Raw genomic sequence first — 126,474 nt, forward strand, 5'->3', positions numbered from 1 at the left:
TGTGAAACAGTGATATACACACTCTATCTTTCTTTATTATAGTGAGGATCAAATGATGTGAAAAGTAACACAGATGGAGGTGGGGTCACCACAGTTGGCCTGTGCCTTGGAAGCCCGTGGTTATTAACCAGAGGGAGGAGTGACTGGGATTCTGAGACTCTGGCATGGACAGAGTTAAGTCCCAGGAGCCCACATCCCCGCCTCATCTGGGATGCCATGTTTTGATATCTGCCTAAAAACTTACTGCCATTTTTAGAATTTTAAAAAGAAACGGTAAAAACTTGTCAGGCCCATAAACCTTGTGACCTGCCGTTTGCCCAGTAATCACCAGCCAGGTAACTGGATCATGTTCAGTTTTCTGAAACAATAGTTATTCCACATACAGATCCAAAACCCAGCCTGCATCATCATCCCAGTGTTACTGTCTGTTAAGTATGAGATTTCAGTCAAAAGTAGGACAAAGAATAACCTTTGTAGAAAAAAGCTTATTTCAGAGAAATGAGTAAAGATGACAACATCAATTCCAGGAGCGAGAGAGCAATAAACTGAAAACTTTTATGCACCAGAGGTTGACCAATTGCTATTTTCAAGTGGAATTATTCTCCTGATCTTCATCTTCAGGAGTGCAGAGGGGCAGTGGCTGAACCCTAGTTTTCCTAAACTGAACTGTAACAAGTCCCCTAACACATTCGACTAATTTACACCAATCATAAAAACAAGTTATTTTAGCAAACACTATCTTAACTTTCTTTAAAGTTGAGATTAAGAAGTCTGCAGGTGCTGCTTGAGAGTAGGGGCTTGGAGTCTTATTAGTGGATTACAGTTTTTCCCACAGGATCTCAATCTTATAGCCACACTCATTTCTAGACATGGGCCTAGCTTGGACTTTGAAATCCATCATTCACGGCACTGCAGCCATTTGAAGCTGCTGTAGTCCAACTCATCATCTTTGATGTCATCTGCGTTCAGGAGGAAACTGGGACCAAGCTGGTGGTTATGGTCTCTTTCCTGTCATTATTTAGAGCAGACTTTGCCCTGACACCTCTCATCCAGCGTGGTGTGATGGGCTTGTTTGTGTATCTTAGGAACTTTGTTACCCAGTCAGCCCACCACATCCGTGGATTCACCCAACCACAGATTAAAAATATTTGGGGAAAAAAACATTCCAGAAGGTTCTGAAAAGCAAAAGTTGAATTTGCCTCACACCAGCAACTATTTACATTAGCATTTACATTGTATTTATATCTATTTATATAATTTACATTGTATCACGTATGTGATCTAGAGATGATTTGAAATGTTCAGGAGGATACAGTAAGTTATATGCAAATACCATGACACTTTATAAGGGACTTGAGCATCCACAGGGTTTTGGTATCCATGGGGCATCCCAGAAACACGCCCCTGCAGACAGTGAGGGGGGACTGTACTTAATTCCCAGCACTGTCTTATGTGTGGAAGTTGCTCCATGAAAGTTTACTGCTGGTAATGGTCCACCCAAGCTTTAATAAACCCTGAAGATAAAGTTAGAAACTATTAGTTTAATGAAATAAGCCATAAGTATGGCTTGTCTTGACCTAAGAAGAGTAACAGTTTTCACAATGCTCAAAATATTGCTTATTTCCCGCCCACCCCACCCCACCCCAAAAAGCAAAGCAGATCCTTCACAACTTCTGGAAATACCAAGGCCTCATTTCCGGAACCCAAACATTTTTTACTGGTCACTGCCTTTTTTGTTTTATTACCAACATATTCAGGTGTACGGCAAGTCCAGGAGGCTGAATCATCACCTGAACTTCCAAGAAAGGAGACAGCAGATTTACTGAGATTAGAGAGATCTAATGTTGGCTTGGTTTCCAGCACTCCACAAGAGACAGTCCCTCTCCAGGGCTGCAGAGGTACTCAGAGCGGCCCAATGCTGGCTTTGGAGTTTCCATTTGAAAGGACTAGCGTGCGGGCCGTGTGGACCGTGTGACTTGGGCAGGACGCTGAGAGGACTGTGCCACCTTTGTCACGCATGAGCGAGGACTGGGAGGAATTCTAATGTTCCAGTAACATACATAACAGGAAGGGACTAGAAAAATGTGAAGAGAAAAAAAGACTCAAAGGCTGTCTAGAATATTGTACGAGCACCCTCTAAGGAAGCAGTCTTTATTTGTATTTTAAGAGTGAACACATATCGAAAACTGCTGTGACAGTGACACAAAGTTCAGTCCCTTGTTAACTGACCTCCTGGGGAGAAAGTCAAAGACATGGGGAAGCAGAACAATGGAATGCAAACAGAGATTACCTCTGTTCACCTTAGTGAGTAAACGATGGGGCCTAACTGCAGCCATTCCCAAGACGTATCTTGGCTCAAGGTAAACGCCAAGTAAACAAAATGCTAACTGTGTATCTGAAACAAACATGATGCTGCATATACTGGCCTCGTGTGCAGAGAAGGAATTTTGGTCAGACCATGAAAAGAAAGGCAGATGGTCATATGGAATCAAAAGCACAATTCTTTGGGAACGTTTCATTGGCAACGCTAACTGTATATACAGCCGTTAAATGGAACGGTAGTTCCTGTTTCCCTTCCCGTCCCCAAAGCAGCGCAACAGACAGGAAATGGACGCAAAACAGAGGAGGAGGATATTGTTACTAGGTGATTTCAGTGCAGCCTGTAGGAATGAATCCATGGGCCGGGCTGGAGTGAGGGTGCCCTCGGCCGTATTCCCCAGGTTCTCTATGTTGTGCGGTGGTTATTTACAGAAGGGTTAGACAAAATAGTTAACTACTAAGGGTATCCAAAAAAGGCCTGAGAAAATCTGGTTAAAATGTATAACCTTGTATTGCTACTGATGGGAGTAGTCGTTTTTATATCTTTTAAAAATAATAAAAAGATTCTGTTAAAAAATATATTCATCCAGAAAGATGTTGATTTGAACTCTAAAAAGTAACGTAGAATCATCATTTTCCCTTTTGAACACAGAGCCACTGAGTTCCGTTTGTAGCTCCCTTTCTAGTTTCAAGCCCACCCCTTCCTCTCAGGTGCGCCCAGGGCACGTAGTGAGGTCTTCCTAGGCCTCTGCATGGAGACCCTTCACCAGAGGCGGCCTGGAACACACCCCTGGTTTGGTGATCCTTTGGTCAGCCTGCCCACTTCAGTAACAAGCCTCGGGCTCTACTAGCGGCTCCTCCAGGGCCAGGATTAGCTGCCTTGGATTTAGCCTGGAGGATCCTGCTCTCCAAGGAACTGCCTTTACAAATTCAAATCAGATCCCTCAAAGTGGAGTGAGGTGGTTTGAAACCATTAGTAATTTTTAAGGCTAAGGCAACATCTGTTGGCATCTGTATATCTTAATTTGATGCAAATAGTTAACCCTAAAGTAAAATAGATCCTGTACTTATCTCCTCTCTAGCTGGGTGTGGAAGGAGTGGAATAAGGTGGGGACGGAGTAGAACAGTGACAGTGCCCTAGAAACCCTGTAGAAAGGTAAAAATAGAAAAGCAGAAGGGCACAAATGATCCATTTCTTTGGTGAACTGTACAGAAGTGTCTCCCAAGTTCTCATACACCACACTCTGCAAAGGCTGCTGCTCTCGTATATAAAAGCACCCTGACTCCGCAAGAACTTGTTTTGTTATCACTCCTTGATAAAAATTAATGTACAAACCTGCAGGGTGGGATTGGGGATTGGGTTTTTATCTAAAGCTGGTAGTAAAAACGTGACCTGCAAGCCAGTACAGCTATGGAAAGTGAGGACGCTCTCCTCCCCTCAAGCCTGGAGATGGGGCCGCTGGCCGCCAGTCCGTTCACCGGGGAGCGTCGCGGGTGGCCCCGGGGGGCCCTGGCCCCGCACCTCTGTGGAAAGCAGGGTCCGATGCTGCATCGTGTGAGGCGCAGTCCCTGGGCCCGCGTGCGGACAGAGCCTCTGGGTGGGAGGCAGGAAGGACTACTTCTCGGTGAGCGACAGCTGTAAGACCTGCTGCAGCTCCGCCTCCTCCTCCCGCAGCCGCAGCTCGTGCTCCTCCAGCTCTTTGGCGGAGAGCTCCATGGCCAGCTGCAGGTCGCTGTCAAAACGGCTGGTCTCACGGGAGGCGCCGGGGCACAGGCCTTCAGAGTCGGAGGGGAGGCTCTCCTGGACAGCCCTGCGTGAGAACGACATGGGGCAGAGAAACTGTTTTAACATCGTCATCGTGGCAGCAGCAGCAGCAGCAGCAGCCATATTTCTTAACTGCGGACCCAGTGTGCGCCGAGCCCGGCGCTTCCTGTCCCCTCTTGTACATGATGCCATCGATCCCATGTAACTCTGGGGGTGCACGTGCTGGATGCAGGTACATACCTGCCCGAGATCACCCAGCCACTAAGTGATGGGGCTAGGAATTGAACCTGGATCAATTTTAAAGCAAAACCCAACTTCAACAGGTTTTCATATGTGCCCAGACTACAGGAAAATGCTTTGTAAAATGAATCTTTCCAGCTTAACCCCTTTTAAAACGGATAATCTGGGAATTCCCTGGCGGTCCAGTGGTTAGGACTCCAAGCTTTCATTGCTGAGGGCACAAGTTCGATCCTTGGTCTGGGAAGTAAGATCCCACAAGCCACATGGTGCAGCCAAAAAAAAAATAATAATAATAATCATCTCTGTAGCCCTTCCCCAAAGTGGCACCATCCTTAACACTGTATAAACTTCCCACTGACGGCAGCTAGACCCTCTGTGATCATACGTTCTTCGCAGAAGATCAGACCGATCAGAAAACATTTACTGGGTGCCTTTCTGCCCACGGCAATGGTTAGTGAACTGGTCAGCAATTCTATCACCAGTTCCTGGAAGCTCAGCCCCCGAGAGTTCAGAGCTCCTTTTATGAGGAATTGCCCCAAGAGGAAGCAAGAGAGCTGACATGGTATCAAGTCTCTCTTGCCAGGCCCACTGCCGAGTGTCCTAAGCGCCTGTGCCAACCTCGGGTCAATCATCAAGAGTCACATCAGTCACCTCTCATCCTGGGCGTCACAGGTATGTGCCTGGCCAGTCCCTCCACTAGAAGCTGGTCCTGAAAGCTCCTAGGAAAGACATGTGACAGACACGAATACCCCTTAGAAGGAATAAACTGTTGTACTGATAACAAAAGGAAAGCAGCAAGAACAAGATTAAGAATATTTACAAGTCCATTATCCACAAAGCTGTGTGAAAAATTAATAGAGACTGGGGTTATCTCTAAAATGACACCCAAATGTCAGATAGTATATGGTCCACTACCTTGCTTGATTTGATATCAAGTATGAGAAGGTGGTAGCTGTCAATCTATTAAAAACAACTCAACCTCAGGCCAAGTTTCAATGAACAAAGCAGCTAATTCTTCTAGAGCAAGACTGGAATACATAACTCATTATTTGTCGTCTTTGGCTACTCCTCTTCTCAAAACTTATGGCTGACAAGGTTTAAGTAGCTATTGGGGGAAAAAATAAGCTCACTTATAACAGGAAAAGGAAACGCATACTGGATTGACAGTGATGGCTAGGACAGGGAAGCCTCTCTCAAGGGGAACATGCCAGCCCTGGGGTCTGGCCCTTGGCCCAGCAGCCTCAGAAAACAGAACGGCTCTAAGAACGGGTCCATGGGAGGCGGGGCTCATGTTATCCAAGCTGAGACTGCAGAAAAAACCAGGATGCCAAAAACTGCAGCTGGGGGGACACTGGAGTGTGGGTACCATTCTCAAAGCTTAGCGGCCCCATGACGGCAGGCGCTGGGGCTGCTTCATCAAAGAACTCCCAGCACCTGGCACAGAGTCTGGCACAAAGCAGGCACTGTGCAAACATCTGCCGAATGAACGATGGAAGGACAGAAGAAACCAATGAACAAACAAATGGACAACAGGAGCCCAGGACCACACCAAAGGGCAGTGGAGGGAGAAGGAGATCCCACTCTAGTAGAGCAGGAAGCCACAGAGGGAGGGGACGGAGGAGTTACTATCCTCAAGCCCTGGACGGTCCCAGGAAGGTGAGGCCTTGAGGAAGAACCACATAGGAAGACAAGAGGCAACTGTTCTCAGGCTGGTCTGTTCTCTCCTTAGTGCTCAAGCGTCTGGGATTATGCCCCTTACCACAGAATGAAACATCTGAGTGAAAAACAATTTTAACAATGAATCAACCATCCTTTTCATAACACTCTTATTGAGCAACCACAACGCAATGACTGGTCTTCATTGGGGAGGAAGTTGGGATTAAAATCCACATACCTTTGTATGAGACTACTGACACACAGATAACATTCTAGGGAAAATATGATGGCGTAAACTAGCAAGAATTTACTGTTTCACCACTGAGAAGTTATATAGCACGCTCCGAAAGATAGAAGATTATTAGCTACATCAGTGAGTGTAAGGAAAAGACAAGTCTGTCAGGCTCTATCCTGTGAATGATGCTGACTGGGGCTATGCAGATGGTCTCATAAGCTTTTATAAAAGACCAGGTACATAAAATATAAAATAACCCATGTAAATACCATGAATATGCCAAACTTGTCATTTAGAGTAAGTCTGTCAGGTTAGCCAAAGACTGAGGCCAAACTGAGGCCAAGCTTCCAAGCCCACCATTTATTCTGATAAATGCACCTGGCTTCTTCTGGACTCCAGTAAGCTCTGCTGGATGGCAAACTGCATTATCTCGTAATCTTCATCCTGCAAATACACATTTCTGCCGTTGTCTTGAACGTGGTAAGATTCAGGAATTTCAAACACAGATTGATCAACCTCAAAGTTTGTGAGAGTGGAAGCTGAAACACAAAAGGTGACAGTACAGTGCCTGAGTTAGTAAAATAAATTTCCACTTCAACTTTTTATAAAACTTTTTTTTAATTAAAAAAATGAAAAATTAAAATGATTAAAATCAAGGTTGGCTACTATGTAAGAGAGATTTCAAGGAAGAATAATCTTGACAGAGAAAAGTACTGGAATACTGTTTTTTTCTTTTTGCCTTCACTTTTTTTTAGTAATAAAATGCATAGTCACACAAAAAATATACAGAAGACTGTAAAATGAAAAGTGAAGATCTCTCTCCCTACACCCTGTCTCCTATTTCCAAATTCCAGAGGTAACCAGTGTTTACTTGTGGGTCCTTTGAGGAATGTGATGTGTATATATCACACAATCACACCAATGTGGTTTTTTTTCCTTTTTCATTATGAAATATAGTAAATATATGAAAGAAGATGTAAGATATCTGTAACTTAAAATAAAAATGATAATAATAAAACAAAGGCCTGTATATCCCTCAACTGGCCTAAGACACAGAACACTATTTTACCACAATAAAAATTAAAAAAAAAAATTCAATTACATTTCGATACACTAGCAATGAGTAACTGGAAAATAAAATTAAGAAATAAGTCCATTTACAATAGCATCCAAAATCTGAATTGGACTGATGGCAAAGGAGCCTGAGGAAATTTTGGGGGGTGATGGAAATGTTCTGTATCTTGCCTGTGGTAGGGGTTACGTGGGTGTATACATTTGCCAAAAGGCATTGAACCGTTACATTTAAAATGGGAGTATTTTATTACATACACGTTACACCTCAATAAAGTTGTTTTTTTAAGAACAGGCTGTCTTTCTAATTCGAGTGGGGTCATACATATTCTGCAAACTTTTTTTCACTTAATTGAAACTAAATCTAAAATTTTCTTTCATTCAAGACAGAGATCTACTCATAAGATACTCTAATTTCAAACTGAATAATTACTATAATGACTAAATGTATGAGTTTTTTTTTAATCACATAATCCAACTTTTTTTTTTTTACCTGAATCAGATGGGGTCCCTTCCACATTTTGAGATACAGTTTCTTCAGCAGTGCTACAGCCATTAACATTTCCAAATGTAATCCGTGCATTTAAGACATGAAACAAGGGAATTTCTAATAAAATAAAAGCTTTTATAAATAAACTTTACTGAGAAGAATAACAGCCAGCATTTACTGAGCGCTTACTATGCTGGTACCATGCCAAGTACTTTTTATAAGTATGATTTCATTTAATCATCATAACAACCCATCCCAATATACAGATGGGAAAACTGAGATTCAGAGAGGTTAAGCGACTTCTCCTAGATCACAGTAAGTTATCGAGCCAGGATTCAAGTGGATACAAGATACAGGAGCCAGGATACAACTATCCAAAATGTAAATTCCTCACAAGTAATATGTATTATATGTGGTATCATGCAGACTAATTCAAGCCCAGAAACATATTAACGTATCAAAGGATCTTAGTGTCAATTGTCTTCCTCAAATAATAAGTTTAATTTGAAGTTTCACTTAAGTAAGGTTTCATATTAAAACAATGAATGTGTCACGTTTTTATGCCTTTTTCATGTCAGCACCATCTGTAAATAGAACTGATGGCTGGGGAGGGATCTCCTAATGTTAATATGCAAAATGAACTAAGAATCATGACACTTCTTTAAACCAAATTAAACTAGAGGATAACTCTGCCCTCCTCCGTTAAGTCTACTGTCTGCTTCTTTTGCCTCAGATGCTCCAATTCCCTGAAGCACACTCTGTCTCCCGCAAAAACGGGCAGAACCTATGGGCGCTCCTGTGGTTTATTGAACGGTACCTATTTTGACAGGAAATCCAGGTGGGAATTCCAGTTTGATGAAGTCTCTCAGTCGGGCAAAATGTGCGCTAGTTCGGGCCATCAGGTCAATGATGGGGATGACCTGCTCCACGAGAGACAGAGGAAACTCCTCACACATCCACAGCATTGCTTTAAACCTGCCGGATTGGATGAGAAAAGACTGAGGCCATCTCCCTCAGACAGGGAGACTGCGTTACTTCTACGCAGTGGGCTAGACAACGTCAGCTTCCTTATGCCCCACGCCCCAGCCTTCCCAGTCATCTTACCTCCCCTACGTCTGAGCTGGGAAGGGATTAGAGCCACAAAGGACTCGCATCACCCTGTCATCGGGCAAGCAGGGGAAATGACCTGCGCTACAGCCTTAATCGATAGCAAGCAGGAAGAACTGGTAGCTGGTGGAAACCATTTCATTTGATCAGCTGAAGCTTGTTGACAGTTAAAAAAAATAAATAAGGAATTCTTATATCCAATCTATATTCTATTTGGAGAAGGTCGAATAATAAGATGGGCAATCTACTGTTACCTTTCATCAGATAAAGTAATTTTTGTTATTTTGGGCTTTTTTTTGTTTTTTTTTTTGCAGGATGTAGGACCTTATTTCCCAGACCAGGGATCAAACCTGTGCCCCCTGCAGTGGAAGGGTCTTAACCACAGGACCGCCAGGGAAGTTCCAGTAATGTGAAATTATTTTTAAAGGAAGGGAACAGAGGAAGGACCGAACATGACACTAGAAAACAGCACGACTTCTGAAACAATCAAGAATCCGTTGACAACGGCTGCTGAGTCTCTCTTACTTTTGTGTTCTAATCGTCAGCTCTTTCGGCCTTCCGATGTCTCTGTCCTTCAGATCAAACTCTTCGTTGAAGTACTCATCAGGCGTGATGGCTGTGGGGTTGTTGGCGGTGGCACACTCTGTGGTGAGGTCCTGCCGAGCCAGAACTCAGGGGAGTCAGAAATGCCAAATGATGCTGACAAGTGGAGGCCTAGGGCACCTAGCCTTTGAGGTGGACATGTTAACCAGCTACAGAGCAGGAAGTTCTAGTCATTAACTTTTTTTTATTAAGTTAACTGCACAGAACAAGAAAATTGACAAACAGATTACCAAACTACATGACCAAGTCTAATGGATTTCTCCATTTCAAATCATTTCTCCACTCTCCTTTTATCTCCTGATTATAGAAAGGAAAAAGAGAGACAGACAGACATATCTGAAAGCACATGGGATCTGGAAGATTTGGAGTTCAGGTTCCAGCTCTGTCCTTCTTTAGCCTGGGACGCTGGAAAGGTAATTTCATTTTTCTGACCCGCAGTGACCTCCACGGCAGCAATTTCATATGGTTATTGTGAGGACTGAGAAAGGAAGTGTTCGTTCAGGTGCTCTATTAAAATATAAAGTCCTGAATCCTTTTTTCAGTTCCATTTTACAGAGAGGGCCTAGTTTAAAACAGGAGAGAAAGCACCTGATTTCTATAATCACTACCTGCCTCTAAAATCTTTATTTTCAAAGACTCACTCATCTTATTCTCTTCCAAAAGAACATCTCAGATTCCAGATGGGGAGTACTTTTTAGCCTGTTCAAATCAAGTGGTCTGCTCAGGATTCAGTAAATGCCACCACAAGCAGAGAAAAGTCATCTCCTGTTAAACCGTGCTGGAAGCTCACACTTCGACTTACCCCTTGAGCACCAAATTGGTGTTCCACAGTCCCCAGCAAAGACTCCAGTGGGTTCCTGTCCGCTACAGAGGAGGGAAAAGTTGAATGTCGAATATTATACCTTAATTATGATTATAGAAGAAGATTCTCATCCTACCTTCATGTTTCTCCATCATGCATTAGGAAATCCATCTATGGACAGGCCAATAAAATCATCCCCAATAGCTATCAGCTAATTTATCCTTTTTTGTTTTCGTTTTTTAAAAAAACACTTATTTATTTATTTATGGCTGCACTGAGTCTTTGTTGCTGCGTGCAGGCTTTCTCTAGTTGTGGTGAGCGGGGGCTCCTCTTCATTGCAGTGCACGGGCTTCTCATTGGGGTGGCTTCTCTTGTGGTGGAGCTCGGGCTCTAGGCACATAGGCTTCAGTAGTTGTGGCATTCTGGCTCAGTAGTTGTGGCTCGCAGGCTTTAGAGCACAGGCTCAGTAGTTGTAGCACACAGGCTTAGTTCCTCCGCGGCATGTGGGATCTTCCCAGACCAGGGATCAAACCCGTATCCCCTGCATTGGCAGGCAGATTCTTAATCACTGTGCCACCAGGGAAGCCCCTAACTTACTTTTTCTAGGACACTTTTTATTAGGATCTCTAAGCTAGATGAACAATAGTTATAAGAATTCAATCAGAATAGTAGAGAAAGTTTGGATTTAGGAACGAGCCAGATCTGGATTCTAACTGCACCTTGGCTGGTCGGAGGCCTCAGCTTCCTTACCTGTCAAACTGGACTAATGGGAACGGTAGGGGAGGTGTGAGTTAACAATGGCCACACGCTCACCGCACGCTGCAAGCCCCAGTCTCAAGGTTTACGTGTAATAGCTCATCTGATCCTCCCGATGACTCTAAGGCAGGTCTGGTAGCACTCATTTCACTGCTGAGGAGACCAAGGCACAGCAGGTAGGTACTTCACACGGCCCTGAACCGGCCTCGCGCCAGCTGGGATATGGCAGCCATGTATTGGCTATGTTTTGGCTCAGAGCCCAAGTTCTGTCCAAATCTTTCATCGTGATAGTTTGGACTAAATCACTCATTCCAGTGATAAATATTCTCCAATATACTTATCTACTTTTTCAACCGAATCCAACAATTGTCCTGCATAACACATAAACAAGCCCTGTGAATGGCTTTAATTACAGCTGGAGCCAACCACAGGCGAGGACCTCCAAGAATGAGTCAGACTAAGGAAAATTTTATAAAAAGGAAATTTGGATTCGCATGACCTAATCACATTAACCCCCAAATTTAACAGAGGCAACAAAGACTTCCTCTAGGCTAAAAAAAAAAAAAGGGGGGGAGAAGGGGGACTTCCTTGGTGGCGCAGTGGTTAAGAATCCACCTGCCAATGCAGGGGACACGGGTTTGAGCCCTGGTCCGGGAAGATCCCACATGCCGCGGAGCAACTAAGCCCGTGCACCACAACTACTGAGCCTGCACTCTAGAGCCCGCGAGCCACAGCTACTGAGCCCATGTGCCACAACTACTGAAGCCCGTGCGCCTAGAGCCCGTGCTCTGCAACAAGAGAAGCCACTGCAATGAGAAGCCCGCGCGCAGCAATGAAGAGTAGCCCCTGCTCACTGCAACTAGAGAAAGCCCGCACACAGCGACAAAGACCCAACGCAGCCAAATAAATAAGTAAAATAAATAAATTTATTTTTAAAAGAAAGAGAGAAGGGAAGAGATTACCTTTATATCTCTTTTTTTCTTCCTCAGTCAGATGTTCTGTCCGTATTTTGGTTATCACACTCACATTGTTCACTGTATAGACCTTGAGAGATGTGTGTGAAAGGAAACAGTGACACGGGGAATCAAAACTCAACAAATAAGCATAGCAAGAGCAAGAATGCTGAAGCCAAAACAAAACAAAACCCAGCAAAATAAAAATGAGAAATGGTTAACATTCATCAGAACCCTTCAGAGAAAATACACAGCTACCAACTTAGAAATGCATCAGCAGTTACTTTGCATCTCTGACATTTTTAATTACCCCTGAGTAGTTAAGGGTGACAGGCTGCACTTTCCAACTTGCCCTTCTTGTTGCTAAACACTCTCAAAGAAGGTCCTGCAATTTAGGCCTCCCAGCTGGATTTCTACTAAGGGGCCCAAACCTGCATTGTGTACTTGGACTGATTTGCGGTAATCTTATACTCAGACCGACTTAGACAGCCATCGGACAGAAGGAAAAAGGAAGGAACACAAGGTTCTCTACACTGGTAAGATTGAGAGAAAACCAGCAAGCCACTATTTAAAAGGTATCCCGTATATTGACCTCAAATTATTTTAACTGCCAGGGTCAATGCTCTGTTTTCAAGGTTGATTGAAGAATACTGGGGTCTGGAAAATCAAACATCACAGTTCACAAAGAATTAACTGTATGCCAAAACGTGGATTCCCAACGTCTAAAGATTCAGGAAACACACCCAGCACTGGAAGGACTATTTCTAAGTGCATCTCACTGAGCATGATGTAAGCTTTCTTTGCTCACTCAGAGGTCACCGGAGGACCCTGCAGCTGCTGGCAGCACCGTCGTGAGCCATCAATCCCCGCTGCACTGCAGGGCTAACGAGAGGCCAGGAAACAGCTTTCCAGCTGACACAGTGCCAGATGACTCGAGCAACTGTCGTCTCCACTATGACAACTATCTTCTAAATTCACTGACATCAGGTAAGTGGGCTGGAAGCCTACTGGTTACAATTAGGCTGACTAAAAATATTGGCAGAGTCATAAAAGCTACTTTACAATATATATTTTTTAAACCCACTCAGGCGATTAAAATAAGATGAACAAGCAGGCTAAATCTAGTCCTTTCTTTTTCTTTTCTTTTTTTTTTAAAGAATTAAAGGAATTGTCACTCCCACCAGGACAACTGGTACCTGGACTCATTTCTCTACAACATAGTTTCTCTTTGCCATAACTAGAGACCTCCTTGGGACATGCTATTCCATTTTCTGAAAGTCAAATAAGATAAATCCAAGAAAGAGACACATTAGACAGAACTTATTCCCCAGAGCACCTCCATGGCACAGATGCATGACAAAATCTGAACAGACTCCTCATTTGCATAGAAGCTAAATAGCTATGTTAAATCTTATTTTAAGAGTTTCCTTTTACCTTTGCTTCGTAACCATTAACAACTTCTGCTTTATCTGTCCTCCAGCCCCAGAATCCGGATTTAGTTCTGATAAAAAGTGAACACCACAAATTTCCACATGTACAATATGCCATTCAGATTTATCCCTGCAGCCTTTATAGGTTTCTTCCCCCAGCTTAAGTTAGTGAAGGACACTTGGAAATTAGGGTCCTACTGTCCACAGAAGGATGTTATTAACAACAGATGGCTCAAGCGTCCCCCACCCCCTCCCACAGTTATTAATCAATTTGCCTCACCCCCGGCAAGAGAAAGCCTCCATTCTTGGCTTCTTTACGAAAGCTGCCAGCAGAGGCAACAAAGGTGGTGACATTTATTGGACAGCTGTCCCCAAGAAGTGAGTGCAGATGACCAGCGTCCAAGGGCTCGCCACTCTGGGCCAGAGCATTCATCTGAGTCATCCCAGCCGTGGGCACCGATAGAGTCAGTGGCTCTATCCCCATAAGCAGCAGTATCTCAATCCAGGAATTCTTAGAACAGTGAGGCACAGACCATCCTGCTCCTGGAGAACATGGGTGAGGCAGGAACTCATCACTGTGGAGAGCTGCTTGCAGAAGCCATTAGTGCCTGTGGAAAGGCTTGGGAGTTCGCGCGCGTTATCAGGTTTGGTGCAGCGGGGGAAAAGAATATCAAAAGCAGTTTTTCAGCCCAGCCGTTGAGTCCAGCTCTGTGGAACTGCTTTTAAAGCAGCCCAGCACTTCAGCAGCAGCTGTAGCATTGGTAAAGTGCCCAAACACCCAGTTACTCAACTCAATATACTCCTGGAAAAAAAATGCATTTAGGAGCCAAATGCGGCCAAGAGGCTCTGATTCTTTTTCAAAGCAGCTCACCCTGGGAAATGCTCCCACTCCCGGGGGAGCCCTGCCCAGACTGCCCCTTTGTCTAGGACGTCACATCCCAGCTCCGCTGTGACTGCTGCACTTGGGCCTGTGTCGGGCAACTGCCTGCCTCCTGCTCCGACCCCGGGGTGAAGCAGGACACTGCGCAGGAAGCTCCAGAACGGTGGCCAGGAGGCGGTTATCTAAATGTTGTGTTTCCAAACAGTTTGCTTTTCTTCTAATGAGATTTGGTAAATGCAATTAGTCCAGACAGGGTATGCGGAGTTTTATGTGTGCATTACAGTCCCTCAGAGAAAGGAGGGACCAGAGCTTACTTTACTATTCGTTACCCACAGTTAGCACAACGTGACCGATGGAGGGAAAGAGAGGACGCCTAAAAGGATGATACCACATGCTAGCTATCTCCAATTTACATTCCAGAAACAAATTTAGGGACCGCACCTGCCTCATTAATGAACCTTAGTCCCCTTTTAGTCGGCGATCAATGAAAATCAAGATATTCCTTTGGGTGAACAGTTCAATCCTCAGTTCCTGTCTTTCACTAAGCACTTGGTATCTTGGCACAGGAAATCATCGCTGTCTGGCACTCGGACTGAAGGATAACTAGGTCTGCTCCACTTCGTCCTTCGTGGATGCTGAGAAATCAGAGCCGCACTTTCTCCCTGGGAGCTGCCACACTCCTCACTCAGCCACACCTGCTCTACCTGCAATCCTGGCTGCTCCATTTCCTTCCCCACATCCACTCTCTGACAGCTTAGTTATTAAACTCAACATCTACATCCTATTTTAAAACCAAGATTCTAATAAATCCTTGGCTCCTTGATTAACTGTACATGCAGAGGCATCTGATAATGACAGGAGAAAACCCAGCTTCCTCTTTTGCCATTTTCACCTCTGCCCGTCTCCACTGAGACCACCATGCCAAAGGCCACTCAGCACATGCTGGGACTCGGAGGCTGCCACACAATGTGGAGAAAGGCTCTGAGGGTGGCAGGGAATGCTCTGTTTAAGGTGGGCAGAGCAGAACCTTTCAGAGGAGAGACAAATCCAAACTGCAACCAGAGGGTATATATCCGCAGGCCCAAAATTCACTCGGGCAAAAGTATTACTTTGCAAACATCAAGCTCAGAGTAAGATTAGGAGAAAGAAAGGGGTGAAGAAGACTGTCATAACAGGCCCACATCTTCCAAATTTAATCAGCTGAACACTAGCTCACACCTCGGGTAAGAACCAGGCAAGCACACTTTTTCTAGCAGCAAACCTCAGCCTCAAGAGGGGCCCAAGCCCTTGCTTGAACCACGAGAAGCTCACTAAGCACCTATTCCATTCCAAGCACCACCGAAACCAGCAGGTGCCTTCTAGAAATTCTCCCTCAGCAACTCTCTGATGCTTGCAAAATGAGGGTTAGCCGGAACCATCTGAAAACCCCGGGACCACAGGAATACAGAATGTAACTCAGTACAAATGGAAGGGGGGCTGTCTACCCTCCGCTGGGTAACAGCCAGTAACCATCACATTCTCTGTAAATTACACTTCAGAGCAAACAATGACGCTACAACTCTGCTGCTAAACTAGGGGGAACAGTGGCTCCTCTCATGACATCTGAGATTTCATCTCGAGATTCACTCCTTTTTTCTTTTCGGCTGAGGAAAACAGGAACCTGAAGATGAAGCCGCTTGCTCAGAGCTGCACAGTTAGCAGCCCTGCCGATGGTGCCAGGTTCCTCCAGCCCTCGGCTCCCCCGTCTTCCAGCTTTATGAGCAGAGCCCTAGGCTGGCGTGCCCTCCCGGCCTGCAGAGGCAAATGCTGAAGCCTGGAGATGTTTTCCCAAGACCCTTCCAGGTAAAGCCACGGTCAGTCCCTAAACCTTGCTGTCCCTGGAAGACAGCGGCTGTCACCTGGTGAGGCCGGTGCGAGGAGGCTGGCGACAGGGGACTGACCCTGCCTCAGGGGGTGTCACTCCCAAAGCAGCAGCATACCTGGCATTTTCTCTTCTGCTACCAACAAATACCCTAATTCCACAGCTTGATCTAAATTAGGGGAAAGGGGCACTTAAACCTTATGTTTGATTAAACCGAAGACTCTCAGTTTTATTAATAAATTTTATACTGGAAACAAAGAAGAAAAGGAAAAGAGAGAACGGTCAGTATATTCATTAAGAGAAAAGAAAGCCTAAATCCAGAAGAATAGTGTCCATGTCAGCTCAGGCTACGTCCGCTGCTTTGGTTTACAGAGAGCTGGATGTGACATCCTAGGCAAACACTCAGGGCTCTCACAGAATCCCTCAGTTCGGTGTGTTCTACGGTAGAAGCACTCAGGCCAACAGCTATGACAGCCTCCACCCCCTTACAAAGGCCCCCCCGCCTCGGCTCTGCCCACAGGCAGAGGCCCAGAAATGGTGTTCTCACCTGGGTTAACCGAGGCACAGACCTCCCCAGAGGTTTCTCCACATAAAGTCTGGAATAAAACTGAAACCCCTCCAGACTCTTGCTCTAAACTATTAGGCCTCATGGGGAAGCAGGAGGTTGATGAGGGGGAGAACCACATTGAATTGTATGATAAGTGTGTATTTGACTGACTAATATCAGTATAACCACACTCAGTACTGGACCCATTCTACCTCGGAAACTCAAAGCTCCATGATTTGGGACTAGGGAGTCTTGTGGATTGCCAAACACAGAAATAAAATTCAAGTAAAATCCATCAGAAAAAGGGCCCGTAAAAGAACATGAAGACATTTCTCCAAGACTTAACCAATGTGCCATAAAAATGATACATGGTGGAGGATGTCAGCTGTGGTTTGTTTGGTTAGAGCAGAGATCAACTTTAAAACCCACTAGTGTTTCTTACACCATATTAGAAAAATCCCAATCCACCCATACTTTCCAATTAATATATACGTGGCACTAAAGATAGCAGTAAAGGGATTAGATGTGAAAATGCAGAACCTAAATCCATACCTTTCAAAAGCAATGTTTTTAGTATCAAGGCTGGTGTTAATGACTGGGCTTGTGAGCCGCCTCTCAACCTCCCTGCCTTTTGGCTTCATCAAGTCCAGAGTGAGGCGCTCCATTTCCTGGGAAAGGTCAAAGTGTTCGGTGGTGACCACTTTGTCATCGTGGTTGACTTCCATTAACTCTGCCCAGTTGTCTGCTCATGGAAAGAAGGGCGTAACTAAGCACAGCGCAAGTAAGATGCAAAACCCAAGAAGCTTTGTATGTTAAACTGCATCATCTTTCACACACACCCCATCCCCCCCCACCCCCTGGTGCTATCTGATAAAACCTAAAGACTATTGATTATCGATTACCTACTTGCCCAGGAATGATCTGGCCAACTTTCCATAACTCAGAGGAGGCTCTGGGCCATCTTCCCCAAAGATGCAGACTTTTTAAATAACTTGTATTTTTTGTTAGCAACACATTTCATCTGTGTACTACTTCTTTAAGTATATGATTACCTAATTAATATAAATTATTTATGCACAACACTGGGTTAGCCACACCATTTCTCACCCTCATTAGGGGACCATGCCTGATTATGGAGGCAATATAAAGAGATACAAGACAGAGTCTTGCACTCAGAGGTTTAGGAACATCATATGTCAAGAGGGTAACAGTGTTGGGTGGTAAATGATATGTGCAAGAGAACTATCCAGATAAGAAATAAGATACAGGAATTGAGAGTTGAATAACTAATAAGAATAACGGCAACAACAACAAAACAGGCCCCAGAGACAGGCACGGAAAAGGCACATAAATGTGAATACATTTTGATGGTTAAAAAATCACTCAGAACTTAGGAAGAGCAGTGATTACTAAAACAGAACCACTCACCTTCTCCCTTAAAGATAAAACTCCGCCTCCCTCTTATCCAGCTCATGTTCTCAAATCCCAGCAACGTGATATCCACACGCAGTTTGGCACCACTTTTCCAAATGCGACAGACATCATTCGGGCATATTCTGGAAACCAAGGGCACTGGAGAAGAGAAGTGTACTACTGAGAAAAGCCCGAGGGCCAAGCAGAACAGCCAGGCCCCAGAAATCAGGATTCTGACTTCAATGAAAGGACAGGAGTGGCAAGATGGCGTCGGTCATACAGAACTGGGCTCGACTCCCACACTTACAATACAAGGAGTCATTCTTAAAAAATAAAAATGGACTTTCTGTTCTACAGCTGTTTATAAAACTGCAGATCTATGTCTTGTCCAGAGAAAACGCTAAATCAATTTCCCAAGAGTATTCTCAATCCCGAATGAACCCCTCTCACTGACTACCATCAGGGCTAGAGTGCATCCATCTGGCTGTCCTTATCCACATATGCTCCTCTCGCCATCTGGCTGAGGCCCCCCTATACTGTCAGGCCCACCATTCAAGATATCAAATGTCTAAAAGATGCTGCTTTTTTAACAAAAACTGAGATCAGAGTGGTTATTTGCATTAAAAAGAACTCAGTTTCATAGAAGAAGCTGAAGTTCTGTTCTTTCATATACTTTTTACTTCATTTAAATGTTTTATTACAAATATGACTTCTTGCCTGAAAGGGAAGTCTGGAAATGAAAACAGCTGAAAATCTGGGAGTTAGAAACTGTCATTAACTGATCTACAAGAAACAGAAGTAGAACATCTAGGAAAATTACTGTCAGTCAATTTGCCTTACATAAGATTTTGGAGAAATACATCCATTTCGTTAAAAACAAGCTATTCCAATACTCATCTCATCTTCTTCCTTAGAAAAACAAGTTTAGGACTTCCCTGGTGGCGCATTGGTTAAGGATCCGCCTGCCAATGCAGGGGACACAGGTTCGAGCCCTGGTCCGGGAAGATCCCACATGCTGCAGAGCAACTAAGCCTGTGCACCACAACTACTGAGTCTGTGCTCTAGAGCCCACGAGCCACAACTACTGAAGCCCGCGTGCCTAGAGTCCATGCTCCACAACAAGAAAAGCCACCACAATGAGAAGCCCGCGCACCACAACGAAGAGTAGCCCCCGCTCGCCGCAACTAGAGAAAGCCCGTGCGCAGCAACGAAGACCCAACGCAGCCAAAAATAAATAAATAATTAATTTTTTAAAAAAAGAAAAGAGAAACAAGTTTAAAAGGATCGCGTTGAACTCCACAAGGAAATGAGTAACTGATTTATGATAAACCTTACTAAAATTTTAGCCATTTAAAGTGAGATATTAAAAAACGAATAATATAGATAAATGTCAGCGATAACTGATAAAAGGAAGAGACAAAATTGTCTATATATTGTACTGATGAATGCTTGGGAGAAAAAGTCTTATGCACGTGGTAAAAGTGTGGAAGGAACACACCTAAAGCATCAACAACAGTTGTGTTTATGTGGGACTGTGGGTGACTGTCTTCCCTCACTCTCATCTATTCATTTTCTAGATTAAAAAAAATACATGTAACTTTTATAAAAAGTTATATAAGCCTATATTCAAGCTAAATAAATTTCAAGCCCACAGCCACTCACCCCAGCTGGTGAATTCCCACTTCATCTGCACATAGAAATCCGGAGCCTGAAGGACAAAGGTTTAAAATAAATTACCCCTTACAGCGGAAACTAACACAACACTGTAAATCAACTATACTCCAATTAAAATTAATTTTTAAAAAATAAAATAAAAAATAAAATAAATTACCCTTGGTACTATTAACTAAACACAAACACAGTAAGGTTTACTAGGGGTGTTTAAAAGGGAGAGTGAGAAAGAACAGAGAAGAAGAAACATAAATCGCAAACCCATCACACTAAATCCTTATTTTATGTTCAGGCTGTTATTTTATCTCAATATAAAATATGTCTAGACAGTTAATAAAGTTAACTGCAAGTGACAAGGTTGGAGGGAGATAAAGTCAAAGTTGATTTAGGGGCTCAACCGTGTTCCTAACAGTAATGGCCCATGAGCCAGGAGGATGGGCTCAAGCACCACCACACGATATGGGTCACAGGCTGGTCTAAGCAGAGAAGAGGGAGCATGGACCCCATCTGTTCTACGGGGAACTTGACTGTGAAAGGCTTTGTGTGCTGGGAAGTGCTTGGTGTTTATCGGACCACTCTGAAACCAAGAGGCTGCAAGACATCACTGCCCCCAGAAAGTTGAGTTTTCCCTCCAGTTAACAGAAGAGTTTCGCCCCACTTTCCTCTTAAAGTTTTAGGATTTGGCTTTTTGAGGTTTCACACCGCCACAGCGGGCCTGCTTATGATGATTTTCTGACCCACCATGAATTCCTACAGAAGGTTCTTGGAGAGCTACTTAAGAAATCCAACAGTTAGCATGAAGGAAGAAAAATGCCAGAAATTCCAGGTGTTTTTCTGCTCAAGAAAAACCAGATTCCAATGATGGGTGAAGACACTCCGAGGGGCAATGGATAAGAAATGTGGACACGTAACAAGGAGACACTGTTGAAAGACAAGCCGTCATGCACGGCCTCTGGTGCCACCAAGCACCATGTTATTTGTGGGCTGTCTATAACCTCCAGCAGAGAATACCACTCAGTGCAGTTCACTGCTATGGATCAATATAGGTAAAAAACAGAAAGTCTTTTATACTGAATTTTTTAAGTGTGGGTGACTCCATGTTAAATAAGTCATTTTCTGCTTTGTCAAATGGACAAATGATGTTTTTAGTTCCTCCTACAGTGAGTTAGATAAGAAAACAAATCTATGTGATCTTTATGCACTCAAACACACATCTATTTTACAAACAATGGATACAACAATTTCATACTTCATGGACGGTTTTCTTGTAGTATGTGTAAAACGAATGTCTTAGGCAGGATTTAGCTTGTGTCACAGAAATTTTTTTTAAGAAGAGTGCTCAGATAACAAGCAGTGATTGTCTCACAGCAAAGTTATTCCTTTTCTCAACAGAATTGTTAATTTTTCTCAAGAAATGTGGAAAGTCGATTTATCTAGCAATATCTTTGGAAATACTTGGGGAGCTCACTTCTGTGTTTAAACTGAGAATAAACAACATGAAAATTGAACCGCTGGTACTTTCTCGTCTCCTGCTGCCTCGGGAATATTGCATATGGTTGACCAATAAGACAGTTATTGCAAGTGACAAAGGTTATCTGAAGAATGGTAACCACCATCCAAAACAATCCAAGAGCCTAGAAGTAAAGTCTTTTAAGAAAATTCTCTGTCACAGAGCCCATACATCACTCACAAGAGAGAGAAACTGCCCCAAAGCCAGTAACTATAAATAAATTAAGGGAATGGATTAGAAGTCACAAAATACAAATGGCTAGAAGTGACAGGGGTGTCAAGAAGAGCTGCACACAGACTTCTGAGCCTCAACAGGCCCTGAAAATCCCCATATAGTCACAATGTTCATTACAATTTCCCCAAGATGACCTGAGCTCGGGATGCTACTTGTAAGAAAACAGGCAGCTAGACAAATTAATTGCTTGATGTCCATTTGTCTTTAGTTCTAATTTTTAAATAACACTTAAAAGAGTAAGTCTTAATGACCCGGAAACGTAATTTGTGAAAGACTTCATACATTTAACAAGTTGGAAAAGCAAGGAATAATGCATTTGGTATTCAATACATCGTATTCACGACTCATAAAACTCTTTAGGAAGACACACAAGGATGTCAAACTGTGTCCGCAGCTGCTGTGTCAGCATTTAACTCCAATGATGGCACTGTCAATTTTTATGGCTACCTCGAGAATTTTCTGGAGCAGCTCGGGAACTCCCTCGAGGGCCATGGATGTGTTGTGGAAGTCCCGATGCTGAAGGACTGTGTACACCATCTCGGGATCACCAGTGCTCACAGCCTCGTGCAAAACTGGAAGGCAAAAAAGTGAAATTTGACCCCCCTGAATTCTCACACTTTCTGACAAATTCCAAAGCCACTATGAAAAATATCTATCTGGATCAAAGGCCAACATTCTCTTCAAAGTGGGACCCAGGCTGCAGCCCCCCCTGATCTTTATGACCATGACTACTTACTTCTAGCCCTTACCTGACTGAGAAGAGAAGAGAACATAGCACTCTTAGCCTCTTGAGCAAACCCTACCATCGTTCCCTTTCCCCCCTTTCTTACCACTGGCTCTGAAATACTGACAGTGTCTTCAGAGCTGGCTTTCACTGTGTGATCACATAACTGTGGAGATGGGCAGGTAGGGTTTGTGTTGTGTATATCCTTGCTCAGTCAACTCAAAATTACTCTGAGAGTAATTTTGAGAGTATGAGAGTGTGCAAAACAAGTGAAGTGCCAGGATTTCACTGGAAAATACTACTACTTTCAGCTATAATTTTTTTGATTTTGTCTATCCTCATGGACTCGCTAGAGTTACCACCACATTCCTCAGGGGAAATCCGGCCTCCACACTCATGTCTGATGCACATAGAGCTGCTTTCTGGATAAGGAGTCACCCTCTACCCAGGGCTCTTGGCCCAGGACATAATTCGGACCACTGTGCTGCAGACGAGCCAGCAGCATCCGAGGCTCTCATCTTCTTGCCCAGCCCCAAGTTCCAAGAGAGAAAGAGTCTTAAGATAAAGATGACTTGGGACAATAAGGACTGAAACTGGCCTTTATTCAGAAAGAGAAAACAAAATGAAAGGCTTTAAATTATTTTACAAGTATACTTGCCTGTCCATCCCTCGCGATTTTCTTTTGTAACGTCTGCTTTATGTCGGAGCAAGACTCTAGCAGATTCCAAATGTCCCAAAGAAACAGCAAGATGCAATAAGGTTCGACCTCGCGGATCCAGAGCCTCCACATTCTGTAAAGTAAACACTGGCATTTATATAATTGGATATATTACATAAAAACGTGGAAAGGAGTTTGAGAGATAATATTCAGTATAAAAATTTAAAATCGGAGGGTCGGGGCTTCCCTGGTGGCGCAGTTGTTGAGAGTCCGCCTGCCGATGCAGGGGATATGGGTTCGTGCGCCGGTCCGGGAAGATCCCACGTGCCGCAGAGCGGCTGGGCCCGTAAGCCATGGCCGCTGGGCCTGCCCGTCCGGAGCCTGTGCTCCGCAACGGGAGAGGCCACAACAGGGAGAGGCCCGCGTACCGCAAAAAAATAAATAAATAAAAATAAATAAATAAATAAATAAATAAAATAGGAGGGTCTGGGAGAACCCTGTTGACATAGCATCACACAGAAGGGATTTGGTGTGTTCACAGTGGTGGCAGAAGAATCCCTCTGACACATCTGGGCCAAAAAGCAACCTCAGGCTACTGAAACAGGACTCCCCATTCTCCTGCAAAGGTAAGCCCAGGAGGCTTGAGACAGTACCCTCAATGTGCTGTGGATGGTAAATGTCATTTAATCCTAAGACAGTTCGGAATTAAATATGAGAAAGATGAACTACACCAAATCCACAGTATTCATCTTTGTGTTAACTTTAGTAGTATTCTGTGTAATATGGCATTTTCAATGTTTGTAAGATTTAGATAATGTATTAGAGAATCTGACAAATTAGCCTGTGATTCTAATGTAAGATATACCATTGAATAATTGATTTTGGACTCGTATTAGAGATTTTTACTAGTGTGCAAATAATATTAAAAAAGAGGAGGACTGGTTCAAGATAGCGGAGTAGAAGGACGTGCGCTCACTCCCTCTTGCGAGAGCACCGGAATCACAACTAACTGCTGAACAATCATCGACAGGAAGACACTGGAACTCACCAAAATAGATACCCCACATCCAAAGACAAAGGAGAAGCCACAATGAGATGGTAAGAGGGGCACAATCACAATAAAATCAAATCCCATAACTGCTGGGGGGGGTGACTCACAAACTGGAGAACACTTATACCACAGAAGTCCACCCACTGGAGTGAAGGTTCTGAGCCCCATGTCAGGCTTCCCAATCTGGGGGTCTGGCAACGGGAGGAGGAATTCCTAGAGAATCAGACTTTGAAGGCTAGTGGGATTTGACTGCAGGACTTCAACAGGACTGGAGGAAACAGAGACTCCACTCTTGGAGGGCACATACAAAGTAGTGTGAGCAGTGGGACCTAGGGGAAGGAGCACTGACCCCATAGGAAACTAAATCAGACCTACCTGCTAGTGTTGGAGGGTCTCCTGCAGAGGCGGGACAGAGGTGGCTGTGGCTCACCATGGGGACAAGGACACTGGCAGCAAAAGTTCTGGGAAGTACTCCTTGGCGTGAGCCCTCCCAGAGTCCACCATTAGCCCCAGCAAAGAGCCCAGTACGCTCCAGTGCTGGGTTGCCTCAGGCCAAACAACCAACAGGAGGGAACTCAGCCCCACCCATCAGCAGACAAGCAGATTAAAGTTTTACTGAGCTCTGCCCACCAGGGCAACACCCAGCTCCACCCACCACCAGTCCCTCTGATCAGGAAGCTTGTACAAGCCTCTTAGATAGCCTCATCCACCAGAGGGCAGACAGCAGAAGCAAGAAGAAATACAATTCTGCAGCCTGTGGAAGGAAAACCACATTCACAGAAAGACAGACAAAATGAAAAGGCAGAGGACTTTGTACCAGATGAAGGAACAAGATAAAACCCCAGAAAAACAACTAAATGAAGTGGAGATAGGCAACCTTCCAGAGAAAGAACTCAGAATAATGATAGTGAAGATGATCCAGGACCTTGGAAAAAGAATGGAGGCAAAGATCGAGAAGATGCAAGAAATGTTTAACAAAGACCTAGAAGAATTAAAGAACAAACACTAAAGAACAAACAAACAGAGATGAACAATCCAATAACTGAAATGAAAAATACGCCAGAAGGAATCAATAGCAGAATAAATGAGGCAGAAGAACGGATAAGTGACCTGGAAGACAGAATGGTGGAATTCACTGCCGCAGAACAGAATGAAGAAAAAAGATTGAAAAGAAATGAAGACAGCCTAAGAGACCTCTGGGACAACATTAAATGCAACAACATTCACATTATAGGGGTCCCAGGAGGAGAAGTGAGAGAGAAAGGACCCGAGAAAATATTTGAAGAGATTATAGTCGAAAACTTCCCTAACATGGGAGAGGAAATAGCCACCCAAGTCCAGGAAGCGCAGAGAGTCCCATAAAGGATAAACACAAGGAGAGACACGCTGAGACACACAGTAATCAAATTGACAAAAATTAAAGACAAAGAAAATTATTGAAAGCAACAAGGGAAAAATGACAAATAACAAACAAGGGAACTCCCATAAGGTTAACAGCTGATTTCTCAGCAGAAACGCTACAAGCCAGAAGGGAGTGGCATGATATATTTAAAGTGATGCAAGGGAAGAACCTACAACCAAGATTACTCTAGCCGGCAAGGATCTCATTCAGATTCAACAGAGAAATCAAAAGCCTTACAGACAAGCAAAAGCTAAGAGAATTCAGCACCACCAAACCAGCTCTACAGCAAATGCTAAAGGAACTTCTCTAAGTGGGAAACACAAGAAAGGAAAAGGACCTACAAAAACAAACCAAAACAATTCAGAAAATGGTAACAGGAATATACAAATTGATAATTACCTTAAACGTGAATGGATTAAATGCTCCAACCAAAAGACACAGGCTTACTGAATGGATACAAAAACAAGACCCACATATATGCTGTCTACAAGAGACCCACTTCAGACCTAGGGACACATACAGACTGAAAGTGAGAGGATGGAAAAACATATTCCATGCAAATGGAAATCAAAAGAAAGCTGGAGTAGCAATACTCGTATCAGATAAAATAGACTTTAAAATAAAGAATGTTACAAGAGACAAGGAAGGACACTACATAATGATCAGGGATCAATCCAAGAAGATATAACAATTATAAATATATATGCACCCAACACAGGAGCACCTCAATACATCAGGCAACTAACAGCTATAAAAGAGGAAACTGACAGTAACACAATAATAGTGGGGAACTTTAACACCTCACTTACACCAATGGACAGATCATACAGACAGAAAATTAATAAAGAAACACAAGCTTTAAATGACACAACAGACCAGATAGATTTAATTGATATTTATAGGAAATTCCACCCCAAAACAACAAATTACACTTTCTTCTCAAGTGCGCACAGAACATTCTCCAGGATCACATTTCGGGTCACAAATCAAGCCTCGGTAAATTTAAGAAAATTGAAAGCATATCAAGCATCTTTTCCGACCACAATGCTATGAGATTAAAATCCATCACAGGGAAAAAAATGTAAAAAACACAAACACATGGAGGCTAAACAATACATTACTAAATAACCAAGAGATCACTGAAGAAATCAAAGAGGAAATAAAAAAATACCTAGAGACAAATTACAACAAAAACACCATGATCCAAAACCTGTGGGATGCAACAAAAGCAGTTCTAAGAGGGAAGTTTATAGCAATACAAGCCTACCTGAAGAAACAAGAAAAATCTCAAATAACAATCTAAACTTACACCTAAAGGAACCAGAGAAAGAAGAACAAACAAAACCCAAAGTTAGCAGAAGGAAAGAAATCATAAAGATCACAGCAGAAATAAATGAAATACAAACAAAGAAAACAACAGCAAATATCAATAAAACTAAAAGCTGGTTCTTTGAGAAGATAAACAAAATTGATAAACCTTTAGCCAGGTTCATCAAGAAAAAGAGGGAGAGAACTCATATCAATAAAGTAAGAAATGAAAAAGGAGAAGTTACAACAGACACTGCAGAAATACAAAAGATCATGAGAGATTACTACAAGCAACTCTATGCCAATAAAATGGACAACCTGGAAGAAATGGACAAATTCTTAGAAAGGTATAACCTTCCAAGACTGAACCAGGAAGAAACAGAAAATATGAACAGACCAATCACAAGGAATAAAATTGAAACTGTGATCAAAAATCTTCCAACAAACAAAAGTCCAGGACCAGATGGCTTCACAGGTGAATTCTGTCAAACATTTAGAGACGAGTTAACACCCATTCTTCTCAAACTCTTCCAAAAAACTGCAGAGGAAGGAACACTCCCAAACCCATTCTATGAGGCCACCATCACCCTGATACCAAAACCAAAGATACTACAAAAAAAGAAAATTACAGACCAATATCACTGATGAACATAGATGCAAAAATCCTCAACAAAATACTAGCAAACAAAATCCAACAACACATTAAAAGGATCATACACAATGATCAAGTGGGATTTATCCCAGGAATACAAGGATTCTTCAATATATGCAAATCAATCAATGTGACACACCATATTAACAAAGTGAAGAAGAAAAACCATATGATCATCTCTCTAGATGCAGAAAAAGCTTTCCCCAAAATTCAGTACCCATTTATGATAAAAACTCTCCAGAAAGTGGGCATAGAGGGAACCTACCTCAACATAATAAAGGCCATATACGACAAACCCACAGTAAACATCATTCTCAATGGTGAAAAACTGAAAGCATTTCCTCTAAGATCAGGAACAAGACAAGGATGTCCACTCGCACCACTATTATTCAACATAGTTTGGGAAATCCTAGCCATGGCAATCAGAGAAGAAAAAGAAACAAAAGGAATACAAATTGGAAAAGAAGAAGTAAAACTGTCACTGTTTGCAGATGACATGATACTATACATAGAGAATCATAAAGATGCAACCAGAAAACTACTAGGCTAATCAATGAATTTGGTAAAGTTGCAGGATACAAAATTAATGCACAGAAATCTCTTTCATTCCTATATACTAACAATGAAAGGTCAGAAAGAGAAATTAAGGAAACAATCCCATTCACCATTGCAACAAAAAGACTAAAATACCTAGGAATAGGGCTTCCCTGGTGGTGCAGTGGTTGAGAGTCCGCCTGCCGATGCAGGGGACACGGGTTTGTGCCCCGGTCCGGGAAGACCCCACATGCCGCAGAGCGGCTGGGCCCATGAGCCATGGCCGCTGAGCCTGCGCGTCCGGAGCCTGTGCTCCATAACAGGAGATGCCACAACAGTGAGAGGCCCGCGTACTGCAAAAAAAAAAAAAAAAAACCTAGGAATAAACCTACCTAAGGAGGTAAAAGACCTGTACTCAGGGCTTCCCTGGTGGCACAGTGATTAAGAATCCACCTCCCAATGCAGGGGACACAGGTTGAAACCCTGGTCCGGGAAGATCCCACATGCTGCAGAGCAACTAAGCCCGTACGCCACAACTACTGAGCCTGCACTCTAGAGCCTGCGTGCCACAACTACTGAGCCCGCGTGCCACAACTACTGAAGCCCACACGCCTAGAGCCCATGCTCCGCAACAAGAGAAGCCGCCACAATGAGAAGCCTGCACACCACAACGAAGAGTAGCCCCTGCTCGATGCAACTAAAGAAAGCCCACGCGCAGCAATGAAGACCCAACGCAGCCATAAATAAATAAATAAGAAAATCTTTACTCAGAAAACTATAAAACACTGATGAAAGAAATCACAGATGACACAAACAGATGGAGAGATATACCACGTTCTTGGATTGCAAGAATCAATATTGTGAAAATGACTAAACTACCCAAAGCAATCTACAGATTCAATGCAATCCCTATCAAATTACCAGTGGCATTTTTTACAGAGCTAGAACAAAAAATCTTAAAATTTGTATAGAGACACAAAAGACCCCGAATAGCCAAAGCAGTCTTGATGGAAAAAAATGGAGCTGGAGGAATCAGACTCCCTGACCTCAGACTATACTACAAAGCTACAGTAATCAAGACAATATGGTACTGGCACAAAAACAGAAATACAGATCAATGGAACAGGATAGAAAGCCGAGATAAACCCACGCACCTATGGTCAACTAATCTATGACAAAGGAGACAAGGATATACAATGGAGAAAAGACAGTCTCTTCAGTAAGTGGTGCTGGGAAAACTAGACAGCTACATGTAAAAGAATGAAATTAGAACACTCCCTAACACCATACACAAAAATAAACACAAAATCCATACACAAAATGGATTAGAGACCTAAATGTAAGACCAGACACTATAAAACTCTTAGAGGAAAACATAGGAAGAACACTCTTTGACATAAATCACAGCAAGGTTTTTTTTGATCCACCTCCTAGAGTAATGGAAATAAAAACAAAAATAAACAAATGGGACCTAACGAAATTTAAAAGCTTTTGCAAAGCAAAGGAAACTACAAACAAGACAAAAAGACAGCTCTCAAAATGGGAGAAAATATTTGCCAATGAATCAACAAAGGATTAATTTCCAAAATATATAAACAGCTCATGCAGCTCAATATTAAAAAAAAAAACAACTCAATCAAAAATGGGCAAGGGAAGCTTCCTTGGTGGCCCAGTGGTTAAGAATGTGCCTGCCAATGCAGGGGACACAGGTTCAAGCCCTGGTCCAGGAAGATCCCATATGCCATGGCGTAACTAAGCCCACGCACCACAACTACTGAGCCTGTGCTCCAGAGCCAGTGAGCCACGACTCCTGAAGCCTGGGCACCCGGAGCCCGTGCTCTGCAACAAGAGAAGCCATCGTAATGAGAAGCCCGTACACTGCAACGAAGAGTAGCCCCCGCTCACTGCAACTAGAGAAAGACTGCGCACAGCAACAAAGACCCAACGCAGCCAAAAATAAATAAATAAAGTAAATAATAATTAGGGAAAAAAATGGGCAGAAGACCAAAATAGACATCTCTCCAAAGAAGACATACAGATGGTCAAGAAGCACGTGAAAAGCTGCTCAACATCACTAATTATTAGAGAAATGCAAATCAAAACTACAATGAGGTATCACCTCACACCAGTTAGAATGGGCATCATCAGAAAATCTACAAACAACAAATGCTGGGGAGGGTGAGGAGAAAAGGGATCCCTCTTGCACTGTTGGTGGAAATGTAAATTGATACAGCCACTATGGAGAACAGTACGGAGGTTCCTTAAAAAACTAAAAATAGAATTACCATATGACCCAGCAATCCCACTACTGGGCATATACCCAGAGAAAACCATAATTCAAAAAGACACATGCACGTCAATGTTCACTGCAGCACTATTTACAATAACCAGGTCATGGCAGCAACCTAAATGCCCATCAACAAAGGAATGAATAAAGAAGATGTGGTACATATATACAATGGAATATTACTCAGCCATAAAAAGGAACGAAACTGGGTCATTTGTAGAGACATGGATGGATCTACAGACTGTCATACAGAGTGAAGTAAGTCAGAAAGAGAAAAACAAATATCGTATATTAACGCATGTATGTGGAACCTAGAAGAATGGTACGGATGAACCAGTTTGCAGGGCAGAAATAGTGACACAGATGTAGAGAACAAACGTATGGACACCAAGGAGAGAAAATGGCAGGGGGATGGTGGTGGTGGTGGGATGAGTTGGGAGATTGGGACTGCCATATATACACTAATATGTATAAAATAGATAATAATAACCTGCTATATGAAAAAATAAATAAACTTCAAAAAAATTTAAAAATAGTATTTGCACATCATGACAGCACTATATGGGAAAATGAATGCTTGCAAGTGCAAGACTGAAACATGACTCTGGGAGCTATACATAAAGATGACAGTTACTAAGTTCCTTTTTCTATAAAGTTAAGTGCCTCATAAACACTGGCTATAGGCCTCAGATCACTGAACACAACCTTAAGCACGAATGGCACTGAACACAACAGCACTCAAATTAAGTCTAAATAAGGCTAAGGGCTTTCATGGAAATGCAACCACCCTATGATGCGGAACATGGGGGATTTCTCCAGCACATCTCAGCATTCAAGTCAAGAACAGGAAGTGCAGGACTTTAATCAAAACCGAAAGTACAGGGCTTCCCTGGTGGCGCAGTGGTTGAGAGTCCGCCTGCCGATGCAGGGGACACGGGTTCGTGCCCTGGTCCGGGAAGATCCCACATGCCGCGGCGCGGCTGGGCCCGTGAGCCATGGCCGCTGAGTCTGCGCGTCCGGAGCCTGTGCTCCGCAACGGGAGAGGCCACAACAGTGAGAGGCCCGCGTACCGCAAAAAAAAAAAAAAAAAAAACCGAAAGTACAAAAGATAATTTGAGTTAGAATAAAATTACATTCTCTAGCTGGATTCCCACCAAAACACCACTCTCATTATTGCGTGTTGAGTGCCCTGAAGTAGCAGCACCCACGGGTTCCACAGACAACCAGCATGATCCACCAGGCATGTGTGTGGACATATTTGCAGATAAATGTCCATTTGGCTTTGACTCTTCATTCCTATTTTGGCCCTCCTCCCGGCACCTGCGCTGGGTCTCCAGAGCTCAGTCTGAACAACTGGGTGCTGCCTTCCAAAGACGGCTCTGGATGTTCTTCCAAGGACACAAGAAACTGCCATGGGGCTTTTGGAATATAAAAAGTTTTACGTGCCATGATACTGCTGAGAAAATGTGCTTTATGTTGATTTGAGATGCTAGTTGTTGTGCAGCCTCCAGAGATATCCAGAACAAGCCACTATCAGCCACAGGAAAGGAAGGTAAGCCGGACTGTGGGGAAGCAGCTACTATCCAACAGCTACTGAGCTTCCCTGTTTTGCTAATTGTATCGTGGCTATTGTGGAGTGAAGACAGGAACTGCTACTGAGGAAAAATAGAAGTGGTCGAAGACATTCTGCTAAGTGAACATGCGTCCTCCTGGACCAACCCCAGGCCTCAGCGTTCTCTCAGGTGCTGAAATGCCAACAGGTATCCTGGAACGGGGCCCACACCACCTCCTGGGAGTCCCTGACTTTTCCCAAGGGGACGGCCTATCTCACCAAAGCGTCCAAAGGGCAGGATCCGAGTCTCCTATTTCTTAGCTTCTGCCACCGTAGACTCTAATTTGCATTAAATCATCGTTCTTTAAAAAAAGTAATATGGCTTTAAACTATTAACTAAGCTGAAGTTTATTAGGAAAGAAATAATTAGCAAATTCATTATTTTCTTTCATGTCTCTTACAGATACTGTTTTCTTTTTCTTTTTTTTTTTTTTTCTTTTTTTGCGGTACGCGGGCCTCTCACTGTTGTGGCCTCTCCCGCTGCGGAGCACAGGCTCCGGACGCGCAGGCTCAGCGGCCATGGCTCACGGGCCTAGCCGCTCCGCGGCATGTGGGATCTTCCCGGACCGGGGCATGAACCTGTGTCCCTGGCATCGTTAGACGGACTCTCAACCACTGCGCCACCAGGGAAGCCCCAGATACTGTTTTCTTACTCAACAAGTTCAATGTACTACATGAAAGGTGCTAGGGTTAGCATACTGCCCGACACAGGAGATGCTTAACAATATTTACCACACAAAAGGGGAAACTCTACTTACTTTAATTCATACCCCAGAACAAAACTAACATCTCGGACTAAGCTCCTGGGCAACCATTAAGATACCATGTATAAAATGAAAGCCAAATATATTTTGTTGACATTTTTCTGTTTTGGACCACAGGGAAAACTGTATGTCGGAGCCACATAGCTGCACACTTTGCATGGCTAACTGTTCAGAGCCTCCTGTGCCTCTCCTCATTTGAAAGGAGAGAAGGAAGGAAGAATAATATAATATATTACGGTGACAGTGTGATTTAAAACAATGGATGAATAACAATTAGAGTGGAAAAAAAGGATAGAAAATCAATAGAGAAAAATCAACAAAACCAAAAGTTGGCTCTTGGAAAATATCAACAAAATTGACAAAATTTCAGCTAGACTGACGAAGGAAAAAAAAGAGAGAGAAGACTAAAGTTACCAAAATCAGGAATGTAAAAGAGGATATTACTAACATCTCTACAGAAATTAGAAGTATTGTAAATGAATGCTATGAACAACCGTATGCCAACAAATTAGAATTTAGATGAAATGCACGTACTCCTAGACAGCCACAAACTAGCAAAACTGACTTAGGAAAAAATAGAAAACCTGAAAAAAATTTATAACAAGAAAAGAGATTGAATCAGTAATTTTAAAACTTCCCAGGATAAAAACCTCAGGCCTAGATGGCTTCACTGGTGAATTCTACCAAACGTTCAATAAATTAATACCAATTCTTCACAAACCCAAAAAAACAGAAGAGGAAGGAAAACTTCCCAATTCATTTTATAAGCCCAGTATTATCCTGATGATGAACACGTCACCAAAAAGAAAACCACAGACCAGTATCTCTTGTGAATACAGGTACAAAAATCCTCAACAATATTCTAGCAAAGTAAATTCAGCAACATATAAAAAGGGCTATTGTACACCATGACCAAGTGAGTTTACCCCACAAATGCCAAGGGTGGCTTAACATCTGACAATCAATTAATGTAACACAGCATATCAATAGAATAAAATAAAATAAAAAACACATGACCATCTCGATAAATGCATGCTGTGGTCTGAAGGCGAAGTGTCCACCCAAACTTTGTATGTTGAAATCTTAACCTCTAAAGATGATGGTATTAGGAAGTGGGGCCTTTGGGAAGTGCTTAGATCATGAGAGTGAAGCCCTCATGAACGGAATTAGTGCCTTTATAAAAGAGGCTCCAGAGAGCTTGCTAACCACCTTCTACCATGTTAGGACACAGTGAGAATGCACCTGCTATGAACCAGGAGGAGAGCCCTCAGCAGCCACCACACCAAACCTGCTGGCACCATGATCTTGGACTTCAAGGCTCCAGAACTATAAGAAATAAATTTCTATTGTTTATAAACTATCCACTCTATGATATTTGTTACCGCAGCTCAAATGGACTAAGACAATGCAGAAAAAGCATTTCACAAAATCCCACACCCCTTCATGATAAAAAAAACACTCAACAAACTAGGAATGGAAGGGAACTTCCTCAAACAGCATCCGCCTGTGAAAACCCCACAGCTAATATCATATTTAATGGTGAAGGACTGGATGCTTTCCTCCTAAGATAGGAAAAAGACAAGAATGTTCTCTTTCATCACTTCTATTCAGCATTGTACTAGAGGTTCTAACCAAGGCAATAAGGCAAGAAAAATAAATAAAAGGCATCCAGGTTGGAAAGGAAGACATAAAACTATCTCTACTCACAGACAACATGATCTCATATATAGAAAATCCTAAGAAATCTACTTAAAAACTATTAGAACTAATGATTTCTGCAAGGCTGCAGGATACGAGAGCAATACAGAAAAATCAATTGTATATCTATACACTCGTAGCAACTCAAAAATGAAACTTTAAAAATTCCTTTTACAGGGCTTTCCTGGTGGTGCAGTGGTTAAGAATCCGCCTGCCAATGCAGGAGACACGGGTTCGAGCCTTCATCCGGGAAGATCCCACATGCCGCAGAGCAACTAACCCAGTGGGCCACAACTACTGAGCCTGCGCGCTTAGAGCCCATGCTCTGCAACAAGAGAAGCCACTGCAATGAGAAGCCTGCACACTGCAACAAAGAGTAGCCCCCGCTCGCTGCAACTAGAGAAAGACTGCATGCAGCAACGAAGACCAAATGCAGCCAAAAATGAATGAATTAATTAATTACTTTTTTTTAAATTCCTTTTACAACAGCATTGAAAAGAATAAAACATTTGGGAATAAGCAAAAAAAGAAGTATAAACCTTATACTCTGAAAACCATAAAGCATTGTTGAAAGAAATTAAGATCTAAATAAATGGAAAAGCATCCCATGTTCATGGTTCAGAAGACTTAATATTTTAACATGTCAAAACTCCCTAAACTGAGCTACAGAGTCAATGCAATCTCTATCAAAATTCCAGCTGACTTTCTGCAGAAACGAACAAGCTTATACTAAGATTCATAGGAAATGCAAGGAACCCAGAATAGCCAAAACCATCTTGAAACAAAGAGTAGAATTTGAGGATTCACACTTCCCAATTTCAAAACTTACTACACAAAGCTACAGCAATCAAGACAGTGTGGTACTGGCAAAAGGACAGACATATAAATCAATGGAATACAATCTAGAGTCCAGAAATAAACTTATACATTTATGGTCAATTGATTTTCAACAAGCGCACCAAAATAACTCAATGGGGAAAGAATAATCTTTTCAACAAATGGTACTTGAACAACTAGATATCCACATGCAAAAGAATGAAGTACTGTATATACCATATGCAAAAATTAGCTCAAAGTTGATCAAAAACCTAAATGTAAGAGCTAAAACACTAAAACTCTTAGGAGAAAACATAGGATTATATCTTTGTGAACTTGCGTTAACCAAAACCTTCTCAGATACAACACCAAATGCATAAGAGACAAAAGAAAATGCAGATAAACTACACTCCATCTAAACTGAAAACTGCTGTACTTCAAATGACATAAAGAAAGTAAAAAGACAACCTAAAGAATGGAAGAAAATATTTGCAAGTCATATGCTTAATAAGGGGCTAGTATCCGGAAAATATGAAGAACTCTAACTACTCAAGACTAAAAAGACAAATAATCCAGTTTTAAAATGGGCAAAGGATTTAAATAGACATTTCTTCAAAGAAGATATGCCAATGCCCAATAAGCACATGAAAGATGCTCAACATAACTAATCATTAGGGTAATGCAACACAAGACCACAAAGTGATAATACCTCACCCCCATTAGGATGGCTACAATCAAAAAGACAGACAATAACAAGTGTTGACAAGGATGTGGAGAAACTAGAAGCCTCATACACTGCTGGTGGGAATGTAAAATGGTGCAGTCAATTTGAAAAAGAGTTGGCAGTTCCTCCAAAAGTTAAACATAGAATTACTATAAGACCCAGCAATTCCACTTGCAGGTGTTTACCCAAAAAAAATAAAAACATACAACCACACAAAAACTTGCACACAGATATGCATAGCAGCATTATTCATAATGGCCGAAAGGTGGGAAAAAACAAATGTCCATCAACTGGCAAATGAATAAACAAAATGTACTCTATACATACAATGGAATATTATTCAGCCATTAAAAGGAATGAAGTACTAATACCTCCACAACATGGATGAACCTTGAAAACATCATGTTAGGTTAAAGAAGCCAAACACAAAAGGCCACATATTGTATGACTGCATTTACATGAAATGTCCAGAATAAGCAAATCTGTACAGATAGCAAGCAGCTTAATGGTTGTCTGGGGCTGAAGGTGTTGGGGGGAAATAGGAAATGACAGCTAATGGGTGTGGGGTTTCCTTTTGGGGTGATGAAAATGTTCTGGAATGTGATAGTGGTGACAGTCACACAACTCTGAATATACTAAAAAACAGTGAATAATATACTTTAATGAGTGAATTGCATAAGTGAATTATATCTCAATAAAGATGTTTGAAAACCAACATATGTGTTTTATGTAAGACATAAAACTAATCTATCTACTCTCTACCTATATGCTGTTTGACGAGTTGCTTAATTTCTCTTGAGCTTCAGTTTGCTCCCTTGTAAAACAGGATTAAAAAAAAAACAATAAAACCCCACCTACCTTACAAAGTTCTTACAAGGGCAAAGGCACAAGCCTAACCCACACAGAAAGCACTTCGAAGAGCCAGCACTTATTATCATACACCTACATTACATAGTTTCATACAAGCCGTCACTTTCTCCCTAAAAGGGATTTGTTCAAATTTCCTTACAGTTAATAGTGGAGCTTAGGGTCTTCAACTAATGACGTTAGTTTAGTGAGCAAGAGCTTTCAGAATTTAACTGGAATTCACTGTCGAAGTTGACCATGCAAGTTTTTCCTTTAAGTTTCTTCAGTCATGAGCCGTACCAAATTAAAAATCCCCACCCTCTTAACTATCATCGTGCCCCAAAAGAAGAAAAGGAATGAGATTTCTACACGTCTCCTTATGTGATAATGTAAGCCCACTGACTTTTCTTGTCCAAGCCCTCTTTGCCTGCCCGCTGTTCTCCAGCCGCAGTCAAGGCGCAGCTGTATGCGGGCTGCAGAGCCAGACAACTGGGCCCACTTCCGGACCCCTCACTAGCCTTGGGTGGATTACTCAACCCCTCTGAGCCTTGGTCCCTAGCGCACAGCCAGAGCTTCAGAAACTCTCACAGGGGCCTCCTGGGGAGGCCTCAGGTAAGAGGCTGCTAAGCAGCCCTCCATTCGCTTGAGAGAGTCAACCACCCTCATTCCTGTGCACTCTCAGACCGCCTTGGTCCTCTGCAGCTATGGCCTGAGCTGGTTCTCCCACTCCAAGTCAGGGGTCGGGGTCAGGAAGTCATACAAGCCTGGTTCCTAAGGTGAGCCTGAGCCTCTGAGGGCTGAGGAGGAGCAGCTGAGAGGAGGCTCCAGGCTCTTCCCCTTGGATGCAAGGCTCTGGCTCACAGCGGGCCTCTAGCCAACAGGCACTGGCTTGAACGTGTGCCCAGTGGCCTCACCCAGCCTAGCCCCTGGCTGGGATGAGAACCCCGGGGTGGTTCCCTGGTCAGGCTCCGGGCACTGCAGCTGCGTAGAACATCCTCTTCCTCTTGCCCAGATTTTGTGCTTTCACTGCTGGCTCCCTAACAGGGGGCTGGCCCTGGAGTCAGGCATCATCTGCCACCCTCCACTCCACTCGATCCCAGGGCTTTCTCTCCCCTGCTAAGGTGCACTGACTGACCTTTGCATTTGTCCCTGTAAATTTTCCTTCATTCTTCCAGCATCAGCAGGAAGGCCAAAAGATGTTTAACAGACCTCTCTGGCTAAGTGACAAATGACATAACCATAACACAAATCATTTCAACTGCACCAATCAACTTCAAGGCCCCGCTGAATATTAAAGGCAGTAGAGCTGATGGGTTAAGAGGCACTTAATAAAGTGCCTCTGCTGAGTAAACGTTGAAAGCGTGAAACAATCTCATCACTGGCAAAGTTACACAAGCAGTGAACTCCAGCTATTAGCAAGACGGTGGCACTGGGGCTGACTCACTCACACTCAGAAACACGTGCTTATCCTCTTCATCTGGATAAACTTGATTCTTTCTGTGCCACTGTTCCTAGAACAAAATAAAATTCTTATAGCTACCAGTGTGCCTGCTTCATGTCTCACTCGTGGGATGGAAGGAATGAAGGAACGGACAGCAGAAAATTACGGGCAAACAAAGCCTCAAGTGAAACAGCTGGTTTTATTGCTGGGGTGATAAGAATTTTTTTGTTTTTAATTATGCAACCAATACGTGTTCTTTGTAGAAAAATTGGAACATACATAAAAGAAGCCACATTCCCAGGATGATTATAACGATAGCAGCAGCAAGTATGGTAAATGTACTGCTCCCATTTACTAAGTGCCTTTGCTTTCTGATCTGTTCTCTGCTTCATTCTCCAGAATCCTGAAATGGAGGCACTTTCACTGAAAGAAGTAAAGCGGAAGGGTTAAGAATACAGGACTAAGCAGACTGTGACTTTCTGGGTTGACATCCTAGTTCAACTACTGGGTAAGCAGGTGACTGGACCTCTCCACCTCCGTTTCCTCATCTGTGAAATAGGAATCACAATAGCACTCACCCCAGGGGACTGATGGGAGAATTAAATCTAAAACTTCACATAAAACATTTCAGCACGGTGCCTGGCAAAACAGCAAAATACCGTGTTTTGACAGGTGATGAACCGATTCGGCAAGGGTAAATTAGGCACCCAAGCTCACAACCTAACCTGCGATAGCACTGGCCATTAACCTAACTGCCTCCAAGGCACAGGTGTAGGCAACTGTTTTGTAATTAACAGAGGATCTCGATAAATATGAAAGCAGCAAAATATTCCCTGCCTTGTACTTTAATGACATCAATTATCAACTTCTTGACCCTGAAGCAGTTACATAATTTGCAGGACCCAGAGAAAAATCAAAATGCAAGGCCCCTTAATCAAAAAAAAAAAAATTTAGAACTTCAAGACGATAACTGCAGAGCATTAAACCAAGCACGAGGGACTTCCCTGCCTGGTCCAGTGGTTAAGTGGTCCAGTGGTTAAGACTCCACGCTTCCACTGCAGGGGGCACGGGTTCGATCCCTGGTCGGAGAACTAAGATCCCGCATGCCGCACAGCACAGCCAAAAAAAAAAAAAAAAAACCACCAAGCACCAGCCACTTCTGAGCACAAGGCCCTGTGCAACTGCCAGGTCGCACACCCTTGAAGCCAGCCCCGTGTCCACCCCTTCAACGGCCAAGTTTCAGGATCGAAACTGGATTGCGTGCTCACGACAATCAAGCTTCCACGGTCAAGATGTTCTTTCTGAATACACTTCAACTATCCCTTCCCCAGAGAAAACAGGATCCTGTGGAATGATCTACAGTGATAACCAATAACAAAGCCAAAACCAAATAATTAGCAAAGATGAATATTCTCTCCTGACCTCCTTGCCAGTCAAAGGCATTAAGGATCAATTTACTCCGGGACAACCTGCTGCAAACTTATAATTCTCTAATCGCGAATGTCCTTAACGTTTTTCAAGGTAAGAGGCACAGCGAACTTTCGATGAACATGTCTATCACAGCTTGCAGGAAAAAGAAATAATTCAACCATGCCACATTGTAGATTATAAACCAAGACTTGGTCTTATCGAACAAGTTTTTCTATAAAGAAAGACTGCACTTCATTTAAACTCTTTTCCTCACTCCAATGAACAGAAAGCCTGCTGCTTTCAGAAATCAGTATTGAACGTGTGTGTGGTTTAAGGACAATGATGACCCTCTCTATCGAATAGGATTTTAGTTTTGTGACTTTCCTTGTACTTTATCTCTATATTTCGTAAGAAGCTGGGCGGCCCCGATACCGAGGAAGTGCAGAAGCAAAACGCAGCAGAACTAAAAACAAGACTGTCCGGTCATTTTTAAAGTGTCCAAGGTGAGACTGAAATCTGAGAGCAAAATCATGGAGGATTCTCTCTGAGCCACGTTTAGTAAGAGAAAGGGAATTAAATCTTCAGGTATACCGCAATGCCTAATGGTGAATCATCTACTCTGGGGGCATGATCTAATTAACAGCAATGACGCTTACAACGAAAGTTTATTCTGTCGGGATAGAGAATTTAAATGAAAAAAGAGCAACTTTTGACTTCCAGTGGGTGCTCAACAGACTTAAAAGGGAGACGTCAAGGTACAAGAACACACTTAGCAGTAACCATTCATCACATGGGGGGATGCTGACCTTGCTCAATTTTTGCCAACCATAAGAAGACCAATGCCCCTTTTCCTCTAAAATTTCTTGACAATTACAGCATCAAATTGGAGCCATTCAAACACCAGAACTTTAGCACACTGGATAAAATGAAGTCAACCAGAACAATTATACCAAATAATTACAAATCCTCATCCTAACTGCTAAGTCTGTTAGTTTGTAACTTGAGGATACCAATACCTCCCAGAATTGCTGGGATGCCTTTAAGGCAGGGTTTCTCAAGCAAAATGCTACTGACATTTTGGGACAGATAAATCTTAGTTGGGGAGGGGGGTGTCTTACGCATTTGTGCATTATAGGATATTGAGCAGCTTCCCTGGCCTCTACCCATTAGATTCCAGTAACACCCACTCCCCACTTGTAACAACCAAAAATGTCCCCATTAATTACTTGATGTGTGGGATGAGGGATGAAATCACTTCCAACTGAGAACCACTGCTTATACAGATGGGAATAAATAAAAGGTAAGGAATCAAAGCACTTTAAAACAGAAAGTGATTTTAAGGATGCTGTGCACCAGTGATTCTCAAACTTGACCTATTGATAATAGTCAAGTACAAGATTTGCCCACAGGGGTATCAACACCCTCATTCTACAAATAAGTGGACGTGGGCCAGAAAAGGAAAATGCCTTGCCCAAGGTCACAGGGCAAGTTAGAACCTGGACTCCAAACCCAACCAAGCCCTTCCTTACAAAACGTATGGGTGGGGTGAGAGGTGTGTGTTGCTCATACATTTTGGGGAGAGGCAGGCCTAATTGGTTAAGACGGTGCGCTCTGGAGCCAGCTGGCCAGAGTTAAAAATCCTGATTTGGTATTTATTAGGTGAGGGACCTTGTGTAAGGCACATAACCTCTGAGAGCCTCAGTTTCCTTCTCTGTCAAATTTAACGATAGTACCTACCTCCTAGGGTTGCTGGAAAGGCTGAGAAAGATAACATATATAAAACCTCGACACAGGGCCTGGAACACATTAAACACTCAATACATGTTGTTGTTATTATTATTATTATTGTCCCACGACTGCAGAGTGGAAGGGGTCTGCGGGGCCCCGAGGGCAGAGGACTGGAGATGGGCTCAGGGAGGCGATGCGACCCCCGACTCCCCCCTCCTCTCGCCGGGGGCGGACCCCCGCCTCGCCCCTCACCTGGCCCTGCAGCTCCTTCTCCAGCTGCCGGTAGTCGTTGTTCCAGACCAGGACGTGTAAAGGGAAGTGGCCGCTAGCGTCGCAGGCAGAGGACATGGCGAGGAGGCCGCAGCCGGGCCCTCACCGCCCGCTTGCCAAGTCTCAGCACCGGCAGGGTCTCCGGCGCCCGCCCGCCCGCCCGCCCGGCGGCCGGCGAGCGAGAGAACCAGGGGAGCGAGCAAGGGGCGCGGTACGAGGCAAGGGGGACTAGCTAGCCAGGTGAGGGGCACGCGCGAGAGGTCGGCGGTCGCGGGCCGGGTCGGGGACGGGGTCGGCCGCGCCCACCCCGCGCCCCGCCGCGCTCCCGCCTGCGCTGACAGCTCCCGAACCGACTTCTGCGGGCAGAACTGCCCCAAACAGGGAAGTGCGGGGAGCGAACCACCGCGCGCCGTGGCGGGGGGGAGAAGAGGACAACCACCTGGTCCGGGGTCCGCCTAACCCCACCCACCTGAAGTCCACATCTGGAAACACAGTAATGTCCAAAACAGAGTTAAAACTCTCTTCTTTAGCCCAGAATCTCTACATGGAAAACTCGGTCTACCCTTCATCACCCCTTTTCCCCCTGCTCCAGCTTTCTCATATGGTTCGGTCCACAACTGGGCCTATTCCACCGGCTCTGTGGTCACGGGGTTGACAACAGGCGCCTGGACCAAACCATTCTAGTTACTGACTCCCTAGCCTTTTTGGACCTGGGCATATGCTTCCACGATTGGTCAGGAGCCATTTTGGAAGTGGGCAGCACCAAACAATTTTCAAGGGGGAATTATAAACTCTGGAGAAGTGGCATTAAATAGTTGCACAATAAGAGGATGGTTCTATCTCAGGATTTCTCAACTTCGGCACATTTTGAACCACGTAATTTTTTTTTTTTTTTTGCTATTCTGGTAGCTCTGATTCTTTTTAATTTATTTATTTTTTACTTTTATTTATTTTGATTTTTTATACAATTTTAAAAAGTTGCTTTCCGGGGCTTCCCTGGTGGCACAGTGGTTAAGAATCCACCTGCCAATGCAGAGGACACGAGTTCAATCCCTGGTCTGGGAAGATCCCACATGCCGCGGAGCAACTAAGCCCGTGTGCCACAACTACTGAGCCTGTGCTCTAGAGCCCGCGAGCCACAACTACTGAGCCCGCGTGCCACAACTACTGAAGCCCGCACGCCTAGAGCCCGTGCTCCACAATGAGAAGCCACTGCAATGAGAAGCCTGCGCACTGCAACGAAGAATAGCCCCCACTCGCCACAACTAGAGAAAGCCTGCATGCAGCAGCGAAGACCCAACACAGCCAAAAATAAATAAATATATATATTTTTAAAGTTGCTTTCCATTTACAGTTTTTACTAAATATTGGCTATATTCCCAGTGTTGTACAATACATCCTTGAGTCTATCTTACCCCCAATAGTTTGTGCCTCCTCCCCTACCCTTATATTACCCCTCTCCCGCTCTCCCCAGTAGTAACCACTAGTTTGCTCTCTATATCTGTGAATCTGCTTCTTTTTTGTTATATTTACAACTTTGTTGTATTTTTTAGATTCCACATATAAGTGATATCATACAGTATTTATCTTTCTCTGTCTGACTTATTTCACTTAGCATAATGACCTCCAAGTCATCCATGTTGCTGCAAATGGCAAAATTTCATTCTTTTTTTTAATGCCTGAGTGGTATTCCATTGTTGAATACTACATAAAGGGAACATACCTCAACATAATAAAGGCCATATATGACAAACCTACAGCTAACATCATACTCAATGGTGAAAAGCTGAAAGCATTTCCTCTGAAATCAGGAACAAGACAAGGATGCCCACTCTCACCACTTTTATTCAACATAGTTTTGGAAGTCCTAGCCACAGCAATCAGAGAAGAAAAAGAAATAAAAGGAACTCAAATTGGAAAGGAAGATGTGAACCACATAATTCTTTACGTGGGACTTGTCCTGTGCTTTGTAGGATGTTGAGCAGCATCCCTGGCCATTCTATCCACTGGATGCCAGTAACACTACCCCCAAAATGTCTCCAGACATTGCCAAATGTCCCTTGGAGGACAAAAATCCATCCCCCACCCCCCACTGAGAAGCACTGTTCTACCTGAACCCCAAACTGGGTTATGATTCAAAGTTACCTAAGGTGGTGGTTTATTCCACATATGAATGTCATCTATTTTTGAAGCTAGCCGTTTGAATTTGGGGTTATGGCCAAAAGGACTAATAGATAATACTTAGACTTGACGACAATCAGCCACTATTAAGTTCATTCTTTGGGTTTCAATCTAAGACACTATAACTCCTTGATTCAATGAAGAACCAAGTCAACTTACAGCTACTCACCAGCCTGAGCTTTCTGCACAGCTGTCTACAACTAGACCACATAACTGGGCAAAGTTATTTAATGCTTCTTGAAAGCATACCCTCTGCCTTCCCTGCTTGTGCACATCCAGCTTTTCAGATGCCTGCAACAACAGCTGTTCAAGAATCCTGGCCTAATCCATTCTCCACATGTGTTGAGTCCAGAAGATTTGTTAGTCTGCAAACCAAAACAGGATGCAGGAGCATCAGGATGGAACCCAGAGGCTGTAACTGTGGAATGTGTGGGAATTATGTGGTTATGCCCATACCACACATTTATAAAAATGGAGAGATGAACCAAAGACCAGTGCTTCTGAGACCTCTTCCAGGACTTCTCTCCTTTCAGAAGGCTTGTGCAATTTAATTTTCTTTCTCTTCATCATCCTATGTTTATTGAACATTTCTCTTAATCCATTAGTCGGAAAACTCCACGATAACTCCTCACCAGAGTACCTAAAGTTAAAACAGTACCTGGCCCACAATAGGCATGGAATATTTGCTGAAGGGAGATCATGGTTGTGTTTACATATAATGCATACAATATTCATTAGCATTAGGGTCACATCTCTGCTCTTCTTCCACTGCTTAAACTCATCTCATTGTGTTTATCTCACACCATCCTGTGAGTTAGATTATCTATTCTTATCCTCAAGACAAAAAAAAAAAAGTTGTGATTAGAAAATAATAGTAATATCAAATTCCAGGGCTTCCCTGGTGGCGCATTGGTTAAGAATCCGCCTGCCAATGCAGGGGACACGGGTTCGAGCCCTGGTCTGGGAAGATCCCACATGCCGCGGAGCAACTAAGCCCATGCACCAACACTGCTTAGCCTGTGCTCTGGAGCCCGCGAGCCACAACTACTGAGCCTGCAAACCACAACTACTGAAGCCCGCATGCCTAGAGCCCATGTTCCACAATAAGAGAAGCCACCGTAATGAAAAGCCCGTGCACCGCAAGGAAGAGTAGCCCCCGCTCACCGCAACTGGACAAAGCCCGTGCGCAGCAACAAAGACCCAACTCAGCCAAAAAAAATTTTTTTCCAATAATAATAGGAGCTACTATTATTGAGGGCTTACTATGGGGCAGGCACACCACACTCTTCTGTAAATTATCGCATTTGTCCTTAGCCAGACAGTAAATATTTAGCTTTGCACGTCATATATGTTTTGTTGAATATTCTTCATGCTATCCCTTCTCTCCTTTTTCTTCTTTACAACCCTTTAAAAATGTAAAAATCATTTTTAAGTAACAGGCTATACAAAAGCAAATCATGGGCTACGGGTAGATACACATTATCTCCATTTTGCAGATGAGATTAAAACTGCAGCGTAAGGAAACATCTAACATATTCCTATTTTACTTATTGTAGATCTAGTGCAGCTGAAAGTAAGCTCCATAAAGACAGGAAATTTCGTCTTCTTGGCTCACTGCTCCTTTTCCAGTGCCTGGAGCAGTGTGTGGAACATAGTAGATGCTCAATAAATATTTGCTGAATAAAGGAATGCATAAATAAGTGAACTTGGCCAAAGTTATGCTAGATGACTTGACTACTGATTGCCTCAGGAAGGTTGTGGCTGCATACCTCTAGTCACTAGATTTTGCTGCCTCCCCTGATATTAATCAGCGCTGGGAAGAAGCGAATCTCTTCCAGAGAGGGAGACACCAAATCAAGGAAATTTGGAAGGACAGAAGACACCTGCCCTCACTCAAGATGGCGACAAGGCAGCGTGCCCTTTCCGGTCACATGACCTGCCCGTCGCCGAAGGGCGCCTCCTCGCGCGTGCGTGCTGCGCCGCGGCTGTGAGGCGCTGAGGGGAGAGGCGCCGCAGCCAGCACCACCGTGGGGACCCGTTAGAGCGGAAGCGCCGCCGCCGCCGCCGCCTTCGCTGTCCCCGGCCACTAGGTTCCCGGCAGGTGGGAGGCGGGAGCCATGTCGAAGCGGCTCCGGAGCAGCGAGGTGTGCGCTGACTGCAGCGGGCCGGGTGAGTCGCACCAGCCGGGCCCGCTCCCTTCAGCTCTCCTGGCCGGGACCCCTGTCCCGGGGCCGCCCCCTCGGGCCGGGCGGGTTCCGGCTGTCGAGCTCTGCACCCTATGTCTGGGGTCGGGACGAGGAGGAATCTCGGCGGCCTTGGGGCGGGACCGTCCCGGGCCTGTCTGAGCCGGAGCGGGCAGGGGGTCGCCGCCCTCCCGTCCCTTCCTTCCCTCTCGTCCCTTCTGTCCCAGGCCGGGCGGTGAAACGGCGGGGTCGGGCCCTATTTCCCAACAGGAAGGGGCTTGGGCAATCTACAGGAAGGCCAGTTACAGAAGTGAAATCCGAGCGTCCTCCCGGCTGCGGCCCCCAGAGGCTGCAGGTGTCAGCCCCCTCCCCACAGCTACCCAGACTCCCGCCCCAGGAGGGGGCCCTGGGGCCCTGCCCGGAGTGGGTGACACTCGCCGCTTCCCTCCACTGAGACTCGCCAGAGGACCCCCATGGATGAGTTCCCCGCTCCTGACATCCCTACTCCCACTCCACCGCGGAGAATCTCCAGGATGTCGGGGTCTTGCAAATGCGACCAGCACTTAGGAGGCAATGCCGGTTTCAAGTTCTGAGATCTGAACGAGCTGAGTTCAAACTAGATTTTGCCTCTCGGTGACCTTGGGCTAGTGACTTCATTTGGCCGAGTCTTGATTTCCTCATTTTTCCGATGAGGATAATTGGGAGTACAGTGCTCAGGGGTAGGGAAGATTCAATGAATATTCTTAGACTCATCTCATTTAAGGCGGTTTTTTTCCTTTTTTTCTTTTTTGTACTGTGTGCAGAACCTTTACAGCCCCTTAAAGCTATAGTTGAATTTCTAAATCATACATTAATTACACCTTACAAAACAACCACACACCAAATCACGGGCAAGTATACCCATTTGTGCATTCAGGCAGTATAGGCATATGGGAGCATTGAAAGGCCAAAACCATTCCTCCCATGCATAGTTTTCAGATTTAGAGTTCAGATCCATCTTAGCGGTTGGAACTGGGTTGACAGGTCTCTATGCTGTTTTCAGTGTTTGGATTTATCTGCTTTGAATTTGAAGTTGTAAGATGGCTTCTTTGGCACAATAGCATCCAATAAACGATCTTAACGAAATGAGCACCAGTGTTTTTGCAACTGTTCGGAACTTCATCTTGTCACATGGAAGTGGAGACTGATTTTAAATAGTATCGTGATAACTCAAACCTTATGTGGTTATTTCACGGCCTGTATATTGTAAGTGGGGTTACCAGTGTCCTTTGAAGATAGGGAGATGGGTGGAGGAGTTTAAAAAGAAGTGTTTCAGAAACCAAGTTAGTGTGTTATACGAGCTCCATTGTATTCTCTAAAAATGTTATTTGTTCCACTTCCTTATTTTCTTGCCTGTTTTCAGTTGAACTTTCTGTGATGTTTGATTCACATGAATTTAGATTCAAACTTCCTGTTGAAATGCATTTTCTTTGCTTCTCAGTGGATGGTATGGGGCAAAGGAAAACTGCATCTCCATTGCCACACTAAATACTCAACTAAATAATAAATACAGTCTTGCACTTCTCAGGCGTTTTGTGCATTTCAGAACATTTTCTCTTCCATTGTTACCTTTTTAGTTGTTGTCTCATGCCTCATCTACAGAGACTTGAGTCACTTCCTTCCTGTTTTGAATATAATTAGGCTACCTTGAAATGTTCTGAACTTGAGCAGCTGGGAATTTGTGCTGCCTTTTCTGCAAAGCCCTAGTAAAAGAGTTACCTTTAGGGTTGGGGATCCCTTTGAGATTCTTTTTTTTTTTTTTAATTAATTTATTTATTTTTGGCTGTATTGGGTCTTCGTTACTGCATGCGGGCTTCCTGTAGTTGCAGTGAGCGGGGGCTACTCTTCATTGCGGTGCTCAGGCTTCTCATTGCGGTGGCTTCTCTTGTACGGAGCATGGGCCCTAGGGGCGTGGGCTTCAGTAGTTGCGGCACGTGGGCTCAGTAGTTGTGGTTCGTGGGCTCTAGAGCGCAGGCTCAGTAGTAGTGGCGCACAGGCTTAGTTGCTCCGTGGCATGTGGGATCTTCCCAGACCAGGGATCGAACCTGTGTCCCCTGCATTGACAGGTGGATTCTTAACCACTGTGCCACCAGGGAAGTGACCCTTTTGAGATTCTGATGAATGCTCAGGCCTTCTTCCCAGAAAATGCACACGTGCTTAACTCTTTCATACAGAATTTATGTTAAGATTCCTCAGAGGAGTTATAGACATTTCTGAAGCCCATTGGTTGTGTTCCTAGAACTCAGGTTAAGCAGCCCTGGAATAAAACGTTCAGATAAACTGGAAGGGGTTCACCCACTCTCAGTCGTACAAACTCGATTTGGATTTTACTGTGTTGTTAACATTCTGATGTTCTCTCCATGGGATTCTGATTCACGATGTTAAGGTGATTAATATAGAGCCTTGCTTAGTGTGTGTTAAATCCTTGTTGTCTTGTTCCTGTTTAATTTCCTCCAAGAAGATTGTGAATCCTCTGAATGATAAGTGAAAAGCAAAGGTAATCTTCAAAACGAACAGTCTTTTTGTGTGTGTGTCATTAGTCGTAGTACCATACTGCAAAAAGCAAAGTTGTTATGTATCTTTGCAGAGATCCTTCATCTTGGTGTTTCCAAACTTTATTTTTTAGAATGGCTTAGTAGTACTGACATAGTTGTACTTCATTGAATAATTTTGTTTCTGTTTTATTTCATGGCAAACATTTGACTAACAATGATCAAATCTTAGTATTCAATAAATAGTTTACCTTTTTTTTTTAAAGTGAATCTAGTTCATATCCTACTCTGAGTTCAACTACCTGAAAACTCCACTGAGATTTTTCACTGTAGTAAGACAGTGTTTATGTGAAACATTCAATGTTTCATGTATTAGCCAACAAAAACTTTCTCTAGTGGCCATGAATTTCAGTGGGCTCTTGAAAATATTTGAATGGTACTTAAAATAATTTGGAAATATTACTATATGCAAGGAACTTCACTTACTGTTTATATCCTCACCACCCTGAGATGTGTTGTTCTTCCCATTTGATCCATGATGAGGACCCTCAGAGAAATAACTTGCCTGAGATCATTATGCAAGAAGTGGCAGAGTTGAGGTTCAAACCCTGGACTGCTTATCTCCAGAGCCAACCCTCTTAACCACTGCACTCTTTGACTCCCAGTTTGTCTTTGATTGAAATCCCATAACTTTTCATTATATGGTTGGAAGGGGTTTGAATAAACTGTTAGAAATGGTAAAGATGGTGTACATGCATTTTAGAGATTTTTGTGGGCATTGAAGAATTTTTAAATATACCCCTTAAGCCAGGCAGCTTGAGCGGCACCTATTGTCACCCCATTGTGAGTCTGATGAAATGTAGAAGGTCTGTCTTTATTTTGAGTTTCTAAATATTCAGTTTACTTTCCCAGTGTGAGTTATTCTTACTGCTTACCAAGTGTGAATTATTCCTTGTTTCAAAGGATGTCTAATGAAGCTCTGTGGGACTTCACAGGAAAAAAAGTATTGTGCACACACCAAAAGTATTACTCCCTTGTATTTTACATCTTTGCTTCTGTGAAGCCGCTGTTTTTACAGCTTCTGTCCTTTCAGATCAGTGGCGAGATCGGACTCAACAGTTTATTTAAAATACCTAATGGGTATGATAGCACAGGAGGTCAGGTTTCCCAGTCTGTGTTCAGAACCATAGCAGCTGAGCAGTTGTATAGTTGTGTCACTTGCAGCTTTCTGCTAAGCCCAGTGGCATGTAGATGTGTAGCAGTTGTAGGGTAGCTGTCTTTTCACCACTCACTTCACATAATGCTGTGTGGATTGTTCACTGACACAGTTATGTTATCTTGCTACTTGTGGAGATGGATTCGAAATGATTCAGGTGAATCCTCTCAGTTTGCTTCTCTTACGTTGATTGAAAGAGCACACATCTGAGTTGGTAGATCTCATTAGGGTATCAGACAAACTCGCCAGCTTGATATGTTGACTAGCATACTAAAACAACAGAAATGTCTTGTTTTTCTGAAAAACCAAACCGCAGTCATCTTTTGCCATCTGGCGGAATAGCAACCACCTGGTATCCTTGCCACTGATTTCATTCTCCTTTCCAGATCCTTCCTGGGCATCAGTAAATAGGGGAACTTTTATATGTGACGAGTGCTGCAGTGTCCACCGGAGTCTAGGGCGCCATATCTCTCAAGTAAGGCATCTTAAACACACACCATGGCCTCCAACATTGCTTCAGGTAAAGAATAAGAATTCTGCTCATGGTTTGTAATTTAAGTTTTTAGGGCTCACTGTTTTAGCATTAAAATTATACTTCTTAAATCTTACAGAAATGTTTGACTCATAATTGAGCAGAGGTGCCATGCTTATTGATGCTATATATAATTATTGAATTCATCATTTAAGATTTTTTTCCCTCCTAATGTAAATCTTGTCCCAAAATCTGAACTATAGGTGGACAGTCGTTAGAATTTCCTGCTCATGTTTCACTGCTGACTTTCTAGATGTCACCAGAAATTGTTTTTAAACCGTCTGTCTTTCCCACATACCGTGATGAATGTTTCTGAAAGTGACTGCTTTAGAAACTTCATGAAGTTGTCCGCTTTGATAGAAGCATGGACTGGGATTCCTCAGAAATTTCTGAAACATCTGATTTAAGTTCTCTTAAAGTTCTTGTAACCTGTTAGAGACAATTAAGTTCTGTTTTGATTGAATGCCTAACACCCTGCTAAGTGTTCAGGGGGCCCTTTGTTTTATTTGGGGGTCCATTGTCATGTCACCGGTACTTCTATTTCAGGGTACACATTCTTCGAGTTCTGCTGGAACTCAGACTTACGCATGTGTTTCGCCTTCATTTGTTTTGAGTACATATTTTACTAAATCTGTGCCAGCTGCACAACATGTCCTTAAAACTTGCCTATGTGTACCAAAGGATCAGAACAAGTGAGTGTGGATCTTTGATGTGACAATATCTTCACTGACGTAAAAAACAGATGGGGCCATGTCAGGAGTCATGCTTTGAAATGAAATTGGGAGACATGGTTTATTAATAACTTTTGCTCAGAAGTTTCTAACAGCTCATTCTCATGTGAACATGGATGTTTACTGCTGTCAGATTATACAGAGTACTCATTATATTATAGGATCTGAATAAAGTTCAGAGATGAGTAGTTTAAAATGCCAGATTTGACCCTAAAACAATTCCCAGAGTATGGCACGTGAACCACCAGTGGTACTCAAGGTAGATGTAGGTAATACTCAAATATTTATTTAAATGGTTGCCTAAAACTGTAACTAGCACATCAAATTATAATTGCTAGTGAAAGTTTTAGAAAGTAAGTGGATTTAAAGAAAAATATTAAGAACCTTGAAAACAGAATTTGGATGCTCAGACTTGGGAAATACTGTCCTAAAGTGTCAAAGTACTCTTTCTTCATCATCTATGAGAAAATGTAATCAAACCCATTTAAGTACCTGCTGGTCAAACCTGAATCCTGCGTACAGGTTCATCTTTCTCATTCTAAAACAGAAGATAATGATGTGTGTGATATCCCAGTCATGCTAGTGTTTGTAATAGGGCTTTGTTTTCCCAGTTCAGTCACTGATTCCCACTGGATGTTTGCAGAAAGAAATTTAAATATGATTTTATGCTGCTTGGTTTTAGATGGTTGAAACCTTGTATAATAATGGTGCTAATTCTATATGGGAGCATTCTTTGCTGGACCCTGCCTCTCTTATCAGTGGAAAACGCAAGGCTAATCCACAGGATAAAGTACAGTGAGTGAAATGTTTATAAATACTCTTATTTCTTCGTAACCCCTGGGGCCCGCTGAAAGGAGTGCAGCTGTTTTTGACCAGCCCCTACAGGGGCAGTATGTGAGGTGGTCACCCAGTTTTGCATTGACCTCTTTGCTATTAGGAATGCAGAACAAAGCCAGGCATGGGACCATCTCTTTTGCATGGTTACCCAGCACAATTCAGTGGTTTCTCCGGTTTAAGACTAAGGCTTGGTGGCTTTTGATGTAATCACATTTGAGCTTTGGCACTCAAACAGTAGGCAGTCAGACCAGAAATCTTGGTTCTGGGCTCCAGTCTGCCTGATGCCTCACTTATAAGATGGGATGAAGAGCTGCTTCCTCGCAAGGTTGCTAGGTCAATTAAGAAAATTACACAGAGCAGAAAAATGCTATAAAAAGCAGGTATTCTGCAGTCCTGGCCATTATAATGACTAATGTATGTTTTCAGACTTCAGGCCTGACAACACACTGCTGAAACTTACTTCAGTATTGTTCATTCTGTTCTTGAGTGGGGGATGTGGGTCACTTCCTCTTCTTTTTACAGTCTGAAGAATGGGGAATGTCATATCTGAACTGCAAGTGAACTGTTTTCTTTTTTTTTTTTTGAACCAGTCCTAATAAAGCAGAATTCATCAGAGCAAAGTATCAGATGTTAGCATTTGTCCACCGCTTGCCCTGCCGGGATGACGATAGTGTGACTGCCAAAGATCTTAGTAAGGTGGGTCACACCTTTTAAAATCCCTGAAATTGCTGGATGAAGCAGCATATCGGCTGATTTGAAAAAAACTTAGAAAGAAAAGAAAAACAAAAACTCCTTTCTGTACACTAAATAATTAGTAACAGCTTTTTTTGCAGTTGGTTTCTTCTTTCATCTTACTTCAAATGGCAATCATTCATGTTAGTGGAGGTATAAGGAGCAGCGGAACAAATAAGTATCCAGAAAACTATTTGTGTTTTTCAGATATGGTTCTAAAATTGTATTTCTGTAAGTTTTTGTTTAGCTTTGAAATAAGAGCCATCTCAGAGTTTGTTTCTAGGAGGGACTAGAAGGTTTGTGGGACTTCTGCAGGCTTCTAGGTTGCATGCTGAGTGGGATCTTCAGGAAGCAGGGTGTGACTCGAAGCTGTAGTACACAGGATGGTTTATTAAACTTGCGAAATGAGTAGATGGTTTTCTTTATGTGGGCCTTTACATGTTTTTGAGAGATGCCACGAAAATACATATCCTTATTTTCAAAGCACTGCTTTCGGCAAATGCTCACACAGATCGTAGGCACTCGTAATTCAGAATTTTAAACTTTGCATGGAAATGTATATGATTGTTACTTCCATTTATTAATAAGACTTGGTATGTGTTTTTTACCACAATTTTTAAAAATATAATTAAAAAATAAGACTTGGATACAGATGTTAGTGTAGATTTCTCCATTGCTATGATAAGAGTTATTGCATTTTGGACAATTCTAGGTTAGACTTGAAGGAAGGCAGCTCTTCTGAATGTATAAAGGCATTTCTGTAGTGGTACAGAATTTGGTATAGCACAGGCCTATTTCCCACCCTGAAAGACTTCATTAAATCATTGTATACAAGGCCAAGAATAGTGTTGAGGAGAGGGTGTGATATAAGGCAGAATCCTGTGACTTGCACGGTATAGGATATGAAGCTCTAAAGCCCTAGGTTCAATAATAACAACAAATAACAACATCAACAATAATAATAGCAGCTGTATTCTTTGAGCATTTCCTGTGTACCAGGCTCCATGCTTTGTTATATCATTGAGTCCTTATAGTAACCCTGTGAATAGGTGGCATTATTATCACCATTTTAGAGATAAGGAAACTGAGGTTCAGATTGCTAAAGAACTTCCTCAAGTTCACACAGCTTGAGGGGTGTATGGTTTGAAATTCAGACTTCAGAGCCATGCTCAGCCACCTCTTCACACTCCCTCTCACTCAAGGTCTGGTTGTGCCACTTAGATCATGCATTTGGGCAGGTCAGCCTTCCCAGCCCTAGTTTCCTGTCAGGAAAATGGGCCTGACCCTGCCTTAGAGCCCGGGGATGGTGGTGACCAGCAAGGGAGAGACTGCTTCATCCACCTTACTGAGCTAAATAAAGATGATGTAGTACTACTATAATGTGTATTAAAATAGTCTGCCAGCTGCTCTGCTACGTCATTCTTTACATTTTTAACAAATATTCTTTCTTGTGTGTGTATTTTTCAGCAACTCCATTCAAGCGTGAGAACAGGGAATCTTGAAACCTGTTTGAGGCTATTATCATTAGGAGCACAAGCCAACTTTTTTCACCCTGTAAGAAAGCATGAATTGATTCAGATATTAAATTGAAACTAAATGGGTTGCATTCGTGTAGCCTTTCGTTTATTTAATTTTGCTTCTTTTTGTATACTTTTTATTAATGATTCTTAGGAGAAAGGAAACACCCCACTCCATGTTGCCTCTAAAGCAGGGCAGATTTTACAGGCGGAATTACTGGCAGTATATGGAGCAGACCCAGGCACACAAGATGCGAGTGGGAAAACTCCTGTTGATTATGCAAGGTAAGAGACTAGATTCTTGTCACCTCTCTCTGTTTGGGATTATTTCTGTTGTGTATGATTCATTGTTAAGTGGCTAAATTGTGTATGATTAACATTTAACCCCTTCAGAGGTTTGCATGCTATTATTTTGCAGATGAAGGTATTTCAAACGCATATGATCTTAGAGCCAGCTAAAGTCAGGGAGGGTAGAACCATTAACCATTGTGCTTAGCTTCCAGTCTTTCATTTCTTTTTATCCTTTAAACGCAGTGGTATTTGAGCCATAGTTGGAGTACAGATCAAGTATGAAGAATTGCAGAACCCACTTCTCAGTTTTTTAATAGTTTTATTCATTGCTTGAACTTAGAAACAAATCTATATAGATAGATATGTGGTTAAACAAGTATAGTAAAATGTTAATTGCAGGATTTAGGTAGTGGACATCTGGGTGCTTGCTATAAAATTCTTTAACTTTTTGTTTCAAAATTTTGGCTGTGAAGTGCTGGAAAATAAATAAATACATCCATAGATTAGGCTTGAATATCATTTAAATGACAGAAGATGGATCATCTTTCCTTCTTTTTCCAAATTAACTTTTTCCAAATTAACTGCAAAGAATTATAGTCTGCAGAGGATAAAATGACAAGTGACAACTTGAAAATGGCAAGTGAAATGAACTCTGCCCTCCTAGAATTCATTCTCTCAGGGAGGAGGAGGTTCATAAATGCATGTAAGAGTTAAATGAGGCAAGATAATGTAGAACTCATTACCAAAATTGATACATATATAGGATTTCTTCACTGTGGCCCAGATCATTAAGAAATGTCTTTAGTTGGTCTTTGAAGAGTAGATTGGATTTGGGTGTGTGAAGATGAGCTAAGGTGTTCCAGGTGAGAAGAAGGGTGTGGGTCAAGTTCAGGAAGGAGGGATGGACAGGGATGTTCGGCACAGCAGGAGACATAATTGGATAGAGCAGAGTGTGTCTGGGAATAAGAGCTAAGGTATTGAGGAATACAGTATTTCATCAGGTCTAACACTCTACTGTTTATATGGGTCATCATTATTTCATATACCATTAAAAAGGAAAAGACTCAACCAATTAAATGATGATGTACTATCAACTGTACTATCAACTTCCTGATTTCACAGATGTTAAAAAATGAGAAAAAAAGATGTGCATCACAGAAATCAAAGATGTGTGGGTAGGTTGGAGAATATTTTTGTAGTATGTTGTATGTGGGAAGAGAAACTGGCAGAAACTAGACTTCATCTTTTAAGGGGAACAGAGCCCTCAGTAAATGATACTTATCACTTATCTTGGAATTTCCTCTTGTACCTTGCACATAATAGTCTCTCAGGGTAATGATTTATTTATATGCCTTGTTACTTAAAGGATTTCAAGCAGCTTAAATATTTGTTTCAAAGGCAAAATTAATATTTTCTGTGATGGAAATTAAAGACAAGGAGGTGTGAGCTGTGCATTAGGTTGGTCTGTCTCTCCCTGAATCAAAGACCTTGAAGTGATTACTGAACTCTAATCCAGAAGTCAGGCTGGCTGCATGAGAAGCATCTAGGGGAAGGACCTTTTTCAAAATATTAATGTCCACACTACTCCTGTTTTTATTGATTCAGAATTTCCAAGGGTGGGTCCTGGACATCTGTATATTTTTTTAAGCATGCTAGTTAATTTTTGAGAACCTCTACCCTTGACCATTTATTAATTTTATTTTCTACCTCATTAGATGAAGTTATTCTTTGTCCCTCTCATAAGTCCTTGAATTCCTTATTAAGTACTCTGTCTTATAAATTAATAAAGGAAAGGCGATAGTTGAGATTGTGAAAACAGTTTTTATAAAGGTGGGAATCGAAGTAGACCTTGACAGTTTACCTCACACAAAAAGGTTGATTATTCTAAAAAGTCACGTTTGATAAATGACTCAGGTATCTCAGGGGACGTCTCTGTACCTTTCTATTCCAGCTCCAGTGGCCAGCGAGCAATATAAATGGTACTTTGTTTTCTCTTGGTAGGCAAGGAGGGCACCATGAGCTGGCAGAACGCCTCGTAGAAATACAGTATGAGCTGACTGACAGACTAGCCTTCTATCTGTGTGGCAGGAAACCAGGTGAGTTGAAAGGACAGCAGCCTCTCCACACCTCCAGCCAGTCAGTCTCTGGAAAAACAAATTGGGACACTATCATGTATGATCTCTGCTTTAACGTATCCTTGAGAAAATTGCAAATAAGGATTTCTATTTGCAATGATAGCTACAGCATTTTTTGTTATATGTGAAATATGTAACATCGGTCAAATCTTGAATTTTAGTTTTTAAAATTTTAGCTCTACAGTAGTGACTGTTTCAGGAATCAAAGAGCATAATTGAACTCAAACTGAACGTGCGCAACGGTTCTTGTGATTAATGGGAGTAGGAATGGAAGAGCAAAGGATTAACTTTTGTAGTTATTTGCAGAATTCTGCTATCTAAGGAATGGGAAAAAGTAAAAAAGTGAACTTTACCATTAACCAGCTTTGCTCATGAGGTAGAACTGGGGTCAGCAAACTGTGGTCCATGGGCCAGATAAGCCTATCACCTGTTTTTTTTCAAATAAAGTTTTATTGCAAGATACCCATGCCCATTCATTTACATATTATCTACGGCTGCTTTCACACTACAGCAGCAGAGTTAAGTAGGTTGAGTAGTTGCAACAGAGACCATACGGCCACAAAGCCCAGAATATTTACAATCAGGCCCTTTGCAGAAAAAGTTTGCCAACCCTTGATATAGAATATCCACATACATGTATACAGTGGTTCTCCACCCTGGTTGTACAACAGAGTTAAGAGCCCTTGGTATGGTTCCAGTTCCCAGTGAGATGGAATAAGCACACCCCCACCCTGTCTCTTCTGCTGAACACAATTATAAACTATGGACCAAATACGTGGAGTAGCTATCTGAGGACTGTAGCAGGTAGATTAGGGAACTCAAAGTACCATCAAGCTGGTGGTGAGTGTCCCCTTTATTTTGCTTCTGATATGGCATCCAGGACAGCCTAAAACCTGGAACTGCATAGCAGGTGCAAAGAAACCTTCTCTGTGGTCTGAGGAGCAGGAAATGGGATTCCTACAGGACAAAGAATAGGGGAATTCCCCTGGGTTTTTTTTCTCTTCCTTTTTTCCCCACCCTAGTCCCTAGGCAATCCTATGGCTTCAGTAGTGGCAACAGCAGTGGCAGCACAGGTGCCTAAATCTCTGACCAAGAGCCTGAAGGGAATCCTGATTGCTTTTGTTTTTCTCTTTATTCTCTCACCACTTGGCCCTGGAGACAGAACCTCACCTGGTCAGGTACCTGCTAGAACAAAATATTAACATTCTCCATAGAGTTTAAGGAATATTCAGAGTCTCCACAACATAATATGCAAAATGTCAGGGATACCACCCTAATTACTCCACATGTGAAGAACCAGGAAAATCCCAAAGACTTGCATGGAAAAGGGTAGTTAACAGATGCCAACCCTAGATGACTCAGATGTTGGAATTATCAGATAAAGATTTTAAAACAGATAGTAACATCATGCTCTAAGAAGTAAGTGTGAACGTTCTTGAAACAAATCTAATATAGACAGTCTCCGCAGAGAAATAGAAGATATAGAAAAGAACAGAACAGAAATGTTAGAATTAAAAAATCCAATAACTAAAATTTTAAAACTCACTGGTTGGGCTTAATAGCAGATGGAGATGGCAAAGAAAAGAGTGCATTGAAAATAGATCACTAAAAATAATCCAGTTTGAGCAACAGAGAGAAAAAAGAGTAGGAGGAAAAGAAACCGAGCAGAGCCTTAGGGACCTATGGGACAAAATCAAAACATTTGTATCATCGCACTCCCAGAAAGAGATCATAAAGAATGTGATGCAGGGGCTTCCCTGGTGGCACAGTGGTTGAGAGTCCGCCTGCCGATGCAGGGGACACGGGTTCGTGCCCCGGTCCGGGAAGATCCCACATGCCGTGGAGCGGCTGCACCCGTGAGCCATGGCCGCTGAGCCTGCGCGTCCGGAGCCTGTGCTCCGCAACGGGAGAGGCCACGACAGTGAGAGGCCCGCGTAACACACACACACACACAAAAAGCAAGCTAGAGTGGCTATATTAATATCAAGCAAAGTAGACTTCAGAGCAGAGGAAATTAGCAGGGATAGAGAGGGACACAACACGATAAAAGGGTCAACTCACTAAAAAAACATAACAATTCTAAATGGGTACACACCCAGCAATAGAGCTGCAAAATATAGGATGCAAACTTTGATAGAACTGAAAGGAGAAAAGGTCAAATCCACAATTATTGTTGGAGACTCAACAGTCTTCATTTAGTTAATAGATAGAACTAGAGGTAGAAAATCAGCAAGGATATTGAACTGAAACCATCAACCAACTGCATCCGGTTGACATTTATAGCATCCTCTCCCTAACAACATCAGAACATATGTTCCTTTCGAGTACACAGTCAAACATTCCAAGATAGACCATATTCTGGGTCATAAAACAAACCTTAGCAACTCTAAAATAATTAAAATCCTAGAAAGTATATTCTCTGACCATAATGGAATTAAGCTAGAAATAAATAATCAAAATATAAGTGGAAAATACCCAAATGCTTGGAAATTAAACAGCATACTTCTAAATAATCCATGGGTCTAAGAGGAAGTCTTAAGGGAAATTAGAAAATATTTTCAGATGAACAAAAATGAAAAGACAGCAAATCAAAATTTGTGGGATGGAGCTAAAGCAAGGCTTACAGGAAATTTTATAGCATTAAATTATTATGTTAGAAAAGAAGAAAGGTCTCAAATCCTAATTTAAGCTTCCCAACCCTCAAGAAACTAGAAAAAGATGAGCAAAATAAACCCAAAGCAAGCAGAAATTAAGAAATAATAAAGAGTAGAAATCAATGAAATTGAGAAAGGAGAACAGTAGAGAGAAATCAATGAAACCAAAAGCTGATTCTTTGTAGAGATTAATGAAATTGGTAAATGTCTAGACATACTGACAAAGAAAAAAGGAAAGAATACACATAGGAAGATGTCACTAAAAAACCCACAGACATTAAAGGGTAATGCAAAATATAAATAACTGTACATATAAATTGGACAACTTAGATAAAATGAACCAATTCTTTGAAAGCCACAAACTACCAACACCTATCCAAGAAGAAAGAGATAATGTAAATATATAATCCTACATTTTAAAGAACTTGAATTTGTACTTAAAAACATTCCATTAAAGAAAACCCTAGCCCAGATGATGGCACTAGTAAATACTGTGAACCAGCTGAAGTGGTATTGCCATACAGCAATACAATCAGTGTGGCTTATGACTCACATGGCTTGCTAGCTTTGCAGTTATAATTCTTTACAGATATTTTTAAGTATTCGGAATTCACATTTCAATTTTTGCACATAAAATGAGACTATCCTACCAAACATTCGAAGAAGAAATAACATCCGTTTTATGTGATATTTTTTAGAAAATAGAAAGGTAGGGGGGACTTGAGCACATGGGGAGGGGGAAGGGTAAGCTGGGACGAAGTGAGAGAGAGGCAAATGTAAAATAGATAGCTAGTGGGAAGCAGCCATATAGCACAGGGAGATCAGCTCGGTGCTTTGTGACCACCTAGAGGGGTGAGATAGGGAGGGTGGGAGGAAACGCAAGAGGGAGGAGATACGGGGATATATGTATATGTATAACTGATTCACTTTGTTATAAAGCAGAAACTAGCGCACCATGTAAAGCAATTATACTCCAGTAAAGATGTTTAAAAAAAAACAGTAAAAAAAAAAAAAAGGTGGGGGGAAATGCTTCTCAAGTAATTTTATGAGGCCAGCATTACCCCAATACCAAACCCAGCAAAGATGGCACCAAAAAATATCCCTCACTAACAGGGACACCAAAATTCTCAACAAATTATAAGCAGATTGAATCCAACAATATGTAAAAAGGAAAATGTAATATACCAAGTGGGGTTTCCAGATATATGACTGATATTTGAAAATCAGTTAATGTGATTCATCACATTAACAGACTAAAAAAGAAAGCTGTACAATCTTACCTGTTGATGCAGAAAAAGCATTTATAAAATTCAGCATCCCTTTGTGATTAAAGAAAAAAGAAAAACCTTAGCAAACTAGGAATAGAAGGGACTTCCTTAATCCGATAAAGAGTATCTATTGAAAAGCCACAGTTAACATCATCCTTAATGATGAGAGATTGAATGCTTTTGCCTGAAAGTCAGAAACAAGGCTAGAATGTCCACTGTCACCACTTCTATTCAACATTGCACTGGAAATCCTAATCAGTGCCATAAGGCAAGAAAACCAAATAAAAGGCACACTGATTAAAAAGGAAGAAATACAACTGCCTGTATTCATAATGAAATGATTTCCATGTAGAAAATCCCAAGGAATCCATAATAAAGTTTCTAGAACTAATGAATGAGTTTAGCAAGGTTGCAGAATGCAAGATGAACAACCCCAAATCAATCATATTTCTGTAGACTAACAGTGGACAATTAGAACCTGAAACTAGAAAAATAATAACATTTATAATAGCTCCAAAGTAAATACTTAGGTATAAATCTAACAAAATATATGTGGAATCTATATGCCAAAAATTACAAAATGCTGATGAACGAAATCAAGGAAAGCCTGAAAAAGGGTTTCTACTATGTTTATGGATTGAAATACTCAATATAGTTAACATGACAATTCTCCACAAATTAATTTGTAAATTTAATGCAATTAAAGGATTTGCTTATTGACATGGACATCCTGGTTCTAAATTTTGCATGGAAAAACAAAGGAACTAGAATAGCCAAGACAGTTTTGCAAAAGAACAGTAGTAACATAGGAGGAATCACACCACCCAATTTTAAGACTTGCTGTAAAGCTCTGCTGTACTCAAGACAGTGGTTATGGTGAAGAGGTGGACATACAGATCAATGAAACTGTATAGAGAATCCAGAAATAGACGCACACAAATACATTCAATTGACTTTTTTTTTTTTTTTTTTGCGGTACACGGGCCTCTCACTGCTGTGGCCTCTCCCGTTGCAGAGCACAGGCTCTGGATGCACAGCCTTAGTGGCCATGGCTTATGGGCCCAGCCACTCCGCGGCATGTGAGATCTTCCCGAACCGGGGCACGAACCCGTGTTCCCTACATCAGCAGGCGGACTCTCAACCGCTGCGCCACCAGGGAAGCCCCATTCAATTGACTTTTGACAAAAGTCGCAAAGGCAGTTCAATGAAGAAAGGACAGTACAATATATGGTGTTGGAACAACTGAATATCCATGTGCAGAAAAATGAGCTTCAACCTAAACTTCACACCTTGTATAAAAACTGAGGGGACTTTCCTGATAGTCCAGTGGTAAAGAATCCGCCTTCCAGTGCAGGGGACATGGGTTCGATCCCTGGTCAGGGAACTAGGTTCCTACATGCCAGGGCAGCTAAGCCCGCATGGCACAACTACTGAGCTCGCACGCCTCAACTAGAGAGCTCGTGTGCCACAAACTACAGAGCCCACACGCTCTGGAACCCCCCGCCACAACTACAGAGCCCATGTGCCCTGGAGCCTGTGCGCCACAACTAGAGAAGAGAAAACCCGCATGCCACAACTAGAGAGAAGCCCACGTGCTGCAACAAAAGATCCCGCATGCCTGAACAAAGATCCTGCGTGCCGCAACTAAGACTCGATGCAGCCAATAAATAAATAAACAAACAAATAAATAAGTAAAATATTTTTTAAAAAACTAACTGAAAATGGATCATAGATGTAAATGTAAAACCTAAAACTTTAAAACTTCTAGAAGAAAACATAGGAGAAAATCTTAGTGGTCTTGGATTATATAAAATACTTAAATGTAACACAAAAAGCACAATCCTTAGAAGAAAATATTGATAAGCTGGCTTCGTCAAAATTTTAAGCTTTTGCTCTGCAAAAACTATAGTTAAGGGCTTTCCTGGTGGCGCAGTGGTTGAGAGTCCGCCTGCCGATGCAGGGGACACGGGTTCGTGCCCCGGTCCGGGGAGATCCCACATGCTGCGGAACGGCTGGGCCCGTGAGCCATGGCCGCTGAGCCTGCGCATCCGGAACCTGTGTTCCGCAATGGGAGAGGCCACAACAGTGAGAGGCCCACATACCGCAAAAAAAAAAAAAAAAAAAAAAAGCCCAGTGTGATACCACTAAGTACCTATTAGAATGACCAAAATAAAACTCAAAAAACCAACACAAGTGCTGGGGAAGGTGTGGAACAATGGTAACTCTCATACGTTGCAGTTAGAAAAGTGATAGAGCTACCCTGGAAAAAAGTCTAGCAGTTTCTTACCAAGTTAAACATGCATTTACCTATAACCCAGAAGTCCTAGGTATTTACGCAAGAGAAGCAAAGACTTACGCTTACACAAAAACCTGTATGTGAATGCTCATAGTGGCTTTACTCATTGACACATGATCAGTGTCCTCCACAAGCTTGATTAGGACTCAGTCAGCATTATAGGAGACAGAGCCCGTGCCTGGACCTGCCCAGACCACCTGGGCCAGCCCTGACTGTTTTATGCTCATTGATTAATTTGAAGGTAAGCCACTAAAGCTCAAGGAAGCCCCACCATCCCACATGGGAGAGCAGATGGAAGCCTGCTCCAAGCTACTTCAGCTCCCTAAATGTCCTTTCCATGGCTGAAGATCATTAGTTATACTGGGGACAAACAGCGTAAGGATTAGGGTGAGCATAGGCTTTCCACTTAATGACGTTGGGACCTTTGTACCAGAAGAAAATAAGGAAATGATCCTTGCTACTGGCCAGATTTTGAGAAGTTGTAGTCAATCTGGCAACTTCTGTTTCTCCCATTATAGATCATAATTATGGGAAGATACTAATTGCAAAACATAAATTGAGAAAATAATGATGGTATTCCTTTACAGATCTTATCAATATTTATGTGAACAAAACTTTGACTTGGTTTCTGTTTCAGATCACAAAAATGGACAGCACTTTATAATACCTCAAATGGCAGACAGGTAAGGCCATTGAAATACCAATCAATATTATCTGTCACTAGTATTTCCTTGGTTGTATAGTGTTTAAGTGTATTATATTTTGTGTTTAACAAAGCCCATACATTTTTCTCTTTTATGGCTATGCAATTTGGAAATAAGATGGCTGTAAGTAAACCACCATATAAAACTTAAGTTTGAAAAAGCACAAGTAAGAAATTTGCTAATCCAATTGGAGTTAGAGATACTGTCACAGTTTTAGCTAGTTGTGACAGTATATTGTGTCTCTGGATATATCACAGAATATTTCTGTGTTATAAGAGTGTAGCCTTTGTCTATGACAGGGATCAGCAAATTTTGTTGTTGTTAAGGGCTAGATAGTAAATATTTTAGGCTTTTTGGGCCATACAGCCTCTGCCACAACTACTCAAGTCTACCAGTTGTAAATGAAAGCATCCATGGACACTATGTAAATGAAGGGCATGTCTGTTCCAATAAAATTTTATTTCTGGATACTAAAATTTGAATTTCATATAATTTTCACATATTATGAAGTATCATTTGTTGGGGGTTTTTTTCCAACCACTTAAAAATGTAAAAACTATGCTTAGCTCATAGGCCGAACAAAAAGTGGGTAATAATCTGTTGCCCCTGGTCTATAAGGTCAGATGAGTTCACAGCTGCAGAAATGAACTTTAAACCCTGATTTAGCCAATAAACTTTGCATAAGTACTGTCAAGAGTTTATGAAATGGTTAATTGCTATTCCATATGTAATCTTGCCATTCTGTTTTTTAACATTCTGCCCTTTTTGTATTTTCCTCTGCATGCTTTTTTTAATACTTTAAAAATTACAACTTCTCACATAAAGGGCCTGGGGACTAACCTGGCAATAATTTTGCCTTTTGGTTAGTAGGTGATTATTTTTCAGTTTACCACTTTGCATGATTATGGTATTTCTGGGAGATACTTTCACTAAGTTCTGTTCAGTTTCCTCACTGACGATTGGGCTGTAGAATTTTGGCCTCTGACCTTGTCCATGAACTGTAATTAATATCTTAATCCCTTGGCTATCTTAATCTTCTACAGAGCTCATGAAAATGGTTTTATTTATTTGCTTATTAGTTTTGTACACTTTCTTAGCAGCCTGGATTTGTCTGAATTGGCAAAAGCTGCTAAGAAGAAACTTCAGTCTGTGAGTATCTCTCTTTCCTAGTGAACTCCAGTATGGAAAACCATGTGTCCTGCTAATACCTGTTCTTAGCCCATTACCTAGTACATCAAATGACTTTGTTTCATGCTCTCAGATGTTAAATCAGAAGCAGACCATCGAGTATGTAGCAAAGAAGAATGAAAGTACTAGTAAGTTTAGTATATCCAGTTTATTGGCTTGGCTTCAAATAATGGCATTTTTCTCTGTCATTTTAAAAGCGAAGACTGTGCCTTTGACATTAGGAAGTTGTTTCTCCCCGTAAGAGTTCCCTAGTTTCTCTCAATGTACATGAATAAGTGGGACACACTTCTTGGGATTACTTCCTGTAGGCTCATAGGGTGCTAGAGAATGATAAGAGCTGAAGCTGGAATGGTGAGTACTGCAGATTGACTAGCTGCTATTTGGGATCCAGCCACCGCTAACTGTCGTGCGTGTCCCACGCCATTCTTCAGAGTTTTGTAAATGTAGGCTTTTAACTGCTGGTTCTGCCTCAGCTATGTGCTCAGAGTTTGCCCAGTTCTGCAGGTCACAAGCTCACTTTAGTCTCTGTGTTTCTCTTCAGCCTGCCCATTTCAGCCTTAGTCAGGACCCCGAGAAATCTACTCCTCTGGGAACAGTTTCTCTGTTTAGTCCCCACAAATGAAGCCTCGCCCGGTGCTTCCCCAGCCGTTCTAACCACCCGATTATCCGCCTCAGCTGTTCTCATTGCTCTCAAGATCAGAACCAAGATTCTTAACTTCTTTTCGTAGCCTTTATGGGCGTCATCCCACTCTCACCCTTCAGTTCTTGCCCTGCTTCCCATCTGGTTCCCACGGTGTGGGTGTGGGTGTGGGTGTGGGTGTGGGTGGGTGCGTGCGTTTAAATATTTCTTTAAGGGTTAGCACCCTCGGAGGCCACCTTCAAGTCCTCTTTCAGGAATCCTCTTTTGCCTGCTGTGCTTTCCCAGCTACCCTCCCTTTCATCATTCAAGTAGCTGAAATCTGACCCCCTTCACAGTGTAGGTAGGAGTTTTCCCAAAGCCTAACTCTGAACTTGCAACTCCCCTAATTTATGTCTTACTCTTCATTCCCCTTTTCATAGAAGACTCTTTACTAGAATTTCATATAATATTAAGTACTAAATATTATATTAAATGAATTTCTCATTACTAGCATTTAACTGTAATATGAAATAAATGTATTTTATGCAATTTGGTGTCTCTGTGTTCTCTATCTGCAGTTTTGTGTGTATGTGTTTTTATTGCCTTTCTTAAATTAAGGAGGTCATATAGTAAGATGATTAGGATGATAAGCTTTGGAGTCAGCAGTGAATATTCTGTGATTTCCTTTTAATTACTTAACAGTATGTAAGCCAATTTTTATTTTAAATAATTCAAACATGGATAAAATCCAAGCTCCCCTTGACTATCCTAGTCTACATTTGCTAGGCTGAAAGCTGGGATTATGTCTGTAATATCTCTAGCGTGTGGCAGGCACTAGATAAACATCTGGGACAAAGTTGAGCATAGTTCTCAAGAACTTGGGCTCTGGGTCAGACTGGTCAGGTGTGGATCTCGGCTCTGACGAGCTCCTTCACCTCTCTGTACCTCGGTGTCCTCTCCTAGAAAGGGAGATGGTGATCCAGCAGAGGCAGCAAGTCAGAGCTGCCCAGTGAGTGTGAGCTGCCCCCACGCTGTGGTCTCCGCCTCCTATCAGTGCTAATTCAGTGTTTATCCCACAATATCTCCCTCTCTCCCTCCCTCCCTCCCTCTCTCCCTCTTTCCTTCCTCCCTCCCTAGTGAAAAGCTGGGAGAAATATAAGACCACTAATGTATTCCTTGAATTAGTAAATATTAACATTTTAAGAGAAACTTGCATCCCAGGTCCATCACTTCTTGGCTTTGTGACTTTAGGTAAGCTAACTTCTGTGCCTTGGTATCCTTCTCTGTAAAGTGGTATAATAGTAGTTCCTGTCTTCAGAGAGGTGTTGTATTTACAATGATGATGGTATTAGCAAGGCTCCTGGGATGTAAGCCCGCGACAGTGTTGCTGCTGTAGTTATTGTTAGTAATAATAACATTAGCTTGTAGCCCCTTAGAGGAAACAGATTGGGTGTTTATGGTACAAGTTCAGTTTCCCAATCCTTCATCACCTTATCCAGCAAAAGGCTCTCAGAGTTTATTTTTAAATATAAATGTAATGTAACCACACTAGATAAAATTTGGAAAATAGAGAAGGGGAATCATCCTCATTTACTATATTCTTAATGGGTTCACGCTCAATATTTTGGTATATTTTTTCTAATTCTTGTTTCCGATGCCTACCTTTTTTTTTTTTAACTGAAGCGTAATTATAGAATTTTATATCATGCTTTTGTCACCTAACAATGCATTGTACCCATTTTAACGAGTTTAATGAGGTGTGTGCAGCCAGCTTTAAATTCTGCATGAAGTACCTTCTGGTCAGTGTATGAATGGATATTTACTGGGTCCCATCTTGGTGCCGGGTACTGTGTGGGGATGTAGGGAACAGTAGAGGATGGAACAAATTCAGCATCTTCCCTCACAGAGTGGGGATGCAGTCAACTCAGAAGTAACAGCCACTGAGCGGCAGGGTTTCATGAGGCAAAAAGTACAGAAAGAGCTGGAGCCAGCCTGGTAGGGGCTTAGCCTCCTCTGGGTTGAGGAAGACCCAGTTGCTGCCAGGAGGGCACCCCAGTCTGTGGGGATTGTTTTGTTGGGACACTGCACAATGTACTGATTAGACGGGCTGTCCTTGGTAGGGGACGCTCAGGTAGTTTTGTAGGGGTTTGGGGGACCCCTACTGAGGAAGACAGCAGAGAGACTTAACCGAGGTCTGGGTGCTATTTTCCTTCAGTGGCACGTTTTATCCTCTCAAAATGGTGTGTTTTGGCTTCTTTATCCTACCAAGGGTTTCAGATCCCATATACTGGGGGCAGAGCGGGTACTGGCAAACATTCTCAAAAGAGCAGAAGAGACTTTAAAGAGGTGATGTCACACGAAGAGCGGAGAACTGGACCCTGCCTTTGAGATGGGCACTTTAGATGCCTCTTGCTTCCCTTATGGCACAGCCCTATCTGCATATCAGGAGGGAGGCTGCTGTGGGTGGCAGGTATTTCTAGAGGATCTGTACTATTTTGGAAATGTTACTGTCTGTTTAATAATGGTGGGCATTTACTAAGTAAGCACTGGCTTTGGATAAGACGTTGGAGGTAGAAGGGTGAATAAGTCGCAGTCCCCACTCATTTTCCTAGTGTTAATCCTTGTCCCTTGTGTTCCTGATATTTTTTTACTTTCAGCTAAGTAATCATTTGTTTGAAGAACTTGCCATGGATGTGTACGATGAAGTTGACAGGCGAGAGACTGATGCAGGTGACTTAACATGTGGCTTTATCTACTAAGCTTCTGTTATCAGTAGGCAGCAACAAGCTGCCAGCCTCAGTGTTTTGCCCAATTTTTACTGTCCTGATAACACGTGTGTCAACATTGACTCTTGTGTATGCTGGCTTCGGAGTGTGCTGCCCCTAGTCTACCTAGTAATGCGAGAGCCACGGCTCTTAGAGGAGCAGTGGCGCCCGTGGTGATGAGATTCTATCTCTGGCTCTTTCCTCTGGCTAGTCTGGCTTGCCACGCAAAATCACAGCACCCTGGTGACCGAGACAACCGTCGTCCCCTTCCTTCCAGTCAATCCCGAGTATTCATCGACACGGAACCAGGCAAGTGGCCAAGTCCAAAAACTCACTAGTAGTGATATTTGGGGAATGGCTGATATCATGGTATTTTATTTTCCCAGGACAGGTATGTAAGATTTTTTGATTGATTAAAATGTTAATATCCTTTACACACACACACACACACCCCCTCACAAGTTGATAAGAAAAGCAATAGAAGTTAATAGATGACTGGGAAAGAATATAAAACAATTCACAAAAGAAATATAAATGGCTGGAATTCCCTCACGGCCCAGTGGTTAGGACTCCGCACTTTCACTGCTGATGGCACGGGTTCAATCCCTGGTTGGGGAACTAAGATTCCACAAGTGCAAGGGCAAAAAAAGAAAGAAAAAAAGAAAGAATAAATGGCTTTCAAATGTGAAGAAATGTTTAATCTCATTAGTAATCAAAGAAAGCAACCTGAAGGCATTAATGAAAGTTTTATCAATCAACTTAATAAAGTATCAATACATACTAAAGGATACTCCAGACTGGTAAGGATGTGGCAAGATGGGCTTTCTCATGCTACAGATAAGAGTTTAAATTGCTGCAGACCTCAGAAAAGCAATCTGTTAACTGGTTTCAGAGGCCTCAAAATTAACTGCATCCTTCCACATAGGAATTCCTCATCTGGGAATATGTTCTAATCAACTAAAAATACAAAGCTTTATGCACATTTTCATCGAAGCACTGTGTGTAATAACAGAGCACTGAAAAAAGCCTAACCATCCACCAAGAGCAGTGAAGCTGAGTAAATTATGAAGCTCTTTTCATTTTCATTGATTACTGGTTATATATAATGATAGAGTCCCAGCATCTAGACTATAACTTTATGTTGAAATTTTAAAATTTGTCCCTTCAAATTAATTTTTGATTAGTAGGCCTACTTCAGAACTGAATTGATATTAGAAAGAAAGCATTAAGAGAGCCATTTTGTTTTGGTTCACAAAAATAGATATGCATTGTGAGAACTTAAATGTTATATTGTTCTATTATGTAAATGGTTTTAAACTGTTCACAAGGAAAATGTTAAATTTGATTCAGTTATGGCTGTGATTGATGATACTTTGAGCATGCTGGAAGGTCTTTGCCGAAGTTTAACAGTAGTCTGACTAGTTTTATGTGAATATGTGTGTATTTTTACATCTGGGAATATTTCCAATTATTTTCTCACCCTCAGGGCAGACAGAAACTAGCTCGGTTTAACGCCCATGAGTTTGCCACTCTGGTTATCGACATTCTCAGTGATGCCAAGAGGAGACAGCAAGGTAGTCCTCTCTCTAGTTCAAAAGGTAACTGTTTCAGACCTCTAAATGTTTGCTTCTTTGGCCTTAAAACTTCACACGAGTGTTAAAGTTATAAAAAATAATTAAAGCAGTCATTGACACCACAGCTTAGTTAAAGCCCTGTAAGTTTTATTGGTGCTATGTTGTGACGACAAGTTTCTCTCTTTGAGTCCTGGTGAATTATAAATATTTCAGCGTTATTAACTGTGATTCAAATTTATTTTATATATGATTTTTTACCTCTTGGGTCACCTGTCTTCCCTAAAAAATTGCATTCTGAAATTAACTCAAAAGTCTGACTTAGATCTTGTTAAAGGACATAAGAAACTAAACCCTCTTGACTGAAATTCCAGCTCACCTGCTGTTGTTTACCTACAAGACTGAGTTCTCCATAATTAGAATTTGTCGCTATAAACTTTAGATGTCTACAGCAAGAGTTATTGGGGTTTAAAATTGTGAAGAGAGCACCAAGCACCTATTTCCGAGGTGCCCTTTGAGTCTTGTTCAGTAGCTCAGGGTCCTGTCTCCATGCTTGGGAACATACTTCCTCCCCAGCACTGATGCTGTATCTTTTTTGTTTTTTTCTAATTGTAGAAATAATACATTTTTAAATTGAAAAACATGTAAACAGGAAAAATACATACCGTAAAGATTCAGTTTTCAGTCAGCATCACATTCCCCAGAGATAGTAATCGTTAACTGACAGCGATTTGTTCTTCTTGATTTTACTTATTCAACCAGACATAAACAAGTTCTAAGAAACTTTATTAAATTTTGGTGAAGGTGCAGTGATAAGGGTCCTTTAAAGTCTCAAAATGTACAAATTCTTTGATTTGGTGTTTCCATTTCTAGGTGTTAATTGAGAGGCAATAGAGATGTTACATGTATGTTGTATATAGCACTGGAAACATTAGAAACAAATAAGCAATAATAGAGCAATTATTAGTTACATATTTGAATAGTGCACACTTTTTTTCAGAGACTATGTAATGACATAATATAAAGTAATAAATTAATTTTTTAAAAGCTTTAGTATAATCCAAATTTTGTAAGGAAAACATTTATATATATACATATGTACAAGTGAATATATCACATGTAAATATAAATATACCACTAATCCCCATTACTCACGGATCTCGTATTTGCCAATTCACCTATTCATTAAAATTTGTTGCCTCAAAATCATACTGACAGCACATTGATGGTAATTTGTGGCTGTATGCAACATGCTGAGAAATTTGAGTCACCCAAAATGCACGTTCCCAGCTGAGATTGAACAAGGCCATGCTCTGCCTTATTGCAACTCTTATACTGTAAACAGGTGTCCTTTTGGAGATTTATTTAGTGCCACAGTTTTCACATTTTTATCCTTTTTGTTGGTGATTTCCCTATTTGAAGTGGTCCCCAAGTAGAGTGCTGAAGAGCTGTGTAGGATTCCTAGATGCAAGAAGGTCGTGTTGTGCCTTGTGGAGAAAATACATGTGTTAGACTAGGTTCGTTCAGGCGTGAGTTATAGTGCTGTTGGCCATGAGTTCAATGTTAATGGATCAACAACATATATTAAAGATGTCTTTAAAGAGAATCACATGTAAAACGAGGTTATATATTTATCAGTTGACAAAAATGTGATCAGAGGTTTGCAGGAAACTAACCCTGTGTTTCCAGTCAGAACAATGGTTTAGTATTTGCTAATTCGTTCTTCACAGCAACTTTATAGAACGTAACTGCTACAAATAATGAAATTGACTGTTTGTATGTGTATATGCTTAGGAAAAAGACTGGAAGGAAATAGAACCACATGTATCAATAGCTATGAATGATTATCAGTTTCAATTTTTCTATATTGAATCTTTATCACTTCTATAATCTGATGGCACGTATATATATATATATTTTTTTTAATTAATTTATTTTGTTTAATTATTTTTGGCTGTGTTGGGTCTTCGTTGCCGTGCACAGTCTTTCTCTGGTTGCAGCGAGCAGGGGCTGCTCTTCGTTGGGGTGCGCGGGCTTCTTATTGCAGTGGCTTCTCTTGTTGTGGAGCACGGGCTCTAGGTGCACGGGCTCAGTAGTTGTGGCATGTGGGCTTCAGTAGTTGTGGCTCGCGGGATCTAGAGCACAGGCTCAGTAGTTGTGGTGCACAGGCTTAGTTGCTCTGAGGCTTGTGGGATCTTCCTGGAGCAGGGCTCAAACCCGTGTCCCCTGCATTGGCAGGCGGATTCTTAACCACTGCACCACCAGGGAAGCCCCGGCATGTATATTTTAAATATTAATTTTAAAAATTAAAATTCTTTTTAAGTAAACATAATTTATCACCAAGATATTATCCATCGAAATATCCAGAAACAATATTGGAAATTAGAGGTTTGCTTGAATTGCCTGAAAGAAAGTGGAGAGACTTGGATAATTTGTGAAATCTTTCATTCAAAATGTCTTGGAGCCAATGGAGTCATCCCTGCTTCCCTATAGACCATACCTTCCTGGTGTGCCCATGTGTGTCCAATGGATCATTTTCCTCTTTCTCTCTCTCTCACTGGCATTCAGCTAACGAAAGGCCGATGTGCCTACTCTTTGATCACCTAGTTTCTAGGCTCCACTTTAACAATTTCCTTTCTGTTTTGACTTGACATTACCTTGTAAACAAGGTACAATTATAACTGAATTGCAGTTAATCTTACATTAGTTACAGCTTTATTTTCATGATTTCGAGCTACACCCTGTTTCCTTGAATGATTACAAATTTGGGAACCTATCCCCTTATCTGAGCAGCTTTTTCCTAAACCATCTAATTAATTTGCCCACATTTGGCAGGTCGCTCAGAGGAATGCTTAAATCTGTTTCTGCAGTTTTTAGTAGACTCTCTGTCCAGTTGATAACTTGCTGTTATCCCTTTTTGGTGTGCATATAACCTTGCTATTTCTGTCATTTTCTTCCAGTCTTTTAAATGGCTAGTTTTTTAGGAAAAAAGTTTTTTGCAAGCCTGAAGTAAAGTTTTTTGCTTCTATTGATAGACAATGTGGAGCTCATACTGAAAACAATTAGTAACCAGCACAGTGGTGAGAGTCAGGACAATGACCAGCCGGACTATGACAGTGTGGCATCAGATGAAGACACGGATCTGGACGCCACTGCGAGCAAGGCACACAGGCAGAAGGTGAGGTGGCACACCGCACACAGAAAGAGACTGTGTTTTCTTTTCAGATCTTTCCCCCTGAAAATTTGCCTGCTTTGTAAATCACTTGAGGGCTAGGCTTGTGAAAAGTGCTCTGGAAGTAGAGTTAGGTTTTCTACTAGCTTGGGCCAAGCAAAGGTCAATGAGGTAAATAGTTTTAAAATAGGGGGTCTGTTGTCCCTGAGTCAGTTGTTGACTCACAGCCCTTCTGCAGTTTTGACTTTATAAAACCTATGAGGAAGGACTGGTGGGTTTTATTCTTTCAACGAATGTTTACTTTCGTTGGGTAGTTATCCACACTTCCCTGGATAATATTATCCTGAGTGAGGCCTAGTCCCTCTCCTCTACGAGGCCGTCACCGCCTGCCCAGGAGGAGAGAGAACTGCAGTACAAGGGTCATAAACACACACACAAGAGGGGGGTGGGGCGGTCAACAGAGACACAACTTGTCACTGAGGAGGAGTATCAGGGGAGGCTTTAACGTGTGCCTTGAAGAATGCCTGGGGAAAAAAAAAAGAATGCCTGGGATGTGGGCGTGTGGAGAGGCTGGGGAGGGTGGGCTAGACAGAGAGGAAGTGAGACAGCGGCGTGGGGGGTAAGGGAATCTGGTCATGTGTGGAGTCAACCTGAAAGGAGTGGGAGTCAGAGCTGCAGCAGAGGGCAGGGGTCACACCATATGCAGGAGCGTGATGCCAGACCGAAGAGCCTGGACCTTGGCCAACAGTGCAGAGCCCAGGAAGCTTTTAGGCAGGGCAGGAGGGCGATGTCAGCCATGTTGGGTCCTCTGTTTTGGGAGGACTGTTCCGGTGGACCAGGGAGTGGAGGAAGGGAACCCAAGTAGGAGGTGCTGATGAGGTCCAAACAAGAGGTGACACAGGTTTACCTCAGGGCCTTGGCTGGGAGGGTCTGGATGGAAGAACAGTTACTGTAGCAAAGTGTGAGCCCGAGGACAGGGCAGCAGGGGCCTGGCTGGTCTACCCACTGCTGAGTGTCCCAGACCTGGCCCACAGAGGAGCCCAGCGAACATTGGAGAATGGATGAACAGGAGGAAGATAAAAAAGGCAGGGCTTGGCAATAAGTTGGATATTTGAAGTGGGAAGGTAGACTTACTGGAGTTCTGTCCAGAGTTTTCCAGCTTACACAGCTGTGAGAACCAGTGGCGCCACTGGCAGATGCAGGGAATGTGGAGGGGATAGCAGGAGTCACCTGTTCCATCTGAAACATCTCTGCCCGCTCTCCACAGAAGCGCTGGGTTCACTCGAGTGAAAGCTGGGTCATGACAGGACCCTACACGACGGGGTCCCTAGACTGGCCGGCCTCCGCCTCCTCTCCGCCTTGCACACCCATTCCCTCCAGCTGAGCCCTGCCACTGGCTGTAACACCCTTCCTCCAGACAGCCATCTGACTAATGACCTCCCCTCCTGCAGGCTGTTGCTCATGTCCCACCTACCCACGTCTCAGGTTAAAATGCACCCGCCTTCACCCCAGCTTCAGCTCCCCAGCCCCTCACTCTGATCCGTTCTATTTATTTTCCATCTCACTTATCACCTTTCACCGTACTATATAGTTTTTTTTTTTTTCCCTTTCTCACTCTGTTGGGATGTAAACACCATGGAAGCAGGAATCTTTGTCTATTTTCTTTTCTTATGTATCCCAAGCTCCTAGAACACTGCCTGATGCTTAGTAAAAAAGCATCAGAAAAGTTGGAATGAGTGAATTAATGAAATAATGAATAAAAAAAAATGAATGAGCAAGAGAAAGGCAGACAAGACAGATGTGCATAGTCATTGTCAGAAAGGATTTGTAGCCCCACTGTCTGATCTATTAGAAAATATTGACTTGAAAATTTTTCAAATACTTTCGTAGCCCTACCTTTATGTTTTATTTTTGCATTACGCTTAGAAGCTTTGATTTGGTTTGATTAACTTTGCGATCCAGCTGGCATGGTCAGAATTTGAAATTCTTTAGTAGTTAGTCTTGAATGTTATCATTGTCTCAGATTGTGAACATTTTCCCCAATTTATTTTTAGAGCCTAGATTCAGATTTATCAGATGGACCAGTCACTGTGCAGGAATTTATGGAGGTCAAAAACGCTCTAGTGGCTTCTGAGGCCAAGATACAACAGCTAATGAAGGTGAATAACAACTTGAGTGACGAGCTGAGAATTATGCAGAAAAAGGTAACATGTCAATAAATGCCAGGACGGTTGCTCTTTAACCCCATAGTATAAGGAAGAATCCCAGGCATGATGCTTGTGGTCAGAGGGAAGAAGCACAGATCTAAAAATCTTTGGGCCAAGCTGTCTTTTTGGAAGCAGTATGTATTTTGGATATTTTAAATGAAGTAGCTTTGATTAGAAATAAATCCAGTGTAAGTTTCCCAGGTAGGAAAACATTACAGCCTATTAAGTGTTTGTGTCAGTTGTAGAAACCCTTGCACTATCCTGTGCTTCCTGGGAAGCTAGACACCACTCCATGGATGTGATTCTTCCAATTTATTGCTTGTTCTAAAGAATAAGCACGCCATGGAGACAGGGCAGACGAAAGCCCAGGACAGGTGTATGTGTTTATCCGCATTCCAAACCCCATGCCACACAAGGGGTACTGTCCCTGTTCACTGTAGTCTAAGATATTACCCACCCCTGCCCTGGCAGCCCAGTCCCACAGCCCTGCTTTTTTTTCACCAGTAATTACCACTAATTTATGATGTCCTCAGAGCCACAAAATAGGTACTCAGTAAATGTAAGAAAACATTGTGTTTGCACCAGCGAGAACCGTACGCTGGTAAGAAACAATCCCATTTGCTCGGCATTTCCTTGTTTGCCGCCTTTTGAGAGAGTTAGAAATATATAAATATATTAATCTCTATCTGTAAAAAAAATATGGCTAATAGTAGCAAGGAATATGCTTCAGAGGGGATTACGTATATAACTCTTTATAAGAATGCTAAGAAAAAGAAGTGGAAAGATTCTAAATTCTGCCCGAGACTTTGTAGGTACTGCTCCCATCATTCAGTGCTCTACAAAATGAGATTCTGTACACTTCCTTAAACAGAAACAAAACAAAGTATATATCTGTGTCTTCCTACTATCATTTGAAGAGTGATGCTTCAGAATCATTATCAGGAACAGAGGACGTGGTGCACCTCATTTGTGGCTGGGCCCTTTTCAGTGGTGCTTCCTAAAGGAAGGCTGAAGATCTAAGAAGAGGTCTGTGCCCCTCTGCTTGTCAGGGAAGAACACTGCAGTGCACCCTTGCCTGCGGCTTGGTCCAGGATTCTTTTGAGTTCTAGATCATTTTTGGAGACGTTTTGAGATAGATGGCCTCAATACCTATAATAGAAGGGGACAAGAATGCCTGAAGATCGATCAGATTTTAATCAAACACTTGTCCTGTGCCACCCTGGCCCTGTCACCGGCTGGTGTGCAGCCATGAACAAGACAGACAAAGTGCCTTTTTGCCATAGCATACAGGGCTTGCACTTTTTCTGTCTTTTCTGAAATATCTTTTGTTTAATGAATTACAGTTTGTCTCATTAATTGAACTAATGCATTTTTTTGAGGTGACTTTTTCTGAAACATGCTGACTTTGCCACTGCAAATCAGTCTGTTAAGCATCACCATTTTTATTCTTATTATTCTCCTTTTAGTATTTGTAGAAATCGCCAGAGATAACCTCAAATCTCTGAAAGCAAATGTCTCAAGCTTCTTTAAGAAATGCAGAGTGGAATTATTTGCCATTGTTCATAGATTATCTCCTCAATTCTTAGAAATGCTTTTGATTTATGAACCTATTATCTATAACTTTTCATGTCCTGTTATACTCCTTCCAGACAAAATAAGTGTAGTCTGGTTCTTATTAAGATAAGCACCATTCAGATTTATCTGAGGATATCTCGCTAAGTACAGAGTACTAAAGTTTAAAAAAATTGAGACCAGGAACTAGTGGTCATCAAAGCACATTAAAGCAAAATCCAGGCTGGATGTTTTAGAGTGAAAAGTGTGAAGATAAAGTTTAAGATTTCAAGACCTTGTCTAAAATACTCTAAGAGGTTTTCACATAGACACACGAGCATGTGACCAGATCCCCCAGTCCTACACTGAGGACCATGTGTCAGTTATGCTCCTCACTGGTTGGACCTTGACCATTTCATTGTAGAACACGGGTTCCCTAATAAGTAGTTTTGACAGGCACTTTATGCCTGTCTGTTTCCTAGAATGTAGGAATTTTCAGTAGCTGCTTGTCACTTTGCAGCTGTTCTTTCTTTGGAAAGGGAGTTGCAGATATAAGTTATGCCCTGAAAGCCTTTCTGGTGTAGAAGCAATCTATCCTTTCTTAGGGATCACGCTTTGAGAAAACTGAGAATGAGAGTATTTCTGTTGCAAAGACAGTAAATCAGACTTTCACAAAAGTTTGGCACTACTAGTATAAAGTATGTGGAATTTGTTTATTTAGCGAAGATGCATTGATTTTATTTCAAAGTTAGGTAAAGTTTTTTAATATATATATAGTTGACGAAGTAGCATGATTTGTGTCTGATCTTTCACATTTAACAGTTGCTTGGAAAAGATGCTAATTAATGAAGAGGAGCAGCCACTATTGGTATATTTTTCACAGATCGGTGCTTTCTTAAATAGAAATTGAAAGTAACTCCTAACACTGAATGGGCTTGCTATTGAAAAAGTAATGATCTCCTGGTGCAAACACAGTTGCTTGTGGACTTAAGCCTTGGCCCTGGTGGGGAATTTGGTCCCATTTTACAATCTCTGTCAAAGAGTAGACAGCTGAACTCACACCACACCCAGCTTATAAAATGTCCTGGAAGATGGAGGAGCACCAGAGGGGAAGGACGTTGTGCAGCCTGGACTCAGTTAATTGTGTTTAAAATGCCAGATGCTAAAGAGTAACTCGGTTCCTTGCTGATCCCTTAACTCTAATTCATCCAGCGCCATGAAGCAGCCTGCATGTAAGGAATGGAAGGAGCGTTCAGGGTCTCCAAGTGACAGCCTCTAACTAAAACGGGGTGGTGCCAGGCAGATTAGAGTGTCTAAAGCTGACACCACGACGGTCGCATTTTTGGGCGGCAGAGCCAAAGGAGAGAGAGGCCAGGTATTCCGGCCCTGGCTGAAAGATGACCGATCACCAGAGGGCAGCGCGCGCTACGTGGAGCGTTCAGATGAAGATGTTGATAGTTCAATAGGTCTCCGGTTTTCTTCGTGATATGTTAATATAGCAAACTTAACCAAGATCTGGTTCCCTCTCTTTTTAAAAAAGTGCTAAATTGTTTGGAATTTTAAAGAGTATTATGTAATAAAAACTTGTTGATCTTATTTTTTCTTGTTGGCTTTTTGGGAAGCAGTAGCTCATCTGATTTTTCGTAAGCTGAATTTCACTGTCTTTCTTGCTTTGCAAAGCAACTCTAGTTATCTTTGTGCTGCTTCCATGGTGTCTGCTGACATTTTTGGCATTTGCAAATTGCTCAGGGCTCATTTGAAAAGCAAGTTACCTAAGTGATGTCTTAATGATCTCAAGCTCTTGCTTGAAACAGCTTTAGAATAATCCAGAGTGCAGCTTGCCTGCAAACGTTTCCCAGGCCCACCGTGACCAATTTTTACGTGGTTAGACAGTTCGCTTTTAAAAAGTCCAAACTGCAACCTTTTCACATTCAGAAATTAGCTATTTAATTTGCTTAAGTGACAAAGTGAGTTGATTGCGTTTCACTTATTCTAGAAGAAAGAGTTTTGGTTTGTAGTTGCCTTTGACTTTCAACCCAGCGAGCTGTTAACTGTTCTTGTTGTTAAAGCTGGTAGTTGTATGCGTTTACTTGGTGTTTGCTTTTTCTGCTTGCTATAGAAAAACACAGTCCCACTGCCAAACATGTCTTTCAGCTTCAAACACTCCAGAGTGAAAATTCGAACCTCAGGAAACAGGCCACAACCAATATATATCAGGTGCAAACTGATTCTGAGTACACAGACACTTCCAACCACTCTTCTTTAAAGAGACGTCCATCTGCCCGGGGCAGTAGGCCCATGTCCATGTACGAGACGGGATCAGGTCAGAAACCCTATCTCCCAATGGGAGAAGTGAACCACCCCGAAGAGAGCAGGACGAGACTCCAGCCTTTCCCCGCGCACGTAAGTAACACCACTGGCGCTTCTGCTTTTCACTCTCTGTCCAGCCTGACTCCTGCCTTCCCTCTTCTGAACCTGCAGATCCCCAGTCTCTGCTTTGCCAAATTGGGCTACAAGAGTCGTCCTTGTGTTTGCTGTATTAACATGTCGACAGGTGCTTGCAGTGTTCCCACAAGCACTCAGGGCCACTGGCCGAAAGTTTTCCAACGACCCTGGGGATTCTGGCTCTTGCTCAGCCCCTCTCCCCTTTTTCTCCCCCGTATCCATAATAACTTTCCCCGCCAGCCACTATTGGAACTTTTTTGGTAACAAGCTTCCTTCCCTATTTCCAAAAACAAAAGCAAATTATAAAGGTTACTGGCAGCAGTAAGTACCGTCTTCTTCGAGGTAAACGGGCATGTGCCCCCTTACGCACAGGAGCCCTGAGAATTCAAGGCGCCTCCTCTGCTCCTCCCAGTGGAGCGGGTGGCGTCTGTGGCCTGGGCATGCAGGCTAGGTCTGGAAGCCTCTGGGCCTCCGCAGCCCCTGCACCTGTGGTCAGTGTGCCTGCTTAGCTGCATCCTCCTCCCTGCGTGGAGAAAGTGTTGCTTTTTCACTTCATAAGAATGAGATGTAAGAATTCTATATCGACCTTACAAGCGTTACATTCCAAAGATTGTATTCTGTAACAGGCTACTAATGCTCCTATTCTACAGTGGAATAACTATTGTGTTGTGAGGGTTTCAAATATTATATTTCTTGGGGATTAATTTGTTTTAAAAAACCTATGTTTTGACAAAATGTTGCAGGCATTTTGAACCTGTGTGATGTTTTCTCAAAGAGTAATATTTATCTTTTTGAATGTCAGAGTTATTCTTCAGTCCACTCTTATAGGAATTTCCAAAAAATTCTCAGAGTAAATAGAAAGTAAAGGATAGTAAAGGATATGGTCTAGGAAATTAAGCCCTAGTTTAATTTTGTCAAGCTTTAATGTGATAAAATTACAGTGTTGTTATATTGTAATTGGGAGTCTACTACTTCAACTTTTTAAGTTGTTTGGGCTGAACATTCTAAAGCAATTGATTTGATACATTGGGTGTAATGGGAATGCCATTGAACTAAGTTAAGAATCTTATTTTTGTATAACTGAAAACAAGATTTAGGAAAAGCCACTTTGTTAGTTTTCACAGTATACTTTTTAATTTTAGAAACATTTAAAATGTAAGAACGTCTTATTATTGTAAAAGTTCTATATCTGTACTAAGGAGCAGATTGATAGCGTATACCAACTTTAAATCATTTGTATAGTTTTTCATTTCATATCATCTGTCCTGGTTAAAAAACAAATATTTGTTTAAGGCTGTCTATTAAAAAAAAAAAGAAACATTGGCAAATTTGACAAATTATGCTAGGTATTGTCTTTCCCTCATAGAAAAGTAGCCTTATAAATTCCAAGTAATTTCCGAGAGGCATTTCACTAAGGGATTAAACATCTCTAGGGATCTGTCATTGGCTAGCGTGGAAGTTTCAGCACTGATCTCATGTGTGTAGTGAGTTGCTTTTTAGGATTCTTTTCTGGGAAACCTGGGCCGAAGCCAGGGTAGGAGGTGGGGTTTTTTGTTTGTTTTGTGTTTTCCCGAGTGTGTTTCTTTTTCCCCTTCCAGATTGGGAGGAGTGCGCTTGTGACCTCCTCTTCGTCTCTGCCTTCCTTCCCCTCCACACTTTCCTGGTCGAGGGACGAGAGCGCCCGAAGGGTTAAGTACACTCTGAATGCTCTGCTCTCTGGAGGAGGGGCAGTGCTCCTGGCGCTCTGTGCTTCTCCCAGCCCTCCCTCCCTCCGCTAACTGCTCTCTGTCCTGCATGAGGCAGCGCTTCCCTCCTGGTGTCTCAGCTCTCAGCACTCACACACGCATGCATGTCTGCAGGAGGCGGCCTCCGTCTCCTCGAACTCCACATTGCTCAGTCTCACGTGACATTTAACACAGTCTGCAGTTCACCCTGTAACACTGATTCTGAGCATTCTGTCTTTTTAAACAATCAGAAAATTAGCTGGCTGCTGGCTAAATATTATAATAGGGCAAATCTGTCCAAATTTGTTCAGAGAACTAGCGTATTTGGACTAACGGAAACACTAAGACATCGTGCTCTTTATTTTTTATTGTTTTTTACCTCTTGACATATTTTACCTCAGCACCTTACTTGACAAACCAAGGTTTTGCAGTCCCTGCATTCTGCATCCAGATTGCAACACATGGCAGCACTGGAGGTGTAGGCACCTGTTAGTATGAAGCTGTTCACTTTGTTCTTTGGTCAAGTCCAGCTTGCCAACGTATAATTTACATTCCCAGTAACAGCACATGATACAGGTAAGCTCCTTTTAGAGTAGCCAGGCAGCAAGTATTTATCAAGCACCTTGTCCACACCCAGCCTTTTGGAAAGTCAGTTAAAGGGTCCTGGGGACTTAGGTGACCTCCCTGCTCCCAAAGGCACTGTCAGTTTAAAAAACAGTTTCATGCATGAAGAGTATATGGCAGCAAGCTGGGAAAGTCATGACAGAGCACAGGCTTTGCAGACCTGCGTTCAGGTCCTGGCTCTTTTGTTTTTTACTGGAAGGGCAGTGTGGCTAAAGTGAGAGGAGGGAGGGTGGGTGTGGGTGAGGGACCACCTTTACAGACCAGGGGGATTTGCACTGCCCTTTGTCCGTTCCCTCCACATCGGCAGGAACGATGGAGAATCTTGCCCACTGCCAGTGCCTTATGGCACGTGGAGGCCCTTTGGGGGTTCTTTTCTGCACTTTTGAGGTAATCTTTAAAAAAAAAACCTCTTGACATATGCTACTATCTTCTGAGCAGTTCTGAAATTGAACTGCACTGTTTATATTACAGTATTTCAGTTAAAGTAAGGGGCAGTTAAATAGAAATGAATATCTTATTTGAAATGTTGTTGCTAAGAGTCAAGTAAACCTCTTTTTGTCCACTGTGAAAGTTTTTAAAAATTTTTTGGTAGTTTTGAGAATTATTGCAAGGACTGCTTACTGAGACAGTGTTTTATACTGGCCATTTAAACGGGTAATCCTCATTGCTCCTGACAGCTTCATCGTGAGGTTAGGCTTTTATGGCATGTCTGTACGCAGAGAAAACTACCAATCTATTAAATAAACTGAACCAGCACCAGCTATAAGGTAACTTTTCTATTAACAGCTTTGAGAGAGCAGCACTTTTAACTAGTAGACCTTAGTTCTGCATGTTTACAATAATTTTCATAAAATTAATGCTGACTAATTTGAAATCCTGAAATATGCTTTTGTTGGTAACGATGAAGGATTTAATGTAAGTAACGGATTTCCTGGGTGGTTATTGTTGTACGTTGTTTTCTGTATTTGAGAAACATTTCCTGAGTACTTTTATTAGATATATGAGTCATTACTCTTCTAAAATGTTTCAATGAAACTTGGTACTTTTGATCATTGTGGAGGTAATGCATTTGATTTGTAATTGTCAAATTTACATCAAGGAAGGCAAAAAGATCCATTATAAAAAGGTGGGGTTTTTCTGGGTTTAATTCTGTTTTCTAGCTTTTTCCACCGGAGCAGCTCTGGACAAATGTCCCAGAATAATTATTTAAATACACATTTTTTACATTCCATTTTATGCTGTGTATGTGCATGTACACACACAAATACACACTCATCTCTGTGTGTGTATGTATATATAAAAACTAAAGGAAAAGAAATGTATTAGTCAGACATTCACTGTGAAAGGTAAGAAGAGATTTTTTTTGTTTTGTTTTGTCTTTTGTTTTTTGTTTTGTTTTGTGTTTTGAGATCATCTCTGCAAGAGCCTGGTTTCACTGTTCCCTGCCTGCCTTTGCTCTTCCATGTAGATAGCCAGTAGCCAGTAACTCACTGATTGATCCATAAAGCCAAACCAAAAGCAGCTAGTGAAGCAGAACTGCTTGCTGGTAGGAGATGTAAACAAAGGGATCTTAAATGTTATAGTAGTTTTTACAGAACTTAGCTTTACAGACTCTCTTTATAGCTGCAGGCCAACATTTTCAGTCATTTGCCAGTTGTATTTGAGTGGTTTCAGTACGAACTCGTATTGAACTTTAGGAGCCCAGTGCAAGTGTCTTACGTTAAGTGGCTGGGACCAAATAGAGCATTTGGGGGAAACATGAAAGACCTCAGCAGACAGAGAAAGAATGTTCTCCCTGGGAGAGGACAGAGAGGGGTCATGGGGATAGTAAGCAACACGTGGTATGAATAAGGAGCCTTTCCCCATCTCAGGGCTGGCTGCCTCCCTGCCTACCCGCCCGCATAGGGCCTTCAGAGGGCCAAGCAGCATTATCAGGAACAAATAATTAAACTTTATGGAGACTTACTTAACTGACTCACTCTAAGGGAGCCATTCATTTGAGTGGAGCTACAGGGTCTCCGTGTGTTTAAACAGGGCTCTGAATTTACAGGCGCTTTAACTTTAGCCACATTTCATTGCAGCAACCATAAAATTCCTTAGGCACATGTTTTGATTAACTTGGATTAAATTCAAGTTACAGAGCTAGAAATAGCTCATATTTCTCTTTTCCTATTACTAATCAATTTAGGTTTTAAATCAGCTTCCACTGATTCCTGTTCAAATGAAGAAATTCCCAAGCACTGTGGGTAAAATAAATACTGAGGGGAAATCCTTTGTATTAAATGCTCCAGAACTAACATACTCCCCTTCAAAGGAATGTGGTCCCCTTCAAATGTTGTCACCCCAGAAGGCCCTGTACTTAGCAGTGCTGCCATTTGCTCAAAACAGTTGTAGGCTTCCTGTGTCCCATTTTTGTTGCACCATATCTTTATGTTTTAAGGGATAGATGTTTGGGGAGACAGATGAAAGGGGTTGGAAACCAAATGTCACACCAGGTTACTCCATTTTGGTTCACAAACAACGTGTGGCAATGAATGAATGGTTTCTGGTTTCCTTGTGTGGCTCACACGAGCCGTCTCTGAGGATAGTTCTTGGAGAGCTGTGTTGTGAGCAGTGGTGGTCCTCAGGGCCCCAGGTGTGTGGGGTATTGGAGGTAGCAGGAGACAGGAAGCCCAGGTTCTTAGTCCAGGTTTTCTGCTGACTCTTTGGCCTTGGGGGTGACCGCCAGCTCTTTTGGCCCTTCCTTTTCTCATCTGGTATTAGACTAGCTGATCTGCAGGCGACTCCCAGTGCTCACATCTGTGGATATATGTGCGGACCCATTTGCTTCTTAAATGGGCCCCATTATATTATAGTTAAACTCCATACTCCTCAGAGAGCTAAACATGAGCGTTGCCTTGCGCGTCTGTTAGTTTGTACCGGGGGTCTGTGTATGGAGCAGCTAAGAAGCAAAGAAGAAAATGGGGCAGAGAAGGAAAGAAACCGTTTCTGGATCCACTATTCATCTGTTACTAAATTTAAAAAAAAATTTTTTTTTAATTTTCTGGCCACACCACGCGGCTTGCAGGATCATAGTTCCCTGACCAGAGATCAAACCCGGGCCCCGGACAGTGAAAGCACCATCTCCTAACCACTGGACCACCAGGGAATTCCCTGTTCCTAAATTTTTAATAAAGCATCGGCCCCCGTCCCAGATGAGATCTGGGGCATGATGGCCACGTAGCCTGACAGGTAACAATTCCTGAGAAGGCACCCAAGAAGTGTCTGGTGCTCTCAACTAATGGGGTCGCCTTTTCTCTTGTAGGCATCCAGGCTGGAGAAGCAGAACAGCACACCTGAAAGTGACTATGACAACACTCCCAATGACAGGGACCTGGATGACTTGGGGTACATGTGCAGGAAGAATGCCCTGGGGCTGGGCTCTTCAACCAGAGACCGAGCAGCGTGGTCAGGAGGCACACTTCACCACCTGCACCCGCTTCTCTGTTTTCAGACCCATAACGTCCTCAGATATTAAGGCATAAGTTCATAGTTCACACCTCTTCCCATCTCCCATTATTGCCACAGGGGCCTTTTGTTCTTTTACCAGCAGGTTAGACTCATCTCTGAGTCTGTAATGCGCTTAAAGTCAGTACTCCATTTCATTTTCGAGTCAACGTTAGGTTACATCCTGCATTTACATCCCGAGGAATTGGCTCGATTAGGGTGGCTTCATAACCACACACCCTCCCTGCTCCGGTTGTTCCCTCCCTTTCCCCATCTTTAGCCTTCCTACTAGGGTCATCATGTCCACCCCCATGGTAGAGTGAAACAGCCTCTCTACGAGCTGTGGCTGCCTGCTGATGACCCAGCCTTACCCTGAGTCTCCTGTCAGACAGGGTAAAGGAAACCACAAAAGCAGCCCACTCACGCCTTTGGCACATGCACATGCTGTGGCTCCTAGAAGCAGAGAGGCAGCTGATAACTACCTGTCACATTTAACCACTTCTTCAATGCTCACAGGTCAAGCAGGAAGGGAAGGCAAAGAAGTACAGTGTGGCAAGGTGATGGCTCAGGCCCAGATGTGGCAGAGCCCCACAAGGCCCCGAGCCCCGTCTTCCCCAGCACCGAAGACGTCATCCGGAAGACTGAACAGATCACTAAAAACATACAGGAGCTCTTAAGAGCAGCCCAAGAAAATAAACACGACAGGTAAGGAGGCTTGAATATCCGGCCTGGCAGGACGTGTGCACATGCTCTGGAAGAGATGCTGCTGCTCCCTTACAGATGGGGATTTTTTTTTTAATATGCTCACTTCAAAAGTTGTTGAAGGGCTTCCCTGGTGGCGCAGTGGTTGAGAGTCCGCTTACTGATGCAGGGGACGCGGGTTCGTGCCCCAGTCCGGGAAGATCCCGCATGCCGCGGAGCAGCTGGGCCCGTGAGCCATGGCCGCTGAGCCTGCACGTCCGGAGCCTGTGCTCTGCAACGGGAGAGGCCAAAACAGTGAGAGGCCCGCGTACGGCAAAAAAAAAAAAAAAGTTGTTGAAAATTTCAGGTTTATGTAACAGGCTTAAAAACAAATTTGTCTTTTTTTTATGTAGTATTTTTAATCTTTCATCTTCTTATGAAGTGCTCTGAATATAGCTGCCTCTAGAGATAGAACTGCAGCATATTTGGGGTAGTGACATTCCCAGTTCTTGAGGTGAAAGAAGCTACCTCAAAACTAGCAACACATTCTCCCGGCCACACTGCTGTCTGTGGTCTCCTTAGCTGGGGAGAAATCTACTGCCATAGAAGGTATCCTGAAATGAACCTGATTTCTTACCTTTTTCCCTCATGCATGTGCACGTCTAAGAAGCAAGTGGTTTTTAGAAAAGTTGATCTAATTGTCACGCAAATCATTCTCTGCTCCTGAATGAAGAGTCTGCTCACTCTGGGCAGAACCATATCTTGCAGAGTTATTTCTTACTGCAGAGAAGGGTCCAGCTCTCGTTCTAACTCACCCCTCTGTCCTCTGGTAAGTTGTTAGCTGTTGCAGGTGGTATCCTAGTCTCACGCGGCCGGCCTGCTCCAGACACAATCATGACACGTTTAACATCATCCCACTGAGTTCATGAAAGCGGCAAAATTTGATCAAAACCCAAGAACAATCTCATTGTTTTCATTAAGTCAGCAAAGTTTAGGGCTTCAGTGAAGAACTTCTCTCCATGCCTTTGCACGAACAAAAGTTGTTCAAGGAACACAGTACTGCTTCTTCTTTTTCCTGTTCTCTTCCATGAAAAGATGCACCAGTGTCTTTTGCATTCTCCGTGTCCCTCGCACTGCCATGCTCACCTCCCCATTTTCTACCCTCTTCCGTTTTGCTGTACAGTTCAGACTTCTCCCAGTGTCATTATTTCCCACTCAGTAGGAGAGGAATGGTCAGTGTTTATTGAAGGAGCAGAGCTAGTCTTCATGGATGGACTGCTGGAGGCTCCTCAGAGAAAAAGAGGAACCTGCATAATTTCTCAGCCTCCTTCCACGAAAATTATATAGCTGTTTATCGCTCCCCTCCCCCGGACATCCTCTTTATCACATGCCCTTCCTGCCTCACACGCTACAGGTGTGGAGTTCCTCTGCTCCTCACCCAGCCTTGGCAACAGGCAACTTCATTACCACATCACATAAAGCAAAACGTTTCGCACCTCAAACGTATCAAGGCACCGTGAAAACAGGGTGAACTCTTTCCCTGGGGCTCTCCCACCATTGAACAGCATGCTTCACTTCTCATTTCCCCCAGCTCAGAAGTGCCTTGCTCATATTTCAAACAGCAGCCAAAAACTATGCTTACATTAAGTTTCTCTCTTTGATGGTTATCAAAAATATAAATATCTGCCCTGGAGCTGTTTCTGGCTTCAAATATCACAATATGTGGTGCTTGGTACAGTTTGGGAAGTTTCTTTTCTTTTTTTTTTTTTAAGATGTACAAATCCATTCAATATATGTCATGATCTGTTTTCTGTAAGAACCATGAGAGAATGATGCAGAGATTTTTAATCATCAACTCACTTTTTTGGTTTAAACTAGAATTGGTCTAGAGAATTTATATTTTATAAATTGTTCAGTGTTCTCTTAAAATCTCTGGTTCCTTGTGTATCTGAGACACTTTCTCTTTTTTTTGGCTGCATTGGGTCTTCGTTGCTGCGCGCGGGCTTTCTCTAGTTGCGGTGAGCGGGGGCTACTCTTTGTTGAGGTGCGCGGGCCTCTCATTGCAGTGGCTTCTCCTGTTGCGGAGCACGGGCCCTAGAGTGCACGGGCTTCAGTAGTTGTAGCACGTGGGCTCAGTAGTTGCGGCACGCAGGCCCTAGAGTGCACGGGCTTCAGCAGTTGTGGCGCACGGGCTCTAGAGCACAGGCTCAGTAGTTGTGGCACACAGGCTTAGTTGGTCCACAGCATGTGGGATCTTCCCGGACCAGGGCTCGAACCCGTGTCCCCCGCATTGGCAGATGGATTCTTAACCACTGCGCCACGAGGGAAGTCCCGACACTTTCATTTATAATCTTGCATTATATGAATTAAACCCATGCCTTTTTCTCTTGTTTTCTCCTCTCGATATCCATTGCTTATGCTCGTCCTAAGTGGACCAGTAGCCCATGCAGACACGGTCAGGCTTAGTCCTGGTCCCCTGGGCTGAGCAAGCTCCCCACAGCCCCTGACCTTCCCTCAGCCTGGTCCCATCCCCTCAGCCTCCAGCCTCACTCCCTGCCTGTCTCTGTTTCTGTCTCTCTCTCTTACACACAATTACACAGTCCAGGGATTACTGCATATTATGCACAAAAGCCTTTTCAAGGAAAGATAACAAGTTGTGAACATGGACTCCCTGTGGTAGAGAAGGAGGAGGACTTTGTCATTAATCTGCATGTGCTTTCTTTCGTGGCTTATTGAGGACTTCCTAAAATATGTCATAATGTGAGTTTTTGAGAGATGTCCTTAGGAAAAATGTCTCCTCTATGTAACAGGAGGAAAGGGTGAATTATATTTCTGGGTCAAAATGAAAACCATAACCAGCAAAACATAAAAAACTCTTAGGTGTGGATCTCAGTTAATGCTCAAGAAACATTTGTGGCTGATACAGTGGTTGCTGTGGACATTGCCTTTTTTTGAGGGTCTTTTGTCACCAGATGGGTTGTTGCCCCTTCACATTTGCAAGTTAAGTAACTCCTATGCATTGGTGTTTTTGTTATTACATGGTGTATGGTTCTAACTGCTCATAAAGGTAAAAGTCGGGAATTCCCAGTTGGAAGGCATTTTGGTATAATTCAAACCAGTTTCTTGAGATGCAATGATTTAATTAAAATGTAGGCAGTATTAATTTAAATGAACACCTTGAGGAGGTGTAGATACCTTTACAGACTAACTGTTCTGTGGTTCCACCTGGCTGGTAGTGGACATTGCCTACATTCATACCTGGAGACTGTTTTTGTCTGATTGAATGAACTTTTAAGAAAGGATGGGGCCCCTGCTTTATCACAGAGCACCTCCTGTTGATGTGGGATCCACAGCAGGTTGGCCGTGGCCTCGACCCCTTTGTTACAGGAATGTAAATGGGACCTATTCTTAGCCGAGTATTCTCTGTCTCTGAATTATTTTCACTGTCTTTGAATAACCTTTTCAATATTCTTGCAGTTATATTCCCTGCTCAGAGAGGATACATGTAGCTGTTACAGAAATGGCAGCATTATTCCCCAAAGTAAGTCACTCCCTACTAACTTGGTTCAGATCCCTTTTAATGAACCGTAAGAAATTTCTTTATGACCTTTACATTATATTAATCTTTTTGTAGCACAGGAAGTTTTGAATATGCAAATAGCCATATAGAGCTTTGAAATACTTTTTGTGCTACATGAGTATTGATTTGGGTTTAATAAGACAAGAATGTACAAGCCAAATGCTGAAAGGTAAAGCATTAATAGAATGAAATTTTATCTGGAATATTTCACCCAAGTGGATTAATATTTTTCAAAAACCACTTCAGTATAGCACTACTAAATGCATACTATTAAATACACTGCACGCACTTTGACCTTTGAGACAGAGCCCTTCAGCATCCGCCACACTGTGGGTTGCCAAGCTTGCAATGTTCCGAGCACCCTCAGTGAAAAAGTGCTGGACAGAACTGCTGTTCACTGTGGAATAGTTTGAGTTGTTTTCTGAGGAATGCTTGTCCGTGCTCTCGGATACATCCACCCTGCAGTTCATGGCGAACGCCTATGTTTTTCTGTTTAGAAACCCAGGTCCGACACGGTGAGGACTTCCCTCCGTTTACTGACATCCAGTGCCTACCGACTCCAGTCGGAGTGCAAGAAGACCCTCCCAGGCGACCCGGGCCCGCCCACGGACATCCAGCTGGTCACGCAGCAGGTCATCCAGTGTGCGTACGACATCGCCAAGGCCGCCAAACAGCTGGTCACCATCACCACCAAAGAGAACAACAACTGAATGGCAGGGCTGGCCCGGCCCTTCTGTTTTTGAGGCTTTTCTAAGTCCCGTTTCCAATTTAGACATGGAACTCTTCCAATTTTTACAGAAACAAACGTTTAATGAAAATTTAAAACTTTTTAAAAGAAAATTCAGTATTATTTTTGCATGTTTTCTAACAAATTTTCAACTATTAATTTAACCCACTTGCCTTACTTGTGCCTGTTTGCCAGTTTACCTTCTGACGTGCTGTTGTGCTGTCCGTGACCGTCGAGTTAATGATCATAGATATCCAAAAGCAGATCTTCATTGTTTAGAGTATTTTAGAACTTTTCCATCCCTTCAGACTCCTTGCCTATGGCTAAAACTATAAGAGAGAGTTTTACTGAAACATTCTCTGGAGAGAGTTGGGTTAAAAAAAAAAAAGTCAGCATTGTCTGTTCCCTCTCAAGTATTGTGCAATAAGCAGATTTTCCAGCTTCCACTGCAGAATCTCTTAAGTTTGGGGTATCTCCAAGCAGGCATGTTAGAGAAAGGACTTTGCCACTTTCTAAAAATAGTGTAACAATCTCTCTTGGAAGGAAACAATGAAGTGTTCAATTTCTTTTAACTGTTCTATCATATGAGGTGTTCTCTCATCTAATTTTTTGATCCTATCTTCTATTTCTATTTTACTATCATCCTTAAGTCTTCATGGCATCCGATAAGCACTCATGCTCCCTGTCGTGTGTCCCTTGGCCGTGTTATCACGCACACTCTGTGGAGCCTCAGTCCCACGAGCCGTAACTAATTTTGTCCCTCCCCATTCAGATAGCACTGCCATAAACGGTGACAGGAGCAGTGATCTGCTCCCCTTACTCCTCTAGCCGCCTAAAGCCTTCCCACACGATCTGCTTCGCATATCTCGCCACCTTTAAGGACTTCTTATGAGGTAAGATGTGTACAATCACCTGAGTTCGCTTCTCTTCCATTATCTCACTGGTACTTCACAATTAGACATCACCTTTCAAGGGACTTCCAATGCAGGGGGTGTGGGTTCGATCTCTGGTTGGGGAGCAAGTTACTAAAAAGAGCTTTGTTGTTCTAAAAGCTAAAGCATATTCCTTCCTGCTTGTTCCCGCAGTTTTGTGTGGGTGTGGCTCAGACCCTGACCTAGACCAGAGGGGCCAGGTGGTACTGACATTGGTGAGTGAAGCGAGCCAGGTGCCCAGGGCAGGGGACAGTGGGGGAGCCCGTGGCACATCAGTGGTCACAGCATCTCCCTGGCTCCACTCAGGCTGCCACGTGGAAAAGTGGGCCTGGGGTTGCTGGAGCTTTGATTTGTCAGGAGACACCAGATATTTTTTGTGCCGTCTCTCCATTTGTAAATGTTCGCAACTCATCTAAAAGTGTTCACGGCACACGTGTGGGTGAGCTTAGGCCTCTAGGCTGCCAGCTCACAGCTCTGCTGTGTAGTGTGAGGGCCTGGCTTCCCTGGTCTCCCCCGGTTTAGCCTCTGAACCTTACCTGTAGCGTGGCCACTGTACCCTGTGATCAGTTGCTGTTAGTCCTTGTTTCACCCATCTTTTCTGTCCCATAGCGCTCGTTCACACACGTGAAAAAGTCAAAATAATCAAAGTTGGCTAAAAACATTCTCAATAAGCCTGTATTTTCACAGAACTGTTTGATTCACAAACACCTTTGTAGTGTGACCGAATGCTGTCGGAGAGGAGAACCGCAATGGTGTTTGGTTTACTAAGTCACTGTGAATGGGTGCTTTCGCCGGCTTTTGCTGCACTGAGTAGTGTGGGGAAAGGGTCCACATCTCCAAGACTTGTCTGCACAAACCTAAGTTCCGTGCTCTTATTGGATGCTGAGGGGACGCCTTCTCGAGGAATGTCTTCTACCTTAAGTTCAAGCACTGTCTGAGAACCTTTTCTGCATGCTGCATGTACCGGGCTGTCCCTCCTCTTCCTTGCAAACACGTGCCCTCCTGCCAGGCCTACATGGGCTCCTCGGGAAAGGCCCAGCAGCAGTTCAGAGTCAGTGCCCTTGGCCTCCCGGGGAGGACGGGCTTCTGCATAATGAGTCGCCTGCGGTGGGTGAAGTGGTGTCTTCACTCCAACACTCAGGACCTGCCGTGGAGGACGCTGTTTCGTGCCCCTGGAGAAAGTCAAGGAACGTGGGGACCACCAAAGCATTTCCCGTTGTGAGAACACCACAGGAGGTTGCTCTGTTAACCCACAGTGCCAAAACCCGGGAAGGAAGTTCCCAGGTGGAGTGACAGGAGGGCCACAGCTCGTCCTTCTCATCAAAGTGCCCTGCCCGTTTCCTCGGCCCTGAGAGGCCGGGGTTAGAGGTCCCCGGGGCCTGCGGACAACTCGCACCTTGTCTGAACAGTCGTTCACCGTCTTTTGCACATGGGTTCCACAGCCTTGCACTAGTGTCTGCGTTCTGTAATGTCATTCTCTTACCCTTGATTCTCAAATCCCCGCCCCCTCAAAAGCCCCTCGGAGCTGAGAGGTCAGAGGTAGGAAACCGGCATTTGCCACTTGCTGTGGGAGACGGCTCCACCCCTGAGCTCCTTCAACTGAAGTCATCTTCTGCCTCGGCATGCAAATAGTTCTTATTGCCAAAGAACAATGAATCGGGCCCAAAGACCAAATACAGCATCTCATCAATTGGAACTATAAACGCACAACTCAGGAGCTGTCCTCCAATTCCTCCAGCGGTTTAAGCTGCGGAACCAGAGTGAGACCGGCATGAGTGTCCTCCGCAGCCACCCTGAGCTCCCAAAGCAGAGTTTTCCTTCTTTCCTTGTCCCGGTTGAAGGTCACCTTGATTTTACAAAAGAAAATGCTGCATAGGAAAAATGAAATGCCTTCTATTCCAATGTGTTTTATCCATGTCACCCATTGTTCTGTACTTACTTTTCCTGTTTGTTGTACATTCTATTCCTGTAATTATTGTTCATCCCTTTAAGCGTTGTAAAATCGTTTTGGAATTTGTGCCTGCTAGTTATGCAATAAACAGGCTCTGTAAGTGTCCTTGTGGTAATTCTATGCTTCCCATCAATAAGTGGATGTTTCCAGATACTAGGTCAACGTTCCTAGAAAGTTCTTCCCACAGAACCTCATCTTTGATAAGAGATGGTATCAAATGTGCCTCCACCCTGGGGGGGCTCTGTCCGTTTTCAGAAAGGATGACCTTTTCCTCCTCTGTGCTCAGCAGATAGCTTTCTTACGAGAAGTCCTGCATCAGGGAATCAGTTCCATGTATCTTATCATGATGCATTTACTCCTCACGTTAAATTTTGTAAATTCAGCGAAAGCCAGCCAAGCACAGGTGCCCTCACTTCTCCTGGGCAGGTGATCGGGTGGCGAAGTCAGTTCGGTCTCTCGAGGCCCCCAGTCTTTTACTTTCAGAGCCGGGCTGTTGTGCGGGTTCACATGGGAGAGCTGTGGGATAGATTCACACTGGGTTCAACAAGGATACCCACAGTCCCCAACAACTGTCCTCCCGACGGGTGACTTGGGGCACTTCTCCCAAACGGAAGAAGGGGTGGGGCAGCACGGGTGCCTTTCTAAGCGAGAAGTCCGGGGAAGATGGAGCACCCTCTCTGTGTGATCCAGCTCGTCCGAGGACCTCGCAGTTCAGACCCATCAGCTCACTCCCAGAGGCAGCTCCTAGGGCAGGGGTTCTCCAGTGAGCCAGCATCAGAGCCCTTGGAGGGCTTGTGAAAGTCTCCTGTTCATCTCTGATTCAGCAGCTCTGGGGCAGGGACCCAAGAATCTGCGTTTCTAACAGGGTCCCAGGGATGCTGCTGCTGGTGGTCCAGGGACCACACTCTGAGAAGCACCGCTGTAGGCCATTTTTAGGCCCCGTCACCAGCACCACACAGCTCCTTGCCTTCTGCTTTCGAGACATGCCTGGGACCTGGGACCCTTTACTGCAGTGTTGCAAAGCTCGCACCTGGACCCACCTCGCCTCAAGCTACAAAATACAGAGAAACTATATTCGACTAAAAATCACTGTGTGCATGGGCAGTTGGGGCAAATTCTGGACCCAAAAGATACAAAAAGACAAAAAAAAAAAACAAAAAAAACTGCCATTTCTGAAGAGCCAGGAGCAAAAACAGCGTGTTGGGAGCAAAAGTAGGGTACTGAGCATGCTCCCTGCACTCAACACCACCTAAGGGGGAGGTAAAATACCTAAGCCACCCCTCCAGCTAGACCTCTGGACACATCCCTACCCTCACCCCATATAAGGAACAGGCTTGCCCCACCTGCCAGCTAGCGAGCAAGCCAGGGAAACTTTTGTTTGTTCTCGCTCCCCCCGGCTGCAGCAGGGGCCCCAATAAAGTCTTGCCTGAATTTCATGTCTGGCCTCTAGTCAATTTCTCTTGATTGGGGAAGGCCAAGAACCCTGGTCGGTATCACTTTTAGCCATGTTTTTGTAATAATTATAATTAAAGCTCACATTTATCAACTGTTTACTCTGTGCCAGGCACTGTGCTGGGTTCCTTATGTATATTAACTTGTTGAATCCTATCTGCAGCCCTATGAAGCAGGAGGAGTTGTTCCCATTTTACAGATGAGGAAGTTACACTTGAGGTTACGTCCTGCATCCAGAGATGAGGGAGAGCATGTGAGTTATTGTCAGTCCGGTGTGTCTTCCTCGTAATCAGCCAAGGTGGGTTTTCATGACCCTAGAGGGGTCTGTGACTAAGGAGCTCAGAGAACATGGCCTCTGTGCGGAGGTGAAGCCTGGGGAGGCTGCATCCCTGAACGTCTGTGTAAGAGGTGATGTGAGATTATGTGAATAAAAGGCATTAGTAAGTAACCAGGGCACAGTCTTCTTGTGCCCATAAGACGTGTCTCACCCTTGAGCCCCAGGCACCAGGACCCCTCCAGCATTTGTTGAGCGACCGACTGGCAGGACTGTCCACTGGCTCCCAAGCACCATGGGCATTGCTTTCCCAACCGTGGGGCTTCACAGAGGCGGCCTCACCACAGGGACAGCTCGGAGGCCATCTGAGGTTGACACTCTGCGAGGCTGTCCAGGAGCCGGCCCCCATGGCCCACGGACGCCGGGCAGAGGTGGCCACCAAACCAGAAACCAGAGCCACACCGGGTGGGACGGATTCCTTCATAGCTTTACGGGGGCATGTGGCAGCTCACCACAGAGCAGGTCCCCGGGGAGGGGCCTCTTGGGACAAGGAAAGGCACAGTGAAGCCCTGCTTCATCCTGCCCCCCCAAACATACCATCCTCCCTCCCCCACACCCAGGTCCTTGTTCACAAGCACAGCTTCCCTGACCACGCTCCCCAAACTTCCCAGCCCATTTCTCACCCCAGTGCATCTTCTCCCCCAAATCCCTTTTCACCCCTCACCCATTCCCAACACCTTCCCCTCTCTTCCCTCTCAGGCCCCTCACTCCCCTCCCTTCCTCTCCAGCCCTTGTAGCACCACCCTCTGTGTCCTGCCCCTGCCCTCAGCCTTCTCTCCACCTCCTTTCCCTTTCAGATCCCCAGGTAATTACCTCTCACTGAGCCTTGGCCTCTTCTCTTGCCTTAGTCCTGTAAGCTCCATCTTTCTCCCAGGTCCTACTTTCCTCAGGAGCCCAGGACACATTACGGACAGGAAGTCTGGTCTTAAAATTTGCACACACATCCCCACCCGCACGATGGCCTAAGAGTGGCTCTTAGCCCCCCTCGCCCCACACCTTGCTATCTGCTTCTCTCTCCCAGCCCTCCCCTCTCAGGACCTCTCCCTCTTTCAATACTTCCCCACCCTACCCCACCCCGTTCCTTTCAGACCAGAAGGGCTGAGTTCATACTGGCACTCGTTGTGTGCGGTCACTGGGCTACGTGCAATTTTCTATGGTAGCAACTGAAACAACCCCCCATTTTGCAGATGAGGAAACTGAGGCCCAGTTAGTGGTGGCGGAGCAAGTCAGAGCACAGGGCCTGTGCTCAACCATGGGGCTCTTCCTGGCACAGTGGACCCTCCAGGATGAGGGCTGCAGGAATGTGGCAGATAGCAGACCTTCTGGAAGCAGAAGAGGGTGAGGAATGGCCACGACCTGGATAGAGGTAAGGTGGGAGGGAGGTGTGGGGCAGACTCAGCGGCAATCCTCTTGCCTGGGAGCATCAGAGAGGAAGGCCAGGATGCTGGTCTCTGTGTGGTCTTCTGCCCACCCTGGGTGCCGGGGGAATTTAAAGGAATGTTGAACACCAAGTTTTTGTTTTGTCTTCCAATTCCGCGTTTACCACAGTATTTCTTGTCTTTTCTGTCTGTTTCAAATTGAGACATTTGGTAACCACTACTCAAAGTCAGACTCTGATCTGTGAGTGGAGGATGTTGCCCAATTCAGCTGTTTCAACAGTTCAGGGCCTCACAGATCCCACAGGGCATGGTAGAGGCACCCAGGTCGGTCCTTCTGGAAGGAGCAGCCCTGTGCCTGCTGCTGGAAGCCAGGGGGGCTCCCTCCAGGGGACTGGATGGGACTCCCTGCACTCAGGGAGGGAGGGAGGAAGCTGGCTCAGTGGAGGAGCGCAGCCTATCCGGCCTGCTTCTTCCTATTCAAGCAAGGTGGAAATCCTGCCAGAGTCCAGCAGCAGAGATGAGGGTGCTTCCACCACTGGCAGGTTGTTTACTGGGCAGGGGAGGAGGCGGGGATCCTCTTGGCAGGAAAAATAGGTCCATTTGAGCTTGGTGGTTTCGGTATCTATCTTACCCATCCTCACATCCCCATTCTCCACTTTTCATGGATGAAGAAGAACTGGCCCAAAGAGGGGTCACCTGGCCTCTAAGTGGTGGGGCATCAGGACAGGAACCCGGGCCAGCCTGGGCCACAGCCTCTGCCCTTCCCCCTCCATTCTGTTCACCCTACCTCCCCCAACCTGGACTCTTATGTACAGAAATATGTCTAACGCATCCATGCAGAATTATAATGTGGCCCCCTGTGTCTCCGCCACCAGGTCAAGAAACGGAGCATTGCCTTTGCATTAGAAGGCACCATGGGTCCTTCCTGCCCTGGACTTTAGTGCTTCCTTGCTTTTGGTTGAACACCTGTGTGTACCCCTTTTTAAGTAAGAGCTTTCTTTTGCCTGTTTTCAAACTTGTAACCGGAGCCACTGATGTATGCTTTTCTTCCTTCACATTGAGATTCATCTAGGTCAACGTGCGTGTGGAGCTCTATTTAGTACATTCCCCATGTTGTGCAGTCTTCACTGATCGTACACACCATGATTTATCTATCTAGTATTTTATGGATGGACGTTTGAGTTTAGTTTCTGGCTCTTATGAAAAATACTGCTTTGAAAAATATATCTTCTGGTACATGTATTGTATGTTTCCGTAGGGTATATGTATACCTAGGCGTGGGACTCCTGGGTCATAGAGATGTGCATCTCCAAACTGTAACATGTTTCCATGCTGTCTTCCAAAGGGTTGTACCAGCAGAAGATGAGATTTCCCCTTGTTCTACATCTTCATCAACAGTGGTGTAATAAGCAGTTTTAATGTTGCCAATCCAGTGGGCTTGTATCTAGTGGTTTTAATTTGCATTTCCTGATCTATAATTCAGCTGCGTGCTTTCCCATGTTTATCATAGCCATTTAGATTTCCTGTTTGGTGAAGTGCCTGTTTGAGTGTTTACCTATTTTTCATTAGGTGCTGTTTTTTTTCTTTTTAAATTATTCATAGGAGGGTTTTCTTTTTTTTTTAATGTTCTGAACATTTTGTTGCTATCTGTGTTGCAAACATCCTTGCCCATTCTGTGGGCATGCCTCCCTCTCAGGTGTCTTTTGAAGATAAGCTTTTTTAATGTAGTCAGATTTATCAATCCTTTCCTTATGGTTAGTGTGCCTTGGGTCTTAAGAAACCTTCCCTACACTAGATTACTATTATGTTTTATTTTGATATAATCGTAGACCCACAAAATAATTGCAAAAACTGTACCCTGTGCCCTTCACTCAGCTTCCCCCAATGGTGACATCTTACATAACTATAGTACAGTATCAAAATCAGGACACTGCTTTTGGTGCAATCACAGACCTCATTCAGATATCATAGATTTTAGACACATTTGTGTGTGTGTAGTTCTTGCCATTTTACCACGCAAGTAGGTTCCTGTCACCACATGAAGATACAACCTGCTGCATCACCAGACACCTCCCTCCTGCTGCCCCTTGAGTCATACCTGTCTCCTGGCAACCATGAATCTGTTCTCCCTCATTTTCTCCTTTCAATAATGTTATATATGTGGAACCATATAGCATGTGACCTTTTGAGATTGGCTTTTTCACTCAGCGTAATACCCATCCAAGTTGTTCAGAGACCGAGGTCATGGGGAGGGGCACCAGAACCCACCGTAGGACTGTGTCCTGACCAGAAACCTTCCACACCCATATTTGGAAATGGGTCCTTAATTTTTCCTGCCAGAGGGTAGGAAATACCTCCTTAAGGAATAGAGGCTGGGTTATTTAGTTTGGGTTTATCTTGTAGTTTTGTTAATTATCTAGTATTTGCCTTTTTCTTTGTTTTTTTAATAACATTTTCCCCTCATTTCAAAGGTTATAAATGTTCTCTGTGGAAAATATAGAAAAGCACCCAAAATGAGAAATACCCATTATCCCAACTTTGAGAAATACCCACAAAGTAATAGTATGTTTCCTTAAAAATGAAGTTACGTAGCTATTGCTTTTGATCAGCTTTTTAACACAGCATGAACATTTCTCCAGAATTTTCAGAAAATTTTAAGCATTCCATTTCATTTTAATTCACTGTATAATACCCCAAACTCAAACAGCCTCCTCGTGTTGGACATATAGGTTATCAGTTTTTGCTATTCTAACTAATGCTGTGAGGAACATCTTTGTTCCAGTCTGATTGTTACTTATGTTCCTGGGCTAGGGGGCAGCTTGGTGCATTTAGGGAGGGCTCCTGGAGGGCTAGCCACTGTGGGGCCTGGTAGGCCAGGGGAGGATTTGGGTCTTGGTCCTAAATGCAGAGGGACACCATTGAAGACAGTGGAAGATTTTCATTTCAGGTGTGTGTTTGTAAAAGATCTGCAGGATGGAGAGAAAAGTGAGGTGGATGGGTGACTTCAGGCAGAAGTCAGTGGTAGGGATGAAAGATAGATGGTGGTGAGAGGGAGCAAAGTGGATGGACTCAGCGATTTCAGGTCAAAGTAGCAGGACTCAGTGCCCTGGGGTATGGCTCCTGCAGCGGGCAGGTGGATGGTGATGCCATTCACTTATCTGAGAACGCCACAGGAGGGCCAGATGGCTGTTGCTGTTGTTTCGTTTAATGATGGGAGTTTAGGAGAGATCTTTTGATTATTCTTGTTGTGCTGAATTTGAGGCATCTTTGGGACATGTAGTGGAGATGTCAGAGCGCTAGCAGATATAGGAGTCAGGACCAGAGATACAGATCCAGGAGTTATCGATGTGTACATGGCACTGGATGCCAGGGACCTGGCTCACATCATGTAGGAAGGGCCTGTGTGGTGCCTGGGCCTGACAGGCTGGCAGAGGCCAAAGCAACTCTGCACAGGTGCCCAAAGAACCCCGCTTGTATCGTCAAGAATGTGTATGGTAACTGTAAGCCAGGCTGTTCAGTTTGTCTCAGGAGTGACAAGTCAGCAGCATGAATGACAGTGCCACACGGCTTGGTTAATCGCACACATGGGGAACTCTCAACACGGCAATGTTCTCTACCATAATTGTTTCTGCATAGAAGTGGAGGATTGGGTGTTTAGGGGGAAAAAAATGAGCAAAAGAGAAGTCTTTTAGGTCAGCTAATAACCAAAATGAGAAAAAGAGTGCCAAAGCCCTACAAGGACAGTGTCACAACATAAAACAAGGCTTTCCCATCATCATCACTGTAAGGCTGAAATAGTTCTTCTAGCTATCTAGCCAGAGATAATCTTGAATGTGTGCAACATAAGTTATGTGTCCATATGTTTATAGAAACACTATTTTTATTATTTACTTTCTGGCCTTGCCACATGGCATGTGGGATCTTAGTTCCCCGACCAGGGAGTGAACCTGTGCCCCCTGCACTGGAAGCACTGAGTCTTAGCCACTGGACTGCCAGTGAAGTCCAAGAAACACCATTTTTAAAAGAAAAAAATTAGAAGCCAAATGAGAATGAATAAATAATAATACCATCATTAATACCATTTATATTAGCACCCCAAAAATGAAATACTTATGTATAAAGTCTTAATAAAAAATTAACTTAAAAAATCACATGCTGGGCTTCTCTGGTGGCGCAGTGGTTGAGAGTCTGCCTGCCGATGCAGGGGACGCGGGTTCGTGCCCTGGTCCGGGAAGATCCCACATGCCGCGGAGCGGCTGGGCCCATGAGCCATGGCCGCTGAGCCTGTGCGTCCGGAGCCTGTGCTCCGCAACAGGAGAGGCCACAACAGTGAGAGGCCCGTGTACCACAAAAAAAAAAAAAAAAAAAATCACATGCTTATATCCTTTGAGGTAGATTTTTTTTTCTACCTTTTAGAACTTCTGAGTGATCATAACATTAAGTCAGAAAGTAAAAAACCCTCTAAAATGAAGACATGACAATGTCAAACTCCATAAAATAAAATTCCAGGTGGCTTCACGGCTGAAGTTCGGCAAGGTCAGCAGGCACTGCTGACGTTAATGCTTTTGAAGGCATTATAATGATGCTTTATATTTTATGAAGACTGAAAACTACCTAAAAACCCAGATTGTGAAAAAATATTCATTATATTCATAAGGAAATGTGGATATACTGAATATATTTATGGCACACATGGTTCCTTCAGTCCCACGAGTTACAACTGGCTCTGTGCCCGCCAGTGACTCCTGCTTATCCATGCACTTGTTTGATTCCTGTGCCTGTTCTTGTTCAGCTTTTTAACTTCCCCAGGCCTCACAGAGCATCCACCCTGAACAGGATATGTGCTGAGGGAGCAAAAAGAGTGAGAATCGTTTACACACAGAACATGTTAGGAATGGCTTCAACACCATCTGTTCTAAAGGAATTGAACCTTGTAGAAGAACCTGCTATAGAATGTCTATAAATTATGGATTTTACAGTCAGTAGAAAAAGGTGCTTAAAACAATAAAACCAATATATGTGTACGTATGTAACTACAACACAATCAATAGACGAGAGCTAAGAAGAGTATGTGCTATGCCGGAAACAGTAAGACAGTGGAATCTCTAAATCTGGAAACAAAGATTGAGGCCCAGTTTAGAATGGAAACAGTTAAATATATTAGTGTGTAGAACCAATATAATGTAATCTTTAATGCTAATAAGATTCCTGCCAGGCTTCAAAAACAAAAAACTCAAAGAAATAAGAAATATTCAGTAAACCTACAAGCCATGCAGCATGGCCAAAAAAACAAAAAGACAGATAATCTGGGGGAATTCCCTGGTGGTCCAGTGATTAGGATTCTGGGCTTTCACTGAGGGCCCAGGTTCAATCCCTGGTCGGGGAACTAAGATCCCACAAGCCGCGTGGCGTGGCGGAAAAAAAAAAATTCTGTCCACATCGATTCTGTCCTGGAGCTTGGACAATGTATGACTGCTAATAATTCCCTGTAGCCTACTTAGGAGAGGCTCCAATGGAAATGAGAGACAATACCACTTTCACAAGAAAAATGAATATAACCTAGAAAATGTGACCATAGAAAATATTCAAACCTGTAAGAGATGTGGATTAAATCAGTAAAAACCTATCATTCTGGGCTTCCCTGGTGGCGCAGTGGTTGAGAGTCCGCCTGCCGATGCAGGGGACGCGGGTTCATGCCCCAGTCCGGGAAGATCCCACATGCCGCGGAGCGGCTAGGCCCGTGAGCCATGGCCGCTGAGCCTGCGCGTCCGGAGCCTGTGCTCCGCAGCAGGAGAGGCCACAACGGTGAGAGGCCCGCGTACCACAAAAAACAAACAAAAACAAAAAAACCTATCATTCTATACAACCCACTTTGCAGCAATTAATAAAAGCAACAATGACAAAGCTTGGAAGCAATGCTGTCAAACCAGAACTTTATTTCACAACTAATGAACACCTGAAAGAAGGGAAGTAAATATGAGCACACATAATGACAGTGGTGCTCAGGGGATCATATCCAAAGAAATGTAAGACAAGAAAGTGAAAAACAGATTAAGGATACAGTTCGCAGCTCAATTTGTTTTTACAGCACAATGGAAGTGAAAGGCAATGCAGCCCTTAGACTCGGGATTTTTTAATAAACCGTTTTAATAACCTGGAACCCAGCCCTGTAATTAGCTGTAATTTACTGAGATATGGAATCTTGAACACAATGTAATGAAAACTGAAACCTCAGAGGAGGAACATGAAAAAAAATACAAGTCATAAAAATACGATTATTGCTGCAAGGAACTTACAGCTATTTATAGAGATAAATCTAGGACTATGTCACATTGATAGAACAGTGGGAAGACAGATTTTTGGCCGATCTGTGGTTGAGTCTGATTTCGTTTTTTCAGGTTCAGTGCCCCTTCCTCTGGGCACATAAATCCCAGAAGCCTGCATATAGCTGAGCCCTTCCCAAGACACTAGAGGTCCAAGGTGTCATGCCAAAAGGTTAGCCAACCAGGTGACCTTCTGAGGTCCCCTTTTTTTTTTCTCTTTTTTTTGCGGTACGCGGGCCTCTCATTGTTGTGGCCTCTCCCGTTGCGGAGCACAGGCTCCGGACGCACAGGCTCAGCGGCCATGGCTCACGGGCCCAGCCGCTCCGCTGCATGTGGGATCTTCCCGGACCAGGGCATGAACCCCTGTCCCCTGCATCGGCAGGCAGACTCTCAACCACTGCGCCACCAGGGAAGCCCCTCTGAGGTCCCTTTTTGAGGCTCAGTTACATACACATTGGGATCATCGCCCCCTGCCCCCACGCAATGCTCTATGGAAATTCTACCAAAATGCTTCTTTAAGGAGGAAAGACTCATTTATCACCACCTTTTTAGAAAGCATCCATGGATGACATCAGACTGTCTCAGGGTTCATAGTTCTTTTCTTCCATAAAACAAGATGTGATCCTTTTGGGACAACTAAATTAATAAATCCTGAAATTAATAAACTGTACCAAAACCCACAAATTTGTTTTCAATAGAAGAGTTAAATTTAAATGGCAATTTTAAAAACTGAAAAATTTCTCTATCTCTAGCTGGAGTCCTCACTGGAGGTTGACAATTAGGGGTGAGACAACAGGAAACCATGTATCCTGTCGTGGAACACAACGTGTAACTCTTGAGCATTGACTTAGAATCTACATTATTTATCAACATATTACAAGACTGTGACAGCACTGTCAATGTGTTAACTATGAAGCCCCTTTCGAGGATAAGGAAGGCAGGAAAGGGCCTCCTGCTGCATGCTGCAAATCCATCACAGCTTAAAGTCTGGCCAGACCCTCTCTCTGTTTAACTGTGGAACTGAACAGGCTCACTGAACTATTTTACAGTGACCCGAACGCTGGAACAGAACACGTAAAACGGTCTGGCGGCTGCATGTCAGAGGCCTCACCAACCTTGCTCTCTGTGCTTACAGTATCAACAGAGTCAGTTCCAAGCGATTCTGGGATGTCCATAAGGCTGAGAAGAGAAAGAAAACATAAGACTGATTAGGTCAGCAGTCTTTGGAGCGCTGGAAATTAATCTCATTTTAAGAAAGAGCTACAAGCACAGTATAAATGGCTATTTTCATTTAGAGCTGAAAAGTCTTTAACCCTAGGCCCTAAATGAGGCCCTCTTTTTTTTTTAAGTACCAGCCCTAAGTAACATTTCACGTGGCTCTCTGAGACCTCGATCTGAGACACTCACTGATCCATGATGGAGTAAGTTTAGAAAATGCTGTTCCCTGCGCCTTGAGATCCCTGGCCAGTTAGGACACTGACGTTCTGCAGCAGGTGTGGTACCTGCTCTGTTTCATCAGCTTCCCAGAGTTTCTGACCACAGAGGAGCTGGCCTCTCTGTTAGAACGCCAGAGTGGCCCTGTTAAAGGAGGGACAAAGGCGACACGCCTGCTGAGCCCTCAGTCAGTTCCTGGGTGCTTTAGTCATCAGCTCCCTTGAAGCAGGGGTGACAGCCTCTGCTTGTCTGTGATCCCCCAATGCCCCGCATCGGGGGTCACTCAAGTAGTTCGTGAGGCAGGGAAAGAAGGAAGGAGAGGATTAGATGACAGGGATGGGTAACCGCAGGTGCCGAGGGCAGGAGAGGAAGGGAAACAAGCCCCTGGTCACCCCGGTCAGCTGGGCTCTGCTGTCTGGACAGTTAGGACCCAGCACCACTGCGCCTTCACCTCTCACCAGCCACGGCAAAGCTCTTCTTGGATTGTTCTCTATCCCAAACAGGGTGGCCAGGCACGCAGCTTAGCAGTCAGGACCTCAGTCCTTGGGCAGCGGCCCAAGCCAGAGCAAAGTTGCCACAAGGGCTGTTTGAGGTCCAATGAAGGACTGAAACAGACGCTGTGTCAAGGTTCCCTACCAGTCGAGAAAGGAAGAAACACACGAGAAGAGGAGCAAGGAAGAATCTGAGCTGCTGGGAAGCAGCCCTGCGCCCTGGGCTGTAAGCCAGCCTGGGAGAGCAGGGCCAGGCTGAGCAGCACAGCAGTAGCGCCGTCCGCTGCGCTCCCTACCTTGGGCCGGTAGCCCTGCTCGGTCATCATCTTCGCCTCCTGCTGCAGCAGGGCGTCTGTGAGCTGCTCTGCCTGCCTCGCCTCTTCTTCCTCCTCCTCTTCCTGCTGGTCCGCTTCCCACGCCTGCAGCTGGCGCTCTGCAACCTGGCCACCGAGAGCAAAGTCACCCGGGACGGGCCACAGGGCTGAACCCTGCCTCTGATCCAGAGGGAGAGGCTCAGGTCCCCCCACTGGAGCATCAGCGCTCAGCACTAGTGGTGGCAGTGCCCTCATGGGAAGGACATTCATGGTACTGAATGGTACCACGGTACTGGAGAGGTTATGTGTGTGGTAAAATGCACCTTGTAAAAAGCTCTGGACGTAGCCACGTGTTGGGAAGATCCTTCTGTGTTAACTATTAGGTACTGAATTGAATAAAAAGAGACTTGTGGCCAGTGAGCCAGGTGCTTGCAGATGCAGCCAGGAAAGAGGCAAGGAACGGTAACAGCAGCCTTGTTCCCACAGGAGACAGAGGACCCGGAGCGGGGCTGGAGCTACAACCAGGAGGGTCAGGGTTCCAGTGGGAAATGAAAAGGGATGCTCTGAGCTCCCAAACGTGGGCTTCCCGGACAAGGTCCAGGCCAGGCTGTGGAAATAAGTCAAGGGTCCCTGAACCCCGTGCCATGATGGTGCAGGAACCTCAGCAGGGCCTGCTGCCCGTGCGTTCATCCCAGGGCTCAGCCCCACCTGGGCTTCCAGCTCCTGCTTCCTGGCCGATTTCAGTTCTTCGCTCTCCTTTTTCTCACGATGAGCTGACTCTCTGGCCTCCTCAAGATCTCGAATAAGTTGCTCTCTGTGTCTCAGGGATTCCTCTTGCTCCCGTCGGTTTTGTTCAATCTTTTCCTGTATTTGTTTTTGTCTTCCTGTCAGAACCTATCCTCAGCGGAAAGGAAGAGGGAAGATTTTGGTTAGACTTTAACAGATGCCTGTTCTACCAGCCATGGACAGTCTGCAGCTGCAGCTACATGGAGACCAGACCCAGCCTAACCCTCAGCCTCAGGCCCAAATACACCAAGAGGAAGGCAAGCCCAGACTACGGGATCGGTCCAAACAATCGGCCACGTTTCCCACGCGTCCCCATCGCACACAGAGTGCACGTGGACTGTGCGCATGGAGACAGCCGAGCACCAAAGAGATCAAAGCAGGCAGCGATGGAGCTCCGTCCCCAGGGCACAGACACATAGCAACAAGGTGACTCTCACTCCCTATCAGTGAGTTCTAGAAAAAGTAAGAAATCACAAGCCACGTAGATGGCCAGAGGCAGAGTCTGGGTCATCCCACCAACCTTGTGGATTTAAATTTACTGCTCAAAGCAGCAGAAACCTGCTGTGTTTGATTCTTGGCGAGAGCAGGATTATGTCCACATGATGGTCAGGACTTGGGAACCAGGAACAGCAGGAAGCCACCTGCCATACCCAAGAGTCATGCTCTCTGGGGGGGGACATGTAAAGTGGCCACAAAGAGGAGGAACATTTTAAATGGGGGAAAAAAAATAAAAAGATGCTGGAGAGTATCTGGTATTCACAAAAGTGAAAAAGCACCAGTTGAGACCGGATTTCCCATGGGTTCTAAAATGTAGCATGCTGGCATGCACAGAATATAATTTCCATTTTAAACCACTTTAAGATAACTTCCAATACATGGATAATAAAGACCTTTTTTCCCCCAAAAGATTTCCTTTGAATTGGTGTGTGTCTTATAATGCACTAGTTATATATGACAAATAAAACAGTCATGTTCCTTAGTCTACTTCTGGTTTTGCACTCCAAGAAAAAAATCCTAAATGTGGAAAAGGCTTCTGCACCAAGATGTTCACCGCAGTAATATATAACAGCTCAAAATCAGAAAAAAAACGGATCCACAAAAGGAAACGGAAAAACAAACTACTGTATCCCCACAAGATATATTACACAGCCATCAAAATGACATTTACAAAGAAGATATAATAGTATAATAAAATGATTGAAATCAAATAGCTCAGTATAGTATGTAGAAAAAACATTATCCATAGAAACAGAAGCGTAGAAGGAAATAAATAGTGGCTGTGTAGATGATGTAGCTGGTGACTGTTTTTTTACTTTTTACTTTTCTGTACTGAATTTTTTCCTAGTAAGCGTATATTACTTTTATAATGATATTGAAAGTCCCCTGAAAATGCCCAGAGGGGACTCTGTTCCCAGAACATTTGGCAGGGTCAGCACGTGGTCACCAACCCGACACCCGCCCGGCCACCTGCGCCCACTCCCGGATTACCTCGCTCATCAGCCGGTCTCGAGCACTCCTCTCGCGGGCCCACTCTGCCTCTCTCTTTTCCCACATTTCCTTAGCCTCCTCCCTAGGGAGACACAGAGAGGATGACAGCTGGATCCTTACCACCACCGGTGGTAGAAGAGAACCAACAGGGCTCCAAGGCACCAGGTAGCACACACCTTCTGTGCAGCCGACCTCCAAATAAACTTCCAGCAGATTACAGGGAAGGACAACTTCACAGAAAGTATTACTATCGTAAGCACTTTAAGTTCCCTTTTTTAACACTCCATCTCCTTACAAAAAGCACTGGTGAAGACATGCATCCAGGACATTTAAACACTGAAGTGAATGAAACCATTGGGGCTGGAGAAAAGGAGGGGCACGCCAGTGCCTGAGCTCTGTCACCATGTTCCTGCGGTCACTCTAGCTCGCCCTGTGGCCTGGGGCAAGTGAGTGACTGCCTCGACTCCCCGTGACCCAAGTACTCTGTGACCCCAGCACTGGGCTGGATGTCAGGATTAAACAGGAGGAGGACCGTAAAGCACTTAGCACAGTGTCTGGCACACGGTAAGTGCTCAGTAAGTGTTACCTGTTATTCCAGAACTTCAATCTACCAGATTAAGTTTTAGGATCCAGACCCATTCATATAGACCTAAGAAGCATTCAATGTCTCCATAATTTATAACCATTTCCTTTCAAGTTTCTAAGATCTCAGATGAACAGATCCTTACTCTAAACCCTAACGGCTTCCACCTTAAATAACCCGAGGGAAACACCCCACAAGCCAGGTCCACTAGCAAAGATGTGCTCCTCACGAATGATGGACAGAGGAACAAGGATGGGAGTTTCATCAACAGCAGACAACCCTCACAGCGACCTGCTGACCTGCGGGGATCGAGGTGCAAGTAGAGGCCGGGATGCCACCTCTCACCTCAACAGCATCTGCAGCTCCGCCTCCCGCGCCCTCTCCAGTTGCAGCTGCTCCTCGATGACCCGCTTCATCCAGGCCACATCGGCCTGGGCCTGCTCCCTCCGGGCCAGGTGCACACGCTGGGTCTCGTCCTCCTCCTTCAGCAGCGCCTGCAGGATGCGCCTGTCTGCCTCCTAGAGGAAGGACGAGGAAGCGCAGTGGGCACGGTGCCCAGCCCTGCAGTAGCAACAGCCTCAGCTCTGCCAGCCCCTCGGCACTGAAAGCAGGCGTTCTGGGAAGACATGGGCTGTTTCCAGAGCAGGCAGGGTGTGATCACGTAGGGATGATTTAGACGCCACAGAGGCCCAGGAGCTTTTCTCTGCCCACAGGGAGAGACCCTCTGCCACCACACGCTCATCTCTGCCCTCGGACACATCTGGTAGCACAGCTTTTTAGAACACAATTTGCCAGCAATTCCACTTCACAGGATATAAGCTACAGAGACACAAATGCACAGAGATATATGCACAAAGTGCTCACTGCAGCTGTTCCGTAAGAGGAAAGCGACTGGGGTGGGAAAGCAACTCTCCTGTCTGGTCTCAGTGAGGGAGCCCATCAAAATACTTACAAGGAATACCGAGCAGCTAGTCAAAAAGAACAAGCTCAGTCTAAGAACACTGGTCTGGAAGCCTGAGGTGTACTCTTAGGTACTATGCTGTGCAATGCCACTTCAAGTACATTTAAAAATGAAACTGAAAACCCCCCAAACTCACCACTTCCCTGTATGTCTGTGTATGTAAATACAGTTGATTCCTGAACAACATGGGTTTGAACTGTGTGAGTCCACTTACAGATTTTTTTCAATAAATATACTAGTATTTTTATTTTACAGATCTTTAAATTAACTAAGTGTGGGAAAAGTGTTTGACTAGAGAGTACCGTAGGTAGACTGAAATGAACTAGGGTTTGAGTCCTGATTCTAACCAAACTGTTTTAGCTTCCTGCCCTTCAGTGGGTCATTTATCAATTCGTTTTTGAGGCAGAGAGAGCAGTACGTGGGTTTTCAACTCCGTGGGGGTCAGCACCCCTAACCCCCACGTGGTTCAGGGGTCAACTGCATATCTAGAAAGATGTACACCCAAACAGACACCTCTGGGAGGGGCAGGGATTGCGGGGGCTGCTGGTCAAGGGGGGATCTCACTTGGTGTTTTCTTATGAGAATGCACCCATTACTAAGCAATGGAAAACATGCTTTTCAAAAGAAAGTGAAAGAAACGCCAGGCTGTCCCTTCAGATTTACCAGTTCCTCTTGGATCTGCTGTGTACGTCTGTTGAGCTGCACGTTATACTGATGTCTCAAAAAGCGTCTAGAAATGAGAAAATATGGGTTGCCTTCAGTGTTTCCTAAAGAATTAAGCAGAGGTTAGACAGCTGCTTTCTGCAGATTGTATCCCGTTCGGTTTCAGGGTTACCACTGCACGTCTGAGAAAGTGAGAGGCTCGCCCGCTTCGGGAAGGCAGGCAAGCGGTTGGGGGTCCTTCTCACACGCACCCCAGCCCCGCCTTCTGCCACAAGGCTGCCGTCTGCTTCCGCTCTTCCTCCAGCCTCTCCAGCTCCCAGCGCCGCTTCAGCAGACTCTCCTGCTCCTTCTTTAGTTTGGTGGCCTATGCGTACCAGATGGTAAGCCCAGGTAAGTGCATGAGAATCAGAGTTCCTTCATCCCTCAGCAGACACGACGCAACAAGGGTGGCCTGGCCACCTGGTGCCAGGATCCCCTTCCACCTCCGGGGCTCTGAGCCCCTTGGCCCAGCTCACTCATTCATCTTGCTGGGCCTTCCCAACCCTGCCAACAAGGATGAACCCCTGCCCCGTGCTCCCACAGGGCCCTGCACTTTCCAAGCCTATTGTAACTAAACATCTGTCTCCCTGACCCGATACAGCTCCCAGCTGTATCCCTAGCAGCCAGCCCAGTGCTCGGCACTTAGAATACATAGTGGGCACAAAGGATCTAGTTCTTGAATCATTCTGGCCTGGGGAAGGGGGGAGTGCTCCCCTCGCCTGCATGAGAAGATCTAGCCCCTCAGAGCAACTGTGCACAGTATTCTCAAAACAGCTTCCAGGACCAAAGATCCTCATGGTTTATGCCTTGAGACCCCCGAACTGCTAGTCTCCCGCGAGAGCTGTGTGCTGGATCATCAGACTAAGTCAAGTCTACTAAGAGCACTTGAAATCCAAGTACTCGGGAGGCTCTCAGACAGCAGGCCTCTCTACACACGTCGGAGGGGACGCGTGTTATCTCCTGACGGTTGACACTCTAGAATCTGGGCACAGAAAGAACCATAGGTGGGAGCACATGTCAGAAGGAGAGCCCAGCGTTGTTTCCCTTCTTAGAATCGCCCCCCTGGATATGGTCTCTGTTTAGCGCAGCTTTTTAAACGCCCGTTTCCTAACAAGAAGGAGCTGCGAGCGAGGAGGCCCTGGCGCCGGGGCTCGCCCTCACCTCCATCTCCTTCACCTTCAGCTCCTCCATCTGCTGGCGCAGCGCGTCTGCCTGCAGTTTACCCTCCAGTTGCTTCCTCTCCTCTTCTGCTTTCATCCGTTCCAGCGCTTCCCGTCGGGCCGTTTCATATTCATTTTCATACCGTTTTTCCTTTTCCTCTTCGGCGGCTTCTTGCTGCATGGAGCCAAAGGGACCTGGGGGTGAGTATCTGTAGCATGGAGCTGGCAAAGACCCAGCTCCCCACCACCGGTCAGCAGGCCTCAGGGCCCGTTCCTCATTCCAACACATCTGTACCCGAGGAGGCCACGCACTTATCAGCTGTGTGGCCCACGCAAAGGTGCATCTTCCTGGGCTCGATTCTCACTGTGGGAACCACGGGAGTGGTGCTGCCCTCAGAGACGAAGCTGGGGAGGCTCTCAGCACAGTGCCTGGTACAGAGGAGGGGCTCAAGAACACCAGGGTTCCTTCCCTTCCACAAGTCAACAAAACACTTTCCAAAATGAACCCAGAGGTGAAGCAATGGGTCCACGGAGGTGTGGACTTTTATCCCCAGAGTTGCTGCTATAAACCAAGGTTGAGACTTATGACGTAAATTACATCAAAAGAGGGTGCTGCAACAGAAACAACCTTTAAAGATGCACGTTGCGTCTACCATCAACCAGCCCTGGACGCCTTGTCTTACTCTGCCCCTGGGAGTGATCACGTAGGATTCTTGTCTGCATAAGAGCAGCAAACATTCAGTTTTAACATGTGTTAAGTAAACCGAGAAAAAGTCTATTCCTGTATTGGAGTCATTAACATTGAAAACAAGAAACAAATTCAAAGACATGGACACAGGGCTTCCCTGGTGGCACAGTGGTTGAGAGTCCGCCTGCCGATGCAGGGGACACGGGTTCGTGCCCTGGTCCAGGAAGATCCCACATGCCGCAGAGCAGCGGGGCCCGTGAGCCATGGCCGCTGAGCCTGCGCTCCGCCACGGGAGAGGCCACAACAGTGAGAGGCCCACATACCGCAAAAAAAAAAAAAAAGACATGGAGACAGTCTCCCAACACATACCACACCTGTTTTTTTTCCTCTTTCTGTGTTTCCCAAGAGTTTATCACATGTTTCTTGTGAAGTTCCAATTCAATCTGAGGACGAGAAGGCAGAGAATAAACTTCCTAACTGATTCATTGGACACATATTCACTGCCGAGTACAGTGTCATGGCCTGGAATGTGGCCAGGTGTCTTTTAAGTAAGTGCATGGTGACCCCAACATATACAGTCTGATTACAAGTCAATTAGAAAACCAAAGGACCAGTCAATTCTAAACCATGTCAAGAATTGGAAAAAAGTAACAAACTTTTCTTCCAGTACCCTTGGGGCTGAGCCGGAACAGGTCAGCAGACACTGAAATGGAAATCTAATCTCAAAGGCCACCCTGGTAGGTCTAAAGCCTGCCAGGCCCCAGGGCAGAAGCTGGATGAGGAACAGACTCAACCTTTGGCCTGGCTCCCCAGTACTCCCTCTGCAAAAGAGCAGCTGTAAAAACATGCACTACCTGTATCAATAGATGCAACAAATTTGGGGTAATTAATAAGAGATTTGGGTTTAAACAATCTTTTGGATCAGAAAATGAATTGTACCACTGTCCAAAAGCTTTTGTTTGGGAAATTGTTTATAAAAGTTTTAAATTTCTTCCTCAACTCACACATGTAAACCTTTGCAACTAACTTGAATGTTCTGAATAAACATCTGAGTACATGACTTTGGAGGAGCCACTGAAATCTACAAATGGCTGGGGAGAGGAGTCCTCCCGGGTTTAGCACTAACCGCACAGCACTGCAGAGCAGCCAGATGCTCTAGTACTTGTGACTGGCAATTTCTACATGAAGTTATGAGCACACAAGTGAACACACCAAGTAGATACACAAACTATACACTGAAACTAATTAATTATATCCTTCATGGGATTCTCTCCCTCTAGCCCAATCTCTGCTAAATGATGTCACCCCAGCCAAGACGCCCCGCTCTCTCCTTGCCCCGAAGCCTGTGGATTTGTACCCCTTTCTCCTGCCACCCCATTTCTGACCTTTACCATTACTTGCCTGGGCTGCGGCAGCAACCCCTCAATTGACATCACCCCTTCCCCCCCCACCTCGACATTACTGCCAAAGCTGCTGCTCCCCAAAATGCAGCTGGGACCCTGTTGCACCCCTGCTTAAAATCACGCAGGCGCTCCCCAGCACCTCCAGGGGAAGACCGTATGAGGCCGTCCAAGGTGGCCCCTTCTGCCTACACAGCCTCTGCCCTTGGGGTCCCCCCTCCCTATCAGATGTCCCAACCTCACAGCCACTTGTAGCTGTTAACCGAATGACCCAGATCTTCTGTGTGGGGCTTCTTTTCAAGGTGGCTGGAGTGATCTCTGTTTCACCCCAGCACAAGATGCAAGCTTAAAAACAAGATGGGGAACATGACTTCATCTACTTAGGCAAATCAACAGAAGGATCTCCTTGGTTTTCACCTCTCGAAGTTTGGGGTTGTTCTTTTTCCAGTGTTCATACAAAAGCTGTTCAGCAATCTGTCAAGAAAACACAAAGAGGGAAGCCTGATGTCACTTTTCCAATCTGTCCACATTTTGGATAACCCACAATAGAAGTCAGCTCAGGCTAAGAGCTCCTCCACTGGCACCTGGCACTGTGCCTGCCCTTCAGACCTCCCACATGCCTCACACCCACGGCGCTGGGAGCCAGACACCTGATTGGAAGCACACAGTGCTGACAAATGACTCTTATAATGGTGACAAAAGGGGGCCCAAATCTGATGCTACAGATGGGTCCTAGATACTAAAGATCTGTTTCAAAATATGCAACAGGCTTAAAAACAGAGTTCTGGGGCTCACCATCGCACACGACTACTTTGGAAGATAAAATATACCACTCCCAGCCCTTTGTGGGACCAGATAACTAGAATAAAGAAAAAGGACTCAGATGTAATGATTAAGGGGCCAAAGAGAATAGAGATGACTCATGGAAAACACACATAAAGAACAACTCAGAGTAAGCACTTTTCCCGACTGGCTCTGGAGTGAAGTGCCGTCTCAACAGGTCAGAGCCCCCGAGGGGACCCCACGTGGCATCACTGACAGGCTGGGGACTCCCGCTCTGCAGCCTCCTAAAAAGCTACTTACCAGTTTCCTTTGCTCCTCTCGGGCTGACTTCAGATTCCTGTGCTGCTCCCGGATTCTTCTTTCCCTCAAGTTCATGCTCAGCCTCAGCTCCTCCAGTTCTCTGGCCAGCAGGTCCTGCTCCTCCGCCAAAAGCTGCCTGAGTCTCTGCCGTCGGGCCTCCAGACGCTTCCTCCCCTCCTCCTTCATCTTCTCCCGCTGGTAGGCGTACATGCTGGGTAAGAAGGAGCCACCATCAACCAGATGTGCTACAGCCGCACAGGGAACACGTAGCTGGTTGTGTGGGTGACAGAGGCTGAGGCAAACAGAATGTGGTGACCCGGGAAGGTTTCTTCCAGCCAAAGTGAACAGAGGTGACAGAACCACTACGCATAACAGAATCTTGTTTTTGCAAGAAGACAATGTATAATGGGCTTATATATGTGCGTGCTAACGGTACCAGCTAATATTATTTGAGCAGTTACCGTGTACCAGGTACTACATACCCGGACGGTTTTATATTAATCATCACATAAATCCTATAAAGTAGGTTCTGTTTTAGCCCCACTTCACTGATGAGGAAACTGAGCTCATTCATACAGCAAGTGACACAGTCAGGGTTTCTATCTAGGTCTGTCTGACTCCAAAACCTATGCTTTTTTTTTTGCGGTATGCGGGCCTCTCACTGTTGTGGCCTCTCCCGTCGCGGAACACAGGCTCTGGACGCGCAGGCTCTGCGGCCATGGCTCACGGGCCCAGCCGCTCCGCGGCATGTGGGATCTTCCTGGACCGGGGCACGAACCCGTGTCCCCTGCATCAGCAGGCGGACTCTCAACCACTGCGCCACCAGGGAAGCCCCTAAAACCTATGCTTTTAACTTCAATGTTTTTACATGCATTTCTACAGAAAATGGGTGTATATGTGTATATATATTTACACACAAACACAAATGGAGAAGAGTATGGGAGGATATGCACCAGACAGTTCATTGTGGTTCTCTCCTGGGGGTATGGGGTTACGAAGGAGACTTCCACATTCTACATACATTTCTCATTTTATCTTTTTCAGTGCGAATTCGTTACTTCACTGATGATCTTTTTTTCAATTTCCAGTTGGAAAGACATCACTGTGCAGGTAATCCATGCTGTCCAGCCACACTCCCCCAGGTCCTTAAGGTCACATCTCCTGACAGCAAGTGGCCCTCAACCCTAACTGATGGCGGTCACCACACAATTACCTCCTCTGGTAGGAGGCCTTGGAGCTCCATTCTGCCTGTTTGGAGCTGCAGATGTCAGACACCTTGAAGTAGCGGCTGTTCTGATCCCACTGCTGCCGAAGCTGGGCCTCCTGCTCCCGGCGTTGCTGTCGTGCAGCCTGCTGATCCGGGAGCCTCCGGCTGCACCAGGAGGAGGGCAGCGTGGGGAGTGCCATCTGAGGAGAACAGCAGTGGTAAGAAAATGAGCCTGCTGCAACCCCTCATCCCTTTAATGCGTGATCCTCACCCCTTGGCTGAACACTGGAATCGCCTGGTAGAGCCTGGGCCCCATGCCAGACTAGTTAAATCAAAAAGTCTTAGTGTAGGCCCCCAGGCACCAGTATTTTAAAAACGACTTGTCATCAGGACTGCAAATCATCTACTTAAATAAGCGTGGACTGCACTGGGCTGTGAGCCAGACATCATGAAGGGCACTGCAGACAGAGACAGAGAACCAGTCCTGGCAACGCTGGACAAGTACACTGGGGACTTCTATGCTCTGCCTAAGGTAACATAGATAATAATTTAAGGAATACTTGTGTGTGCCAAGCCCTTGACATATACGATCTTTTTCATTGTTACTATCGCCCCATTTTTTGGCAGGTGAGAAAACTTAAGTTCAAAGAGGTAAAATGACTTGCTCAAGATCACAAAACCAGGAAGTGGAGGAAATTTATAAAAGAGCTGGGATCCTAATTCATGTTAGTCTGAGATGAGTGCCCGGGCTCTGTAGACTGCAAGAGGCTGCCTGTTGGGACCAACATGCCCTGGCTTCGGCAACCCGCAGAGAGTGGCCCAATCCAGGTGTCACATCTGGAAGTGTTCTGGATTAGCATGGAGGGAGATCCCTCATCTTACGGATGGAGAAACCACCACCCAGAGAGAGGAATCAATTTGCATGGGTCAAGGAGTAATCTGGGGACATAGCTGGAAACTTGAAAGCAGAACCAGTCTCACTCCGGACACCTTTTCCCCTGGTCCAAAAGCTGCCCTATGTGCAAGGTCTACACAGTGCTTGGCTGTGACAATGCTTAAGGAGCTTCTGTTGAATAAGCAAACTCAGAGTCCTCCGATCCCGAAGGAAAATGATCTGCGTCTATGGGCCGAGTTTAGCCTGAGGCTGCCAGTTTATGATCTGTCTTCAGACTGTGGCAGGCTTGACAAACTGTTTTCCTTGCCCTGTGAGCCGCCCGCGGATAGATCTTTGCACCAGGAGTCAGAAAACTTAAGATTCCGGTCCCGGATCTGCCACCAACAAGCTGGGCTGCTCCCTGAAAAAGTCGCATCCCTCTGTAACAAAAGCGGTTACAGAGGAAAGTGTCGGACCCAGAGCGCGCGGGAAGCAGAGTGAGAACGGGAAGCCGAACCCCCGGGCTCCCTGCGATCGCGTCCCGCGACGGCGGGCGCGCTTCCCGCCAGCGCGGGGCCGACTGCAGCGGGGCTCTGAGGGTCCCGGCCTCAAAGCCGGCCCCCGGCCGAGCCCAAACCCCCGACTTACGTTTCTCTGCGCCCCGGAATTTTCGAAGGCTGTCCCGGCCCGAGCTGCAGCATGTCCCAACCGAGCCCGGCCCGGCCCGCCGCAACCCTTCCGGGCAGAGCTGCACCTACGCCGGCCGTTATCCTGCTCGTTGCCGGGGCAACGGGACGGCGACGGAGCGCCGCGAGGGCCAAGCCTCCTGCAGCGCGATTACTAGACGCGCAGAGAGGAAAAAGAAGGCTGTGTTTTTCTCTGGTGCCCCCGCGTGATGGGCGGGAGCTCAATCGCAAACGTCGCTAGTCCTGGAAACAGGCAAGGAAAGAGGAAAAGAATCCATTCACTACACCAAATTCAGGATAAAGGTGAGGATGGGGGGAAATCAGAGGGATATGATAGGGGAGGTGATTATAAGCCAGTGGTTCTCAAACCTGGCTGCGCATAAGAATCATCTCGGGAGCTCTTAAAAATCCAGATGTCCAAACCAAACTCCAGACAAATCCCATCAAGCTCCCTGAGGGTATCAGTGGTTGTCTAAGCCCCCCAGGTGCTTTCGACGTGCAGCCAGCTCGCAGAACCGCTGGCGTCAGTAGGGACGAGTTATTGGTAACTTCCTATTGTCTTAGGATAGTGGTGGGTTCAAGTCTGTTCATTCTCTTAGTGTGTTTTATAATTCGCAGGTGTTACGTGTATTATCTTATGTATCAACTATTCCGTTAAAAAAATGAAAACATCCGCTCTTTGATTCATGCTCTTTTCATTTTCCCATTCTTGTCTTCATTTACTCTCTCCTTCATTCCTTCCTCCCTTTATTCCATTCTCTGTTTTCCTGGATGCAGCATAATGTCCGGTTGAACAGTGTGGCCTCTGCTGCAACCTCCACCACGCTAGTCATGTGGTCTTGGACAGGTCATTTCATCACTCTGTGCCTCAGTGTCCTCGTCTGTGAAATGAGAATGTTAAAGTAATTGAAAAAGGAGGCCGTGAGACTGGGGAGGCCCTTGATGCCTCCGTAGCCTATGCAAGCCAACCTAAACCGAGGCCGGAGCCAATGCACTTGAATCCGAGAAAATGAAACTTACCAATCACCAACAGCCAGCTAGGCGTTCCCAAACAAGGCAACCCCTTAAGCAATAGCCAATCAAATGATTTCCTTGCTTTCACATCTTCTTTCTAAAAACCTCTCTCCTAGATTCTGCCGGTGGAGCGCTCCCGACCACCTTTTCTTTGGTGCTGCCTGACTCAAATCAGTAAGTCTTGAAAATTTTACTGTGCCTCAGTTTAGCTTTTAAAAAGAATACCATCGGGGCTGCTTTCTAGGGTTGCCCTTGTGAGAGGAAATGAAGGTTTAAATGGAGAGGGCCCAACAGCAGAGCACCTCAGGTGAGCTCAGGTGAGCATCTCAGGTGAGCACTGTCTCTCACATCCCCCTTTACTCAGGTGAGCACTGTCTCTTACATCCCCCTTTACCTGACACATGTTTACTCAGCATCTGCCCTGCCTCATGCGTGAGATTCCCTAGGGTCAGCCTCCGATTGGTCCCAACCCCTTTGGCCAAGGTCATGGCCACTCTTCCATATTGTGTCCCCAGTGGAGAAGGGAAGCAGCCACCCACTCTGATCAACCCAGCCAGAGCTGCCCACACAACAAAAGAGCCCAATAAATAAATACTTGTTGATGGGCCTCCTTGAGTGTGGTAGGAACTTTAGAAACATGTGAATTGTGTTGTGGGAGACTTGCCTTCAGGTCCTGATTTTGTGCCTCTTGGGCAAGGGCCTTCCACTCTCTGGGCCTCAGTTGCCTCATCTGTATAATGGCCTTAAAGGACCAAACAAGCTCCACTACTGGGATCAAGGGCCTAGGGCTTGACTGGCCTGGTCCTGGAAGCCTGAGGCCCCAGGCCATAGCCTCTGGGCCTCTTCTTCTGGGATGGCACTTGCCCAAGGAACCACAGCTTGTAGGTGGTAGAGCCAGGACTTGAACCCAGCTCTGTCTGATTCCAGGTCCTGAACACTCTCTGAAGCACCGAGAGGGTAGGGATCATTACCTTCCCTGCTGTGGCTCCAGTGCCTGGCACAATGTAGGCACTTAATAAATATTCGTCGAGAATGAATGAGTAGATTCCCCCCAGCTTGAGTCCCTTCTTTTTCTCCAAAAGAGAAAGGGAAAGATGGTATTGAAAGACAACAAAAAGAAAGACATAAAGGGACTAACATTGTTTGAATACCTACCATGTGTCAGATGCTTTTAGATGTAGTTTCTTGTTTAAGCTTCCCTCTAACATGTGAGGTTCCTGCCTGCATTTTGCAGATGAGGAAACTGAGACTGAGATCTCAAGCAGCTCTCTTGAGGTCACACGGCAAGGACGACAAGAGTCAGGATTTACACCCAACCTCCAGAGCTTGTAAATCTCTTTTCAGTCTGCTTTTCCAGCAGCTTGTGACTTGTAGATGTAGCTCTTAAAAGAGGCCAGCAGATGTGGGCCAGCTGGGCCATATAAAGAGTTCAGCAATATTCAATATTTAGTGACAGTTTGATGACTACGGCCCACCGGGGACTAGGAGAGAAAGCCTTGGCAGGCAACCATCGAGGTGGACGCTGCACACACTGGGCCCTGGGCCAGCGCACCATTCCTTGGGGCTGTTCTTGGACTTGTCTTTGGGTGTCCTGGCATGGGAGGAGAAAACAGGAATGGGGAGGTGGCATGATGACACGGGAGCAGCTCCCTATTAGCTGAAACGTGACAGTGCTGGAGGCTATGCAATGCCCCCACTTAATCAGCAGGTGGCGATGCCAAGGCACATTTACCTACGCTGGGTTTTCACAGCGTTTCCACATCAACCACCCTGGTTTCTCTGCTGAGCTGGGCTCCCTACCCTCCCTAAGACAAGGATGCAGAAGCAGACAGGTGAGCTCAAAGACCCTGGGGCTATGGGGCTGCCTCTCAGAGCCCCAGTTTTGTGTTTTATTAGCACTCAATTGTTTGACTAGCACTGAATTATTTCGTATCTCTGAGCTTCAATTTTCTCACCTGTAAAATGGGGATAGTAGTGCTGGTTTGTTTAACAGCTGCCTCAACCCAGTGCTGGACACATGATTAGCACTTGACAAGTGATACCTGTTCGTGTTATAATTGCCTTAATGCCGACAGTTTTCTGCATAGCGCCTGCTCAAGTGCTGGGTTTAGTTCCCTTTCTCCTAAGGGAAGGAGCTGAGAAACTGTTACAGGCAGACCTTGGAGATATTGCAGGTTCAGTTCCAGACCCCCACAATAAAGCAAATACAACAATAAAATGAGTCACACAGATTTCTTAGTTTCCGTGCATATGTAAGTTACATTTACACTATACTGTAGTCTATTAATTGTGCAACAGCATTATGTCTAAACAAACAATACACACATCTTAATTAAAAAATACTTTATTGGGGCTTCCCTGGTGGCGCAGTGGTTGAGAGTCCGCCTGCCGATTCAGCGGACGCGGGTTCGTGCCCCGGTATGGGAAGATCCCACATGCCGCGGAGCGGCTGGGCCCGTGAGCCATGGCCGCTGAGCCTGCGCATCCGGAGCCTGTGCTCCGCAACAGGAGCGGCCACAACGGTGAGAGGCCCGCATACCGCAAAAAAACCCAAAAAAACAAAAAAACTTTATTGGGACTTCCGTGGTGGCGCAGTGGTTAAGAATCTGCCTGCCAATGCAGGGGACACGGGTTCGAGCCCTGGTCCGGGAAGATCCCATGTGCCACGGAGCAACTAAGCCCTTGTGCCACAACTACTGAGCCTGTGCTCTAGAGCCCGAGAGCCACAACTGCTGAGCCAACGAGTCACAACTACTGAAGCCCACACGCCTAGAGCCCGTGCTCCACAACAAGAGAAGCCACCGCCATGAGAAGCCCACACACTGTGATGAAGTGTAGCCCCCGCTCGCCATAACTAAAGCCGGTGCGCAGCAAAGAAACCCAACACAGCCAAAAAATAAATAAATAAAATAAAATAAATACTTTATTGATAAAAAATGCCAACCATCATCTGAGCCTCAGCATGTCATGATCTTTTTGCAATACTCACGTCAAAGATCACCGATCAGGGACTTCCCTGGCAGTCCAGTGGTTAAGACTGCACTTCCAATGCTGGGGGCGCGGGTTTGATCCCTAGTTGGGAACTAAGATCCCACATGTTTTGCCGAAGTGCGGCCTAAAAAAGAAACCCCGAGAAACAAAAAACAGATCACCGGTCACAGATGACCATAACAAATATAATAATAATGGAAAAGTTTGAAATATTGTGAGAATTACCAGTGTCTTGGTGACACAGAGACATGAAATGAGCAAAGTCTGTTGGAAAAATGACACCGACAGACTCGCTTGACACAGGGTTGCCACAAACCTTCCATTTGTATAGGACACAGTGTCTGTGAAGTGCAGTAGAGTGAGATCTGCCTGTACTAATTTGCTCACCACCAGTTGATAAACACATAGCCATTCTCCCAGTTTCCCTGCTTGAGCTGCACACTGATTGGGGTGGGGTGTCTACTCCTCTCTGCGTGTGGTTCAGGAGTAAATCCTGATTTGTCTAAGTCAGCTATGATGGAGCCATGCCCTTGACTGGGCTGGCGGTGGGCTTGGGGCCCAGTCCTGCCCAATGACATTTAAGGGCACATCTCCTGGGGGTAGGGGTGGTTTTACTGGGTCTGTGGGAGACCTGTGGTACTGCTGCGGCCCTCCTCTCCGGGAGGAAGCCCCTGACACAGCTGACCGTGACCTTCGCAGGGCAGGAACAGAAGAATCTAGTCCTTGATGGTAATGTCAAATATGGAATTAACCCACCAAGTGGGACCCCACCCCATAGCTTGGGATTCCTTTTTTTTTTCTTTTAAGATTTTTCTTTTTCCTATTTTTTATGGTAAAACAGCATACAACCTGAGATCTACCCTCTTAAAACATCTTTACGTGTACAGTACAGAGTTGTTAATGGATACAGAAAACGTGATCTATACATACAATGGGATTCCTTTTTAGAAGGTAAAATAGAGTCTTGTTGCTTAAATAATTTTTCAGTCAGCAGGAAGTACTCCCATACACGGACTTGTCTAGAGCAGCATTGCTCAAAGTACAATTCTTTTTGTTTTAATACATGACTTTTTGGGGGGTAAAATACACATAAAAATCAACACTTTAACCATTTTTAAGTGTACAGTTCAGTGGCATTAAGTATATTCATAATATTGTACAACCATCTCAACGTGTGATTTTTTTTTTTCTGTTTCAACTTTTTAATGTAAAAAGTCAGGTCATGGAATATAAATCATCATCATCATCATTCTACAGCACACATCACACTGTGGGTATGGATATTTCCATGTGTTATTGGCAAGAGAAACCACAAGAAAACAAAATAACTATTCAAACACTCCTTTCCCCAGGCAGGTTGGCAGTCAGCTGTGGCCCACATTCACAAGAGAATTCCAAAAGAATGCTGTTCTGGGCGGTATGTCAGGGGCATGGATTAACGTGGTTGTTTTAACTCTGATCTTTCAGCGCTCGGGCTGGTTTCCCACGGCTGAACTTCTGAAGACAGGCCTCACGACGTGCAAATGGCACACTTTCTAGAAAACAGGTGGTGTATGAGACCCTCGCTTTTAGGATCCAAGTGTAATTCTTGGACCATGACAACAGCTGGGGAAGGGATGTCAGAGGTTCTTCCCTAGCTCCCTCTGGGGGCTCAGGCCCCAAAACACATCTCTGTGACAAGTTCCCCCTGCTGGATCTGACGTCACCACAGCTGGAAAACCACCTGGGCCAGTGTGGTGGAGTTCACCCCATCCAAATTCCTCTGTTTACATGGGGGGCTGAGGCCCAGAGATGGAGAGGTCATGCCCAAATGAGGTAAGTGGCAGAGCCAGTGTCTCTAGTGAGAGCAGCTGGTGGCCTCAGCATGTGGAGGTGGAAACAGAAGCGGCAAAGAAGAGAAGACTTGGCCAGCACCTGCTTAGCACTTACTGAACATCTACTGTCCTGTGTGACTTCCCCTTGTCCTCAGTGTCTCTAGGAATTATGGGTTATCACAACTCCACTTTTCAGATGGGGAAACTGAAGCTTAGTGTGGTTGGCCTGTATGGTGTAAGTCAGATCTCACCACCCCAGAGCCCATGCCGGTTCCATCCTGCTGGGCTGTCAGATCTGGGCACAGTCCACTGAGATGGGGCCTCAAGCCAGTCCTGTGTTTTCCATGCCTTTCCCAAACATGGGCACCCACTGGCCATGCCTGGATGGCAGAGAGCCTCCACTTCCTAAGTTCCTAAGTTCAAGGTGACTGGTGGATGGTGTCGGGCAGCTCCCTTCTGTGCTTAACCTTGAGGCTTCCTCAGCTCCCCCTCTCCTTCCACGTGAAGCCACACCATGAACAAGCCGCTGGACCTGGCACGGTCTGGGCCCTGGCCAGTTCCACCAAGCACACTAGCCTTTTCTTTAAGTCTCACGGCCAGTGTTTCTGCTGTGCTGTTCCCTCTGCCTAGAAGGCTGTTTCCCCTTCTAACTTCTCCTCATCCTTCAGGTCTTGGTGTAAATGCCCCTTCCTCTGAGAAGCCCTCCCCCAGCCCCGCTGACTGGATCAGGTCACCTGGCCTCAGAACACACTGGATTTTTCCTCCATAGTGTTCACTGCAGTGTTAAAGAAATAATTTTAAAAACTAACATCCTGCCCACACTAGACCGTGAACTTCATGAAAGCCAGGGACCTGGCTATCTGGTTCCTGCTGTGTGTCCCAGCCTCTGCTCTACTGCTTGGTACACAGTGGGTGCTTAATAAATACCTAGAGAGTGGGTGAATGAAACTATGGCAAGTGGGGCACTATGTCCTCATAGTCGGGGGGGAGTGGGGACATGGGCTAGAGGGCCACACCTCTGCTGGAGAGGTTTCCCGCGGAACCTGGACAGTGTGCACTACGGGTTCCTAAAAATTCAGTGCGACCTCTGTTGAGCAGCACCTGGGATGTTCCCAGACTCCTCTATTGAGTTTCAGGAGCCTTTGTCCCCGAGAAAAGCTTTGCCACTCGTCCTGTCCACCGAGGTGTGCCTCCACTGCACACTCATTGGGACAGTAAAGTTACTGGCCTGGGTCCTGCAGCAAAGCCAGCTGCCAGGGGGCAGTAGGAGTGAGGGACACACCCTGAGAGCCACTAGTGGAATTAGGAGGTAGAAGGGACTTTTTTTTAATGGCCTCAGCTTAGCTTATTTATTTTATTTTTAAAATTTTTTTATTGGAGTATAGTTGATTTACAACGTTGTGTTAGTCAGGTGTACAGCAAAGTGAATCAGTTATACATATAGATATATCCACTCTTTTTTAGATTCTATTCCCATATAGGCCATTACAGAGTACTGAGTAGAGTTCCCTGTGCTATACAGCAGGTTCCTATTAGTTATCTATTTTATATATAGCAGTGTGTGTATGTCAATCCCAATCTTCCAATTTATCCCTCCCCCCGACCAAAGGGGGCTTTTGAAATCATCATGCTGGACCCATTCACTCAACACATGGGGAAATTGAGGCTCACAAAGGGAAGTAGAGTCTGGAAACCAGTCAACAAGAGTCAGGACCAGATCCTGGGTACCCTGAGAGGTGGGCCTGGGTGCTTTCACTCTACTTCCACCCAGAATTACTGAGAGCTGGGGAGGGCATTTCTAGAACCATCAACGTCCTCACCTTCAGCATCCCCATGTGACATATACCGAGCGCCAACCTGTGTCCCAGGTGGATCCTTAAATTCTTAGGTGCCATCTCCTTGAATATTCTCAGTACTTTGAAGGAGGGGCTATTAGGATACCCATTTCACAGATGAGGAAACCAAGGCTCAGAGAGATTATGTTCTTTGCCCAAGGTCACACAGCTGGAAGTGGTAGAGCTACTAATAGCAATGGTACTTTGTTGTGACACTGTCTTTTGTCAGTGACATGGTTGGGTTTCCTTATAGCATTTTTTCCCCTGAGACTGCCCCTATAGGTAGAAGACGAGGTGGCATTTCTCCCTTTACTCTGTGCTGTTTACATGCCCCAAATACTATGTTCATGCAGCAACTGAAAAAAAAGTTCAAATATTTAGCTGTAGTATGCGGTGCTGTTTTCCTGGGATGGCAGGGAGTGGGCCTGCTGGTGTGTGTCGCCTTTGCGTTAATTAGGGAGAAGCGGCAGACGGGCCCCGCGAAACAGCAAGGCGGGTTGGCATGGCAGCTCTTCACACCCAGGGGAGTTGGCTCAACAAAGCCAATTTGGCACATTTAATCCTGCTGAAAACCTGGCAGTTGGGGATGTGACATCACTGGAATCAATTACCCCCACAATTGCCAGTCCTGGGTAGAAATAACTCAAGAAATCGACTCGTAATAACCACGCCATTCATTGAGGGCTGCCTGCCTGCCAAGTCACCAACTGCCTGATTTACATTAACCCGTTAAACCCCACATGAGCCCTGAGAGGTAGTTACCATTATTACTGTCCTCATTTTACAGGTGGGATAACTGAGGCTCAGAGACGGGAAGTGTGGTAGGCTCAGTAATGGCCCTCAAAGAGATCAGGCGCTAATCCCTGGAGGCCCTCAATGTGACCTGATTTGGAAGAGGGGTCTTTGCAGATGTGATTAAGGACCTTGAGATGGAGAGATCATCCTGGATTATCTGAGTGGGCCCTAAATGCCATCACAGGTGTCATAAGAGAGAGAAGGGGGACTTCCCTGGCGGTTCAGAGGTTAAGACTCCGCACTTCCACTGCAGGGGGCATGGGTTCAATCCCTGGTCAGGGAACTAAGATCCCGCAAGCCTTGTGGCGCGGCTAAAGGAAAAAAAAAGAAAGAAAAGGAAAAAAAGAGAGAGAGACAGAGAGAGACTTCACACAGAGGAGAAGGCCATGTGAAGCTAGAGGCAGAGACTGGAGTGATGCAGCCACAAGCCAAGGGAACCTGGAGGCACCAGAAGCTGGAAGAGGCCAGAGACAGATTCTCCTCTAGAGCCCTCCGAGGGGGTGCAGCGCTGCCGACACCTTGATTTTGCCCCAGTGATACAGGTTTCAGCCTCCAGACTGTGGGAGCATAAATTTAGGTTGTTTTAAACCACCAGGTTTGTGATCATTTGTTACAGCAGCCACAGGAAACTCATACAGAAAATGACTTGTCCACGGCCAAATAGCTATAAAGTGGAGGTGTTGGGCTTGAAACATAGTAAGTGCTCAATAAATGTTACCTGTTATTATTATTATGACCAGGTGCACGTGGGGAGGCTGATTTATAGGATGAAATGTCCAAAAGACCACCAACATGGTCTACTTTATCCATCCCAACAGACTCTGTTGGGAAGGGTCAGTCTGAGTAACCCGGATTTGATGATTCAGTTTGGGAAGAAGCTATTAACACTGGGTGGAGCGGGTTCAGGAAAATGATGCAACTTTGTAGCATGAACACCTCACTCCCACTGAGTCAATGGCAAGCACTAGGATTAACTCCACTGGCCAAGCTGGTCCCACAAATCGATTTCAGAGCAGGTGTGCAGCCAGTGGAGCAAGTGTGATGGCCCACAGAGGTGGCTCCTCTGTGTCTGGCAGCATTTCCCCCAGGACACTTTATTTGTTGTTGATTACAACCTCTGTCCTCTTTGGTTCAGAGTAAACACTCAACACATATGTACTGAGTGTGTGAAGTCTGCCCCGTTACAGTAAGCTAAAGGTAGGGATTGATGACCTATAGCTAAAGCCAGCTGGCTAAAGGTCTATGTGGCTCCTCCCCTTTTCCTCCCCTCCCCTCCCCTCCCCTTCCCTCCCTTCCACTCCCCTCCCCTCCCCTTCCCTTCCCTTCCCTTCCCTTCCCCTCCCTTCTGTTCTTTAACAATTTGATCCCCTAGGTGGGTCCCAGCAAGGTAAACATCAGCGATGGGGGGAGGGGGAGAGGGTACATGCCGGTCCAAAGAGGGGTGTCATAGTTCAAAAGGGATAAGAAGAGTGTCTGCATGGGGTGAGGGTGGCCCAGCACAGGGGGCCAGAGCTTGCGTGAGTGAGAAGGTCATCCTCATGAAAAGGCAGCTCGGTATGTGGTGTCAGAACTTGAGTGGGGTGTAGAGGGTATCCTTGTTGGGGGGAGGGCATCATCAACAATAAGAAATTGTTACATACGGGGAGTTGGTCAAATAAGTGAACACACTGAAAACAGTGAGAATACTAGGTTTCTCACTGTCTGAGCAGGGAGTTACCAGTATGGAAAGACTAGAATTAACCCTGTGGAGTTAGGCTGGAACTGGATCTATTAGGGAGAACTCATGGTTTTCAATATCGATAAAAGACTATAGATATAAATATAGATATAAATGTGTGTGCGCACGTGTGTGTATAACTCAGTCCACTGATAGGATCTAGGGGCAGTGACACCCCCCAAACCATAAGCACATCTAGATCTTGGTTTCTAAATACCATTCTCTACTAAAAGAAACCTGGGTTCTACGGAGAAACGGCTGATTTCAGAGCTAGGGCAGAGAAAGTACAAGATGAGCCTGGAATATCTTGTGTCAAACAGTAATGAAGTGTTTAAAGAATGATGGAGACATGTCAAAAGGACACAGAAGCTAGATTAAAGGGGCTATCATGGACCAAATCTAGGATACACTGGGCACCCAAATAAATAATAACAGTAATGGATTGTAACCCATGGAATCAAGAG

General features: G+C 44.4%; 3 protein-coding genes across 7 annotated transcripts; 1 reads left to right on the forward strand and 2 right to left on the reverse strand.

Moving 5' to 3' along the window:
• Positions 1-2,119: 2,119 nt before the first annotated feature.
• Positions 2,120-41,631, reverse strand: ANKRD13A (ankyrin repeat domain 13A). The gene is made up of 15 exons (XM_082667392.1): positions 41,451-41,631; positions 22,926-23,058; positions 21,991-22,115; positions 19,791-19,836; positions 18,144-18,287; positions 17,268-17,457; positions 13,432-13,498; positions 12,007-12,088; positions 10,289-10,350; positions 9,409-9,539; positions 8,594-8,751; positions 7,780-7,893; positions 6,594-6,754; positions 4,976-5,043; positions 2,120-4,130 (listed from the first exon to the last, which is right to left on the reverse strand). The coding sequence occupies exons 1-15, from the start codon at positions 41,544-41,546 to the stop codon at positions 3,935-3,937; spliced, it is 1,773 nt and encodes a 590-aa protein (XP_082523518.1). The 5' UTR covers positions 41,547-41,631; the 3' UTR covers positions 2,120-3,934.
• Positions 41,632-45,650: 4,019 nt separating this feature from the next.
• On the forward strand, positions 45,651-92,598 carry GIT2 (GIT ArfGAP 2). Of its 4 annotated transcripts, none has more exons than XM_082667476.1 (20): positions 45,651-45,818; positions 49,966-50,099; positions 51,525-51,637; positions 52,270-52,375; positions 53,879-53,965; positions 54,083-54,213; positions 56,221-56,315; positions 63,210-63,255; positions 64,374-64,425; positions 67,741-67,813; positions 68,060-68,157; positions 69,335-69,446; positions 72,455-72,597; positions 74,646-74,795; positions 78,504-78,752; positions 80,393-80,482; positions 84,447-84,529; positions 85,145-85,333; positions 88,787-88,850; positions 89,387-92,598. In XM_082667476.1, exons 1-20 carry the CDS (start codon positions 45,767-45,769, stop codon positions 89,597-89,599), a joined length of 2,280 nt encoding a protein of 759 aa, XP_082523602.1. In that variant the 5' UTR covers positions 45,651-45,766; the 3' UTR covers positions 89,600-92,598. The 4 variants fall into 4 exon arrangements, with proteins under 4 accessions (XP_082523602.1, XP_082523604.1, XP_082523603.1 ...); XM_082667478.1 differs by having other exon boundaries at positions 74,646-74,750; XM_082667477.1 differs by having other exon boundaries at positions 64,377-64,425.
• A 7,796-nt stretch (positions 92,599-100,394) lies between these two features.
• Positions 100,395-115,906, reverse strand: TCHP (trichoplein keratin filament binding). Of its 2 annotated transcripts, XM_082667642.1 has the most exons (14): positions 115,807-115,906; positions 114,291-114,484; positions 113,078-113,288; positions 112,412-112,468; positions 110,969-111,037; positions 109,908-110,081; positions 108,959-109,071; positions 108,708-108,774; positions 107,429-107,601; positions 106,501-106,582; positions 104,935-105,120; positions 104,209-104,352; positions 103,103-103,166; positions 100,395-100,508 (listed from the first exon to the last, which is right to left on the reverse strand). In XM_082667642.1, exons 2-13 carry the CDS (start codon positions 114,482-114,484, stop codon positions 103,134-103,136), a joined length of 1,503 nt encoding a protein of 500 aa, XP_082523768.1. In that variant the 5' UTR covers positions 115,807-115,906; the 3' UTR covers positions 100,395-100,508; positions 103,103-103,133. The 2 variants fall into 2 exon arrangements, with proteins under 2 accessions (XP_082523768.1, XP_082523767.1); XM_082667641.1 differs by lacking the exon at positions 100,395-100,508 and having other exon boundaries at positions 101,625-103,166.
• Positions 115,907-126,474: the final 10,568 nt, after the last annotated feature.

Source organism: Grampus griseus (assembly GCF_964374135.1).
Source record: "Grampus griseus genome assembly, chromosome: 12".
Classification (NCBI taxonomy): domain Eukaryota; kingdom Metazoa; phylum Chordata; class Mammalia; order Artiodactyla; family Delphinidae; genus Grampus; species Grampus griseus.

Excerpts from the sequence above, each read along its gene's own strand:
- TCHP (XM_082667642.1), bottom strand. The coding sequence starts at position 114,484 with ATGGCACTCCCCACGCTGCCCTCCTCCTGGTGCAGCCGGAGGCTCCCG. Across the intron at positions 112,469-113,077 it reads GAGAGGAGCAAAGGAAACTG|ATTGCTGAACAGCTTTTGTA; the intron begins GTAAGTAGCTTT and ends TTTTCTTGACAG. Across the intron at positions 111,038-112,411 it reads ACAACCCCAAACTTCGAGAG|ATTGAATTGGAACTTCACAA; the intron begins GTGAAAACCAAG and ends TCTCGTCCTCAG.
- ANKRD13A (XM_082667392.1), bottom strand. The coding sequence starts at position 41,546 with ATGTCCTCTGCCTGCGACGCTAGCGGCCACTTCCCTTTACACGTCCTG. Across the intron at positions 18,288-19,790 it reads GTGGGAATTCACCAGCTGGG|TGCCCTTGGTTTCCAGAATA; the intron begins GTGAGTGGCTGT and ends TCTCTTCTCCAG. Across the intron at positions 13,499-17,267 it reads AAAAACATTGCTTTTGAAAG|AACTAAATCCGGATTCTGGG; the intron begins GTATGGATTTAG and ends ACTTTTTATCAG.
- GIT2 (XM_082667476.1), top strand. The coding sequence starts at position 45,767 with ATGTCGAAGCGGCTCCGGAGCAGCGAGGTGTGCGCTGACTGCAGCGGG. Across the intron at positions 63,256-64,373 it reads ATACCTCAAATGGCAGACAG|CAGCCTGGATTTGTCTGAAT; the intron begins GTAAGGCCATTG and ends ACACTTTCTTAG. Across the intron at positions 69,447-72,454 it reads TCCTCTCTCTAGTTCAAAAG|ACAATGTGGAGCTCATACTG; the intron begins GTAACTGTTTCA and ends TTCTATTGATAG.